The 144,179-nt window shown below is 42.8% G+C and overlaps 3 protein-coding genes and 2 long non-coding RNA genes across 21 annotated transcripts; 2 read left to right on the top strand and 3 right to left on the bottom strand.

Moving 5' to 3' along the window:
• Window positions 1-19,357: 19,357 nt before the first annotated feature.
• Window positions 19,358-47,136, bottom strand: TRMT61A (tRNA methyltransferase 61A). The gene is made up of 4 exons (XM_062628063.1): window positions 47,001-47,136; window positions 43,952-44,316; window positions 30,949-31,215; window positions 19,358-20,774 (listed from the first exon to the last, which is right to left on the bottom strand). The coding sequence occupies exons 2-4, from the start codon at window positions 44,280-44,282 to the stop codon at window positions 20,446-20,448; spliced, it is 927 nt and encodes a 308-aa protein (XP_062484047.1). The 5' UTR covers window positions 44,283-44,316; window positions 47,001-47,136; the 3' UTR covers window positions 19,358-20,445.
• A 640-nt stretch (window positions 47,137-47,776) lies between these two features.
• LOC134168406 (uncharacterized) lies at window positions 47,777-49,656 on the top strand. The gene is made up of 2 exons (XR_009966533.1): window positions 47,777-49,036; window positions 49,490-49,656. It is a non-coding gene; the product is annotated as an uncharacterized LOC134168406 (long non-coding RNA).
• A 1,709-nt stretch (window positions 49,657-51,365) lies between these two features.
• On the top strand, window positions 51,366-59,296 carry CKB (creatine kinase B). 2 transcript variants are annotated; one of them, XM_062628059.1, is made up of 8 exons: window positions 51,366-51,391; window positions 52,286-52,499; window positions 53,616-53,770; window positions 54,629-54,761; window positions 55,673-55,844; window positions 57,338-57,461; window positions 58,182-58,371; window positions 58,941-59,296. In XM_062628059.1, exons 2-8 carry the CDS (start codon window positions 52,307-52,309, stop codon window positions 59,117-59,119), a joined length of 1,146 nt encoding a protein of 381 aa, XP_062484043.1. In that variant the 5' UTR covers window positions 51,366-51,391; window positions 52,286-52,306; the 3' UTR covers window positions 59,120-59,296. The 2 variants fall into 2 exon arrangements, with proteins under 2 accessions (XP_062484043.1, XP_062484044.1); XM_062628060.1 differs by lacking the exons at window positions 51,366-51,391; window positions 52,286-52,499 and adding an exon at window positions 52,948-53,140.
• A 19,680-nt stretch (window positions 59,297-78,976) lies between these two features.
• On the bottom strand, window positions 78,977-143,097 carry MARK3 (microtubule affinity regulating kinase 3). 16 transcript variants are annotated; one of them, XM_062628006.1, is made up of 20 exons: window positions 142,416-143,097; window positions 134,287-134,325; window positions 129,758-129,949; window positions 121,674-121,727; window positions 115,115-115,163; window positions 114,373-114,438; window positions 111,861-111,931; window positions 106,442-106,498; window positions 105,281-105,517; window positions 105,073-105,192; window positions 104,238-104,337; window positions 103,864-103,976; window positions 102,948-103,101; window positions 101,196-101,413; window positions 94,996-95,099; window positions 90,138-90,302; window positions 89,155-89,328; window positions 86,264-86,290; window positions 81,525-81,569; window positions 78,977-79,945 (listed from the first exon to the last, which is right to left on the bottom strand). In XM_062628006.1, the coding sequence occupies exons 1-20, from the start codon at window positions 142,464-142,466 to the stop codon at window positions 79,600-79,602; spliced, it is 2,382 nt and encodes a 793-aa protein (XP_062483990.1). In that variant the 5' UTR covers window positions 142,467-143,097; the 3' UTR covers window positions 78,977-79,599. The 16 variants fall into 16 exon arrangements, with proteins under 16 accessions (XP_062483990.1, XP_062483991.1, XP_062483983.1 ...); XM_062628007.1 differs by having other exon boundaries at window positions 90,138-90,239; XM_062627999.1 differs by having other exon boundaries at window positions 89,155-89,412; window positions 142,416-143,095.
• Window positions 106,679-111,854, bottom strand: LOC134168388 (uncharacterized). Its single transcript, XR_009966531.1, has 2 exons — window positions 109,399-111,854; window positions 106,679-109,060 (listed from the first exon to the last, which is right to left on the bottom strand). It is a non-coding gene; the product is annotated as an uncharacterized LOC134168388 (long non-coding RNA).
• Window positions 143,098-144,179: the final 1,082 nt, after the last annotated feature.

The raw sequence follows: 144,179 nt of genomic DNA, 5'->3' as shown, positions 1-144,179 counted from the left end.
GCCTAGGAGAGGTTCTGCATCTTTCCATGATGAGTGCTCAGGCATTGCTCAGGCGTGCCAGGCATTTTTTCCCTTTCTGAACTGAAGACTACTCTGCTGAAGGAAGCTTAAAGAGCAGAAGGAAAATATTTCTTGGTATAAAATTACGCTTAAAAGTACTTACTGGTCTCACTGCATCTCGGGGTCTACTGTGAACTGGGCCTCTGAAGCCACGATTCAACTTGCAAGGAGGCTGGACCCTCAGTGGCATGAAGGCTTCAAAACAGAGAGCTGAGTGCCTCACTGTTGTCCTCTGCCAACAGCCAGAGGCATCCGACTCTGGCGATGTCCTGCTCTCCTTCTTTGGTTCCTGACTCTGGGCCTGTGGGGAGGGTTCAAATGCTGCTATGTTTAGCAACATTTTTATATGTTTGATTTGGATCAGTACTGGTCCTTTTAGAGAACCTTCCTAGCTTCTAGAACAGATTCCACAAGCCCAAGCTGCAGCTGTGGTGCTTGTCAGTACCAGGCTGGTCCCAATAGTGCCAAATGAGCTGCAAAAGTTCACACCCACTCCACTCTCCAGCCAATTTATTCTGCATAGGAGCTATGAGTTACAGATCTTTCTGCAGGGAAGGGCACTTCCCTCCCTTCTCATTAGCTTAATCCTTCACACAGAAATTAGGGAAATTAAACATGGTTTACATATCAAGATACCAAATGAGAGGTGATCTGACACTATCTAAGCACATGCCAATGGGCAACGTGTCCCATGGGATGTTTGATATCTTGAGCCCACTTGGAAGCTGACCTGTTCAGATCTCATCCAAGGATGCTGCCTACCAACAGCACCGGTAGAGGACTGCCCTGTTCACAGGATAAGTTATTGATCCTGCTCTGGATTCCCCAGCAGCATTTGACAGCTCTTCTCACTGCTCATCAATAGATGTCAGTGAAGATTTTCTAACACTTCCATCCTCCCCCATGTATGCACACCCAAATATCTGTCCCTGAAGATGTGGGGCCAGTCAACACCCACCAATTCTGAGAGTAAGGGCCCCTGGACAGACTGCATCAGCAGTTTGCATCCTGTGGTCTACCCTAACCTCCATTCTGAACCTAAGTGGGAATCTGGAAGGCAAAGAATTAAAATATACCAGCAGAAATCAGGAATGCTGAGGAAGCCACAGGGGCTTTACCACAGAGTTCAGTTCCAATTGAGTGTAAAGTTTGTGGGCTTTGATTTGCAATAACACTATGGTGATGGACTGCAATGTATGTCTGCCACCTCCTCTCAAGGCACACCTGAGTGAGGAGAGCTAATGAGGCCCAGACTGATCTGAGTTGGAAGGAACACACAGTCTGCTTCTCAGAAGGATTAAGAATTAAAAAGCCACTGTCAGGTCCCATAAGTGTAAGCTGAGGTACAAACCCAGGAGCCCTGAGCTGCTGATGCTGAAAAAGCTCATTGAATTCTTCAAGACAGGACGCAAAGGGCATCAATCCAGCAGCGCCTGCAGAAGACAACCTGGCACTGTGTCAGAAGGAGGGGCCATGTCAGGCAGGTTCTTGCAACAGGTTGAAAGTGCAGTGCTCACCAGCAGTGGATTAACATCTGTTTACCCATGGGGCAACTTCAGCCTGAATATCCTGGTCCCCTACCATTCTCTGAACATACAGCTTCTTTGTATCGATATGGTCCAAAGTGCATCTTAGAACAGTGCATCCCACATGCCCAGGCAATATCAGGAACCCCACAGTATCAGGGGAGCAGAGGTGTTTCAGAGAAGTCGTCCCAGCTGCGGTCCATGGACCTCCTTAGTCACCTTGCTCTGAACCCAGACATCTGAGTCACGGCCCCACTTCCCTGCTGGGCCAGGAGGGTTTGAATCAGATCACAGCACATGAATCAGGACTGGAATGAGCCCTGCTCCTGAATGTCAGGAGGCTCTGAATCAGATGTCATTCCTTTCCAGACATGGAGGGCCTGCATCAGGGTCTGAGCTGATGTTTCTGCTACAGAGCCCAGGGCATTAAAGGGATGACAGCAAGTACCCTTGGCTGGCAGAATGAGGAGGGAAAGACCCAAATTGCATGGTTTGAATAAAAACTGTCTGGATGCTTGTGTTCCCTGCCAGTTTGCTGTAATGTCACAGGCCCTTTGAGGTGCAGGCAAGAGGATAGAATAGAAAGAGGAGTGTTCCAGAACAGTAATGATGATCGTGTTGGAGAAAGGGCACTAAACAGGTGCTTTCAATCTCCTTCCAAGATGTCCTGATTGTAGAGAATACATCTAGTAGTCTTCAGCTTACTACAAATCCCCTTGCCTCATTGCCTCTACATTTAATGCAGGGGAGCAGAGTTTGTGCAGATTGTTATTTAGGTTTTGGGGATTCCTGTCTAGAGTTTTACAGAAGGGAAATAGACTTTATCCAAAGTCACCCAAGGGTGCAGTGTGGACAGCACAGCTCAACTTTTCATATTGCTTTTGAAGCTTTGTTTTGCTGATACAGGCTTCCTCCCTCTCCATCAGGGAATAACGGGTGATGTCTTCAGCTTTACACTTTTTGAAGACATTCCCTTTCATTGACTTGCTAGCGATGGGAGTAATTAGAGTGGGCTGCACATGCTCTTCTGTGCTCCTTATCTTCTTTATTGTTCTCCTTGACACTAATAGTGCTCTCTGGCTGGGATGGCGATGATTCATGTGGCACTTATTGTCATCTGAGAACGGAGTTGACAAGATCTATTTTCTTCCAGCCAGCACCATGGTAGCATCTCTCAAACTTTGGCTGTATCTAAGGGCTATTGCAGCAGAGTATTTCTGCAGTGTGAGCCATCCAGGGAGCTGGGCTGTTGCAAGAGAAGTTGGAGGCAGAGGGAAGGATTAGTTAAAAGTGTGGGCCAGGTCCATCTGTGTGTGCAGCTGGCTGGTTTCAGGGTGCATTATGGAGAGGATGATGTGGACAGCCGGTGTCTCACTGCTGACAGCTGATGGCTGTGAGACATGCGTAGATCAGTCTGGATGCTTTCTCTCCATGTTTACAGCTGCAAACGCGGCAGCATGGGTGCCTGCTCCCAGCTTCCAGGTCACATTTGGAGAAGGAGGTTAGAGAAGTGTGTTTCTTAGGGTTGCTTTAGTGGAAGATTGTTATGGTGGTTGGAGACAAGGCTGACTAATACCTGGCAGGAATGAAAAGATATTTTGAGCAATCTGTGTAACCTTCTGTTTCCTTTACTCTTTTCCTACAATATTCCCTCATTACTTGCAGCTGTTGTATCACGTATTACTTTGGATCTGCTTTAGCACCCTTGGGAATCCCTTTGCCAACTTGAGATAGTCAAGTAACATTGGAACAGACTTCTCATTTAACTGTCTCTGTGGTTTGCAGGGGGATGCTCATGCTAGGGTTGGGCCAGCAGCGATGATCAGAGCACAAATAATGAATTAAAAATAAAATAGTAACAACAAAGTGGGGTCTGCACCTACCTACAGAGCTCAACACAGCCCAAGCTAGGCTACTGAAACAAAGCAGAGCCCACCAAGCCATTTCAGGCTGCTGCTATATGGTGCAATCATAGAATCATAGAATCATTTAGGTTAGAAAAGACTTCCAAGATCACTGAGTCCAGCTATAAACCTAACACTGCCAAGCCCACCACTAAACCATGTCCATTATGATTAGGAGTGAAAATCAGACGTATTTTTCACTTCTCAAGTTCTGGAACTCTTCCAGCTCCTAGTTTGCAGTGCCTGGTTTACCCACAGGGAAGTATCCTTGTTTAATAGTAGTTGATTTCTAATTTGAACCTTTCCTAAAAGGTGTTTCTATATGATCTTTATCAGCCTAGTTTTTCTCTGTAGGTCTACTCAGGAACACTTAATAACTTTTGAACACTTAATTTTAAGGGCTTCCAGAGGAAGATAATGCTAAAACTGGAGAAGACCCAGTTTTAATCTGGCATTAAATCTAGTAGATATCCCCAGTATTCTGCCGTATCAGGAAAATGTTCTGATAAGGGGAAAAAATGGAAATACTTGTAGAATTGCATGGGATCACAGGCAGAGACAGCAGGAAAGAAATCCACTTCTCATGGCTTTGTATGCTTAAGTGGCATTAAAACGCATGTTAATAAGACAGATACTGGTTTTAATGTTGCTGGGCTAAAACATACAAACTGGGATGCAGTTAATGTTGTGATTATTAGAATGCCTCTGGGGTAAAAGAGCTGTCACGCAAGCCCATTCCACATGGCTGGTGCCTTTTTACTGTCTCTAACAAGACGTCAATATTAAGCATTGGGAGCATCTTAAATACAGGACTCAAGCCTACAAACACTTGCTATTTGCGCAGTGTTTCTTACCCCGTTGCTGAGTTTGGGCAGCACTTTTCTGTGCCAGTTTTGCTTAACATGACAAGGATATGCAGCAGTGCCTGGTCCCAGCACGTGGCTGTGGGTGCTGCCGGGATGCTCACACCTCCGAGCATATATGCACAGTGAGGGGTTTGGGTGTCAAAAAAGTGGTCAATCAACCAAGCAGAGATGTTTTGCACCAGCTGCTCCCTGTGTGGCTTTTCCCTCTATTCTTTCACAACCCCTTTGCTTTGGGAGGGGGAGCCTGTCTGCTAATGGCCAGCTGACAAGTGAATCAGTGCATACGTGCAGTCAGCAGTGCTGTGGAAGGAAACAAGGATTTATCCTCCCCCTGTTGTTTTAGACAGTGCTTCCGCTTGCAGCCTGAGCTCCAGTTAAGGACGTTTATTGATTGCTTATTTGGTTTACTACTGGCTGCCCAGGGAGTGAATAGCAAGGTTCTAAATAAGCAAGCTGAAATATGGCAAGGCAGGAGCTGACAAGCAGTGATTAAGCAGCTCTCTGATCTGAAGGAGGATAATAAACAAATGACAATATATAGATGCATGACAGCTAATACAGCAGGGGAGAAAACTACCTCATTTCAAGAAGGTGGAAGATCTTTCAGCTACTCTTGTTCCTGTCTGATGATTAAGCTGCTGAGCTGAAGATTGCCAGAAGGAGGGATGATCCCAAATATGTTTTAAAAACACTGCTCCAGAGCACTGTGTATCCCTCCCTGTTCCCGCAGCACCTACAGAAATGAAAGGCTGGTTCAAACGCTGCTGAAGTCAATGGCAGAGTTTCCAATGACATCCATGGGGTTAGATCTGATCCCTACATCCTGGGCATGGTTTTACTGAGAAAAACACTTAGTACATGGCAGCCTTGGAAACTGGTCTCCAAATCACTGTCCTGAGAAGAAAGGAAGCATTGCTGGTTTACTCCTGGGTACCACACCAGCACCTTGCACCACAGACAGGCAATTTTGTGTTATACAGATTTATATTATTTTGCTAATCTCAAGAGTTTAAGGGACTAAAGCCGCATTTCCCCCCAACCCCAATCCTCACCTGGCACACACAGGCTAGACTGGAGGGTCCACTCAATGGTGCTCTGCAAAACATGTTGTAAATAGGTCATTTGTGCTTAATGGTTCATTCCTGATAGTACAAATAACTTTTTAGACAGAAAGAGTCACCTCATGCCCAGGCTCCTTAATCACATATGCCTGGTGGTGCAGGTGCTTTTATCTGCTGATAAGAAGTATTTGCATAAGGCAGATTGTTGTTTTTTTTTTAAATACATCCTGATATAAGAGGAAATATGCTCCTGGAAAATACTGACAAAGAACTGGAGAGATACCATAGTTCTTATGACATCCCCATTGGCCTTTAATCTCTCTCTATCACTGGTATTACCATTTGCACTGGGGTTGAAAGGCATTTGAAAGAGCTCAGGTGGTAAAAATGATGACTACAAGCTCAGAGTCCACAGCTGAAGGTTATGGGCTGAGGTGGGGCCAGCAATGGCAGTTCTGACACACAGGTTGAAAGTCAGGTGCTCACCTTGCCATTCCTTCGCTAGACATGAATTCAAAAGCCTTTGAAGGTCAATGGTAATTTTCTCATAGGTTGAAAGGAAAGGACTGTCTGCAAATAAAGTTTTCACCAAATGCAATGTTACTGTAGAGTCAAAGTCCTCTTTGTTTAACAAGGACAATGGGTTTATAAAGATCTTATCACTGCTGGGGTACTACTGTTGTTCTGCAGAAGCACACAGCAGGGTGCCTGAGAGCACAGGAGTGACATCACATTAAAACCTGCAATTAAAGGAATAGTCCTTGCTTGGAAAAAGCCTAACAGAGAATGCCAATATTCAGCTTTCTGCAGGCAGGCAGAACTCAGAGAGACATCATGCAGGTGTCTGTGTTACATGGTGCTGCCCTGGACCTTAAAAGAGGCTAGAGAGAAAGCCCAGCCAAGGCGCTTGTATGATTTGAGTCCTCTGGATTGATTTTAAGGGGTCCCACAGGACCAAGCGGTTTCCACTGCTAGTGCAAGCTGACTTTGACTTCTGTCTCTGGGTGTTTTCCTTTCTTCTCATTAAAATTATCTTTCCCTGCTGATATTTCCTCCTAGTTGCCATTTGGTGAGTTGCTGGACTTCCCTTGGGGATAAGTAGTTGAAAGACCATTTCACGTGTGATTCGTAACATGGACTTCAGAGGAAAGTGGAAGGAATAAAGGTTGCAAATTTGGAGAGATACAAAAGGCAGTTAAAGCTGTTACTCAAATATTAAATGGTAGGCTTTTAAAAACAAAGCATTTTTATGAATAAGAGAAGCTCTTTAAGACTTCTAAAACAGTGCCAGCTCTGAGGAAGAGACATTTTCATTTAGCTCTTTGTGCTGTGAGAGAGAAAGTTTTGAGATTCTTGATATTACGCTAAGAACAGGTTGTATCTTGTGAAGATCTGGAGAAAAGTGACAGAACACTTCCTTTACTGAGCTAAGGCATTCCCCCTGTGCAATCCAGGCCAGCAGGATGCAGGTGAGAGGAGCAGGCGATGCATTAGGTTGCATCATCTCTTTGATCTGTGCTACCATAAACTCATCTGGCTTCCAGCTAATGTGTGTTACAGCTGAGCTTGGCTATCACAGCTCTGCTCCAGAGACCTTCACTTTGCTTTCATGTTAGATAAAGATTATAGAATGTTTATTTTGTGCAGAGATAGGGCCGAATTACACTGGGTCATTCCTTGGCTTTCGGAAATACAAATCGTTGGCCTGAACTATGTAATTTATGACAAATCTTTGTTTCAATGTGCATAAACATTCTAAAAGGCATTAATTTACTGAATAAACTGCTAATATGCTGACTGTATAAAGCACACTTTGCTTTCTGCACATAATTGATCATTATGTTCATATGGCCTCTGTAAAGTAGAAACTAGTATTATAAACAACACTGTTAGAAGGCTTAATATAAACCATAAACAGGTAGCAGACTGCTAAGGGCAGAGCCAGCAGCAGTATCTGGCTCTGTGCTGGCTGACAGCAGACTCCTCGCCCATGATAGCGCTGTGCTGGAGCTGAGTGACCCATCCAAGGTCAAGTCCACAGCCCAATTTGGCAGCAGCAAGCAGGAACACTGGCCCTGCTCCAGCAGCTAAAGCTTTCCTGTTCAGGTGATCACGTTTTCCTTGATGTCTTTGTTTTGTATTTGCAAGAAACTGCCTCCGAGCTGCAGGGCTTCATTCTCTGAAGGGGCAGCAGCCTCCCTGTCCATGCCCTCCCTGGCATTCCTGGGATTCAGACACAGCCGGACTGGGAAGAGGACGACTGGCAGGGAAGTGGAAACACTGATTTCAGCCAGGAACATGGAAAAAGCCTTCCCACTTCCGGGGCCTGAGTGTCTGAATTTCCCTCCTCCCACCCCACTTGCTCCTGGTGGGACAGACCAAAGTTCCTCCAGCATGGTTCCTCCAGCAGGATAACATCAGTCCCTTTCTGTGTCCCAGGAGGTGACAGGGACACACATACAGGCACAGCACGTGTGTGCTCCTCCTGCTCTTGCAGCTCACAGCAGCACTGCCTCTGGGGGACATCCACCTCAGGGGGAACTTCCAGCTGCTGCCCAGCCTTTCCTTCGCAAGTGCATACTGATGACGGCATGTGATTATCTGCGGTGAAGGTACAACTGCTTCATTTCCCTCAAGTCAAACCTTTAATGCAAAAAGCCCCTCCGTAACTAATGCCTGAAATCACAGCCCATGATGAGCCAGGTAAAGCTGTGAAGGTGATAAAGGAGATAAAAGCAAAGGCTGCTGGGCTGCATTACCTTCACATGTGCCAACATGTGTTTTGGGGCATAAATCAACCTACCAAGATGTGCAAATCTATGAGATGGGAAAGTCATCCCCACAGGAGCAACCTGTGCTGTTCCTGCTCTGGGGCATCAGTCCCAGTGCCACCACACATCCTGAGAGCTGCCTGAGAAAAGGAAAGAGATTTAAACTGACACATTAAGAAGAGACCAAAATGAAACGTTGTGGGTGCAATTTGAATAAATGTTTCAGAGCTGTTAGAGCTTGTGCTCAAAAATAGCATGGTGGAGGGGGTTTTAAGGCCTCTGCAGTATTTCCAAGTGGCTCTTTGGCTAAATTGACACAAATTCCAGAGGGATTTTAACTAAAAGGATGAGGATCCAGAGCCTCTTCTGTTCAGCCTGTGCACAGGATTTAACCATGTCATGGAAAAAGCCTGATTTCAGTTCCATGGGACAGGAATTGGGAAGGGGCATGCTTATAATGTGCGTACATTACACAAGCTTTATTAGGATTCTTTTTAGGAGTATTGTACCTAGCCAAAGCTGTATGAGCAACACAAGCTCCCTTCAAATACACTACTATGTAGGTTTGTGAGAAATGGCAAAATAAACATGCACCTAGGGAAAGGCTCAGGAATAGGGTTCATTTCCTTGTTAAAGAAAGGATTTTGCTGTTAAAGCTTTGTTTGCAGAGAAGTGTGGTCTTTCATTGAAATTGACTTTAAACTGCACTGTGGAGAAAGTCTCTTGGATTTCCCAAGTACTTCTTTTGAAGGGAGGGGGATGGTGGTGGGGGAAGAACCATGAAAGCAAAGCGGATATTCTGAGGATTCAGTCTGTTCCTGCTTACTTTCCCCAGCTACTGTACTGCAGTGCAGTGCCGCTCTGCTCTGAACGCTGGGGAAAGCACAGTGCTTCGCCACGCAGGTTTGTGCCAGGTCCCAAAGAGGTGAAAGAGGAATTTGTCCTTCCGCTGGCAAACCCCACTGCTTACACTGCTCATGGCAGCACAGTTCCTTATCAGTAGTTGAAATGAACTGAAGTTCCTTGTAAGGCTGTGCCAGTACCCTCAGCCCATGCTGCTGTGGAGCTCAGCCTGGCATTCCTGGATGCCAGCAGCAAACTGCAGCTGCAGTTACACAGCAGTAGCCCCCAGCAGCCAAGCTAGTGCCGGTGCCACATCAGGAAACTCGGATTCCAGCATCGGGACATTCTTCAGATGATTTTGAAGCCATCTTGTCTCTTTTATCTATATTTCAAAGATAATGAGCCAAACACGTTTCTGATGCCATTGGTTTATATTTCCTCATTAGCTCTTATTGCACTGGGTATGAGAACAGGGACTCCAAGCAGAGACATGGCAGCCCCCTGCTCCTGAGCAGCAAGGAAGGCCTTGGGTGGCGATGATAAAGGAAATCATTAGAGCAGTCTCGTGTATGGGTATCCCCTGGGTACGCGCTGAAGGTGAAACTGTCTGGAATGTTAATCAGATCAGATCAAAGAGCAGAGCCTTTCCAGCCCAAGCAGCCCTGACTGGCAGCTTGATGAGCTCAGTGCCAGCTGAGAGACCTACCATAAAACCAGTACCAGTGGGATCAGGGGTGCACTCTGACTGCATGTGACTAACAGGACATTGCATGCAAACAGTGGCATTGCATGCAAACAGGAACATAAAAACACCTCTTTAATGTACCTGGGATTTAACAATGTCACCTTATGCAAGACAGGTCTAATTTCCAAGTTTGTCCATGTTATCCCATCAAATGCTGAGCCTGGGACAAGCACTGAACCCACTTGTCTGATGCATCTTTTAAGGCTCTTGCTTGTCAGTGGCAGTTGTTGGATGGCGCTGGAGTTACAGGACCCTTCCAGTTCCCCCCTTGTGTGAGCGCCGCTCTCACAGCTAGACAGCTGCCTTTACCTCTCCTCTGAAATTCTGTGAATTTTGGACCCTGTTCAAGACTGAGCAAATCAACAAGGACTTCCCATTGTTTTCCGTGAGCTTTGGAGCAGCTGTTATTGTTCTTCATCATCTGCTAGAACATTCCTGATCAAATTATTGTTGTCTTCCGAGGAAACTTTTAGGAGACTTTCAGAATGAAGAAGCCTTTGCATACTGGCAAAGCAATTTTTTGGGTTCATTCCCAGGGTGATAGTCAGATTTGTTCCTTCATACTGACATCATGGCGTTTGGATGTGCTCGGACTAAGTCATGGGTGAATTCAGTGTTCATCTTCATAGCTTCTGCTACATTTTCCTTTTTGCCCTGCAGTGGTTTATGGCCACCAGTTCTCACTGAACTGTGTTTCAGTTCCACAAAAGAACAAACTGAACTCAGAAAAAGGTCTTTATTCTTGAAATATTTAGAAGGAGAAAGGATTAATTGCCTTGCTTAATATCCCAATGTCTTTGTTTGTTTTTTCTTTGAAAAGACTTCTCACACATATCTCCATCTGTAGCTATTTTTCTGCTGCATCTGGGTTTTGTCTCTCTCTTCTTATGGGAAGACCGATGGGCATCGTCAGCTTTTTCCAAAGCTGTGGGTTTAGAGATCCAGAAATCTACTAATTGCTTCATGTTTAATCTGCATGATCTGCAGGAGCAGTGCTGGAGTCTTGTAGATTTGTTCCAGCACAGCCAAATGATGCTGATTAGATTGGTAAAGAGCCAAATCTAAAAGCATAAATAGCAATTATTTTAAAGAAATTCCAAGCACATAAAGACTGATTTTAGCCTTGGCTGTTGAAAAACTTCAAGCAAATTGTAGTATGTGTTTATTGCATTTTTTTTTCCTCAAAAGAAGTGGAAGAGTTGGGTTTATTAGTAGTCAGAACAAAAGCTGACATGCCATGGGCAGCCGTGATGAGGAGCAGTAGAACAGATACTTCCTGCAGCTGTGTGGTGCCTTGCAGGGTTGAGCCCCGGCACTCGTGTTTTCTGTGTTGCCTGTTCCCAATGCAGAGAGCTGTCTCTTAAAACTCCTGGTAAAATCCTAATGCCTGTAAACCAAACTGCTCCTGTTGAACTCTGCCAATCTCCCAAGGCTGCTTGAGCTGGCTGGCAGGGGAACAGGGCTGCTTCCTGCTGCAGCCACACCTGCACAGCACAAACCCTGTTTCAGGTGAATGGATGGAGAAGTGCGGTCGCAGGCCCAGCTCTCCATCAGTGAGTGCAACCAAAGGTGCTCGGCAGTGCCCTTTCTGGTGCTGCAGTGGCTGCTGACCCTGTTTTTGGGGTGGAATGGTGTGTTTAAACAAGGAATTTAAAAGCCTCGCTCTTTGGCTCATCACAAAGCCAGGCATGGGAGCCAGGAGGCTTAGCTCCCCAAGCTGTACTGCAGGTAGGAGGCTTCTTCCGTCATTGATCTCACAGGACTGCTGCACTTGCTAAACAGCAACACCCATACTCAGAGGATAAACAGAGGGTAGAAAACAAGTGTAATTTAAATGTTTGTGGACACAGTTGAGCAAGCCCTCTGCTTTTCAAAGGCTTTCAGATTGTTTAGGAAACAAAGCCATAATGAAAATCTCCCATCTTACAACTGGGCAAATGTGCTGCTAAGTACCACTAGAGTTTTGCAATATAAATCTTATTACTGTGATTGAAAACACAACTGGAACTCGACTCTGACTTGCAGCAAGCAGCTATTACATATTTTGGGAAGTGTCACAGAGCTTTAGACCATCACTGCCAGGAAGGCACAGAGAGACCTTGGAGCAAATGGCCATAAGCTCCTAGACTTGCTCCATTTAGTCATGCTTTGCTAGGAGGTTTAAAACACAAGCTCCTGTGAAAAGGAACAAGCTTGTCCTTCCCTGGAGAGGATGCTAGTGCTCCTCCCAGCAGTGTCGCTCATCTGTGAGCAGCCACTGCTGTGAGCTGCCATTGAGCTTCTCTCTCCATGCTGCACCCCCAACACCTGGTACCCAAAACCCACAGATCATAGACTCACAGAATGCTTTGGGTTGGAAGGAACCTTAAAGATCATCCAGTTCCAACCCCCTGCCATGGGCAGGGATACCTTCCACTAGAGCAAGCTGCTCAAAGCCCAGTCCAGCCTGGCCTTGAACACTGCCAGGGATGGGGCATTCACACAACTTCTTTGGGCAACCTGTGCCAGCACCTCAGCACCCTCACAGTGGTAAGAATTTCTTCCTAATATTTAATCTAAATCTGCCCTCTTTCAGTTTATACTTCCTGATAGGGTTGCTCCCCTTCCCGTCTCCCTGGTAGCCCTTTGCATTTATATATACTAAGTTTCACCTGCACTTTATTGCTCAGTCAACCACTCTTAGGAAGGACTCACCTATAAAGTCTTTCTATAGTTTTTTACAACCTGTCCCCATCCTTACTGCCATAAATAACTTTGTACCATCAGCAGATTCCCTTGGCTAAGTGCTCAGCCCTTCTTCCAGGTCATTTATAACCACACTGACCTGCACAAGTAGCAGCATGGACACTAGGACGCCACTTGTGACCTCCACGCTCCCATGAGACCCAGCTAGGATATCTACCCTCCATCCCTTATCCCTGAACTCATTACTTAGCCTTATTTATCCAACAACTAATGGCTTCAGAAAGTACCTTAATTCTATTAGATTTCCAGCTTTTTGCATGGGTGGCTCTGCAGGCTTACTCATGGTCTTTAACTATTACTTCGGGGTGTGTAATTGAATTCAATCACTCTTAGGTGCTCTATAAGGAAGTGGGGCAGGGAGAGAGGAAACCACTGGTGCTCTTAGCAGCCTATGTGGTATTTGTGCTTTGTTGACTTTTACTTGAGGAAATCAAGTGCTGGCTGGTATTCTGTAAAAGTGCATCAAAATGTGACTGTTTGCTGCCAGTGTAAATGTATTGGAGCCAGACTATTCAAAACCAATGGTGGGGAAAAGCGCAGTATCTACGTACAGTCACTGATCCTGCTAATTCACAGGGAATTTGGGCTTTTTTTTCAGCTCTGATAAAAACAATGCAGCACATAAGCTTCTTTGAGTCATTCTCTCTGCTATAAGAACAACCATAAACAGCTGATTTCTATGAGGCAGATGTATTTATAGGCTTGGGATAGAATATAGATTTTAAAATGCCACTTTTCTGCTTCAAAGAGATTGACTTACATCTTTAATTCATTTTACTCTATAGCCATTTCCATTAATCAGCTGGGTTAATTTTATAAAGATTAAAGTTTCAGGAGATCATGAAGCATTCATATGGCTGCATGCTCTGATTTAGTAATGAGTTGTCACGGTGAACGTTATCTAAGTGTACCTGCATCCAGGTACTGTAAGAACTTGTGGGCAATGAGATGTTGCCACATGAGAGCTTTGCTCTGGAGATTCTTGCTCAGCATTTGGAGAGCACTGTTCTTTAGGAGGCAGCTGTGACCCTTCCATCAGAGCAGAGGTCTGGGATCTCATGTCCTGTTTTCCATCCAGCCACTGGCTTGCACAAGCCCCTTATGCATCAGCCTGTCAACTGAGCATGGTGTTGTACGATTCCCAAAGAAGCCTATGCAGCCAGAGCCCGAGTCATCAAGGCCGAAACTGCACTGAAATAAATGAGTAAGGGAAATCAGTAGAGGCTGGGGCATGAAACCCCTTTATTTTCTTTCAGAAATCTGCTCTTTCTTCAGGCAGCCAGCAGCTCCCTAACACAGAGGTACCATCATACTCACAACAGCAGCAGGTATTCCATCTCCCGCTGCAGCCATTTGACAAATCCCTTCCCCTCTCTGAGTAAATGTTTGCAGGATCAAAATCAAGCTGCACAAGAAATGAGGAATGGTTTCCTTATGAAGCAGAAATCATGTCTCACACGGTGATTTATCATGTGGAAGAATCACATTTGCTTCTCCTAGGGAAGCATGTTGCACCTTGACTCTTACACCTCCATCAGAAGTGGTATGGAAGGAGCTAGGGTCTGAAGGAAACACCGAGCCTTGCGTATCCGTTGGAGGCAGAAAATGCTCTGAAGGATTGATGCACAAGGCACAGTGCTGTTCCTGAGGTTGGGAGAAAGCCCTGGGCTAGCTGGTGTGCTGTGTGGTCGTGTGCCGGTCATGCTATGTCTGTTGTGCCAGTGGCTTGCTTAGCTGATGAGCTCTTTGGGACAAGATCTGTGTGCAGCGTTTAGCCCACCTGAGCCTCTTGCTGTAATGTTAGCAATGCTAGGGGCTGGATGTAATGCTAGCTACCCATTGAGTGGGGATACAGTCCCATTTATAGTCTATATAAGAAACCTTAAGGAATCCAGTGCATCCTTGCTCCGACATGTCCACAGGCTGGTAATTAGCCATAACCATGTGAACGTCTGCTCTCTGCTGAAAAAGGGCCATTTTCTCTCTAAGCGCTGCTGAGATCAATGAGGAAATATTGAAAATGAAGGTTTCCCCTGGGAGCACAGGGTGGTCAAAACTGGAAGTCTGTCACCTGTCTGGGAAGATTTGTGTGCTTGTGGGGTATATATTCCACTCAAGCATTATCCATTTTCTTAAATGTTTCCACCTTATCTAACAGAGGACACAAAACCACAGCAAGAGAACATGCAGAAACTCCAGATGGTTTCTTGGTTAAACCTGATTTTTCAACACAGGCAATCAAATCCCCTTTCTTGTTCAATGCTCTTGCCCAGTAATGTTTTTCAGCGAGTGATTCTTTTCTGTATTATCTATCAGTACACTGTATATTTTTGTTAAGATAATTTAGACCATACTGTGACTACAGCAAGATATGATGTACATGTAATCCAACAGGTTGAGCTGTTGGACTGTTGACTGCAGATGTTTTTAAAACCTCTTTTCTTTCCCCTCCCTCCTTTCCACTCCCTCCATTGTAGATCCAGCCTACACACCTTATTAAAACAGCCCGATTGCACTGACATCCTCACTAATGAGCATTTCTGATCCACAGCTTTCAAGGGGAGCAGCTGAAACCTTCTGGGGGATTCTCTCTTCATTGCAAAAGGCAAGGAAAAGAGAAGCTTTCTCCCAGAAATTCTCTACCTTGCTACTATTTCTTCCATTTCTTTCTGCAAGCAGATTTGAGAGCTCTAGATTATTTTTTTCTTATTAGTATTCTGAAACAGTGCTTTATGGACATTTTCTAAGGGCATGGGGGACCAATGCAGAGAGTACCACACAGCTACAATCTCATCATCTTCCTCACCCCTCAAATGGAATAAAGTAACTTTTGGCTCAGAATATTTTGGCATCCCAGACACCTGTGTTGGGGTAACAACTGCTAAAGTTCTTTTGACTCAACGAAGGACAGGGGACTACAGCTTCCCCAAAAGCAACGTGAGAGAGGAAAATCCCACTGCAGACTTCCTCTTCCTGCACAATGCCTAATACAAAGGGAGGTTGCTAAAGCAGTAGTTTATCCCAGCTGACTGACCTAGTCATGCACATAGGCTTCTTGCTGAATCAGTATCAGCACTACCGAAAAAGATGGAAAAGGTTCTTTCCTCTACTTAGGTAGCTTTGCTCAGCAAGCACCTCTGGGAGCAGTGGCTCTGAATTCACAGGGTCCCAATCCACATTTCCTGCAGCTTTTCAGATCTCTTGGGAGAGCTTCTCCATAGCTCCACTGGAACCATTCATGCAAATTGCCCTTTTAAGAACTATAAAGGAATACAATATTTAGCATCAACCCACTCAGTCCCCACCAAAATATCTTAAGGCTGAGTTAAGTGAATTGAATGATGCTGTGCTGTTGCTGTGGCAGCACACAGCTCTCCACAGGGTGCCTGGGGTCAGGAGCAGCCAGGCAGCTTCTCACCACAGCACCTTGCAGCAGCCGTACCGGCAGGGCATCTGCATGTCTCCATGGAGTGGCAAAATACAGCCCTGCCTTGCTGTCCAGTAAAGTGAAGCCAAAAATGCTTGCCTCTGCCAAAAACCGGGCTGTGCAATCTAAGTCACCTTGGAGCATTAGGAAGAGTTCGTGCATGCTAGCAGTATGTCCAGTAGCCTTGTGTTTGAGGGCAGAAGAGGGGAGATGGAGGGAAAGGATCACTCCATGGCAAGGGAAGCCCAGTGGTGGGCAATCTACCTTAGCAGCCAGGTAAAAACATGCAGGTATGGTGAGATGACCCACAGGCCAGTGTTCCCAGCTGGCTTTTGCATTTATTTCTATCAGCATATCAGCCAGCCAACCTCAGAGTTCAAAGCTGTTGCCCTGTGGCAGAGAACAGTGTGTCCTGAACAGTCCAGGAAAGGACACAGAGCCTGTGGGTGAGATATGCAGGTAAAGGGCTGGATACCAGTGAGAAGGAGTATTTTTATCTGACTATTTAATTCAAGGTTTATTTGTTCCCTGTGTTGATACTGACGCAGATTCACCCCAGCTCAGAAGCTGTCACGTAGGGAAAAAGGAAATAACACAGTCTGGCTCCCCTCTTTGGCATTTGAACAACACAGCTCCTCAGGAGCACTGGAGAGGCCAGCAGCATGTAAATGCTTTCCTGCATGGTGACACAGACAGAACTTTCCAGTACTAGAGCAAACCCCTTTCTCCTTCTGAGTAGTCACAGCTGCAAGTACCTTTGGTGTAACATCATGGTTATGCAATGCGGACTCTCCCACTCTTTATTATGCTCCTGTCATATTTGCGCAAGCAGAAGCTGGGATGGAGCCCAGCAGTGACCTCCAAGGGCACAGCCATTTCTCAGCCCTCCTCTTCTGAGCCTGTGCTGCTCACACTGGCACCAGAAGCGAGCTGGGAGCACCAAACACCACTGAATTGCAGCGTAGGAGGGCAGTTTTCTCCAGAAGGAGCCTGGTAAGTGTTCATACACATGGGCTGCCCAGTGCACTCATCCACTCTGCAGTGCACTCATCCGAATGATGCAGACTGCTCTGCTGGGACGAGGGCTAATATTTACAAGTAGATCTAGGCTTGCTACATCTCTGGACACCCCATGACTTCTAGGTCACCATGACTTCCGCAATCATCCAGGACTAATGGAGCACAGATGTACTCTCGAGGGAGCGAGTGTGAACCAGAACCCTCATCTCTGGAATGCTTTGCAGGAAGAACCATCTCCTCACCATCACGTATCCCAGAGTACCTAAGCAGAAGACAAAGCAGGAAATAATCAGAAGAGTGAGTTCCTACCAGTTTTGCTACTTTATCCCTTTAAGGTTCTCAAGCAGGATTTATAATCACATCTTCAGAGGAAAAACAGTGTTGTGCAGGAAACAACCTTGATGAGATACAGATCTGTAATGCTTTAGTTAAAGCACAGGTAAGCAACAAACAGCAGCAGACCTCTCAAGTATTACACAAGCCTCTTCTTAGTCATCACTGTTGGCCTTGTAGGTTGCAGGTATCTGAGACTGCTCTCCACAATAGCTTGGAGTGCATGGAGCACAACAGGACAAGGTGAACCTGGCTGTTGGGCAGAGCTGTGTACTGGTGCTTGCCCACAGCAACTGAGAGATCCACATGAACGGCATGAAGAAGAGATGTTTCATTCCCGAATGAAGATTAAAACATATTAAAAAGAGAAATGAGTCTCTGAAAGTGTGGCCCAGGCAGATTCCCCCTGGGTAGATCTATGCTCTAGATTCCCCAGGGCAGGAAAGATCTGTATTTCTGATTTACCACTGTTGTCAGGGAATGCAGTCAGAATGTAAACCATGGGCGATCATAAGCGGAATGAAACAGCGAGGGGTTCTGGCATGCTGGACAGTGTGGGATTCTCCTGATGACCCTGACAACAAAGCAACAGCAGGAAGTGGTGTGGCGCTGCTGGCCATGGCTGTGACTGGCAACAAAAACACAGAAGCTTTTTTAATATTGCAGAGACAGAAATGAAATCCTTCTCTTCTTACACAATGCTTGCCCTTCCTCAGCAGGGATCAAATCAATATGGGACCATGGAAAGTCAGTGGTTTATTTCAGGGGATTTTGAGTTAGGCTTTGTAGGCAAAAAGGCATCACCCTTGTTTCAAACTCAATGAAGATACGTATTTCCATTCCATGTCTATTTGTAGGACAGAAATGTGAGTTTTTTCCTCTTAAATCTTGTTTAAATGTTTCGCTATTTTAAAATAAGGTCTGTCAGGAAAAAAGACTCAAATCTAGGGCTGGAATTATCCCTGGTGAAGCCTGGGGATCCCATTTGTTAGTGAATGAGAATCACCTTGAAGGAATTTAAGAACAATCTTGTAGCATTAATGTCGTATTTCCCTATTCTTTCTTCTGGTTTATGTTAGTACATTAGCCCTACTTCTATGATGGTGGTTTAAGCACACAGAAACCCCACTTATGGTGTCTCCAACTTAAGAAGTACATGGAGCTGTTGGAACAAGTCCAGAGGAGGGCCATGAGGATGATCAGGGGACTGGAGCACCTCCTGTATGAAGACAGGCTGAGAAAGTTGGGGCTGTTCAGCATGGAGAAGAGAAGGCTGCTTGGAGACCTCATAGCAGCTTTCCAGTACCTGAAGGGGACCTACAAATTTGCTGGAGCGGGACTCTTCATCAGGGACCTTAGTGACAGGACAAGGGGTAATGGGTTCCAACTTAAATAGAGCAGATTTAGGTTAGATATAAGGAAGAAGTTATTTACTGTAAGTGGTGAGGCACTGGAACAAGCTGTGGAAGATGTCCCTGCCCATGGTAGGGAGTTGGAACTAGATGATCTTAAGGTCCTTTCCAATCCTGTTCTATGATTCTAAACACATAGATATGCATACACATGCAAGAATGTCATTATAACACAGCTCCCAAACCTTAAACACAGTGTGAGTAGTTTACTGCCTGCTTTTCTGGAAGACGTAAGCAGCAGGAAAAAGAGAACTTTCACATCATTTCTGGAGAAATGCTGCAGCAGTAAGCCAACTTACATAACTGCTTTAGTTCAACAGAATTGCTTTCTGCCCTTAATCTGCTCAACAGTTTATCTTTGCTGTCGTGATTGGTTGAGCTTTCTTTAAACCGTTATGGATTAGCATTCTGCTATAACACGTTAAAAGCTTAGCTTTGTTTATTTTTGTCCAGAATGGGGGAGGGATATCGGGTTCAAATGTTCAGGCAGCAGTTTGTGAATGATTATTTTTCTTACACAGCAATCAATATACTGAGGTACCAAATGCAAGGCACAGCCAAACGCTTTGAGAGACAGCAGTAGTGGCTGGAATGAAAATACGTGTGAATTTACTATTAAAAAAAATGAAGAAAGGAACACTATATATTTGCATAATTATTTTAATCTGTAAATACAGAATTTAATCCAGCATTCAAATAATTCATCACACCCATCAGTTTTGTATGAAGACCAAAGAATAAATGGTCTGAAAACTGAATTAATAAAGCTGGTTGAGGATTTTACTATGTTTGCATTATTGATGCAATCTTGAGACAGAAACCCTGCCAAAACCAATCTTTCTGACATTCAACTGCAGGAATATAATACACCATAATGCACATAAGCCATCAAACAAACAGAACCTTAGCCACACCACTTACAAAGAGGTGTTCAGAGAATATTAACCAGCTGTTCAGTGAATTTTCATAGTGGATTCACCAACTATGAAAGTGGATGATCTATTGGAAAATCCAAATTTCTACTATAAATTGATGAGCACAACATACCAGTTTAAACCAAATCCATCAAAAGTTTAGCACTCTTTGAAAAGTTTAGCACACTTCAATTTCACCTCTGTGAAATTGAAATGATTTGAAGATGCCAGTCTGGAATAGAGTAAGAGGTTATGTTCCTGAGTGGTGCCAATAAACCTTTGTGCAGCTGAATGCTATTCCAAGGAAAAACTAATTCTGTGATCAGTTGTGCTGTCAACATCCGTACCTAATATGAAGGAAGTAGGCACTTTCTCATTCCTAAGAGCAACATAGACACTAGAGAAGTTCAAAAAAGGCGTCTAGTGTTGCTAGGAAAAAAAAAAAACATAAACCTGGGAAAGTAATTCAGAAAAGAGGAGGAAAAAAATCCAGCTTAATTGTAATTTGTGTGCTGTTTGTTTTGCTCTCTTATTGGGAGTGATCTTTATTCTGCACATTCCAGTGAAAGGCCATTCACTTTTCATTAATCTTCTTTCTGATGGCAACTGGAACACCATTCCAGAGTTTCAACATTCCCTTGATGCTGCTCTGCTTAATGCTTGTGTGCTATTTAAACAAAGCATATTCAAACCAAATCTGACTATATATGGAATTCCATGACAAGTAAAACTTTGGATGCCTGACAAAAAAGAACCATGAAAACAGAATACACACACAAACACACAAAACACTCCAAACTGCACAAACTCAACATGTACTAGAACAGGCTCTTGGTGGCAAAGGTCAGGTACCCAGTGTGACCAACCATCTCCCTGAGCGGCACACCACTTTTGAACTGCACAGCTCCTTGCTGCAGATTAGAGCATGGGCTACCTTGGTTTGACGGGTTGCTGCTGTCAAAGCCAGTGCTAGAATTATCCTCAGCTGCTTTTCCAAGGTCAGAGATTTGCAACCTAATTGTCCTCACATTGTACACTCGGAGCAGAATTTCCAAGGTGTTAATCTCTGTAAAACCATATTCTTCCATCGCTAGACAGGTTCTTTGGACTTGTTCAATGCAGGGGGAGAAAGAGCAGATGCGGCCACCTGCAGAATAAGACAGGCAGTGGAGAAGAGAGCAAAAACCAAAATGCAGCACTTTTAATCATTTTTCAAATTCTCCCAGATGCCCATAGAATTACTGTTACACAGACAAAGTGAAAACATTCTTCAAGAAAATCTCTGTGAGGCAACTCTGCAGGTTTAGTGTCAGCATGAAATCAAACACAGACGACTCTACAAGATGCTTCAGACCCTTTAAAAACTGCAACAGCAACTTCATTCATCTTCCAAATCCTGTGTTGCCCACTGCATTTGTTCATGATAAAACCATTAATGTTGATCCCTTTAGAGCAGAGACCCTTTCAGAATCACTCTCCACTGTTCCGGACTGAGGACTGAACTGAAGTTGGCACCTACACAAAGCCAGAAGTCATTCTCCACACACTGTACTGAGTTGCCTTCATTACAATATCAGCGTGCGTGCACACACAGTCTGACAAAAGCGGCTGTGTTTATTTGAGAACGATGGTATGCATGTACAGAATAAAGTAATCTCTCCAGGCCATAGACGGAGGGATGTTAAGGCTTTTCCCTTTTAGTCAAACTGACTAGCATGTCTCCCGAGCATTAAAATTTACTGGATATCAGGAAGGTTTACAGCAAATGCCTCAAAACTCTAGGATAGGGCTTTTAAGTGATAATCTGACACTTGTCTCCTTATCTGAGCACAGTTCAGATTTTTGATTCTAAATACAGAGTATTAGTAGGCCCCCTACAACTTTCTGAGTACTACAATGTCACCTTAACAGCTGAGAATAGAATGATTCAGATTTACTCTGAAAAGCCACAGCCAAATCAGATCAAAGAATTATAAGGACACTGTCTGCCACAAAGCCAGGGCATGTGCTTTCACCCAGGACACAATGTCCCACAAGGCCCTTCCTGAAAAGCTTTTGTGCTGGGGGAAGGAACACTGGGCAATGCAGCTCCAGCTATTGTTTTACTTACTACAATTAGATGAAAATGCTTGCTGACCTGATTTGCATTCCTTCCCAGCCTTCTCCCAGGCTCATCCACTCAAGCCTTCCAGCACCAGTCATGGAAGTAGTTAAAGAACCCATACAAGTGAGAGCAAAGCATTCTGCTATAAATAGAGGCTATGCTGGGACTACATGAAGCCTGCTTTATCTCGAACTCTCCTTTTTTTCTTTTTCGTTTCTACAGTCACATCTCTATAAAAAGAAAGCATCAGGTCTGAAAGCGTCAATGTAGCACTCCAGTTACTGCACAGCAATGATGTGCTGGGTATGGGCTGCGAAGAACAGTTTCCATGACCATTAATCCACCATACATTAAGTAGGATTTAATTTTAGACATGAAATAAAGTCTCCACAGCCAGGGATTCTTATAATGCATCATAAGAACAAAGTACCTTGGACAAGTAATTCCCTGGAGTGACAATTAAAATCCAATCTAATAATCACCTGCAAAATTAATGCTGGTATGTGTCATTATTAACCAACTCTGTTGATGTTGATTTAATTGCACACCCAGTCCGCTAGCTCCCGTGAAATTGGATTTCTATGTTCACCAGGATTATCAGGGCTACTAAAATGATGCTGAAGTGGACAGCTAATCTTTTCTGGCCAAAGCAGTAGACACTCTTACAATGCTTGTGGATGTAAAAAAGAAAAGCTCAGGAAGAAATGTATGTTATATAATTAGAAAGCTACTATGAGGCACGTGTTATAAAGATGTTATATGCTTATTGTGTAGGGAATTGAACAAATGTCTAAGTTAGCTAAATGTCACTTCATAATAACTCACTGTCTGCAAAGCAGGAATGTGCAGAGACCAGAGACTTACTACGATTTCATTCAGGCTGTTTTTGGTGATTTATATTGCAATAAAAAAGGGAAATATAATCACATTTACATTAAGTCTGTTCTTACTTGTTCTGACTACAAGGATTTCAAGATATGTTTAGGCTTTTGAATTCACATGCTCTGGATTTACACTCAAAACCTAAGGAACCTGCACACAGCTGTTGCCATACAAGCTGCAGAGCCACCTACGGATCTTGTCAAGCCTTCAGTTAAAGGCAGAGCACCCTTCATTTTGCCTCGGGATGGCCAGCTGAGCACAGAATGTCAACACCAAACTTGGTGATGATTTATCAGAATGCCTCCTTGCAAAGTGGACTGCTTGGGGACGTGAGTTACAGAAAACAGGCTTTCAAGCTCTTGCTTCCAGTAGTTAATACCAAGAGGGGAAGCATAAAAAATAATGTTATTTTACTTACTGCACTGCTGGAAGCTTCTCAGGTATGAAAAGTGAGAAACCAGTGTAACAGCTGGTGTTTCATATAACTGAGAGCATCCAGTGGGATTTAGTAGTTCTGTTTTTCCCTTTAATACCTATTGTTCTCATTCTTATTATTATAGATGCCTCCCAAATAAATATACCTACAAATGGCTTCATGGATCCTAACAAGTGGGAAAGGAGTCTCCTCTGCTTTTTCCTGTAAACACCATTAAACTGCCTGGATTTGACTCGAAGGCTGGACTTGTTTGATTAAGCAGATATTAAGAAAATATTGGAAAGCTACAATTAGCAGAAGGTGGAAAGGCAAAAAAAGAAACTGCAGTTCCAGACTAAGGGAGACTGTCTAAAATAAAAAGATTTGGGAAGCTACAACTGCCATGGTATGTTTAGACCAGGAAAAAAAACTGGACTGCAAGCAGCAGAAAACCAGCACTCAGAAGGACATGCTCATCTGTCCCAGGAGCAGAGATCCTGTCACCTCCAACAGACCAGATCAGATGCTTCTGAATTTTCTAAACTGTAGGCTGCCCTCTGTACCCTCACCAGCTTACCAGCTAGGCAAGACCCTTTCTGGCACAATCATCAAGCAGACAGAAATCTAGATTTTAGCATTCACAATTGTCAGATTCTCTAAGAGCCCTCTTGTCCTTTAGACACCAAGAGGCATTTAGAGCTTACAAGACTTGAATATGCATTGGCTTGTCCTGCCATGCCAAGGATTCCTTAGTGAATGAAGAAAAGACGTACTCCCTCCCTCTCCACTTGCTAGGGCACACTGCTCTGCCTGTGGATCACAAAGGGGTGGAGGAGACTAGAGAGCAGTGAAAACAACTGAACGGAAACTTCTTAGTACAAACTGAGTTTGTGTTCTTTCAGAGCTCTGCTTTTAGGAAAGCTACCATTCCTAAATTTGGTTAATGAGATCTATGTGTCATCATAAATTGATACAGTAATTATCTGAGATTAATCCTGTTCACATTGGAAAGCTGTGTGAGCTTTTTGATCTGAAGAGTTGTCTAAAAATGTGTTTATTCGTGTATAATGCACCTGACAAGTGTTACAGATGAGGAGAAAATAATGAGACTGTATGAAAGATTTAAATTTCTTTCTACCTCCAGTTTTACAGGGAGTGAGTTAGTTTGAAACATTTAATAGAGAGGATAAACCTCCCAAACCTGTAGGCTGGAACAAGCCCACACAGTCCTGGCAGTCATTATAACTAGCAATAGGGTTGAAAGGATATGAAAACTGTAGATACAGTTCAAACTGGAATTATTAGAAAAGAGAGCATAAAGGAAGGGAGAAATAAAAGAGAAGATTTGCATCCACAAAGCTCTGTACATTTTAACAGACATTAACTGATTAGTAATCAAGGGACACATCCTTGCATCTGTACAAGAGGTCAGTGCCTCAAAAGTTGCTCCTCCTTCAGGAGCAGTTCCTGGTATGTTCCTGTGCAATTCCAGCAAACAATTTTGTTTCTGGTTTGTCTGAGCAAAGACTAACACCTCTACCACTTCTATTCAGCTGATAACTGCATTAGGTTTCAAGCATGGAAAATCTGGCAGTACCCAACTGACGTGAGCTTAGGATACAGAAAATGTGTCCAAGTTATGTGCTCTCACTTTTGTAGATTTTAGTATGCGTCACAAGTGCTTTCACAGTTTTTTTTTCACCATCCCAATATTACAGCTACAGGTTGGGCAGAGAAGAGATTCAGAGCAGCCCTGCAGAGAAGGACTTGGGGGTGCTGGTTGATGAGAAAATGAACATGAGCCAGCAGTGTGCACTTGCAGGCCAGAAAGCCAACCGTATCCTGGGCTGCATCAAAAGGAGCGTGACCAGCAAGTTGAAGGAGGTGATCCTGCCCCTCTACTCTGCTCTTGTGAGACCTCACCTGGAGTATTGTGTGTAGTTCTGGTGTCCTCAACATAAAAAGGACATGGAACTGTTGGAACAAGTCCAGAGGAGGGCCACGAGAATGATCAGGGGGCTGGAGCACCTCCCATAAGACAGGCTGAGGAAGCTGGGGCTGTTCAGCCTGGAGAAGAGAAGGCTGCGTGGAGACCTCATAGCAGCCTTCCAGTATCTGAAGGGGGCCTATAGGGATGCTGGAGAGGGACTCTTCATTAGAGACTGTAGTGATAGGACAAGGGGTAACGGGTTAAAACTTAAGCAGGGGAAGTTTAGATTGGATATAAGGAGGAAATTCCTTCCTGTTAGGGTGGTGAGGCACTGTAATAGGTTGCCCAGGGAGGTTGTGAATGCTCCATCCCTGGCAGTGTTCAAGACCAGGCTGGACGAGGCCTTGGGTGATATGATTTAGCGTAAGGTGTCCCTGCCCACGGCAGGGGGGTTGGAACTAGATGATCTTAAGGTCCTTTCCAACCCTAATTATTCTATGATTCTATGATTCTATTCAGAAGATGCAAAAAGAACATATGTAGTGCAGCACCACTAAGTTTCCAGGGAAAAGAGCCTGTAATTTTAGAAACAATTCTGTGATGTAAAAAATACAACACAGCATTTTTATCTCTGAAAAAAAGAACACAGCTCTGGGTTTTGGGACTTCAGTGCATTGTCATAATTGGAAGATTATGTTGCAAAGATCTCAAGGAAGAAAAAATTACACAGGCATTATCATTATGCAGAGGCGAGGCAGGAGAGTCACTGAGCAGCATCACCATGGCATTTACTCTGTGCTAGTAGGACACTAAAAATATTGCCTCTGTAAAAGGGGACAGAACGTCCTTAAGCAAGTGTACTAGTGGGCGATTCGATGTAGCTTCCCTGACAAGTGAAATCAGAGGATTTGGCTGTTGGAAAAAATTAAAGGATGTTTCTTCGTTCAGAAAACAAATTTTTCTCCAAATCACTTGCCAGCTCATTAACAGGAGCTTGATGTGATTTTCTGCAAATGTGTCCTTAACCTCTACTTTCGTAGGTGCATCCTTCAGAAGGGATTTATTCCTGCTCACTATCATGGGCTGGCAAAAGTATGCAACAAGGAAATGTAAAAAATCAGTTGGCTCCAAACTGGGGAAGAAAACTTAAGGATTCTTTCATCCCAAACTACTTCCTGAAAACTCTGTAAAAGCAAATATCTTTGGCCAGCATTCCGTGGCATGGATTATGATGCAGGAATCCTTCTGTTTGTCTCTTAACACATGACAGAATCACTTTTACTTAAGGCCAAGCCCATCATATGCACTTGGCCTACCAATCCCTGACAGACCAGAGCTACGTTAACACTCTAATGATATACAACAACTTGGGCTGGCTCAGCAAAGTCAGTGCTTGGGAGCCAAATGAAGCTGTGTAGTTATCTGGTCCTATTTCCTAGCAGGGCAGCTCTGCACTACAGCAGATGGCCCCTCAATGTTGAGAGGATATGAATCACAGAATTACCAGGCTGGGAGGGACCTCAAGGATCATCTGGTGCAACTCTTGGCAAAGCATGACCTAGACTAGATGCCCCAGCACACTGTCCAATGAATGTCGAGAGTCTCCAATACTGGGGAGTCTACCACTTCCCTGAGGAGGTTATTCCAATGGCCGATTGTTCTCATTGTGAAAAATTTTCCTCTGCTGTACAACTGGAATCTCCCTTGGGAGTAACTTGTACCCACTGGCCCTCATCTTTTCCATGTGACTCCCTGTAAAAAGGAAGTCTCCATCTTCTTTATAGCCACCCTTTAAATACTGAAAAATAAAGTCTTCCCTAAGCTTCCCTTCTCAAGGCTTCTCTCACGCGGCAGGTTTTCCAGTCCTTTGGTCATCTTTATAGCACTTCTCTGGGTAACACGTGCTTCAATCTAAACTTAATTTGTGGATCTTTAACCTCACCTTCATTCTCCTTCAAATCAAACCAGGTACCACACTAGCAAAGGTCGGTGCTGACATTTTAGCAAACACTCATTGATGCATCCATTTATTCCAAAACAATCTCCTGGGGACATGAGAAGCACTGATACCAACTTGAGTAGCACCTGCATGGGTGGAGGCCTACAGCATGCTAGACGGTCAGACTCCACTTCCTGCCCTAACACATTCCCTGAGAGTTCTTGAGGTAGCCCAAGCCCAAACAACATCAGCCTTCACGCCACTGCCCTCTTCTCAGTGTGATTCAGCCTGTGGTACTCCCTACCCAGTTACCAGAGAGGTGAGACTCGCAGCCAGGGATTTCAGCTGCTCCTCAAAGCCACACTGGGGTGGTTTAAAAACTGGACCACAAACAACCCCTGGGGCTCAAGAAAAATAGCCAGTGAGACTTTCTACATAGACTTGGTATTCCCTGAAAGCTCAGAGGAGGAGGGAGGCAAGCCCAAATGAAAACTGAAACTAGCTAAACCAGGCAATGCCTTACTTGCACCACAGGCTACTGGGAGGATGAGATATTATGTATTCTCTTATACAGCATCTGTAATAACCAAACCTGGCAGGTTAGGACAACACTCAATGGCTATGCTAAGGGGAAAAAAATGCAAACAAGACCTGTTTTAAGTTCACTGTGTACAAATGAAATAAATATAAGACTTTGGAAATGAAAGCCTACTACTACTACAAAGAGCAAAGTACTGCTGAAGGGCTTCTGTGATGCCAGGAAATGCAGAGGCCCAAAGAGGGAGTTGTGCAGAGGTGACTTCCCTTGCAGAGTTTGGGGGGGGAGACCTGACAGCACCATGTTACCTGATTCAGGTGGTATCTCAGCAATGACAGTTTAACAAACTCAAAATACAGGGGCTTTAGGACACTCAAGAGGAAGTGGCGAGTTTGAATTTAAGAGTACAATCTTTAACAGAAAGAAAGGAAACAAAAGAGGGGTGCTTTTAATAATTTTATGACTCAGACTGTTAATTTAAACACCACTAAGGACTGAGTTATAATGCAAGAGGCCAATCCAACCTAATAGGTGGCTTCCTACCTGAAAAAAATAAAATCCATAAGAAAATTATCGTACAAGTGGGTTTCTGCCTCAGCTTCCACAGGCTTGGAAGAAATAGGCAATATTTCTGAGAGTGGAGTAGGTGGGTGCAGAATTATATTCAAAGCACTACAGTATTCAGCTGCAGATGACTGTGACTCAAAAGTTTCAGGGCATTTAAGAACTGCAGAATATTGACGATATTTTTGTTACCTCACAATTTTTTCATTTTCTACCTTTTTAAAATTTAGCCTGAAGGGGTTAACAGCAATTCTGCAAAAAGCTGTCAAGGTCAGATATTGGGAACAGCAGTTCTACTATAGAACAGCATTAATCAGCAGATGCTGCAAAAGAAAAACAGTGCAGGTCTGGAAATGAAAGCAAGTTCTGCAGTGCAGCAGTGCCTGAGAGATACTACAAGCAGCATTTCTGCTGAAAGTGTGAGTGGTGAAATCAGCACAGAAGGATGCAGCTGAGATGCAAGCCTGAATGTCGGCAGAGTACATCACCAGGAAACAGGAACCTTCTAGTCACAAACCTACTGTGCCATTTTATTCTTTCAGCTTTTCAGAGGCTGGCAGTGCTTTAAATGGGCGGCCAAGCTACTATAAGTGGTGTATTTACAGCATACTGCAAGGCATACCCTCAGTGATAAATGTACTCTGTAAAGAGGATCATTAACACCCAGCCTACTAGGAGCTGCCACTATTCAGGACCTTGAGTTAAGTAGGGGAGAAAACACTGATTTGATCAGATTTTGTTAAGAACTCTCTTATATACAGGTTCAGCTGAACACTCTATAATGAATATTGTGGTTTTAAAGAGGAGGCTAGCTGATGTTATAGATTGAATTTGCTTAGCTCTCATTTCATCCAAAGTACCCGAAGACTTTAGGGAATAAATTACCACTATCTGCAGTACAGCTGCAATATCTGCATGGCACACCACAATAAAACCCACAGTGTGAATGGTTTAAATGTGACCTGTCCAGATGTGAGAGAGAGGCCGGGGGTGGAACGACTCAGTGCTTTATCACTGTTGCTAACCCTTGGAACAACGGCAGTATGTGCACAGACTGTCCTTACTGCAGAAGAGCTTTAACTATTTGAAAACAAAAAAAAGCCCTATAAAGCTATCTGCCTGCAGTAGGGAAAGGGAAGCCATTACAGATACCCTTCTATCACATTTTAGATTTTGCAGCAGTAAAAGAAAACCCACAATAAAAAATATCCATGATTTGGAATGAAACAGAAGCATGTGTAAGTTTGTACCAATTATGACTGCAATCAATTATATTTCAGATGAAAAAGCTTTTGTTTCCATACAAAATAAAAAAAAAAAAAAAAAAAAAATATGTCTGTGGCTCTTATTCAGGTGCTGTGAAACCCAAAAGATGAGTACCAGATCTCAAGACTCTGGTGGCTGTTTGCAGCCAAAAACTACAGCAAGAGTCACCAAGTCTGCCTTTTGACTAGAATGTAAAGTGTGTGATGCCACTTCACAAACACAAAAATGTGGGATTTTAAAGCATTATCTATATTGCCTAAACAGATATAACCTTGTGGCACAGAAAAGCACAGCCAGATGGCATGGCCACTTTGGAACTATAATACCTTTTTTTAGGATTTCAAATGAGACAAGGATTCAAAACCTGAAACTGTTCAAGCAGCTCTGCTTAGTATGCTAACTGTGCACCACTTAAATAATTCAAATTGGACTGCGCAATGCAGCGCCTTCTAAGCTGGGAAGTCAGCTGAGTGTTGTGCTCACTAGATTAGATAATTTGAGCATGGGAAGGGCATTGTACAGTGCAGTGAAAATTACCTTTTTCCCCAGGACACACTGGAAAGCAGCTACAGACTGAGCCGTAACCCTTGCAGGTACAGAGTCCCAGCCAGGCTCTCTTTAGTCAGTATTTTTTAAAAGAAAGTGTGTGTTACACTGGTATCAGAAAGCTTTCTAGAACATTTTCAGTAGTAGCTGAGGTAGCCTACCAGCAAGGTCAGCCCTGACTCAGCAAGGTAATGTACATTCAGTGACTGTTAAGAACAAGCTTAAATCCTGTGATTTCAAGACCTAGCAATTCACTTAAAGTCAGGCCTGTGATTACATATTTTAACAAACAACTGGGCCTTGGCACATAATCAAGTTTTACTAAATTCATGTAGCAGCATGCTCTCCTGATTAGAAAAGTCACTTTTGTAGATGTAAGTCATCTGGCACAAGTTAGTTCAGATCCACACCAGTAAAGTCACACTAGTATAACATTAAGGGAAAAATTATTCCAGGATGAAAGAATGATTTATTCACTGAACCTTATTTTGCAATAGGGAAAAGAACTAATGAAATCCATCCAATACCTTGACAGTTCTCACTTGCTGTCACAATCATGGAATAACTGGCATAAGCTAGATACCCTTTCTGTTCAATTCCCACTGCAACCAATGGCAAACTTCTCATTAGCTCCAATAGTAAAGATTTAAGGCAGAAATTGGCAAGTATATTTAAGTATAACCACATTTTCTTTAACAATACTGATGGAGTGCTCTGTTGAATAGGTTCAAGTCTACAATGACTGACGTGAAGTGTGTCTGAACACCTTTTATACATACACCTTCCCATTGAATTGCCAAAGAAATACGCTTCCAGCATTTATTGTTACTGCTGCTTCCCACACCCCTCAGATCTAACGAAATGCACTTGACGGAGGTTCAAAGGGTTTTTCATAAATTGCCCATGCTAATTGTAGCAGCTAGCACAGGCCTGTAGGAAAAAAAGTTCTCCTTTCAAATCTTCCACTCTAAATTGAAGAGCTCTTTTGAAGGTTTTTCAGCCTTGGAAATGCCTAGAGACTTTCACATTAGAGAACACTGATTACACAATGGAAGGGAGCAAATCTAGGTATGGCTCAAAGGCAGAGATGTGTGCATGTACAGTACTTCCTGAGCAGAAAGAGGTAAGTGCAGTTACCTTCAGCTTTTAATGCTGACTTTGCATGTCCTATGGCTTCCCATGGAGACGGAATATCTAGGAACACCGCGTCTGCAATGTTTGAGACACCAAACCCATTTTTGCATACATCTTGGTTGGTGACAGTGACGAGATGTTCCACCCCATGCTCTCGAAACTCCTCCCTGGCCTTCTCAGCCCTCTGTTGGTGGAACTCCACCGTGTACAGGTGCCCCGTGGGAGCCACTGTCCTGATGACAGCGTGTGAGAGGGATCCGCTGCCTGTACCTGGAAAAGACAAAACAACTCATGAAATATGCCTTTTGTCAGAGCTAAACATTAGAACACAGCTCTTCTCCATTAATACTCCTTGGAACACTTCCTCAAATCCAAATGAACAGAAACCACTGGTTAAACTACTCAAAGAGAAGAGTCCTTCCTTCACAAGGCAAGAGTGACTAAATGCCCTAGGAAACAGTCTTAAGGGTCCTCAAATCATTAATTAAAAATCTGGCAAACTCTGTCTTACCTCCCTAGGGTAGGAAACTAATGCCAAGGGTCAGCTCTAACAAATGCCACAAACAGAACACAAAGAAGTGCATGTGACAGGAAAAAGTCACGGAAATTACCCAGATTTCTTTTTCAAAGGCCAGGCTCTTCTAGGATGAAAAAAAGATGAAGGCAGATTTTAATGTCTTTCAAAACCTTATGCTTTATTAAAACAAAGAAGAGATGTTGGCAAGAGTTAGTGCTTGAAAATCCTATTGATATCTATGCAAACAAATGGTCTGCAGGATATGAAGTCTGTTTTACCCAGGGCTCTTGAGAGACACTGGCCATCCTTGACTCCCACTGAAATTATCCAAAACTAAGGTTTCCCTGCAGTCACAAAGACCAACCAACCTGCTTTTGCAGGTGACTTACATACATGCACAGCTACACAATCTTAACTTAGTCTAAAGAGAGCCATCACATACCTGAAACTGTACACAAGTACCATTACCATGTACAACCAGGGACCATTAAGACAGATTCTCTTCCTTGTTTTAGTTTGATAATTTAGGACACTTATTTTAAACGATCAATTGGCATATTAAATAGATGAATGACTAATAAAGAACACTTTCACTGCAGAGAACACCCATATACCAATTCACATTGCAAATTACTCACTGAAGTGGCATTTAACAGAATAACCCCTCAAGCTCAAAACTCCACAGCAGCCCCAAATTATCTGTGTTTATTGATTTATAATTCTGTACTTGGAACATATTCCTCCTGTAGAAAGAAAATCTATTTCTAGATATCTTCAGTGACTGTTCAGGCTAAATTTCAGCCTGAAGCAAGTTCTTTCACCTAACACAGATCTTCAAAAGCTTACAAAGGACAGAACCTGAAATAAAGCAGTGGTGGAGAAAGTTCAGAAATGAGTAGAAAGGAAATTAATTAGGGGACACAGTTCCCCTGCTTAATTGGAACAACACTTCCCACAACCATACAGGAAGTCAGCTTACTCACAGATCCAAGGCTCTTGCCACCTAGTCACATAAGGGGAGAATCATTGCCGTGGCACCATATTTAATCTGTCAGCACTGAAAGAATAGCTATTCAGACTGTAAACAGAGCTCAGGGCCCATGTTTGCCCCCGGATCAACCGCCTGCGCTGTGGAATCAGCACTGCTCCTCTGCTTCCCCCTGAGAGGGCTCTGACCCCAACAGGCAGGCTAGCAACCTCCCCCTGCTTTAATGGGGTAGATTAGGTGGGGAGGGAGGACTGACAGATTTTAGCACTAGCCTCAAAGAGGTCCAAAGGAAGAGAGAAACTGTGACACACACTTAACTTCAGGTGAAAATCCACTGATTTTCACAATTGAAAACCAATTTTCAATTGTGAATTTATGACAGTATTAAAATAAAGCAAACAAAAGGCAAAGACACTTACATGTGCACACATGAAAAACTATCTGGTCATAGCACCCATAGGCTCTGAAGGTCAACATGAACTTTTCCCTGGTCAGAAGGAGTAAGGGTAGCATGATAGCCATGTGGTTGTAAAGCCTCAAAGATACATGTGCATAACAAAGAAGTGACAGGGAAGTTTAGATTGGATATAAGAAGGAAATTCTTTCCTGTTAGGGTGGTGAGGCACTGGAATAGGTTGCCTGGGGAGGTTGTGAATGCTCCATCCCTGGCAGTGTTCAAGACCAGGTTGGACGAGGCCTTGGGTGATATGATTTAGCGTAAGGTGCCCCTGCCCACTGCAGGGGGGTTGGAACTAGATGATCTTAAGGTCCTTTCCAACCCTAACTATTCTATGATTCTATTATTCTATGACATTTAATTGATTTTGTGGTAGTGGGTTTTTTTCCTTTTTAATGACAAGAGCAGGGAACTATTTTTCACAGGATGCTAAAATGACTAAACTTCTGCCCTTATATTTCATGCCAGAAGGCAGGACTGCACAACTGAGAACTTTTGCAAACTGACAGAATTTCATTATTTTACGTCTCAAGTGAGTTATACGGCACACTTTCTGTATCTTTCTCTGCTAATCTAAAAGAGCGAACAGAAGGCCTGTCAGCACAGCTGGGCTGTAAGCAGATGAGAGAGGAAGCTTGTGCATGTATCCAGTTCCCTTGTTCATATTCTTCTACATTTTTAATCACTTTCCTTTTAAATCTGCTGTTAAAAACACCACAGAAGATACTGTTTGTCTCCTTCCTAGGGAAACTCATTAAGATCTTTTGGCTTCTTTTCTTTTCTCTCCATGCCAAACCCTGAAATTTCCAGGATGTTGGAAGTCATCATCACTTGCATGCATATTACAGAGCTTTTGTTAAAACAAGGTTGCCAGGAACTGTTCATTGTTGACTGGCTACCGCAAACATGAGAATATGTATCATGTTTTAACATATCAAACTCTATCATAGGAACATCATTAATGAGAGTATTTCTGAAGATGATGCCTGCCTTCTCTGTGACAACTCTCAAAACTGCAGGAAACAAAGAACAAGATGGTTATGAATCACCCACCATTGTAAAATCTCTTCTTGAAGAGATTACAGGTTCTGAAGGCAGTCCTGTGCAATTATGATGACCCTCAACTCTGATATGTCTGACAGTTTGGGATGCTTGATGCAACTTATTAAGAATATGAGAGTCTGGCAGTAGAAAGGGAAATTTATGTTTATATTCACCTTCTCCCATGCAAATCTGCAACATTTAACATCTGAGTTCTCCCACCACCTTCTCAATTCCCTTTCGATCTCTCTACTTACTTTAAAATCATTACTGAAAAAAAGTAGTATTCAGCAAAATGGTTCTAGTCAGATTCAAGTTTCATTGGGAAATTAAGGGTATCCTTAGCATGATATAAAATCAGTCAAGAAAGCAGGAAAACGCAAGGAGTAATGCTACTAAGCCTGAAATATTGTAGCTGAATTACCTGCATAAAAACGAACCAAAAACCTGAATGCTCAAAAATTAACTTTTTCCATCAAAAGAGGCAAGTTAAGAATTGGATGGACTTCAACAGATTTTCATTCTCATATAGGTGCACTGAAATGCCTATCTTCCCTATTTGACCTATAAAGTGGAAGGCAAGAAACTTTTAGAAACAAATAGATTGTAATTTTTGCACCAGAATGCTTGCCTTCCTGACAGCCTCCACTATAGTCTAAGAAACTGTTTGCTCTCTACCACAGCACAATGCCTATTTAACAACAGTGTATTAATCATGAATGGACTCTATAAAAGAGAGGTAAAATAACGATAACTCAAACTGCGCTGAAGACATTCCTAACACCACAGCTGCCATTTTAGAGCTCACTTAGATGAGCACTTAGGACACTTGCTAATGCCTCGGGGAAACATGATGCTCTTAGACATTGACTGTTCTATGATCCTAAATGTCTTAGTCAAAAAGCAGACTTCTGCATTGCAGGTATTTAATAACACGCCACAGGGTACCCACCATGCCATACTCAAAAGCTCAAAACCTGAGGAGTAGGCACTGTGTAGGGGATCAGCACGTAGACTGGGAAAGTGGTCCATCCCAGTCCAAAGGCAGGAATTAAGATCCTGTGTGTTAAAACCATGTAAGTCAGGCGGCTCACGGCCTACAGACTGATGTAGTATCCTTCCCTTTTTGGTGGGCTCAAGGGCATTCTATTCTTCTCTGATACATTTAAGCTCAGGAAAAGGTTTCTGCCCTCTCCCAGGGCAAAGAAAACACTGTACTTTTAGAAGGGTATCAATCCTAACAAGTGGACAACTAGATGGAACACTCTAGCTCAGCACCTACTGATACTTCCTTCAGATTTGTAGACAAGAAAGTATTGATCAGATGCACGCCTCAATCATTCCCCTGACCTCAAACAGACCTGTTCTTCTCACTCTCTGCTTAATTCAAGTGACAGGTTTCCACAGAGAAGCCTCCACACACATCACCTATCTTGAGATGATGTCTACATCAAGATCATTTCTTGCCTTTTCAAAGCTGCAGTGGACAACATCTGAGCTGTTAAAAAATAACGTGCTATTTCAGAACAGTACAGATACAAATCAGAACACTGTCCAGAGAAATGTATTACCACAGCATCTAGCATAGCACTTGACTGATAACTGACTAAGAACCTACATTTTTACACTGTTTTCTGTTTATTATTCCATCTCATTTTCTTACTGCAAAGGATATTTGTCTAACTTCCTGGAATCTGATCCAAGCTATAAACCTAAGTGACCCAATTCTGTGTTCTACTGCACTTCCTTATTGCAGGCTATCACCTGGCTTGTCTTCCCATAAAAATTTCTCATAATAGGTGCTTCTTTCTAAAAAAAGAATTACAAATAGTGATTTTGAACATATAGATGTTTACAGCTGTATATATGCAAAAGGATTTGGGAATAAAGCAAAAGAAGCTCTTCTGCTTTAAGCAAAAACCAAGAACATTGGTTCTTATTGCTTGGAAATAGGAAAAGTGAAATTTAATACCAGGTCTCTACAGTATCTAATAACATTTTTAACAGAACTGAAGTTTCTGCTCTAAAATTTGGCTACCAAAATTATTATAAAATGAGTAAATACAAAACAATGACAGTGTGGCTGTATTTGTCTCCTACCTACACCACTTAGACCTAGCAAATAGTAAGACAGGTCATGAGTCAGCTATGAGAACGAAAGGAGCCTCAAAACCTAAAGAAAATTATTCTTTAGACAGAGCTAGCAATTCCACAGCTACCATGTGTCAAGAAACACTGAAGAGAGGAAGACTGGTCACTGTACATGGCAAGTCTGTGTTAACTGGAGAATCATTAATGATTTTTTAAAAATATATGAAAAGATATTAAGCACCTGATGGAAACTAACCCAAATATCTTACTGTGAAAATAGTCAAGGGCACAAATCACAGTGGCAGAGGTAAGACAGGGCAAGAGCAGGGACAGAGAGTAGGAGGAGGAAAGGGAGGGAAAGAGTTTTAAGAAAATGAGCTGGCAACTGACAAACGAAACAGTAAATCAAGAAGCCTCCTTTACAGAACATTAGCTCTTTCTGCTACTATTTGTTGTGGACACCATGCTAAACTAGGCATTTCAGGCAGCACACTGGAGGTCAGAGAGTGCTGCTGCTCACTGACCACACTGAGTATTTGGGGGAAGAATAGCAGTGAAGTTTTCAAGACTGACACTGCCTACAAAAGGAATGAGAATGTGAAGACTGAATTTTTCCTTAGAGATTCAAGAGTCTGAGTTCCTTAGAGAGGGATCTCCAGGATACAGGGGAGGACCTAAAAAAAGCCAGGAGGATTAGCCAGGTTAATAAATGGTTACAAGGGTGGTGTCATAGTCAGGGGTTTGGGTGTCTTGAACACAGGACCCAAGTTTGTAGGCCAGGTCTACTGGGGGTTGATGGAGCTGCTGGAGCAGCGGTTTTGGTAGGAGGCTTGCCAGACTGGTCAAGGAGGCTTTAAACTAGATGTGTTGTGGGAGGGGGACATCATTCCATCCCAAAACACCCATTCAGTTGCCAGCACCTATAATAAATGCTTGGAGCAATGTAGAGATATTCCAGACACTCCAGTCAATGAGCCAGCTTCATTTGGAGCTTGTCTCAGATGCCTCTATACAAACGCCCGTAGTATGGGGAACAAACAAGAGGAGTTAGAGATGTGTGCACATCTACAGGGCTATGATATAATAGTCATCACAGAAACATGGTGGGATGGCTCCTATGACTGGAGTGTTGGAATGGAAGGTTACAGGCTTTTTAGAAAAGACAGGCCCGGCAGGCAGGGAGGGGGAGTTGCCCTTTATGTTAGGGATAGGCTGGAGAGTATGGAACTCTGTTTGGGGACAGGTGAGCAGTTAACAGAGAGTTTGTGGGTGAGGGTTAAAGGGAGAACAGCGATGGGAGACATTACTGTGGGGATCTGTTACAGACCGACAGGTCAAGAAGAACCTACGGATGAAGCACTCCATAGACAGATAGGAAAAGCCTCACGCTCACAGGCCCTTGTTCTGATGGGGGACTTCAACCACCCTGATATCTGTTGGAGGGACAGTACGGCTCGGCACAAGCAATCCAGGAGGTTCCTCGATTGTGTGGAAGACAACTTCCTTCTGCAAGTAATAGAGGAGCCGACAAGGAGAGGTGCCATGCTTGACCTCGTGCTCACCAACAGGGAAGGGCTCGTTGGAAATGTGATGCTCCAGGGCAGCCTTGAATGCAGCGATCATGAGATGGTTGAATTCGAGATCCTCAGGACAGTAAGAAGAGCGTGCAGCAAGCTCACTGCCCTGGACTTCAAGAGAGCAGACTTTGGCCTCTTAAGGAACCTGCCTAGTAAGGTTCCATGGAATAGAGCCCTAGAGGGCAGAGCGGCCCAAGACTGTTGGTTGATATTCAAGGATCACCTGCTCCAAGCTCAGGAGTTTTGCATCCCAACCAGAAGGAAGTGCAGCAGGAGGGCCAGGAGACCTCCTTGGATGGATAAGGAGCTGCTGAGGAAAATTCAATTGAAAAAAGAGGCTTACAAAAAGTGGAAGCAAGGACAGGCGGCCTGGGAAGAATACAGGGATGTTGTCCGGGAAAGCTAAGGACCAGGTTAGGAAAGCTAAGGCCCAGCTAGAATTGAACTTGGCTAGGGATGTTAAGGATAACAGGAAGGGATTATACAGGTATGTAGCAAATAAAAGACAGACTAGGGACATCGTAGGTCCCCTCTAGAAGCTCTTGGGAGAACTGGCTACACAGGATTTGGAGAAGGCTGAGGTTCTGAATGACTTCTTTGCCTCAGTCTTCACTGGCAAAGGCTCTGACCACACCACCCAAGTCTTGGAAGGCAGACGCAGGGACTGTGAGAATGAAGACCTTGCGCCCACTGTAGGAGAAGAACTGGTTTGAAACCATCTTAAGAACCTGAATGTGCACATGTCCATGAAATCCATCTGCTGGTCCTGAAGGAGCTGGCGGATGAAGTTGCTAAGCCACTGGCCATCATATTTGAGAAATCATGGCAGTCAGGTGAAGTTCCCGATGACTGGAAAAAGGGAAATATAACCCCCATTTTCAAGAAGGGGAAAATGGATGACCCGGGGAATTACAGAGCAGTCAGTCTCACCTCTGTGCCTGGCAAAATCTTGGAGCACATTCTCCTGGAAGGCATGCTAAGGCACATGAAAAACAACAAGGTGCTTGGTGACAGCCCGCATGGCTTCACTAAGGGGAAATCCTGCCGGACCAATTTGGTGGCCTTCTATGATGGAGCTACAGAACTGATGGACAGGGGTAGAGCAGTTAATGTCATCTACCTGGACTTGTGCAAAGTGTTCAACACTGTCCCACACGACATCCTTGTCTCTAAATTGGAGAGACATCAATTTGATGGATGGACCACTCGGTGGATAAAGAACTGGCTGGATGGCTGCACGCAAAGAGTTGTGGTCAATGGCTCAATGTTTTCCAGCTGGAGACCAGTAACGAGTGGTGTCCCTCAGGGATCGGTGTTGGGACCGGTCTTGTTCAACATCTTTGTTGATGACATGGACAGTGGGATTGAGTGCGCCCTCAGCAAGTCTGCCGATGACACCAAGCTGTGTGGTTCGGTTGATATGCTGGCGGGAAGGAATGCCATCCAGAGGGACCCTGACACGCTTGTGAGGTGAGCTGATGCCAAGCTCATGAAGGTTAACCATGCCAAGTGCAAGGTCCTACACCTGGGTCAGAGCAACCCCAGGCACAGCTACAGGTTGGGCAGAGAAGAGATTCAGAGCAGCCCTGCGGAGAAGGACTTGGAGGTGTTGGTTGATGAGAAAAGGAACATGAGCCAGCTTCAGTGTGCGCTTGCAGCCCAGAAAGCCAACCGTATCCTGGGCTGCATCAAAAGGAGCATGACCAGCAGGTGGAAGGAGGTGATCCTGCCCCTCTACTCTGCTCTTGTGAGACCTCACCTGGAGTATTGTGTGTAGTTCTGGTGTCCTCAACATAAAAAGGACATGGAACTGTTGGAACAAGTGCAGAGAAGGGCCACGAGGATGATCAGGGAACTGGAGCACCTCCCATATGAAGACAGGCTGAGAAAGTTGGGGCTGTTCAGTCTGGAGAAGAGAAGGCTGCGTGGAGACCTCATAGCAGCCTTCCAGTATCTGAAGGGGGCCTACAGGGATGCTGTGGAGGGACTCTTCATTAGGGACTGTAGTGACAAGACAAGGGGTAACGGGTTCAAACTTAAACAGGGGAAGTTTAGATTGGATATAAGAAGGAAATTCCTTCCTGTTAGGGGGGTGGAATGGGTTGCCCAGGGAAGTTGTGAATGCTCCATCCCTGGCAGTGTTCAAGGCCAGGTTGGACAAAACCTTGGGTGAGATGGTTTAGTGTGAAATGTCCCTGCCCACAGCAGGGGGGCTGGAACTAGATGATCTTAAGGTCCTTCCAACCCTAACTATTCTATGATTCTATGATCTCTCATTGTCCTTCAATCTTCCACAGAACAAACATAATACTGTTAAGTTCAGAGCTGCATAACAAATGCGCTTCGTGGGCAAGTGAAATGACAAGATGAAAGTGAGTCCAGACAGTCTGGAAACAAATGCTTTAGGGCATGACCAGCATTCTCCATCAGATGCATGTGAGCTGCAAGTCTGAATACATTGGAGTGATGCCTCATGTGGCCGCAGTTGGTTTGGTTCAGTTCTTTGGCACATGAAGAGAATACTCTGCTCTCTGATATTTGTACTAATGAGGCCTTTCTTATACTTCAAAAGGTACTATACAGGAATCGGGTTTTCACTCTAACCTGAACAGCTGCTAGGAAGTAGATAAGAGACATCATAAAACATTGACTTAATTAGTATGAACATGTTCCAAAATCAAATTAATACTTACAAACTGTACTTTACACTAGAGTTGCAAAGAGTTTACATATACATATATCACAAAAATTTTAAAGATGTGAGCAATATTTGTCAAAAAGTCTATAAGCACTTCAGAAGACTCATAAGCACACACGTGACTTGCTAAGGCTTCACAATAAACTATTAATCATTTATTAAGTATCCATTAATCATTAAGTCCTCATTAATTTTTTATGAACGTGCTCTTAACAAAATCTATACCCAGGCTGAGTCTGAAAATCTCATAATTGTTTCTGAGAAGCTCTAGTGTAAGGCTGGCTGGCAGCTCTCATTACTCCTCCACAGAAAAACCATGAGGACCCAGAATACTGTTCTCAGTCTTCAGAAACCCAGTCTGTGGGCTCAGAAACCCACTGTTGTGTGGCAATGAGCAGGGTTTAGCAATTTTTAATTTGGGATTTAGCTGAAGGGAAACAAAAAAATCCAATTAACATTTTTTGCTCATGTGAGTCTGATTTTGCTGAATGCTGAAGGATCACTGGGATGGTGGTTAGAATACTTTTGACTAAATTACATTTTGCCTAAATACTATGCTCCATTGAAGCCAGAATATTTCTAAGATTTATCAGATTAAATAAAGTTTCACAGTGCTGTATTGCATTCCCCAGGTAATTCTGAGGGCTAGCATAGACACTTGTTTAGGTCTCACCAGGGAGAGAAGACAGCAAAAAAGCCTTGATACATAGGCACTGGAAGGAAAAATCTAGAAAAAAAAAGGTTCCACACACTTCTGTTTGGAAATAATATCTGAGAGGTTCCATTCTGGTCCAAATGTAGAATAAAAGGATTAGTTTTGGAGAGTGCAACACAAAAGATTCATCTTATTCCTTTATCTAGACAGTGGATGCACGTGCAATGAACACAAATGGGATCGGAGTTACCTGATGAGAATTAAAGGTTCTTGATACCAGGCCACCCACAGCAGGTATTTTAGGAGTTATCTCAATTATTCTTTAATTCTAGAAAGATCAGGTTGTTAAAGACTGCGTCAGAGTGGGAAATTCCGTAGTCCAGGGACCAATGATTTCAAGAGATGTTAGCTCCAGCAATCATCCTAATAGTCTTTAAATCTCAACGTACCTTTATAAATTAGAAATTGGCAGAAGGCAGAAAAAGGATCATATTCCTACACCTCTGTCACGAAACTTCAGGCAGATGCTGAGTTCCCTTATAGCCTCAATAGAGTCAGCTTGCATCATTTTTAATTATGCATGCACTGCTGACAAGCTTGCTCTTTAGGTATTTATTAAAGAGGATTAAAAATAGTAAAACCTGTATTAATATGTTTGTATCTTTTATGACAAATTATGAGTAATCAATTAAAAATGCATAATTCAAGTGATATAAAATTGAGCCTTCTGGTTATTCTACTGAATTTTTATTATCACACACAAAAGATCATTTATACTCATATACAACATGACACAGAAGGTACTTCATCTTATTTTCTCAGTCTTCATATAGTTGTGGAGACTAATCCACCATTCTGCCTGCTTACACTGGGCAAATGCCATGGTCTAATTAATAAGACCAAAGAGCCTGGCCTCTTTACAGTGCCTGCTTTTCTAGTCTGATCAGCAACTACGTACAAAAGTTCAATTTCAAATAATAAAAAAGACAGACCTCCATGCTAATTAATGCTCAAAATACATCTAAACGCAGCACCAGCAAGAAGCAGACTCAAATGTCATTACTAGACCAGATTTCCTGTCTTGTTTCTACTAATCGCCATTGGGCTGTTTCTGTCTAGGCCACACAAGGTTAATCTAGAACTAATTATTTTGAATCAGTAAAAACTGTCTAATTTAGGATGGCACCAAAATAGGTTACATCATCAAACTGGAGGCTCCAGTTGTCAGGATCTATAAAATTTTTCATTTGAATCACCTCTTTTGGTCAGTTGCAAGCAAATTTGCAGTAAGATCTCTTGCATTAACAGGTGAATTTGATGCAATACTCTTTCTTTCTGACCAGTAAAACTTTCAAGCAATGCAAGCACAGCTATAGCAATAAAACTGTTCACTTTTCCTGGAAAGCTGAAGTTACAATACTTTGACTGCACAGGCATTAAAATAAACCTGGAGACAGGTTCCCATTAGCCAGAAGGACAGCTTATGGCTATGAATTTTGACTCACAACATCTTTGGGAATCTGGATAGGTTACCTCATCAAGTGTTTCCATTCCTTAGATATTTAGATAAATGAACTTTTAAACATTTTACCACCTCTAGGTACTTTTGACGTTACTGAAAACATTTTATGTGCAGGTCTGTACATCAACACCCACCTATTCCAAGCAAGGCAGGACATAACAATTCAAATCTCCCACACTTTGACTAATTTGCTGAGTTTATTTTTCCCATCTTGTCTAAACACAGCAAGGAGGGGAAGAGCTGAAGAAATGCCCAATGAACAACAGGGCTACTTCCCAAAACTAAAAATTCCTGACCATCCTACAAACCAAACTATAAACTCAAAGGACCCAAACATTTTAGCAGTTACAGAGGCTCTGCCTGTGGCTTTGCCTGTTTCAAGTGCTGCTATACAGCCACCAGCTCCGTATACCACCTGTTCCTTAATGGGTGCAACTGGATGTAAAGCAGCATTTCATCATGTTGGAAAGTGGTCATTACGCCTCAAAGGCTGCCCAAAATTATGCTTGGGTGGGAACAGAAAATGTTAAATGTGAGAAAATACAGCACAATCCTGTCATGCTGATCTATGCTTGCAATATCTATGCTTGAGAGGGAAGTGTGTGGAACTGCTTCAAAGGAAACAGAAAAAAAAACCAAGGACAATCTACCCCAGTTCATATTTTTCCAAACTGATGGACTCGAATCAAGCAAGCCTCATACTGCTTGCAGCAATAATGTCATGAAGGTACTATTATAAACTGTATTTAAGCAGCAAAATAACTATTAATATAAAATTCCACTCCTTACTTGCAAATTAAGCAAAATCAGCGAAGTTGTAATAAATTAAACCAAGTTTAGAAACAAAACAGAGCCATGTGATAAACACATCATCCATTGTATTAAACAGCTACAGCGATTCTGTATGCAGTTCCACCGCTACAAATGGATCCCACTTTGGAACAGAAAGCTAAAATAGATGTACTTACATGGTATCACACTATATAAATATTCCATTTTATTTTCCTTATTAGTTCAACACCCTATCATCAGACTCTTTCACTGGGTTATTTCAACTATGTTCTCTGAAAGTGCAAATTTAAAGCCTGAATTTTATTCAAATCATGTGCTCAAAAATATTTTTAACTACTTAACAACTACAGTTTTAGAAAAGGTAAAGAAAAATGTTTATATATTTATTTTAAGAAGATGAATTAATCAAACACATACTCAGAGGTATACCCATACATGAGCCCAGCATACTGAGGTAACATCACTTGCTGAAGAAACAGCAGCACATGAGGAAACACATGCACTTGAAATAGAATACTCAGTGCGTAGGCTGTGAAAATTGTATCATGATTCAATAATTGTATCATAAAAAGAAGAGACTTTATGCAAAATGTAAAGATAAGCCTTTTCTTTTCATGAAAGTGTTGGTGTTACTTCTTAATAAAGGATTTCAACACATTAATTATTACCTGATTCGCATACTATGGAGCCTGGCTTCAGTTCTAACATCATGGTGATTATAGAGATGTCAGTGGAATACAGAATCTGCGTCCTGTGTGGAAGATTCATGGTCCACAGTTCTGGAGTTGGATGAAGAATAAACACCCATCCTCCTTTACTGCAGGTTACTTTGGAACCATACTTCTTGCCTATGAGGTCTGTGGAATGCCTGATGACCCCATACTTAGTCTGAGTTACAGTGCCATGTTGGACTTTCACAGGAAACATGGATTCATGGCCCAAGAACACAATAGCTGTGTCACCGTCCTTTATTGTATCTCCATATTCAGCAAAACTCATTGTGACAGTCTTGTAGCTTGCTGATAGTTGTCACCTAGAAGAGAATAAATATGTCAAGAGAGTTCTGAGGCATCATGATGGAGACATAAACTGAAGTAATTTCATTTACCCCAATACCAAACAAAAACACACTGTGCAAATATGTTAGCAAGAGAACCCCACAAAGTTCAGGAACCTCCTCCCACTGCACTCTTGATCTAATTAAAATCAATTGAAAGGTCCCACAGATTTGAATATAACCAGTATTTTTCCCATTTTATAGCAAATTTTAAAGAAAATTTAGAAAATACATTACAATTTACTCAGCCTGCTCCACAATACTGAGAAACCTGCAAGTTGCTAAAATGTCAGGACTGTTCAATTCCACTTCACAAGCTCTCAAGAGTCTAAGATCAGTAACCCTCAGAGTTGTAACTCTTAGTTATACCACAGGCTCTTAAGTGGTAAATTTTATTTCCATCTGCTGGCTTTACCATGGTGGTTTACAACACAAGACAATTGTTATTTGCCTGGGTATAAATCCAGTAACAAAAGTTTATTTGAAAGTTTTCCAAATGAAGATTTAGAGATAGGATAAACATAGTATATGCATTAATTTATGCATATATATAACTAACTACAAGGATAAAAGAATATTGTGGCCTTTAATTTGCCATCAGGGGCATAAAGCAATTGTCTGGGAAATGATCTGTGCTGCAACTAAACTTAGACAACCATCTGCAAGGTAATACAAACAGTTGTATTATTTTAGCTCCATGGTATTGAAGTTGTTTAGAGAATTACAATTAAATTTTGGTTTTGAGAAAATCTAAACATTAGAAGGCACATTACAGTGAAACTTGATGCTGCCTTTCAGATAAGGCAGCTATCTAAACTGAAGGTTGATCAGTTCATGGGAGGAATAGTTTCATGAAGTAATGGTCATTCCAAAGTTTTCTAACATCAAACCCTAAGACAGAAGGCTTTGAAAGTCAGATTTCTCAGACTTCTGGTACTTTCTTCCATGACAGAATTAAAAGCAGTGTTACTTTTAGCTTCAGAAAAATGATTTGATTCCACCACTTCTGTACTGCAGGCATGACAGCCTGCTCTGACTTCACTGTTTTAATGAAAAGCTTTTTGTTGTAAAATTCTAGCTTGTTTTTGTTGACTGAAACTCGGCATAGTTCAGTTTGCTGTTAAGCAGCTCGATTTATAACTTTTCCACTGCAGTCACTGAGACTGATAAACAGATGCGCTTGTGTCCAAAATTTCCAAAGTTTATGACATGCTTATTGCATAATGTATTCAGATGCCAAAGCAGAATAGGCCTGCCTGGACATATGGTGAAATAGTAAGAAAGGCATCCCATGAATTCAGAAATGTATATATACTGGACTTTGTGAGATAGTACAAATGCTTAACCAGATTTAATAGCTTGCACTGTCTAATTACATTCCTGTTTTAGACTTTCAGAAATGGCATTTGTAGCTCTCATTCTATATAGCATTAAAGCAATGTAGTTTTCAGCTCTCAGTAAGAATAGTACCATCTGAAAGGACTTTGATGGTAACCCATTTATTTCATGGTAGTTAGACTGTAGTTACACCCATGTGCAAAAGCAACATTCCTTCAGTATGTCAGGGGCATGGAGAAAATTATTCTCCCTTTGATTACACAGACTGACTTCCAGTTTCTTTGCCTTCCTTTGAGCCGCCAGACTTAGCACAGCTAAGTGTCACCACACTGCAGGCTGAGATCCAAGTGTGAGAAATCTCTCAGATCTCACCTGGCACATTATATTCATACATGGGGTAAATGCAGGGTCTTTGGTAGTTTTGTCTCCCCTATGCCAAGGGGCACAGTAATCTACGAACATTCATTTTCATGCATTTTTAATCATTTTCTGTTCCATACCACTACAGAGCCTCATACACTGTTCTTACATTTCTCTTCCCAAGCAGCATACAGATACCTTGGTACACAGTTACTTTTGCCACTAGTGCTGTGTGGAGTGGAAGGGAACACAAGGCAGTGCCTTGTGGCAAGGGCTTAAAGCTTTTCTATGGGCCATGACTGGAGCGACCTAAACTCAAATGACCCAAGCAATCTCTCAGCAGCCTCACGAATTAAACAACTAAAACGATTCTGTGTTCCCGTCAGCCAAAACCCAGATACACCTCTCTTGACCAGCTACCACGCAGTCCTGGCATGCTGCCTCTTCCCTCTCCGAGAAGCTTGGCTGCTTGACAGGGCAGCACAGGCAACCTCCCGAGGAGGATGAGGAGGCAGGCATAACCCGCTCACCGCGGGGCAGCACAGGGCGCCGGTAACACGCAGGCCGGTGGCCCACCCAGAGCGCTGCGGCTCCCGGGCTCTTCCTCCCTGCGGCCCCACAGCTGAGGGTCGTGAGGGTGGTAACGCAGCTCCCGCGCCCTGGGAGCACAGGAGCCGGTCCCAGCGGAGGCGGGCACGTAACGGCTGTGCCGGGGCAGTGTCAGGGTTGATGGATGTAATTCGGTATTTGCTGAGGGAGGATTAAAAGCACAGACAGGGCAGGGAAGGAAGAGAAAGGGAAAAAGCTCGCCGGCAGCGTCAGAGGAGGGATTAGCCTGGAAGAGAGCAGTATTAAGCCGTGACGGGGCAGAGCAGCGACTCCCTGGGCCGCCGCCGCCGCTCCTCGGGGCCTTGCGTCCCCCCCAGCAGCCACCAACTCTCCCCGTCCCCCAGAGCCGTTACCTTCTGGGACTAAGCCCCGCCAGCAGGCCCGGCCCGGCTCTTCTCACACGCGGTACCCGCCCCGCGCCTCCTTCCTCCCCGGTCGCAGCCTGCTGACGCTCCCGCCGCCTCCGCCCCGCCAGCCCTGCTTGCAGCCGGGCCGCTGCCGCCGCCCGTTCCCGGCGCTGTGAGCCCTAGGTCTCGCAGCCCGTTCAAGCCGCCCGGCCATCAGCCTTCCGTGCTGTTGGCCGCCGCTGCCCGACCTTGCCTCCCCTCCTTTCCGCGCTCCTTGCTGGGTCCCTGACAAAGGAGGACAGTCACCGGCAGCACTCCGGGGTGATCCTGCCTCGGGGGGGGGAAGCGTTCCCAGCGGCTGTGAGCACAGAGGGGCAGCCGCCCTCTCGGTGAAAGTTGAGGGGCTCAGTGGGCCATGATGCGCCCTGTTGGACCCAGCGGGAACTCACCCATCAAGCATGCCAGTGGGGGAGTCTTGAAGGCCAATACCAACAGGGGTAAAGCCCCTTCCCCAAGGAATGACTCTGCCTGTACTGCTGGTGAGCCTGGCCCTCACTTCCGGCACCCAGGCAGGCAACTCCCAGAAAGTTCTGCCACCCTACCCCATAGCAGCCTGCTTGGGGAAAGGCAACTTAAGGCTGCCAGAGTTCTTCATACAGGTTTCGTAAGGCTGTAGGAGAAACCACAGTGTGGGCTGAGAAGCAGCGGAACTGCTATCTAAAAACCAAATAACATGGTATTAACTCCTCTGTCATGTTGAGGACTGTAGTGATCTAAGAGACCTGTGTGCCCCTGTGGTATTGGGGATGTAGTCAGGATGAGCAAAGAAAGAGTATTGCCTCATCTGCTTGCAACAAGCCCAGGCTACCTGGCATGGGACGGATATGGGCATAGGAGAGAGCATGTGAATCACCCTGGACACGCAGCTAACATTCCCAGCTAATCAGATAACGCTCTGTATGGTGCTGTGTTCACCAGTAACTTGTAATGCGCAATAGTGGCAAAAAAGTCATCTGTCCACAATCAAGAAATCAGGAATGGAGAGCCGTTTAGATGACAATTTGTGATTTTTTTTTTTAGATGAATGTGAATCCATCAAGTATAAGGGGATTTTTGCCCATTACCTTCAGTGAGAACATATTTTTTGTTACGCTTTTGACCTGCCCATATCATAATTGCAGTAGTCTTTGTTATTTAGTTATGAAACTCTTCTCCATCTAATCTAAATATAATGTATGCAGTTTCAGAGGTTTCTTAAACTGCAAACTCCTACTCAGCTGTTTTTCTGACTGGCAATTATGGCTCTACTGTGTCTTTATATTTGCACCTACCTTGTTTTTTTCCTGTCATTTTTACTGTCATTGGTTATATATGTACCTTTCCCATGATGAACTGCTGTTCAGATCACTGTGGGTCTGAGTGTATGCAAGATCAAGACACTCAGCAACTCCTAGTTTCCACAGGCACTCAGCTCACTGGAAACGATCAGTACTTTTTCAACAGACTGCCTAAGCAGTGTAAAAAAATACACCAAGGATAATAACTAGGCAAATATATTTTAAGCAGCAAATGTAAATGGGAAGAGAAGTTTCAGTTCAGAAATTATGCAGATGCAGCTATAACCAATTTCTTTAATCTACTGACACAAGTGTTTAATTTTTCAATTGTCAGCTAGGAATTGGAAACAATTCAACTGTTTTAGTAAATAACTTTTTCTTGCTGTTTTCTAATGTGGTATATTCTTCTAGATTTTCAAGAAGATCCTAATTCTTCAGGTTCATCTTACGTTCATGGAAGTAATTTCAGAAGACACATTCAGTAGCTAACACCCATCTCTTGCAGTTGTGCACTACACAACATTTATAATTAAGCCTCTTAGGAAGTTAGCTGCATGGCCCATGATTAACTTCCCTTAATTCTTTATTGTTAAAGCTCAGTGCAGAGACCTCTGGAGTAATCACCCCTCCTTTCCATCCTGAGCTGCGGAACGGCAACGTGGTGTGTAAGTCAGCATGCACTACAATGTCATCCCAGCATGGAAGGTAAGTATTGGTGCCTTTATCACAGTCTAACAGGCCATACCGGCTTATCCAAAGAAAGTCTCAGCAGATGAGCGAGATAAAACGGTTGATCAGAGGCTGTTGACACATGGCACAGCATCTATAATTAAGTCACTAGGGAAGCTGGGATGGGATACTGTAAGAAAGGTAGGATCCAATTTACACACAGCTTTCATCAAATCTTAAAATGCTGTCTGAATAAAACCCAGTGAGGCAGAAGCCACTGCTGACTTACTGCAGGCCAGAAATTTGTCAAATAGTGGTGAGGAACATGAGGCAGAGGGTGCACTGTTTATTAAACACATAAATTTGGTAAATTTTGGTTGGTTTGCACTCTTTGTCTCTTTCCATGTCCTCTTGTTGGAAGTTTTGTGAAGAGGTGTCTGTGTCAGAACAGCACATTTATAATAACGACTGGTATTCCCTGTTCTACAGGACTGGGAGGGGAAGATCATGTCCAGTGAATAGAAATGGATTCTTGGATTTTGGCTCTTGAGGTGGCCTTGACTGAACGAATCTACAGAACAATTATGGTACATAACAGCTGATTGCTTCTCTGTGCGGCAGTAGATTATGAAATAAGACAAAATGAGCCTTCAGTACCTACCCTGATACGCTTTTTTTTTTAATGAAGAAAAACACTGCAAAAGTAGCGTGTAAGAAATGTTCTTGATTTTTTTTTTGTTGTTCTAAATTAAAAATTGAATCTGAGTGGTTTACATTAAAAAAAATATCCACAATCAAAACTATCTTTGCCACTGAGGTCATCCAGCAATATTACATTTAGCTTGAGGACTCTGGGTAGAATTTTACACTTACATTATTTGCAGTTTACACAATTGTGAAGCATGAGCATTGTGTGAAACTAAAAGTAAAACACAGAGGAAGATTTTGTGAGGTTAAAAAGTCAGAGGAGACCTAGAGAGAAGATCTGTTCTTTGATATGGGAGATAAAGAGACAGGACTTGCACAGATGCTGAGCCCTGGGCTTCTGCTGGAGATCTGTGTACTCAGCATCTTGGTCTATCAGGCCTGGAATAACGTGGAAATCTGGATGGCAGCCAAACACAGTGCATTTTCACTTGAAGCACTCTGGGTTTTATTTTGTAATTATTTCCTCTAGGTGTATGTTACTTTTTTTTTAATCCTTATCAGTTCTGTAAGTGCATGTGCGTCCAGTTGTTGAGGTAAGGGTAGTGGCTCTGGTGCCAAAAGAATTGTGGAGGGAAAGAGCTCCAACTGATGTCTCCTGATACTCAGAACTTGGGTCAAAGAAAGCAACTCTGCCACTCGGATCTGCATTCACCTGGGTAAGTACATGCTGTTTAGACAGGAGGATAAATGTGGGTTCTGCTGTGAGAACTACATGTCATAGGAAGATAAACTATTATGAAAAGGTGAAAGATCAAGATAGTCACACTGTTAGTGTATTTATTTCAGCAAATAATGGGATCCTCAATTGCATCTTATATTTGGGATAAACCCTGCTGATTCCTACAAATAGTCCAATGAAAGTCACTATTTTCACAGATTTCAGGTGGACTTTAGATGGGTCAAATCCCAACCTTCCTCCTTCCATCTTCAGCAGGAAAATCAGCTGCTCTCCAATAAAGATTAAGCTTTTTTTTTTTTTTGGCACATGACAAGAGCAGGAGACTCTCTGCTTTTCACAACCACTTTGAAAGGAGCCATTTCCTTCCAAATTAAACTGTAAGGTGAGCCCACAGACTCACAGGTGTTGGAGGCAAGGTGCAGGGCAAGCAGCAGGACCTTTCTCTACAGAATGAGGTGGCTGCTCTTGGGTGCCAGGGGGATTGAGAGACAGGCCTACAGCCAGCTTGGTGGCATAGGGACAGTACAGCCCTGCCACTATGAAGCCGTATTTTTATGCAGAGGTGTTATTACACCCGTTACTGAATCTTCAGCCAAGGTGTGAAGCCAGATTGGCAGCAGGCCACATGCCTGCACTGGTGTGCGGTGGCACCCCTGAGATGGGATCCCTGTGTGCATGTGCGTGTTCAGTGGGGCCGACGAGGCGCTGCTGCCGCCCCACTGCGGAGAGCGGCTCGCACGGGAGCCCCCAGCCCCACACCCAACGCCGCCCAGCTTCCCCTCCGGAGACAAGCAAAATGGCGGCAAGCGCGGGCCCAGCCAACGGCAAACACCCACCCCGCCTTACCGCGCCTGGCCAATGGAATGAATGGGCTATAAATAGCGGCCAATAGGGCGGCGGGTCGCGCTCTATATAAAAGAGGCACGGGAGCGGTGCGGCTCTCCACTCAGCTAGGGCAGCAGTGGGGAGCGGAGAGCTTGGAGGTACTTGCTGCGGAGCCCTAGGTAAGTCCTGGGGCAGCCGAGCCGTCTTGTAGCTTTAAAATAAGGTTTAGTTAAAAAAAACACGGTTTTTTAAATTATCTTTTTTTTGCTCCACTGTGTGGGGTGACCCGGTCCCGCTGAGGAAGGGGAGCGGGTGCGGCGAGGGGCAGCACAGGACAGGGACGCCCGGCTGGGGCGGGGGATGCGGCGCGGAGCTCCTGCGGGGTGGGGCGCAGGTGCTTACTTGGTTTGCCCTCAGCTGGAGCCGGCACCGTTCTAAAACGAGATTAACCCGGTATTTAGCAGGGTAGTTATATATGCTCGCCTCAGCCACGTCCCCTGAGGGAGCCGTCTGTTGTGTAATGGGGTCGTTGGATGCTTCCCACCACTCCGCTCCCAAGTAGGGAGCAGCCGGGGGCGCGGAGGGTGCCGGGTGCAGCGGATCTTTCTCTAGCCCAGCAGTGGCGGTTGGAGGCGCGGCCGCCTTCAGAGCGCATCACAGTGCCGCTCCGCTTACCTGCCGCCCGGCGCGTGGTCCTGGTGGGGCCGTGCTTTCACCCCCCCTAACCCGCGGCGTCCGGGCCGCTTCCTCTCCCCTCTTCCCGGAGCCGCCGGCGGGGCTGCCCCGAGCTGCCACGGCCGCTCCGCGCGACCTTGGGCGCGTCCGTTGACCCGGGCGGTGCCCGAGTCCGTGCCCTCGCGGAGGGGATGTTGGAGGACCGGGCAGAGCTGGGGGTGGTGAAGAACTTTTTCCGTTGCTCCTTTGTGGCTCTTGCTGAAGGTGGTGTGGCAGCAAAGGTGTGAAAGGCACGGGCGGAATGACAGCCAAGGTGACCTTGCCTGAGTGCCTGGCTTCCCCCGGGCGGTCCGGGGCCTGCCAAACCTCCGGTGATAGGCTTCCTCTTTTCTTCCCAGTGACTGCAGGTAGGGGCAGACATGCCTTTCTCAAACACCCACAACCTCCTGAAGCTGAACTACTCTGCCGATGATGAGTTCCCTGACCTGAAAGCTCACAACAATCACATGGCCAAGGTGCTCACCTTGGACCTGTACAAGAAGTTGAGGGATAAGCAGACTCCCAGTGGCTTTACGCTGGATGATGTTATCCAGACTGGGGTTGACAACCCAGGTAATGGCGGGGGGCCGTTAGAGCTGCATAATGATGATCTGTTCTCCCTCCATACTGGAAGTGCTTTTTGACAACGGCATCCAAAGCTCTTCAGTTACTAAGAGGCAAATCTTGTAAAGCACTGAAAGAAGGCTCTAAATGTGTGGCTGGTTAAAAGGGGCCATGTTCTGTCAAGCCATGTTGCTTGCTGTGCTCTGACATACTGATTTCCAGACACTTCAATTATGTAACTGCTCTGCTAAGTACTTTAAATCAGAAAAGAAAAAAAAACCCAAAACCAACCCAAATGCATTCTAGTTAGAACACAGTGGTGAAAAAAGAAAGTCAGCTTACCTGGCTGTTCTGGTCTGATTCTATTCCAAACTGGTTATGTGATGTTCTTTAGCACTTCTATGAAAAAAGGGGAACAGATGTGTTTATATGTTAACGTTACAGTATTTATTTTTACTCTAGCAATATCAAAATGGCCCAACTAAATAATCAGAGACTGCCTCCTGATGAGGAGTATCCGGACGTGAGAAGCCACAACAACCACATGGCTAAAGTTCTAACCCTGGATTTGTACAAGAAACTGAGAGACAGAGTCACACCCAGTGGCTTCACCCTGGATGATGTCATTCAGACTGGGGTTGATAATCCTGGTAAAATGCGTTGAGAATATTCTGTGTGAGCCAGCTGAAATAACTGGTGCTTTTGAATATGGTGACTTAAAACTAATTTTGTGGAGGTGGTGTTCATGAGCAGACTGCAGAAGTACAGCTCTGTAGCAGAAGAAACAAAAATTGAAGCATTCTTGCTTACAGCAAAGCATGATTGCTAAGACAAAAATTTCTGTCTGGTGTTCTGAATTAGCTAGTGAAACTGGATATGCTATGTGAAATTGTCCTAAACCAAGCTTGACAAATGAGTGTGGTTTAATGGCAACAGCTATGGGTTTCCATAGTACTGCATTTGACTGACTGGATTAAGTGTAAAATGTAGGATCTCTCCAAATGTTTTTATGTAAGGATGCATTTCTAAGTGACTAGACCTACCACTACAGAACTTGCCTGGTTAGTGCTATACTGGAGTACAGCCAAACATCACCTATACTTAGCTCTTCTGATTTTACTTCAGGCCATCCCTTCATAATGACAGTAGGATGTGTAGCTGGTGATGAAGAATCCTATGAGGTGTTTAAGGAACTTTTTGATCCAGTTATTGAAGACAGGCATGGTGGCTACAAACCAACTGATCAGCACAAGACGGACCTGAACGCTGATAATCTGCAGGTATAAACTTTTGATCGATTACTGATGCCTACTGGTCTGAGGACTGGGTAGAGTTGTTGGCAGCTGACTAAAATGATGGCTCAGGCTCTGTTCCCTGCTTTCACCCAGGACGTACCCACAGGCTGTGTGTCCAATGCAGTCAGACTTACGAGGTGGGTTCATGTGCTGCTGCCGTGTCAGTCATGCCAAACATGTTCAACATGTGCTTCCATGAACTGTGGGGCTGTAGTAGTCAGGCTTTAAACCACACAGTCCTTGGAGTCAAGGACTGTTATAAAACACCATCTGATTTTGGATTCTAAGTATCACATGGTGGTCTCATACTTCAGAATAGACATTGGTATGGCTACAAGTAAGAATTTTTGCCCATTTAATGGATTTCAAATGTTACTGTAGACTCTAGGAATCCCTAATGCTGTGTTGATTGGCTAGCTAGAGGTCAGTTTGAGATTAGGAGACTTTAGGTGACAGTAGTCAGTAACTCTAATTTGCAAGAGTAAACACCTAATTGAATGAGGGTTCAACTCATGTTGATGCCTCTAGGTTGCAGATCTGATAAGGTAACAGAAGCCCAGACTGTAGTCTGAAATGGATGTAAAATCTTCTAGCATGCTTCTATGAACTACTATTCTATGAACTATTCTACTTGGTATCTGTAGCCTTAGTCTCAGAACAAGTATTGTTAAACAGATAGTTGAGCTAATGCTGAAGACAGAAGGGTCCTGAAGTAAGACCCTTGCTTGCAGGGTAGTCAGTATCTCTGGTATAAGGTGCACGTTTAAATGCATGGCAGGAACATGTATTTTAGGGTAGGTACCTTGACAATAAGGTTGTATCACTGGCTTCCTAATCTTGTAGGGAGGTGATGATCTGGATCCAAATTATGTGCTAAGTTCCCGTGTCAGAACTGGTAGAAGCATCCGTGGATTCTGTCTTCCCCCGCACTGCAGTCGAGGAGAGAGGCGGGCTATTGAAAAGCTCTCCGTTGAAGGTAAAGTGAAAACTGGAGGCATCAGGGAATATTATGTCCTTTGTGTAAGAGATGTTCTTTGCAGTTTGAAAATGGAGGCAGTTGGCAAAAGCTGCCTCCCTCAAGATTTGGTGTGGACATGGAGCCTTCCCTGAAGAAGGCTTATTACATTGCAGCTGCCTTAGCATTGCTGTTTGTAGCTGAGAGTAAGAGCACATGTCAAAGGCAAGTTGTACTGCATTGAGTTGACCTTTGTTGATCTTGAAAGCTTTTTTTTCTATGTGTGTGGGGAAAGAGGTTGGTTCATCACGGCTCAAACCTGAAATATAACAGGTATGTAGCAACTTCAGGGATTGAGTCATGGTTGCAGTATATTGTGGCTGCTTTTAATTGACTTTCATTAACATTCAGTTTGCTTAGAGGTGTAGTCTTGCTCCAGATATGCAATTGGCTAGAGTAAGCCCTAGTTTTCAGTGGAACTCCTCAGCTGCAGGTTTTTTCTATTGCCTCCCAACTCCATTGAGAGGAAAGGATACACTCAAGGTGCAGTTCTGGAGACCAAGAGTGTTGTTGTTCCAGAACCTCTCAAGGGCAGGGTAACAGTCCTTGACTTAGAATAATGCTGTTTGTTGTATTCGTGACCTTGATTCTCATTGGAAGAAAGCATGTTACTTCTACTCTTAAGCAGCAGTAATGATCCTGTACGGTATGTAAGGGGGCAATGACTACTTGCTTAAGCCTGGAAGCTGCAGACAAATCATCTGATGCTGCCTTAAATTCTGTAATGCCACAAAGGCATTGGGATTGCAGATGAAAGCAAGGGAAAAACCAAACCCAGCAGATCAGACATTGCCTTTCTTTGTTTATGGTCTCTAAAGTGCTGAGGATGTCTATCATCTTTGGTCCCATCCTAAAGTGACTCTCTCTTTCAGCTCTTGGTAGCCTGGAAGGTGATCTCAAGGGCAAGTACTATGCTCTGAGGAACATGACTGAAGCAGAGCAGCAGCAGCTGATTGATGATCACTTCTTGTTTGACAAGCCAGTTTCTCCTCTTCTGTTGGCATCTGGGATGGCACGAGATTGGCCTGATGCCAGGGGTATCTGGTGAGTATGTCTGGAAGAGGGGAGCTGTATGAAGTCATTGCAAACAAAGATCTTGCCGTTTCAGTTACAACTTCTACTGGGGGCAAAATGGCAGCTTTTGAGCTTGTATTACTGAATCTAATGAGAATCTTGTATGGTATCCTCTGGGGAGGTTGTATCTGAACCAGCAGAATTTGGACAAGTGTTACTATGCCTCACATTGGGCTGATAGGAACAAGGCAGTTTCACTAGCCTGTAGGTAGAGCTTACCCATCCAGCACAGGTTAGTGAAACCCCAGGCATTAATTGAGGTAGCTTAAGAAAGTAGATTGCTTACAAAGGAGTGTATGTGCCACTACATCCAGTTTCTTGTCCCAGAAGCTTAGAGTAACGTGTGGTAATAAGCCATAGTGTTTGCTTAGTTCAGACTTGATACTGAATGCATAGTAGTCTCATCACTTCTGCTTGCAGAAACTCATGGATAACAGACCACTGGAAAGACTTCTCCCCTTGGCCCCAGATATATTTGGTGACATGAGTTGACTGATGCACATGTGTGGAATGGAAGGCTTCTGCTTATCAGATATAGGTCACCTACATAAAACTGCATCTCTGGAGCTTCTGTAAGATAATTAACTTGCTCCCTTGTAAGCTAAGGGCTAGGTTTTTATCAGCTGTAGTACTCCAATCTTATTACTGTAGCTGCACTAGGAATACAACACAGAGGAAGCATGCTTTGTTTCTGGAGGTCACCTTCAAGATTGCATCATCTACCTGCAGATTGCCAGCACTAGATAGTGCTGTCACCTGAGCATGACTAATGTACAAGCTTGAAGTGTAAAGTCTCAGTGTTGCCTGCATAAATAACTTTCCTCAGGTATAGTTAATTTATGATCCTAATCAAGCTGAGAAATTGTCAGGTGGTAAATATTTATGATAGTGCTTGCTGCCAGCTGCAAGCTAGGACAGGAGGGGCCCATTGGTGTTCAGAGGTTTTTATAATATATCTGAAGAGCCCCAATCAAAAATGAATAGTGAAAACTCAACTTAGTTCTCTGTTAAGGTACTAAGTGCAGGTTAACAGAATCTGACAAAATTCTGGTAAAAGGATTTCTTAAACTTTGTCAACGTGATGTCATTATGAACATCACTGTACGGGGCTGCCTCAGTCTACAGTGATCACCCTCCTGCAAACCCTGCTGAACAGGGGAAATCCCTTACATTTGTGAGCTTGGGCCACAAGTGAGGATTTTATGTCAAATCTAAGACTGGCTTATGTCATGTACTTGTTCATTCTGTTATGTTTAAGTATAGACTAATTTAAACTACCTCTTGGAAAGAGCAGGTAGCTTAACTCTGTTAGGTCCTGCATGAACAAAAGAAGCATGAATAATTTCTTGGAAGAAGAAACTAAGTGAGCCTCTTAAAAGATGCAATGATGAGTAATCTGGTGCTATTACAATTACCTTGAAAATGTCAGGTGGGACAGACAAGAAGTTGTTCTTGTTTCCTAGGCACAATGATAATAAGACCTTCCTTGTTTGGATCAATGAGGAGGATCACCTTAGAGTTATTTCCATGCAGAAAGGTGGCAACATGAAGGAAGTATTTACCCGTTTCTGTACTGGGCTAACACAGGTAAATCAATATTGCCTGAACTGTAGGTTTAAATGTTACATGTCTCTCTGGTTAGATCTGAGAATGCAGACTCTATGAAAGCTGCTTGTGGAGCCCTGCATGGTGGTGCTCCATAACCTGGGTCTCTGGGAACACTGATGTAGTCCAGAGCTGTGAGGGCTCTGAAACACTTTCATAGGCAAAGCATTGTGGCTATGAAGTCTAGAATGTGTCCTCTGATACAGCATCCTCACCCAAGTGTTTAAACTGTACTTAAAGGAGATTATACACGGTTTTAGAAATCAAGCATTGAGGTGCCCTGGGTAGGAGGAGAAATTGCTTGAATGTGGATGAGCAAAGCTGGACTGCAGTTTCTAGGCTGAATGCTTCTCTCAGCTTCTGGTCTTGATATGAGCTTGAGCCTTACCAGCCTCTTCCCTAATCCAAACAAACGTGCCAGTTGGATATATACTAAATCAAGCTTCCCAACAGATAGTGACTTGAGATTTTGTAGTGTAGTTTAAACTTAGCCTGTCCCAATGCTAGGAGCAAGGGCCTTAAAAGCCCCTTGTTGGTGGCCCATCTTTTCCCAATGGAGGGAGCCTATGTGACTGATACAAATAGCTGTTCAAGCTGTTGAGGCTGTTGCTATATAACTGAAGCTGTAAATGAGCACTAATGGATGACCTACATCCTTCATGCAGTGAGCAATCTCTAAATGTCCATTCTCTGCATTTATAGATAGAAAATCTCTTTAAGTCCAAAAACCACGAGTTCATGTGGAATCCACACTTGGGCTACGTCCTGACCTGCCCATCCAACCTTGGAACAGGGCTCCGTGCTGGTGTGCACATCAAGTTACCAAACCTTGGGAAACATGAGAAGTTTGGAGAGGTCCTCAAGAGACTGCGGCTTCAGAAGCGAGGCACAGGTGAGAGGTTGTAGTGGTGCCCTCGTCAGATTGCTCTAAGATGCCAGCAGAACCCTGACTACAGTCAGAACAATGTCTTGGTTCACACTGGCAGTGCCTGTCAGACCATTCAAAAGGTACATACATGGAGAGAACTAAGCGTTAAAATTGCATCTTGGAGGAGGTGGAGGTGCAAGTGCACTGTGTGGGCCTTACTGTATCTGCCTGTTTAGGTATGTTCTGTATGTGGTATTCTTAGCATCAGATAAGGTGGAGCTGGTGGCAGCTGTTCTGTTGTAAGCAGGGATGGGAATCCTGATTTAACTTCTGGCTAGGAAATAGCTGCAGTGGGTGTGTCTAATCACAGGTTAGACTGCTCATGGGGTTAAAAGAGTAAAAAGCTGGCCTAATGTCATGTTGGGTGGCTCATTTTGGCAGTCACATGCAGCTTTATCTCCCTGTATGCAGGAGGCAGCAGCACTTGTCGAGAATTGTCTTGCTGTGTTGCCATCTCAGGCTAGTGAGGGAAGAAAGGTAGAACTTGCCTACTCTAGCTGTGGTCAGTGTGCTAACTCTGTCTCTTGCTCCAGGTGGTGTGGATACAGCTGCTGTTGGAGGAGTGTTTGATATCTCCAATGCTGATCGTCTTGGCTTCTCTGAGGTGGAGCTTGTGCAGTTAGTGGTGGATGGTGTGAAGCTGATCACTGAAATGGAAAAACGCCTTGAAAAAGGCCAGTCTATTGATGACCTCATGCCAGCTCAAAAATGAAGCACTTTATTTTCATGCTTCCTAACTTATTGGATGAATAATGTCACTCCAGTTCAAACCCCTGGGTTCAGAGCCCACTTAGTTACACTGTAGAGAAGTCTTCCATCCATCCGTGTTAGAGTTTATTTTTTTGATGGTTGAGACGTTGCTGAAAATAAACTGTTGTTTTGGCCTGAACTGTCTTAGATGTGTTAACTGAATGTCTTTGAGATTTCAGTGATTTGATTTTATTAGTTATGCTAGAGGGGCTGGTTTTGCTAGCTAGCACATCTTCCTGGCTGTGCTTCTGCAGTCCACTTGAGCTGTGGTTAAGGCAATGTCAAAAATGAACCTTTAACTTGATTGTAGTTGGTGTAAACTTGAGAACTAGTGTTAAACATGAGTCACAGCAAACATGCCCTACCTCCAAGGCTTTGGCTTGTGCATCTGCTCATGCTAACTGTAAGCTGTCATTATCCCGACTACAGTGAGCGAGGCTGACCCCTGTAAGGTAGGGGAGACAGACCTAGGTACAAAGGGCTACTGTTTTCAGTCAGGTCCTCCTGGAGCTGCAGGGCAGTGCTATGAGGTCAGACTTCAGCCCATAATAATACTGACACTGAGCTAGCTTGTGGGGACAAGATCACATGTTTAATCTATGGATGTGCAAAGAGTTGGTGTAAACAACTAATTGCCCTCTTTGGAAGAAGGAAGGAAGGTGAAAACTTACTTACATTAAGCCTATGCTGTAACTGGTTTCACCTCAGCTAGGAAAGAGATGGGGCATGTAAGCTGCCAGTCACAGGAAAATAAGTAGATAAGATAAATCTCTTCATCTGACTCTTGCTGGGCTGTATACCAGTTGTTCCATGGACGGAAAAATGAGCAGCATAGTCAAAGCATGCTAAGTGGTTGGGCTTACAAGCTCAGGCAGTCCTCTGGGTGTGAGCTTACAGTGTTGGGTCATGTAGGTCTGTTGTCCAGAATGGCTGTAGTTTGTGTACACATGTGCTTGCTATGTGGCAGCATCACATTAACCTACAAGATTAATATTGAGAGCTAGGAGCACTGGACCCTTAGAGACAACAGCTTTTGCAGCTAGTGCAACCTGGGAAGCAGATAGCACCTGCTCAACAGCTCTACCCACTGCTGAAACCTTTTATAACGGGAGCATGATGAAAGGTTGATGCATAGCTTCACAGCATGCAGCTTTATATAGGTTTGTGTCAAAAACTGAAGCTTTCTTTTGTAAAGGCTGTGGTATTTCAAAGGCTGATTGCAGGCTGTCACTTAGCTGAAGTGATGACTCCAGCTGGGGTAAGCTGATTAAATTGTGGTGAGGGAAAAGCCGAGGGAACATCTCAGATGAGTTTTTTATTTTAAATATAGCTTTCTACTTGATTCAGAATTAACTGGGTGGGGAAGAGGAGGTCACACGTAAGAGCTTAGTTTTGTGCTGGGTGATGATCCTGTATTTGAGTTAATCAGCACAGGCGTTTTTCTGTTTGAGGCTTGTGAAGGAACAAAAAATGGTGCAAGTGACAACTGTTTGGTTCTGTATATTCTTCAAGTCCCCCTTGCTGTGCTGCTTGTCACTGTTCACAGATGCTTGACAAATACCTGGTTCTGCATCTTGTAATCAGAAGGTGTTCAGTTAGTGGCGCTTCTCTTGAACAGGGCATCACTACTGCACTCAAAGCAATTACTTAATGGAAGGAGGGTGTCTGAAAACTTGTCTTTTTCTAGCTGTATCAGCTGGAATAAAAAAAATATCTCCCTATGCATCTTGTTTCTTTTATGTCCTCAGCCCATCGGAGCTGCTACATCTCTGTCTTGTTTTAGCCCCTGGGTCCCTGCAGTCTGCGACAGAACTTGTAACTGGCTAAAAAATGATGGCCAAAGCAGTAAGCCAGTCTTCAATGCTTGCATCCAACTAGAAAATACTTCTCCTTAATTGGTTTTCTTTCCCACCCACCACCACCTTTGCTGTGTTCCCTCCTGTTGCTGCCACGAGGACTAATGCGACTGCTTTTGTTTCAGCTCCTACAAAGCAATTGACAATATTCTAGAGAATGAGCATGTCATGACAAAAGGCTGGACACGGCTAAGAACCTGTGATGGAGAGAAATTCAACCTCCCACCCCCTCAACTTAAAGGCTTTGGTTTCTCAGCATTACTCACTGCTGTGCCCTCAGATACTGCAGCTGTGCAAAGTAGGACACACACAGCGGCCGCTCACTCATGCCTCGGGCACCTGAAGCTGTGCTGGGCAATGGCAGGCTGCCTTGGCCTTAAACTGAGGGGAGGAGAAGGGAGGTTACCAGTTTCTGCTGTGCTTTATACAAGGGAGCTGCAATTACCATTGCTGGCAGAGCCACTCATGTCACGTAGCTTTCAGGAAGGACATGGGAGCTGGCATGGCCAGCAGAGCCCTCTGGATGGGTGAGCTCATCCTCTGCATCACACCCAGCAGGGCTGGCGGCGTTTCTCACCCAGCCTGGAGCACTGCACCGGCTCCTCTGCTGGCCAAGAAAGTGCTGACGATGTGCGGGTGTGGACGGGGAGGAGAGGGGCCAGGGAGCCCTCTGGGCTGTGCAGGCACAGGTTGCATTTCTCTTCAGCTGAACTTCTCTGACTTACAGGTTCGGAAACAGCGATCATTGCTGCTGTCCTGCTGCTCAGCAGTCTGTCAGCTGCAACACGGGCCTTGTTGTGTTGGGCTCTTTCACTGCCTTCACATACCCTGCTCCCACAGGCTGGCATGTCCCTCCACTGCTGGCCCACTGCTTGAAACATGCACCGGTTTTATAACATTTCCAAAGGGAATTTCTTTTTGTCATTGCCTTTTTCTTCTTTTTGAACATTTCTGTCTTCCTCAGGCAGTAGCTGCCTCACCCCAGCATGTGTGCAATGGCCATGGAGGGCAATGCCAGCACTGGAAGCAGCCACCCAGCCCAGTCCCCTTCCCTTTCAGCACACAGGGCACAAGCAGCACGTCCTTATTCAAGAAATCAAGCTGCCTAAGAACACATTTACCTCTCACATGACACGTACTGGCAGTAGACTGCCCATAAATGCTCCTTATTCCACTTCCATGCTATCTACTGGAAAACTATTCATAGCCTTTCCCCCGCTTGTAGGCTAAGCCACACAAAGGATGGTGGTAAGCTTAGCATTGTGGCATTGACAATGGGCATGCTTCCATGCCGTGGGAAGTTCCCAGGCCTGAGTGAAGTGGTCAAGCTCCCCACATGCTCCCTTGTGCCCCCAGCCAAGTGAGGGGAGAGGGCAGCAGCTTCTCATGAGATAGATACAAGTGCTGCAAGGTTTCCAATGTGGTGGCCAAGCTGTGTGACTCGTCTCTCACAAAATCTAAGTATAAGAGCACGGTGGGTTTATCTGCAGGATGCCTGTGTCAGCCCAGCCCGAGGTGCAGGAGGCTGCTGCTCAAGTTCTGCCCTCTGTCAGGGATCCTCTGTTGGCTCACCCCCAACCACAACCAGGGCCAGGGCAAGGCTGTCCTCCAGCTTTCCATTTTGCCCGGCATGTATTAATCCATCACTAGGCCAAGTATAAAAGGAAAGGTGCTACTGCCTAACACCTCCAGTGCCCATCTGGGAGAGAGGAGGTTTAGGCTCCACCCTGTCCTCATATGAACATTACCATGTTTTCACACAATGTGGAGTTGCTCGAGCAGGAGAGTTAAAGTGATTCTATTTAATCTGGTTTTTTTCTCCACCCTCCCACACACAGACTGTGGTAGCGTGGTGGGCAGGGCACCCGTCTGAGAATGGAGACGGCATCACTGCCTTTTCATCTCCTGTTTACTTTGCTTTTCCCCCTGGGGACGTGGCAGGCCAGCAGGTTCCTTTGGCTGCTCCAGCTGGTCTGCCTTCCCACTCGCCTAACATACCATAGTTAGAAAGCTGGGAATAGCCTGAGTGACCGTTTGCTCAGCCCGGTGGGACAGGGCACTTCTTCACCATCATAGGGCTTTGGTGGGTTTTATTTGTGCCCAGTGAGGAGCCAAGCCCAGCAATGGAGGAGGACACCCCATAGCCTAAGCTGTTGAGATGAGAGGCTAATCAGAACCAGGTCTCTTACATGGAGTGACCCTCTTCCCCCGGTTTTGATGTGTTAGGATTTATTTTCTTACAGGAATCATGCAAGCTCCTGACCAGCTCCTTTCCGAGGCACAATCTGCCCTTGGTTCCCAACCACACAGCGCGTCTGCATCACTGCATCGAGCTGCTGGCCACTGCGTGGGAAACCCAATGGCAAGGGCTGCCCTCAGGCTGCAGAGTGCTTGTACGTGAAGGTACTGGGTGTCCCCCTTCCGCCTTTGGAAAGAGCATCTCTTTTTGTGCAGGTGCTGCCTGGAACCAGGCTGAGTGCTCACTGTCAGGTGAGAAGCTGCACCTACAGCACCCACAGTGTGGGTCTGGGAATTAAACTGGCAGCGTGGGCTCAGACTGGGATTGACAACGGGAAAATCTGCATTACCAGACAGGGTAAAAATAAACAGAGAAGCGTCCAAACCTACCCAAGAGTTTGGTTTTCCTCCTCCAGCCAGTGAGTAAGACTATAAGAAATCATGCATATATGTATTTATATTTATATGTACATATGTATATTTTTATATACGTGTTCACATATATATGAACTTTCAAAGGCCAGAATGTCTCATGCTCAACACCTGGGAAATTGATAGAAAAATATGAACATTGAGGTTTTTAATGACTGGGAAAATCTTCAGGTAAAAATACAGAATGGGAAACCTGAAGCATTCTATAATGCAATTTCAGAATAAAACCAGAATTGAAGACTAATTTGACAGATACACACACAAGCTCCAGATCTCTGTAAAGATCTCAGCTTGTCACCATGCTCAGTACAGGTGGGTGCAAGGTTCTGCTCATTCTAGATCAGTTTTTGATGACCAGAGAGTAAAACTGAGAATAAGCCATGCTGAGGGGACCTTGGAAGTGTCAGTTTATATTTTGCTTATTGTGATGGTCTTTGATGGTAGTACTTGAGCACAGCAAAGCTTTCCTGGATTACTTGGGATTGAATGCAACTGGAAAATGAGTGAATTAACTCAAGTGAAACCCCATGTTCTTTAGCCTGGTCTGGCAGGGTGGTTAGCACACACACTGGGGACAGTTTGGTTGGGGTGTAAATAGTGGCTGTTTGCAGTTCAAATGCTGCTGCATGTTCAAAGCGCAGTGAAACTGGAGGGAAAAGCAGGTTCAGGGCTAGTGGCAGCCAGCGGGAGCTGATGGGGTTGTGTGCTGACATTGGCACAGGGTGGGGGGGATGTCTTCTGCTTGGTTGGCCCAGCTGGCCAGGGAGGAGCTGGAGGCGAGCACAGCAGTGAGATGCAAACAAGACAGCTTTAGGGCACTGGGTGCTGAATAACCTGGGGCAGGAGGGCTGATGCTTCAGTGAGCGTGGGGCAGGCTGTGTCCTTGCAGTCTGCCTGCAGGAGCCGGCCGGTCTGCCTCTGCGCCTGTGGTGACATTCCCTGAATCATCGCGAATCCCTGCTCGGGCTGACGGCGTTCCCAGGCTGCGGGCAGAGCACGCCTGTGAATACTGGGAACCCGGCACAAGGCTGATCCGGAGAGCCGTGCTGGGACCGAGTGAGTGGAGATGTGCAGATGGGCGTGAGAGGTCTCTGGTGGGAACGGGCACCAGGAGGGCCACAGACTACGCCGCTTCGTGAGTGGGCTGTGCTCAGCAAAGGGCATCAGGACACTATTTTATTGGATTGCTTCTGTAATAGTCTCCAGGCTGGGACTTGTCTGGGGAGAGATGGCTCCAGAGATACCCGTGGGAATGTGCATGAAAAGGGGTTTGTGACGGACCCAGCTACCCTGGTGCTCAGCCTCAGTGCCCACTGGCTGCTCTAGGCCCCTCCCCATCTGGCTGTAGCTCTCCAAAGGCTGACCCCCAGCCTGCACAGCTTTCACAGCATCCCAGAAGGTCCATCCTTCCTACCCACCAAACTCTTGTGAAGCTGCATCCCAGCAGCAGGAGGTAAGTGCTGGGAAAGGGTGCACCGCCCCATCACAGTGATGTCCCCAAGGGCTGTCCTGGCCAGCATCCCTGGCCACCAGTGACCATACCGTGACAGTTTCTCACTGCAGGGCACCTCCTGACTGCATTAACGTGGAAGAGTGGGGTTGATAGCATCTTGGAACAGAGGCAGTAGGGGTTGCACCAGCTCTCTGCGGCAGGGCTGTGCGAAAAGCACCGTAATGCAGCAGTTTGGATCTGAGCACCAGCCATCCTTGTGCAATAGCTACACTGCCCACCGGGCATCTCACCAGAATGCTTGCTCTGACTTACTCATCCTGTGGGGTGCTGTGAAGTGGGGCAAGGTTGAGGGCTCATCTAGGGAAAAGGCTGAGCTAACCTCACAGCCAGCAAGTGGGTGACTGGCCAGCCTGGAGCCGTAAGATTATCTGTTTCCTGCTACCCGGTGGTTTGGCCTTTTTTCTTTTTTTTGGGGGGGGGGGGGGGGGGTTGGGCACACTTTCTTTTTGTTGTTTTTTATTTGCAATGAACCCTGTGGTTTGCCACAGGATTGCACGTTTCAGGGTGAAGCCCTGGGAATGTTGCTGTGTCCCTCTCCTCTCCTGGGAGGACCAGGAAGCCTCCAGGGGCTGAGCACCTTTCCCTGCAGCCCCATCTTGCTCCCCCTGAAATGCCTTTGAATTGATTGGGGTGGCCCTGGTGCTTGGGGGGACACCCCTGAACACAGGCAGGGAAGACCCTTGGAAAGCACAGCTTTAGGAGACAAAAGTGTTTTGTTTTTCCTCACAAGGAATAAAGGGTCAGGCCTTGAACAGTGTTTATGAGCAATGACACCGAGTGATGGGTCAACTGGAGCCCCTGAAGAGGCGTAAGACAGCAGATGGCCAGTGTGTCTCTCCCAGATAGTTTATATAATCAGTGTCAGAGCCAGCAATAACATGTCTTTGCAGTTACGCTATGCGCCCTTTCAGCCTTTACCTTCCTGGGGTACCTGTGCACTGTCCTGCTCTTTTGTGATCATTTCCATTTCGCTTGCCATTGATGTGGCCACAATGAGATCTTCTCATACAGCCTAGTTCGAAAGTGAAGCCTCCACCAAGAACAACTCCTGTGGAGAGCTGTTATCTTGTTGTTTAAATGCTGATGTGCCTTTCAGCTCAGTTTATTCACTTTCAGCAAGCCCTGAGCAGAGCCCATCGGAAACACATATTGGATTACCTAAATGGGAGTTGGAATAAACACAGCAAAAAGGCCTAGAGAAACAGTGAAATACATTTATAAACCCAGGAGCTATTTGTGGCTCAGTGAGCATGGGAACAGTTATTGAAAAGAATGACAAATCTGGGAAGAAAGGTGAAACAATTTTTAGGGTACTAAGAAACATCTTCCAGTGCGCCCCAGTGAGGGGGGAAACACTGCTGTTTGCCGGTGCTCTGAGTCCCATGACACTTTCTAACACAAACATCCACCATTAAACCTTTATTAATCCTCCCTTCTGATTTCTGTGTGGGTCATTTAGCATTACCTAATACTGAGCTTAGGGGAAAACCTAATAAGCCTACCACTAATCTTTGAACTTGGCACTTAATTCTCTATGTGCTGTTTCTCAACATGTTCTGTCTTGTCCTTCCACCCTACTGAGAAGAGCCCTGCCATGCTGGCAGAGGGAATTGTGGATGGCCATGCCGGCAGCCTGTGTTCACGCTGGCATCAGGGATATGGTGGCCATGGCTGAGGGGATGCAGATTCAAACTGAACTCTTGTGGGACTTGGGAATGAGCCTCTCAGAAAAGGCAACCTGTGGTGAGACTGTTACCAAGCCACAGTAAGACTATAGGATCCTTGGAAAATAAGGCAAGAAATTAAACACACATATACTTATTTTAAGCAATGACACTTACACTCTGCAGGAAGCATGCAGCTAAAGCATGTTTTAGAATCAGATGAAAGCTTGACAGTACTTCTCTCCTTTCCAAGGTGGACACCACCCCCCCCCCCCACTCTCCCAGGTGAGGGACGTGATGTTAACCCAGTAGAAGGAAACCTTTGAGGGCATCAACAGCATGAAACCCAAACTCTGGTCTGGAAAAGAAAACAAGAACTCCTCATCAGCTTACACCAGGCTCAGTGCTATCAGTACTTTGTGCTTATATGATGCTGTATTTAGCAAAGCATCATGCAGGCTTTTAACTGGCCTTCGGAGACTATCATTAGTCTCCTCCCATTTCACAGTGTGGAGGAAGCAGCTTTGCTGAGGCTGGGGCAGGGCGGTCAAGGTGCCTCTTCAACATGGTCCTCTGCCTTCCAGCTCACCCTCTTCAGAGGCGAGGGTAACCCAGTCACTCTGCTTGTTCTGCAGAGGGAATATGGAAAAGAAGAAGTTCTCATTTGAGTTGCAGCATCCCCCCTGTCCAAGTGCCTTCCTCACATACAAACTCACAGCCCTGGGCAGGGATTTCAATCCCAATTCAATGTCCAAACCAGCTTAGCTGGGTTTTATTTATGCCCCTTTTAGTCTGTTCCTTCCTCAAGATTAAAAAAAACCAACAACAACAACAAAAGTAAAAATAAAGCACAAAGGTCTTGAGAGACCACAACCTTTCCTCTCCCTGCTGCCCCTCCTGCAGAAATAGAAAATTCCTGCAGAATTTCTCTTGGGAATGGAAAAAAGGACTATAAAAAGCACGTTATGGAGGTGAAGAGCCTCATGGTCCACCGGCAGCCAGAGACCATGGACCCTCACAGGTCACCTCCCACCAGAGTGGAAAGGTGTGAAAGGGGACGTCAGCCTCCAACACAGCTCTAGTGCTGACCCAAGTGTTGGTGCAGTAAAACCCTGCAGCAGATGTGTCTGACTCACAGTCCACAGCCCACAGCTCCTTGTTGCAGGAGCTGGGCTTTGTCCTCCAGGTTTTGGCCATTTTGGGGTGTGGGATCCCTTGTGCCCTGCACCCCAGGGCACTGGTGGTGGTAGGAGGGGGCTTTGCTGCCCCAGAAAGGATCGTAGGGCTTGGACCACAGTGGAAGTAGGTGCAGGGAATGGGGACTGTAGTGAGGGTCCACCCAAAGGAGCCAAAGGGAAGAGCTGGGGAGAGATCTCCTTGCAGGGTGCAAGTAGGGTGGGAAAGAGGAGGCCCCGGAGGCTGTATTCCTGCTTTTTCACGGAGACAGGAGTGATGCCCTCGGGCTCAGCTGTTTTCTCAGCTTGTTTCTGAAGGCAGCTCCTGTTTACACTGGTGAGCATTTCAGCAGCCCCTTTGTGGGGACTACCCCAGGCAGGACTATGGGGCAGCCTCTGAGGAGCAAGGTAAGGCCGTGAGGCACAGGATGGAGAGCTGCCCTGTGCTATCTAGTCGGGGCGAGGGCTGGAGCCTCATAAACGGCAGCACCAGCAAGCCCCAGCCCCGCACACCGAGGAGGCTCTGACAAGCTGGTGGTAACCCCGTATCTGTGGTAGGTCACAGTCACATTTGAGAGAGGCCAGAAGCATGAGCTGGTGCCTTTCAGCTTCCCCACTGCACTGAGCAGGAGAAGGATGTACTAAACAAAAAGCCTCCCTTGGCCCAAGCACAGGAGCAGCTGCCTTCTGAGTAGCTGAGTTGAGCAGGAGACTTCCAAATCAGGGCATCCCGGTCCCCCTGCGGTCCTCATGCTGCCTGCGTGTGAGCGCTGAATGGAGAATGCTCCTCTCTCCCCGCACTAGAAACGGGTGCCTATCTGTTCCTATTAAAGGATATTGTTTAATCTCTGGCTGGGCTGGTGCTCGCGTAGGCTGGAAGCTGCAGCCCAGCAGAAATCCTTGGCAAGTCTCATTAGGAGCACAGGTCTGTTTTGGGGTGCTCATGCTTTTGTGAAGGCTCTAAAACACAGCCGGGTGCTTCTGTTACAGGCAGGGGTGCTTGCAGCAGAGCTCACTGCTCCTGAGAAGTGAAACCCCATCCCACTGCTTGGGTTGTGCTTCCATGGGGCAGCTCCCCAGGGCTGGGGGCTGGCAGGACCTGCTGGTCTGGGTGGTGCTTTGTAAACATCACCACGTCCATCCTGAAGGGCCACCTCCACCACGGATGGTGGGCAGTGAGGTGAGTGCCCACCAGACATGAGGAGCAGGCAGCAGGAGAACGCAGGGCTAGCAGTGAGCCTTGTCATGGCACATGAGTGCGCCTGCTGCCAGGAACCCCCGCATCCAGATGGATTTGGGCTGGACTCAGGGATGCGAAGACTACCACCACCACTGGCTATGACCACATGGTGCCAGCATGCAGGGCTCAGCCCTTCGCTGTCCAGGATTTGGTTACCTCCAGCCGCATTGCTCTCCAAACCCAGGCTGAATGCACAGCAGCAGGCTGTGGGGAGGTTTCCACTCACCTTTGGAGCTGTATTTCCAGACCATCCATCTGCGGGCCACAAACCTAGGGCCACCACCAGCTGCTGCAGTTTGGGGCTAACAGTTTAAACCACAGATGGTCCCTACCATCACCTCAGAGCCCACTGAGCTGAACAGGGCCAAACCTGACATGATGTTTCCTGGAAACCATTAGGGTTTCTGATGACATGTTCACCCCGCTGAGGTTCAGATTCACAACAGCTATAGCCTGTCTGGGAGAGATGAGCAGGGAAAAGAGCACATCAAGGCATCGGGCTTTGCCTTCAGCAGCCAGGTCTGGCTGCCAGCGGGCTGAGCCACCTCTGTCCTTCCTGCCTTCTCCTTCTCCCAGCTTGCCAAAGGCAAGGACAGGCACAGGCTCATCACAGCAGCAGATGACTTTTTCCACGGAAACAGATGCCTGCTTCAGCTGATGCATTGTCTTTGTGTCGAGCTCAATCCCACCTACTCTGATTGTCACTGTTGTTATTTCCCTAGCTGTCTTGCCTCCAGGCTTCCGGCATGTTCCTGCTCCAGGAACACATTACTTCAGCCCTGCCCACTCCTGGGGCTCAGAGGCTTCAAAAGGCAGCTAAGAGACCAGTCCTGCCTGGTAACAAGTGCTCCTTCCCTTGGATACTCTGGGACATTGTCCGCAGCACATCATACGTGGGGAGGAGCTCCTCAAGAGACCATGGTTATGATTGTGGCCATGGCGGGAGGCGCAGCCAGCCCAGGCACCACTCAGGCTGGGGAGGGGGGAAGTGGAGGTGCTCCTGCTAGCACCAAACCAGAGGGTGGCTTTGCTCCTGCTCTGTCAAGGGAGAAAACTGCTTGAATTCGAGCCTATGACAGTCTGAGCAGGAGCCAGTGCTCAAAGCTCTTCTGGATTGCTGCAGGCTAAGGGGTTCACAAACAGCTCCAGCAGTGGGGGTGAGATGGTCACAGTTACCCACCCAGGGAGACTTCAGCATGCATCACCAGCTGCCTCCCTGGGATGTGCACAGGACATCTCCGGTCCAGCTGACAGCAGCAGCTTGTACACAGGACAAAAGACCATGAGGTTGATGCCTCCTCATGGCTCTTTGCTGAGCTGTAAAGTAACAGTGCCTTTGGATGCGGTGAGCCCCTTCCTTTTCCCTTCTCCAGGAGAGAAAATCTCAGCCAAGTTCTCACAACACTGTGAAAAATCATTGTTTTACTTTGCTGAGAAGAAAACATGGGGCCTTCTCAAACTACTCTGCTTACATCCCCCAACAGAGAGCTTTTGTTGTCCTACTCATCAGCCTACCCACACTCATCACAGCGGCCAGAGAGAGATCCAACCTGAGGCTCAGGGAAGTCTGACTCCTACTCTTCCTGTCTTGTGACAGACACTTGCACAAGCTGCACCACTCCCCGTGTGCGAGGCCAAGACCTTCCCTTCCTCTTTCACACAGTGGTGAGCCCAGGCCATGCAGAAGGTCCTCCAGAGGAGCAGCCAGCATCCAGCCAGCCAAAGGAGAACTTGGCCTAGCGACCAGACAAGAAACCAGGGCTAGGAAGTGTCCTGGCCCCAACCCAGCCTGGACTCAGGCCAAAACAGGGAAATGAAACCAGCCGAGATAGGAAGAGGTGCTTTGCTATGATTAGGCAGTGGTCTGTCCTTCACCTCCCAGCTCAGCTCTGTCCTGGGCCAGCACCCACCCCACCAGCCTCAGCTGTTGCAATACAGGGTAATACAACAGCAGTTCAGGATGCTCTTTTGTGGAGAAGTATGTGCCAGTGCGTGATCTTATTTCTTGTGCGTACTCGCCCATACCTGCCAGGCTGGACCCTTGCTGCAGTGGGCACTGGTGACAATAGACTGGTTGTATGTGGGCACAGCAAGAATAGGGTTCCTGTTGCAAGCACTACACAGGGAGGAGGAAGAACAAGTGATTGTCCTAAAAACTGACCCAAACTCCAGCAGTGCCTGGGAGGAGGGCAGTGAGGAAGGGAGCTGCTGCTGCTCCATTGTCAAATCCATTGGTCTATTCTACCTCCTAGAAAATAGAATAGAAGCAGAGATGAGATCACTCCAGCCTTTCCTCTTCTGGACTTGGCTCCACTTCTGCTCAGTCTCCTGCTTCAGGAGATGGCCTAGTTAGGGACCCCCATCACCCGCAAAGACACATTTTAGTACCTTTTTCCTGAATTTCAGCCTACTCCAGGATTTTCCACACAGCAGCTGGTGAGTGGGATTGCTGGCAGGCCTTTTTGTCTCCAATGGCATCAAGGCTGAGCACGGCTGTCTTCTATCTCCTACTGGGTTTAACACCTCATTTCCTTTGCTGTGTGGCCCAGAAACACAGGGAAAGGAGGCCATGCACCCTTTAGGCTTAACAGCAAACTGTACAGCACCACACAAGCACAGAGAACTTGCTGAGCTGCAGGCTGAGGAACTGGTTTGGAAGCTCAGGCTTGCTGATGACCGCATCCTCTTTGTGCATACACTCATTTCTGAATGGACACAAGCTGTTCATCAGAGCGCCAGAGAGTGGCGGAGGTCCTCTTGAGCTGTGAAAGAGGGGCTTTGCTGCACAGCCTGCTCGTACCTCAACCCTTCGCCCTTGCACCAGAAGCCAGGGTGGGTGTCAGGCACCCTTCAGGGAAGGGACTGAGGCTTCGTTTTCCTTTCAGCTCGCTACAAGCATGAATGTCAGGTACTGCAGCTTAGGTAGTCACCATCAGGACTGGGGGGGCCTCCTCTTCTGCACTGCACTCAATACAGCCAATAGAGCCTGGCTTTGCAACACACAAGGCATCCAGAAAGTCCTCTAGCGCAGAGAATTCAATGTGGCCAATATTGCTCAAGAGGTCCCTGCCATGGTGGAGATATCCCCAGCCAGTTGTTTGTCCACATGGTAATTAAGGAAAGGGCAAGCTACAGGAACAAGCATGACATTGCATGCTCTGTTTGCTGCAATCTTGAGAGCTGGCTCCAGCACCAGGCTAATTTCTTTTGAAGGGACCGACAGTACTGTTTCCATGACATTGCTGTGGACACAGGGAAGTGGAAGCTCCTGGAAAAGGCTGTGTGGAGACCTCATAGCAGCCTTCCAGTATCTGAAGGGGGCCTATAGGGATGCTGGAGAGGGACTCTTCATTAGGGACTGTAGTGATAGGACAAGGGGTAACGGGTTAAAACTTTAACAGGGGAAGTTTAGATTGGATATAAGGAGGAAATTCTTTCCTGTTAGGGTGGTGAAGCACTGGAATGGGTTGCCCAGGGAGGTTGTGAATTCTCCATCCCTGGTGGTGTTCAAGACCAGGCTGGACGAGGCCTTGGGTGATGTGATTTAGCGTAAGGTGTCCCTGCCCACGGCAGGGGGGTTGGAACTAGATGATCTTAAGGTCCTTTCCAACCCTAACTATTCTATGATTCTATGATTTCCCCCCTGGCAGTCTGCAAGGTGCTGGGGCTAGGCAGAGCATGGTTTCAGGTATCCCAGCTCCACAAAGAGTTCAATAGACTTGGATACCAAATCTTTATTTTACACACCAAAAGTACACACAAATTTGAGCAGATGTTGGTTAAAAGGTTTGAGCTGTTGAAAAAGCAATACTTGTAAAACAGATGAACCAGCACCCCTTCCTTCCTTCTCTTCCTATATTCTGTGGGAAGCCACTTTTCAACTGAATCAGGGTCTCCCACCCCTCAGGCCATGTGGCTTCTGCAGGTTAAAGATGCGTAGAAGTGATTCTCTGCAGTGCTCTGGCTGGAGCAGGCCAGTGAAACTTGCACTTGTCTAAGTAAGGGCAAAAAACTCCCATTTTCTGACCCCAGCAAACACTACTTGCTCTGATCAGTTGCAAAGGTTGGGCACTGCTGGCAGCAGAAAGGAGAGTCCCAGCCACGTCCCACAGCCCTTAGGGGACAGTGTGACCAGACCTGTCAGAGGTCAGAATTTGTCCTCCAGCCTCTGCAATGCCTACCCCCTCGGGGTTACTCCATCACCACTGGATTTAGCAGCACAAACCCGTTTCCCTGCAAGCAGCCGATATCGCAGAAGAGGTGACTGCCACCAGGGTCCATGCACCCCCAGCCAGGACACTTGCAAATGCCGTAAGGAAAGAGGACAGAGCATGTCACAGCAGTGTAACGAGTGCCATTAACACAGCCCCAGATTTCAGTGCAATACCATGCTGATCCAGAGCTTTCTTCCAGGTTTTCAGTCTCCCATTTGGCAGCATTTCTATCTTTGGTTCAGTCCAAATTTAGGACTTGTTTTCATCCCCTGCCTTCCCTGAACTCAGCTGCTACATCAATGAAACTCAGCTTTGCAGAGATATGCAGAATGCTACTGCTTCCAAGGCAGAAAACTGGGAAAAGGCATTATCCAAGTGACAAAACAAGGCAAGGATGAAATATTCTTTATTCGCACATGTTGTTGCAGGACAGAAGGGAAGGGTAAGGTAGAGGTAACAGCAAGTTAATGAGAGATGCTGGATGCTGGTTAAACAAACAGCATGTCTCCCCATAAACCTTGGCTCTCATCCCCCTGCTTTATTTTTATCCATGAGGATGCTTTTGTTGCTGCTTTTACTTTTACTGCTTTGCAAAGGCTGTTCCACATTTCCCTGCTGCTCCAGCAGAATACCCAGATGTAAAACAGTCAGGAAAAAAACACTGATCTGTCTTGTATCATGCCAGGTTGGAGAGAGCTTTGGGTGACATGGTCTAGTGGAAGGTGTGCCTTGGCAGAGGGGTTGGAACTAGATGACCTTTAAGGTCCTTTCCAGCCCTAACTATTCTATGATTCTATGCAACACTCACCCTGGCAGACCCAGCTAAAAAACTGGAGAACGGTCAGTAGAATTCCAAGTTACCCAAGACGTAAGGCGCAAACTAAAGCTTGGCTCCCCCTTCTGCACAGCAGAATTCATCCCTGTTCCATCACGATTTACCCCGAGTGCGGCTTTGACCTGAAAAGTGACCTTTTAAGGAGAGCTGCTTCTTGATCGGCAGATCTGGTCCCTGCTGTGTGAACTGTCAGTTTTTAGGCTGTTTCCCAGAGAAACAAGCCTTATGTAGCCATGCACTGTGAGTGCCTGTGCTCATGTACGCTCAATCTGTCAGCTCGCTTCAACCAGGGTCAGAGCATGGATCAGAGATAAACATCCCTAAATAAAGTCCCCTGAAGTCAGAGCTTAGAGAAGGAACTGGCCTTTCCATGCAGCCTCTGTGAGCTGCAGCTTTACCCCAAGAGTATTTGCACCAAGTGTGAGATGGGAAATGGTACACTGAGCCCCTGACACCAATCCACTTGAACCAGGGGCAACCTGAGGTGGTGCTCACCATCTTCCTCTTCTGCCACCAGTCCACACAGCATCTCACTGTAGCATTTTGTCATCATGCATACTTCTCACCACTGTGCAGGCCCTGCTGCATTACAGAATACACCTAGCCAAGTATGCATTGTGGTGACGTCCTTGATTCCGTAACAAGAAGTCTGGAAAGCACCTAGGAACCGAAATCATCCAGAGGAGATGAGTTTCCTTCCTTCTCATCCTAGTGACTGCTCTAAATTCAACCATTCATTACACTCTTAGGCTCACTTGAGCTACTGTCCTCCAGGCCTGAAGAATCACTTCAATGGAATACTGAGCCAATCCTTTTGCATCTGCCATGCAGCGTACCACAAACCAGCACTGGTATGTTTCAGGGGCCCTGGAGCACTTGTACTCTTTCCCCAGCTATAAGAGCACTTACAGACCCAGTCTGGAGAGATTCATGGAGCTCTGACATCACAGACCTCAAAAAGGGACTGTCCCTTGAATCAAGACTTGAGCTCAAAGAAGCATTCGGCCAGAAGAGTCCAGCCAAGGCTCATCTCTGGAGATAAGGAGAAAGCAACAAGCTTTAGATGCCAGGGATAAAGAGATTCATAAAGGGGTCAGTTAGATAAAACCACTCATATATATATACATGACCCAACAACATTTGCTGTAGTGGCTGCCCCCAGATTGGTGATGAGGAACAGAACTTCTCAACAGCAAAATTCTGCTTTTGCTGCTTCCACCGCACAGCCATGTATGAAGTGATGAGCCCTGCGCTTGCCATGGCTCCCACTGCAACCAGTGCTTCAGAGCATCACCTTGGAAGGAGCATGGAAGGGGTTGGCAGCAGCTGATGGCAACAGGACTGCATAAAGGAGGGGACAAGCTGCAGGGCTCCTTTGTAGAAAGAACACAAAATCTGAGACTGACCAAAATAAACAGCTCCTCCATTACCGCTTGCCAAATCCAAACATCCTAGCGATAAATGTTGGTACCAGTTGCTATTATCCCCAGTGGCAAAGCTTTGATTACAATAAAAGAAAGCTGCAGGAAAAGTATGTGATTTGAAAAAAAGGCCTGAGCAAATAAGGAAGTTTCACTTCTTGCCTACTCACAGCACAAGGACCAAGATTTGTCTGAAAATTAAAACAGACTGCAGGGATGGAAAATGCCAGCCATAAAGCTTTAGAGAGCTTAATACAGAGAAATATAAATGGCAAGTGATCCCAGATTATTTTAGAACAGGCTGGCTGCAATTTAGAATCTTGATTGGACTGATTACTAAAGGATGAACACCAAAATAGCTTCAGCAATTAAATTTCCAAACAGGAACACAAAGATTCTTATTCTTTAAAAAGCTGAAAATTAATTTAAATATCCAGTATTACTTTTGCCCTCCTCAGCAGAAAAGCCTGCTGTGAAACATGGTCATTTCTAGGAAAGGAGATGGAACAAGGCTTTTGCAGCCCTACAGGTTTTCCATGGCAAGCTAAAGACCATCTAACTAACACCTCTGAAACAACATCATACTGGAAAGTTAAAGACAGCGTTAGGGTATTTTTCAAACTGAAAAATTTGCAGCTTTCATCAGTATCTTGCTGTGTGTTCCCCCCTCTAATGCTTTTAACAAGTCAGAATTATCCAAGGAGATGATAACACCTATAACCGATGTGAAACTGCCGTTCTGCATGCAGCAAGTGATCTTCGGAGCCGTTTTGTAAAAACACTCCTCCAGACGAGCACCAACCAGAGCCTTATTTCTGCATTTGAGAGACCTCCTGTGGCCACCGCAGACACTGCAACGTCCCTCCGTTGCCTTGCAGCCAGCTGGGTGTCATCCATCCCGCCATCCGACCCTGCCTGGCAGCCTCTGCCTTTTCAGCGCATACCCCCACATCGCCAGCCCCTGCTCCTTTGGCACAGGACAATTAAAACATATGACTCCAAGCTCCCATCAGGCTGGTGTTTGTTTTTCCTACCGAAGCGGAAACACGTGTGAAAACACTTAATTTCATGTGTTTTGGCTGGATAAGCCGGGAGGTGGAAATAATTCTGTGCTTAGAAAGACTGCTGTTTGTAGTTGATCACAGTGCTCACTCTGTGCTGAAGTCTTGGGTAAGAAACACCTCTAAGCAAACAGGACTTTACCTTGAAGTAAGCAAGTGACTGAAAACTGTGTGACCGTTGATACCAGTAGCTTTTTACTTCTATGTACTGGCATTTACTACTACGGTTTTGCATGCCCATGTGTTTTACCAGAGTTGTTTTCATGGCAAGAGATTTAATTATCTACTTTTACTCACCTTACACATTCAATGCAATCAGCAACTACAAAGAAACATGAACTGTATGAATATTTTGGGTTTATGCCCTGGATTTCATGAGGGTATTATTAAACGGTAACATAAGGGTATTAATGGGATAAGAACTGCAACATTTCAATGCCTTGAAATTCAATGCTGCGGTTCCCACGGCAACTATAACCATGGCCACCCTGCATGAATTTTGCATCTCAATCTCAGAACACACAGTTCTAAGTACTCAACGCACACGAGCAAAACCCAAGCAAAAGCTTTTCTTTTTCTGCAGTATCTTACTTGCTAAGCCACAACCACTGCAAGGTGCTAATGGCACTTGTAGGTGAACTTCCAGCAACTGGCAATTAATGAACTGAACATGGCTTCTGTGCACAGGTAATTACCTACAGGATTTGCAGTGTTGGTATTGACACTACTTCTGTTTTCAGTTATTCCTGGAACAGGAGCCCATTGTTTGCACCAAAGGTTAAAACGCTCTTAGAAGGCTGTAAGAGACCAAACTGAAAGACCAATCACATGAGGAAGTACAATGACTGCTCTGAAATGTCTTATTGCTGTTACAAAATGGAGTTTTCATGGGGGAAAAAAATCATAGAGCAGCACAGGCATGGGCAGAGCACTAACAGCCAAATGAACTCCAGCAGCACCTGGAGTTCTCAAGCTACAGCATGATACAGAATACACACAGAATAAAATACAAAATTCAGGAATATTTACTACATTTAACAACTAAAATTACCCTTTAAACTAGCATAATCAATATCAGTGTTTATGGGGAAAGAGAGGGGAAGTCTGCTGCCTTCACAGACTACAGATCACAAGAACTAACTTGAAAAATACAAGATTTTGCATTTTTCATCTGGGTTCAAATCTGAACTGTGCACTATGAATAACTACTAGGTTGCTGCAAATTTAAAATGCAAATTTAGGCTCCAGTTCAAAGCACATGTTAAGTACATGCTTAAGTGCTTCACTGAAATATAACCATAAAACATTAATACAAAAAGTCAAGCAGATAATGCAGGATATTACTGACATAAGTTCTTGATGAAAAACTGAGTATCAGTAAGAAACAATGCATGAAGAAACCTCTTCATTCTAGTTTGCAAAATCAAACCCAGCTCACCGCAGTGATGGCTGAAGTGTGGGGACCATCCCAGAGCAGCTTCACACACTACAGAAAGCTAGCTGACCACAGTTCATCAAATGTGTGTTTCCATGTTAAAAGAGCAGCAGTGGACTCCCTCTGCAGCAGCAGCTAGAGATGCAACTGGCACAAAGCCATTAAAGGGATACAACCAGACCCAAGTGGAAGCACACTGGAAGAGAGCTGCAAGATTTAACTATACTGCCTATGGCTGTAGTGTAGCAAATTGGATGTTACAACAGAGGAGATGAGTAGTCAATTCGATTCCCACTTTTGGGTTTCAATACTGTGCGTGTCCCGAACACAAAGGACAGTACTGCCACATGTGCAGCAATACCTCAGAATGGCATCAACTCACATGTGGTGACTTGCATCACAATATGGTTGCTATCTGAGGGTCCTTTTGTGTTTTGTATCAGTCTGACCTAATCTAACATGGAGAACTTGGTCAGAAAGAAAAATCACTAGTTAGCATTTAGCATGTCCTTTTAAGATGGCCTCATTCTGTAGAGGAATGGTGAGTAACAGAAAAGTGTTCTTAGCTGCAATCAATACTCATAAGCCAAAATGACAAAGATACCATTTTAGTACTTTAGCAGAAGCAGAAGAATGGAAGTCTTTACCCAAATTTTAATGCACAAATCAACTACATTTTTTTAAATTTGATTCGGACTTAAATAATAAATAGGTGGGCAAAATATAATGCAAGACTTACTCAGTAAAAGTGAATTTTTAATAATCTCATGAGATCTACTTAGAAAACAGGACTAATAATGTTCACAACCGTAAATCCAAACCCTTCACACACTTTTTTTTTTTTCTTAACACAGCAGTGAACTGTAAACCTGCATTTACTAGTTATCGCTTCAGTTATTTTAAATATTTAACTCAAGTGTTTCCTCCTTGGCCATTTCAATTTTTAGCACCAAAATTAGCCCAAAAAGAGGTACTGGTACAGCTCAATGTTGTAAATGAATTGTTTACATATAATACTTTATATATTATACACACATACTGTACATTCACACATCCACACAAACAGGAGGCATATTTAAATGAATATATTCTGTGTTTCAATTTGTTGTCAAAGACTTAGGAGCAATGGAAATAAAGCAGAAGGGGTAATATTTTACATAGTAGGCAACTTTAATGCTGTAGTGCACTTATAAAAAAGTTCAACTCTCCCTCCCAGCTCAGCAGCCTTTTTTTTTTTTAATATCGCTATTCAGAAGGATGCAGAAGTTATTGCCTAAATGTTATTCTATACATTTCCATCGGAATTCTCAAAAACACTTGAAACTGCTAACTAATTTCCAACTTCACTATTTTTCTTGTTACAGCTTTAACTCATTGGCAATTTTGGAAGCAATGTTTTTGAAAGCTATGGATGTTCCCGATATCCGCTTAAAGCGAACTCCATTCAGGGACAGTCTTGGCAGTTTACACACCTCCATCTCCCACTGTACAAGGTTTTCCGCATGCCCATCTCCATGGACACAGAAAAGCAAGAAACGCTCTCTTTGTTCATAGTCACAATTATTGGCGTCCAGGACCTTTCGTATTTCCCTCATAATTTCATTAGGATCCATGGAGCTGGTGGTTTTCATGCTCCAGGTAAAACGTAGAGACCGAGGCTTGGCTTCCTTGTTCTCATCCTTCTGATCCACAGCTACATTGCGGCTGAAAGACAGGGATTTCGTAGTTAGCAGGGCCAGCCACCTTCTCCCCATTTCATGTTACTGAAGCACACTAACACTCAACGCACACTACCAGTATTAGAGCAGCATCTAGAGGCTCCGGCTGTGAGCAGTGCCCTGCTTTTCTAGCTGCTGTACAAACACACAGTCAAGGTAAAGCATTAGCTGTTGGGGCTGAAACAAAGGTATGCTACAACGTGTGACACAATTGGAAGTCACTGGAGTCAAGAGCATGAGGGAAATAACCTTGTGGAAGTAAAACTACATGCATCACCTACAACTCGATTTTAACACAGGTTCTGCTCAAACTCCTATTCTCAGGCCGTGCGGGCAGCTGGAACACCAGCTCTGTGTTAGAAGTTTCTGGAACATTCAAATATTGGCGACTTGCGGCAAAAAGGTGCTCAGTCCAAATTGTGGGAGTGCCAGCCCATGGCAAGTGCCTGATCATAAGCAATGGGAGTAAGCCTCTGCAGGAAGATCCTGGGTGTTCCTCTGCACCTCTTCCTGTGCAACAGGGTACAGGCCAAGCACAGGGAAGGCCGATGGAGTCCCACAGTAGCCAGCTGCAAGCAGGAGGAAGCACAGCAGGACCAGGGTCCACGCAGCTAAAGAATAAGGAACCACGTTTGGACACCCAGGGGAAAAAGAGAGAATTAAATATATTGACTATTATGCTTAAATATTTTCTGAAGATACCTGACTGATCCCAAACCATGCAGTTCAGGTCTCATGTTGAGCTTCAAAGTTACAATATTAAGACAAGCTGTTCTTTAAAATAGTTGACCATGAATTTCTGGTTACACAATGCTCTTCTTCTACCACCATTAAGCAGGCAATTATGAAAGTGTTAAATAAAAAGTGATAGCGAGGTCAAAACTGAATAAATATATTTCTCAAATATAGCCTATTTCCTAGTTTAACATTCTATTAAAAAGGTTTCCACTAACTGCAGGAGTCACAGGGTTATGTTGTCAAACCCAGCTACATGATTTGCCAGATGTTATGAAATTCAGCAAGCAAATTAGGGAGTACTTTGTTTTAACTTTAAATTAAAAAAGGCTGTAAGGGTGCTGGGGAAGCACCAACTTCTATTCAATGCTCATTTTATTTCTGAAAGCTTTTTCTACTTGAAAACAGTTGGCAGAACCTGCATGAGTTTGATCATTTCTTGTATTTTTTGATATACAGATTTTGGAAGTAGAATGTAACATGAAGAATACTGTCTGTGATTTTGGAGGGGAGAAATATCACCCTTCAGTGGTTATACCGCACATTTGCAGCCTCACTAGAGACCACTTACCCACACAGCTACAAGACAACAACAAATTACAACGACTAAAATGCAAAAAATTCAAACCACACAAGGGAAAAGGCAACAGGAAGATGAAAGTTTAGGACGAAGTCAGTGCTTCAACAGTTGTGCAGACAGAAATGTTTGTTTAGTTTCAAAGCCTTACACGAAACAAAAGCTGCTGCCTGAAGCTGCTACGCCACATAACCAAAGGGAGAAAGGTTCAAACTCATCTAAGTAACATTTTAAACAAAAAATTTACCCTCACCTTGAGCCCTCAAATCTCCCGTTCCTCTCATATTCAGTCGGGAGCCTCATTGAAAAGAATGCAGAAGCAAAAGGAAGTGGGAAAGAGAAGACAAATCTTACACTACAATATACAATATCTGAGTAGTTGCTAAGAGATACCGCAATCATACTAAAGGTGTGTTAAAATACAAAGCAACGAAGATGTAAAGAACTTTGTCAGTTAGACCAAATTCAGAATCTAACATACTGTCAAACCAAATGGAAGTCTATAAACTATAGTTTAAAAAGACCATAACTAATTTTTACAGTGTATTTATATATATATTAATATTGTAGAACTCACATGAATAAAGCTGAACTTCTAAAAGCAGAAAACATGAAACTGAAGTTACACAGCATTCTGAAGTTACTGTATTATTTAGTAAGTACCTCCCTACAAGAGAAATAACTACCCTATTTAGAGACAAATCTAGTCACCCTGTGTGTTTGTGTTTGCACGTGCATCAGGTCTAAAGTATTAGTGTTTAAACAATACCAAATACCTTGACACAAAAGAGTAATATGCATACACATTTTAACAAAAGTTTAGAGGTAAAGCCAAGATTTGTCAAGCTGTTGTAACTCCATCCTATCTATTCCCGTGCTGACGCATCTTCCAGTCTTCCACATCTAAGAGTAAGCTTAAGCCTTCTGTCTTCTTGCATTGCTTAAAGCTACACTGCTGATAACTACTATTTTTTAAAAACCCAGGATCAAGCAGAATTACGGGCAAAATCATCTTCCTCTACCTTCCCATTATTGCAGTACCACAGTGTGACATCTTGGCACCAATTCTGCTCAGAGGAAAGCTGCCTTTATAAGGATCTTATCAAGACTACTCTAGGCTAGTCCATGGCTTCACTTAATAATGCAAATTATTACAGCAGTTTGGCTGACAGGTGTCTAGGGATAGCAGTGTAAGAGTTGATTTTTTTGAGGCACAGTGGTATTTATATCAGTGTGTGTGGGGTGTTAAAAAGTTTAATTTCCTCCTTTCCTTTCTTTTGAGGGTTGCAGTGAAGCAACAGGCTTGTAAATGGAATTTGTGCAGTCCCTGTCACAAGGGAAGAGACATGTGCTAGCCCTGTGAAGAGCATGGTGGCAGCACCTGCTGTTTAGGCTGTGGAGCCTGCTCCTCGTTCAAAATTTACGCTGCTATTGCAACAGAATTCTAATTAAGAAAGCACTAAGTCACTCAGCTATGAGGTGCTTGTCACAACAGCATCCGATCAGAACCCTGCTCTATGAGGTGCTGCTCAGCACATGGCACAGAAGGGTCTTTGCTAGGAAACGTTTGCCATTGACTAATGAACAGCTGTCATGCTAAAAGGATAAGGAAGATAACAAGAAGGAAACAACAGGCAAGTCCTCAACTAATTCTACTGCTTCAAAGTGAGTTTTTAATGGTAGCTATTTTCATGAGATCTTGTGCTATGGATCTGTGGTAGATACACGAGAAGGTAGAGAAGGATTTTTAAGGTCTGCATGTACAGTCTATGTGTTCATCCTTTATGACAACTCTGTAGGACCAAGAAGGGGGGTAGGTGGGATGGGAGAGATAATCACATGTACCAACTGAACAAATCCACACCTTTCAGATGATCTGGGAAAGGCTCATTCGCTGGCAAAGCAAGCAACAAGTCTGTAGACACTGCTCAATTGAAAAACTGAGAGTACTTGAACTTTAAAGAGCCTCCTATATTCCTACAAGGTAGGAAACATCAGCTTTGTTAACAGCTGCAAGCTTTTATGGATTCTTGGGGTTGGTTTGTTTCATTTTGTTTGTATTTTTGTTTAAAACCAATAACCAATCTCCCCAGCAACTAACAGTCATACTGTTACTGGAATCTGTCCAGAAAAGTCCAGGAGGAAAAATCCCTAATGATGTTCTTAAGACACATTTCAGGCTGAAATTAAGCCAAATTATTCAATTTCTAAACCACTGTACTCTAAATCAAAGAAAGTAATTATTTGCAAAATACCTGCCACTTTGAAATAACAAACACCTTCATGGGAGCTTCTCAGAAAGTCCTTACTTTCTTTCACGCAGCGGTGTTCCATTCATTTCGCAGAGGGAACTGCACGTGGTGACATGCACCCTCAAATACAAGCCATCACGCCAAGTTTATGACAGTTGTGCCAGTCTCTCTAGATGTTCCTTTTCTTTATGACAGACATGGTTATGTCCAGCTCTACTATAAACACCTGCCCAGCACTGGTGTTCAGGAACAGTTACTTACTATATTTCCCAGCACTGTTTTGGGGGGTCTGCAAATCAGATGCAGGCCTGAGCCCCCCCACTGCTGATACAATCTTCACTTTTGCAGAAATGGCAAATTGCTAGCTCATGCTCTGAATTTTCTGCTTTTGCTTGTATTTTTATACAAATTACTTTCATTACTTTCCTACCAGACACTCATTGGTATTCAGAATGGAACAAATATAGATGGAAGTTACGTCTCATTTTTCACGCCTATATACTACCTCCTTTACGGTTTTTGAAAGGTTTTGAAAAATAAGAATGTTTCCATGCATCTGTCCTGGGTTATGGTGTGTTTTCTGTTCTTTACATCTTTGTATACTCTGTATTAAAAATCCAAATAAATGCAAAGAAAATGGTCTAAAAAGATATGGAAGACCAGCAAAAAGTGCAAGACAGTAAAATAAGATCAATTTATGGAACTGGAGAAAAGATGCTGCAAGAAAATCCAGAACATTAAGTGATTTTTGCTGTCAGGAAAAAAAAGGTAGACTTCCACAATATGCAGACTGGCAAGGCCAGTACATGGTACATGAGATATATATATTTTTATACCTCTATGTACCAAGTACAATATTAGAACTCACAATTTAAGAATGAGTGACAGATACCTACTTTTGGTTAGCTCCCTAGAATGACATTGCAGTACTATATGTATATGTGCTACTGGGTTACAGCAGTTCCTTCACTATCAAAGACTTAGTGAGCTTAGGTAAAATTCGTAACATATAAAGCAAGAAGAAATTGCCAAGACCTCTAGCACTTCAGTTTCATTTTGTATATATACAGATCAGGTTGGGACATCATGGATACTTAATTGAATTTTAAATTTAAGAATTTTAAATTTAAGAATTAAAAAAGCATAGCCTGGTCCTGTGTAGGTGGTGTAAGACTTTGCAAATCTCTTATTCAAAAGACATATTCATAGAAGCTGTAGCAGATATTTCCACAATAATCAGATTCCTGGCCTCAAGTCAAAGGAAAATTTTTAAAAAACAAATTTAAAATCACCTTTTTTAAGTCTCAAATTTGAACAGTAACCTTCTAGTTTAAAACTGTACACATATTAGCATTTTCCATCTTTCTTCAGAGCAGCAGTGTAACAAACTTACATGCACCCAGTTCTGGAGGTTGCACACATCACAGTCCTTTGGTTTAAAAGCAACATGACTAAGAAACAGAAGGTGCCTCCTACCAGCGATATGCACTCCACAGCCCATATAATGCACAACAGATTAAAACTAATGCTGCTGCTCAGTTTCATCTGTATGTTGTGCTGGATGGGTTCTTTCCTTAACTAAGACAGTGTATATTCCTTTTCTCAAGGCAGTTGTGACAACCCCAGCCAACCCAACCAATATCAGTTCTAAACACAGTCATGTCTGGAAGAGCTCTGATTATTATTACCATGGCATAGAATTTACTCACTTAATTGGGTAGGGTACCTTTAGACTCGGACTGTACACAATAAACCCAAATTCAGACAGCAATTTACATCTCAGGTCTCCCTAATCTAAGTATTTACTTGAAATGGTCTGATGAACTTAAAGTTACATTCACATGCATAACCTTGCATTCTGAAAGTTAAAACAGATGTTTATTTTTTTACCCAATCTTCCTATTTTTTATCAGTGGTTGAAAATTTAAAGTCCCACCCTTTAGGAATCTCCAAGATATGATACAACTAAACAAAGTATTACAAAATCCTACTGGAAAATGTACCTGTGGATCAAAATTGTATAACCACCTTTCATGAGTTGCAATGGATTAACAAGATAAATAGCAACCTGATTAATTCCCAAACTGTAAAACTAAATTCAATCATTTGGGCTTGAAACGTGAACCAGACTTCTGAACTCTGACATTTTGTAATAAACTTGCATAGATGTTATACTTTTTCATAACCAAAGTGCTCTCTTTGCACTTCCGCTGCAATTAACTTCAGCAAATGCATCCCATTTTAAAATAAATACACAGCCATTGCATCTTCAGTCACAACCATGCTGCTTGCTTTCTATTGTATCAACCGCAGACAACACTTAAACTGATTCTGTTTTATAAAATATCATAAACCAAAGAGAATGCAATGTAAATTCAGCATCACTTACCTTTATTTGCTTGTAACCTTATGTTTTGTTTATACTTTCATCATTGTTATCAAACACCTCATTCTTCAAACATAAGCATGCTAAGTGTATTAGTACAGAGAACAGAATTACTTTGGTACTACCAACTCTATCAAAGAAAGAAGAATTCACAAGGCATGCTTAGCATCTTGTTATACAGGTGCCACAGATTCTTAAGTATCATCAGGAGTTAATAGATTTATTCTATGCTTTCCTCTCAAGAAAGAATTTAGTTCTCAGCAGGAAGTTTAGTTTTCAGAAAACCAAGGCTAGAAAGCCAAATCTGTTGTTAATTGCAGGAGCCACTTTTTTAAAAATATAAATAAATCCTACCTTTTGATAAACCTGAATGACATGTTTCTAAAAGAAATTAAGCCAAAATAATAATTAACAAAAAGTTTTGTACAAAATAAATTGAAAAAGCCATTTAGAGCGAAACATGCAAAAAAAAAAAATCTCATTTAAAACGCACAATGGAAATTACACTTCAATGCATTCTGAGATTAGGCAGATGATTCAGGGCATGAAGAGTCAAACCCTTAGCACTGCTACTTCCAAACTTAGTTTTCCTGGGAAATATGACACCAGTAGTTATTATGAATTAAGATACGTACTGGTGTTAAAACACTACAACTCATAATCTTCAAGGCCACATCAAAATATGTTTGGATTTTCTTCATGTATTTCAAATAGAAAACAAAAATCTGCAATTCTACAATTGAGTATGTTCAGAGTTAGGTTTCTTCTTTCCTTCATAACATCAGGTCAGCCATGTTGTGCCAAGGACTGCCTTCAATATTTAGTTAATTCAGTGGCAGAAGCTGTAACAATTGCCTACACCAGAACATAAGTAGTTCATAATGAGGATTCAGATTATCCATAGAGAATGCTAGAATAACAGATTAAAAAAAACTAAAAAACCCAAAACCCTTAAAGAGAAGAAACAAAACCATGTCTTCTGACGGCACCATCCACCTTCTTAGTAGCTTGTACAGCACCTCTTGCAACACAGCCCCAACTGTAAGAAGTCCGCCAAGCGCAAACTTCTGTGTCCTGGTGTTGGCTGGGACGAAGTTAATTTTCTTCCTATAGTTGGTGCAGTGCTGTGTTTTGGCTTTAGTCTGAGAACAATGCTGATACCACACCAGTGTTTTACTTGTGCTAAGTAGGCTTACCCTGATCAAGAACTTTTCTGTCTCTCAGGACACCTGACCCAAACTAGCCAAAGGAGTATTCCATAGCACAGCACATTGTGCCCAGTATATAAACTGGGGAGAGTTACCCAGAAGATCCAGATTGCTGGTTGGGTTGGGCTGGGTATTGGTTGGCAGGTGCTGAGCAATTGTATTGTGCATCACTTCTGTTTTCTGAGCTTTATTTTTCTGTTGTTTCCTGTTATTGTTATTGTTGGTATTCTTTCTAGTATCACTATATTGTACTTTTAGTTATTGGACTGCTCTTATCTCAACCCTTGGGGTTTACATTCTTTCAGTTGGGGAGGGGTGAGGAAGGGGTGAGCGAGCGGCTGTGTGGTGCTGAGTTACTGTCTGGGCTTAAACCATGACAATCTGTAACAGTGCTATTGTGTTACAACTGCACGCTATTTAATCAATTACAGATGGAACTATTGTCAAAAGAGGTGGGGAAAAGCTTTGGGAAAACCACACTGCACTGTGAAAGTTGAGACTTGGAAGTAATGATAGAAGTTTGAATGCTGCCTAAAGAACCAAGTGAAAAGCTTGTATACTGACATTTTGAGCATCCACATTTGGCACGTCAGATGGAAAATTAAGTAAGGCTATTACAAACAAAAGTACAGAAAGAAATATGTGCCAAAAGGATGTGTCTGATTAAGACTTCACTTGACAAAAAGCAGATTACTTAAATCATAAAAAAAATCCAAATTAATCTGTTATCTCTCTCTCAACTGAAAAAGAATTGGGGGTGGGTGGAGGAAAGGGGGAATTTCATACAGCAGTGTTTCCCAAGGAAGTGTTAGCTGGCAGAGAGCTCAGCAGGGTAAAACCTTTACCCAAAGGCTAAGCTGTCATGGTTTCGTTTCTCACAGAAACAACTCCTACATTTTTACAGAAATTCACTTGCTAAATTGAAATCAGCCAGTTATGAAAAACTGAAGTCTGGGTTGTCATTATTTTGTAGGAATGGGAGACTATGAAGTCTGAATGCTGAGAGGGAAGCATGTATAGTCACAGAACAGACAGGAAGGAAACAGCTTGGTGCTGATGTGATACAAGACTAACACAAAGCACCCAGGCCAAGATCAGAATCATATACTCCAAAAAAATTTCACATGATGAGGAGAGTACAAAAGCATGGAGATTATCTTAAGGCAAAGATAAACAAACCCTCACTTCTGCAAACACAAGTTGTGGATATCAGAGTGGTCTGAAGTATGTGGTATGTGAACCAACAGGTTTTAAATATAGGAGAATAGTTGGTCTTCCATTTTAGAGTTTGTAGGAACTAATTTAAATCATACATGGGTTTGAAATGAGAAGTCCAATTAGAAAAAAAAGCCTGTTAGTGCAGGAACAAAACCTGCTTAAGCTAGGCTTTGGCTAGACCAACACACCTTCACTCCAAAATCAGAATCTGCACATGAACTAAAGGTCAAAATAGGAGTAAGGTTTCACCAGACTCCTGCCTAGACTGAAACCACAGGCCTGCATTATCTACAGTGACCTACGCTAGCGCTACTGCCAAAACAAACTTTTGTCTCCTGTCCCTAGCCTTTCACCTGTGATATTTCTATTCATGTGTTGCCAGTAGGATTATTCTGGAAATGCCAATAGCTAAGTGACTGGAAAACACAAAGTGAGCTTCTAACACTACAATAAATATCAAGACTGGGATCTTAGTTTATGCTGCCTACTGGCAGACCATGCAGAGTGAGCCACTTTTGAACTGAGCCAAAATGTTTCAGCTCTGCAGCGTTTTTATTTCAGACATGAGGATGAAGAGCACAGAAGGAACAGCACAGACCAAACATCCCCACTTTTTATCCTGTTTGATTCAACTGCTAAAAACATGGCTTCTGTAACCAAAAAGAACTACAAAAAATAATAAGCTAGTGCATTTTAAGTTGCAGAAACTGTTAAGCCATTAATCAGAGAATATAGACAAAACCACCTAAGCAATGAGCCACTAGGTACTTCTACTACCTAATAAAAGGAAAAGTTGCATTACCATTTTATGAGACTAACCTTCTTGTGAGTTTTGAAGTTAGTTTACTAAACAGATTAGTGGATCCCCTGGTTCGAGTCTGTGAGAGTGGTGTTGCTTCATGGGACAGACTGGGGGAGGCTGGCGGTCCGTTGTAGGTAGCAGTACGTCTCTCTCTGAGCTGGCCGTGGAAAGTGCTCCGACTAGCTGTTCCTCTGGGGAAACGAATACGGTCAGGTGTGGTTGCGCTGCTAATGCTGTGAGTTGAAGCAACAGGAGTTCTTTGATCGGGAATAGTGCTAGAGCAGAAAACAAAACAATGCTAGAAATTCTTCACAAGAAGCACTACAGTTCTGCAGGAAACACAAAACACTACGTTCTACAGTAAAGCATAAGCAGACACTTTGATATAGGCCAGGGTTGGAAATATCAACGTTATTACAGCACTGTATGGAATCAAAACTTGTAAGAAGTTAGGATTAAAAGGCTGCCGAAACAGAAACCTACAAAGTCAGAAAAAAACCAAGAGTGTCTTGGAAAAGATCAGATATACTAGGCATACAGTTTGTTTCACTGAGAAGACTCATAAAGGAATAGACAAGCCAAGTTTCCTCCCAGGAAAGAGAAGCAGTAAGTAAGTTTAGTGTCTCTCCCTCCACATTCTATATATACATCTTTTAAAATCTTGCTAATTTTGAAAGTATCCTACACAAAATTCTCTACAAGTGAACTGCTCCAAGTAGCAAAGTCCTTCAGGATACACGGTTAAAGTCTCCCACAAACTCTGACAATAGGGAATGTCCAATACTCCTAACACTAGGAAAAAATTAAGGTTCATTATTGCAGGATTATGTCACCGACAGCCTGACACACCACAAAACAAATGTAAACAAGACTAAAAAAAATGAAGAAACACACATCTTGTGGGCAATATAAACTAGAACAATCTAGGACTAAAATTCCACAGCACAAAGTTAAGAAGCAGTGGGTATAAGTTAGTTTGACAACGATTTCAGGTTCTTACATAGGCCTGAAGTTATCTGCGCCATTGTCTATTGGAGGCAACATCATCTTCGTGTGCACAGAGGCTGACATGGACATCGACTTCTGATGTCGCAGCCGAACACTGGAGAAGGATGTAGTACAAACTGAAGCAGGGCTAGCTGCGTAAGCGGACATTTCTGTCAGGCTGTGAGGGGGTTTGGGTTCAGGCAGAGGCAGAAAGAAGAGCATGATGGACCAACAACAAACTACTGCATAGAAAAAAAGCAAACTTTTCCTTCTATTACTTATTTATCAAAAAACATGAACTCTTAATAGCCCTCTTCTATGCAAAGAGCAGTAACTATCCTACACTCCCCTTAAAAAGCATCCTCACTATAGTACTTGACATCTATGAAGTGATCATACTCTTACCATTAGTTTGCAGTGTTACTCTCGATGTACAGAACCTGAGTAACTCAGTGCTGTGTGCCAAAGCACCTCTATAAAGCACTTATGTAACTTGTACAGGTTTTAACATTAAAAAAATGCATTAATAAACCCACCAACTGCACTTTGCAAGAGAACAATGACAGCTCTATTACCACAGTGAAATGCTTTGTTTTCAGAATGTATCCATGTTAAAAGAAATCAGTGTAATCTGGGCAAGCTTTCAAATCCCAGTCTACATCTGGTAACCAAGGGACTTCACAGGCACAAACAGAAAACAACAGTATTGTGATCTTTAACAAGTCCAGAGAGGCCCAAACAAAAAGACTACTATTAATCAACCTATACGTGTAAGAGGCAATGAATAACACATGGTGTTCTCTGAAGAAAGAGGTATTACAGTTTGAAGAGCATTTCATATATCTTGACCACAAATGTTAAATTCTCTAAATTTGAGGCTCAGGCTTTGAAGGAAGGTATACAATGCTGTCTTAGCAGAATGGTCAGTAAGCTGCCAGCTGTATAACATGAAATACTTTTCTTTCTTTGGGACAAATTCTTTGCAGCCTTCATATTATCTAGTAATGACAAGGATGGGAAAAAACTGAGGCCACAAGATGTACTGGGCCTTTCAGGCTACAATGATGTATGCCATTCATCTTAAGTTTGCTTTAAAAGTAAGGCAATTGTAATCAGAAATATTGTTCAAGGTTAAGAAATCGGGAATTGCCAGTGACAGTTTCATCACACTGCATGTTTGCTTCCAAGTTACTTCCTGGTTACCTATACTGAAATTCAAGTCCTCTTATCCCCTCTTGTCCTCTGGTATGTCAGAATTTGGAGAGGAGAATGCTACTCCAGCTACAAGTGTCAGCTGACCCTCTTCTCAGACTTAGCTCCCAAAGCACTAGCAGAAAACACCTTACAGCTCAGACATCAGAACTGCTGGCTAGAATGGTTAGCAAAAATCTTTCTGTTTTGTTTCTAACTTTTCAGAGTCTTGAAAACTCCAGAGTCATGCACTCATCTCTTTACAATGCTGAATCCAGCAGGATGCCAACTACAAGCACTACTACAATGAAGCCTGCAACACAACCCAGCTTTTACATTACCCCAGGGTATTAATAAATTGTAAGGAAATGAGCATTCATCTCAACAGCAATACCCTAAAGTCATGTAATCCCCAAATAATTGGTCACTAGCCTCCCCAGTACGTCCAGCTCCTTCCCTCTCAATCTGCTGTGAAAGATACAGGAGAAATAATCTAGTTGCAACACATTAGACCCAAGTTTTATTTAGTCGCCTGCCTCCAAAGAGGTGATAGCTAAAGGTACCAATAAAGTATCAGGGCACATATCAAAGCACCTATATCTCTTCCTCTGCAGCTTTGCTAGAAATCAGCTTCCTTAGATTATTAGCCTGAGAACAGAGAAAAAAGTGAGCAAACATTCACCAATTAGTGCCAAGGCTTATCAAAAATCTGAGGCTGTTGTAAATCATTTGCGTTATAAATGATTTAAAGCAATTGCCTATCATTATGAAGAGTGTTCTATGAGTCCCCAAGTGCTTTAATTAATGCTCAGACTTTGGAGGAAAGCCAAAAGAGTCCTCTCCGGTAAAATGCCTGTGTCAGCCACACAATGTGGTAAAAGTAGGAATGTGAGACAAAAACTCTTTGCTTCTACCAGTCTTGCATGGGATCTTCAAGACTACTTTCCCCAACAGGTGCACTAGCTGACTATCAGTTCTTCAATTTCTGTATCTTCAGAAATAATGCCTTCTCAGAATTCAATGTGTAAGATAAAAACAGAACAAGTAACATTTTTATTCTTCCTGTAGGGAAAGTGTTGAAACTTCAAATGTGCCCTCCTTGCCTCTGAAGGCAGGTTTCCACCGGCTCAGTCGGTATCTGACTGGCTGTGGAAAATCTAAAATCCAATCTGTTACAAATCATCTATAGTAATTACTCCTGCCTTTAATATTTTCCACCGACTGACATTTCAAAAGCATAGAAACCATTTCTGACAAACCCTTGGATTTATACAAAGCTGAGGTTCTACTTCAGATCTTGCTTCACAGGAAGAAAAAACATCACATTTTTCTAAAGTTACTTTCTGCTAGTACAATAATATTTCTGAGACTACAATAAAATAGACAGATACTACAGAAACACCTGAAGGCAGGCAGGATTCATTCTGAAGAGCCAGTTCCATCAACAGCCATGCTGATTTAGCCTGAATTAAAGGTCCCTGCACCTCATGTGATCAGTCAAGCCTTCGCCTGGTTACAGCAACAAAATAGACTCAGAAAAATTCTGAATTCTGTCCCAAATCACAGTAATTTTGAAACTGTGCCAAAATGAATGCGCAGTTTACTGTTGAAACATTTCCGACAATGAGAGGTCTCCAATTTAAAGCAATTACCAATGCATTCTCATTATCTATTTCATTTTAACCTTCTATAAAGAGTAACAAAAGCGGTAATAAAAAAATATGTGCAGAAGTTAAAATTATCCTTTCCGGGCAGTGAACATATAAATGCTCAGATGTTTCAAATAACCCAAACAGGACTAGACTGCAGGATGTCAAATGATGTTTGGATACTGTACTGACCACAAAAGGTAAGTTACATAACAATAACCAATTACAAACTAATATAGTTGCCAAGTACTTCTCAATGTTAACTTTTAGCTTAGTGCCCGTGTATGACAAACTGAAAAGACAGCAGTTTGCTGAGAAACTCATAGCTGGGAAAAAAAAGTAACTTCAAAAGATAGTTCTTAGGAGCATGAAGTTACTCCTAAATTAATGGGACACCTGAATCTCAAGCATTCCTAATAAACAGTATCTAGTAACTTTTAAACTTTTAAAAACGTATTGCAAAGGTATTAGCTCAAAGATGAACAAAAATATTAAACTAAGAAATTATGTAGTCAAATCTATTAAAGCTATTTTGGACAGAAAGTTTCATTTTTTTCAAGAGTCTGGAAAGAAAAAAGCTATTAACATATCAAATTAAAGAAGGGATGTTGAGCTTTAATCTAAACAAACTTGGTGACGTTAACAGGGACTAAGCAATGAAGGCTGAGACAGACACACTAAGAGACAGTACCATACAGCTGTGCTGTACTTCACAACAAAGTTGATCGCAGGCCCAGCTGGCCAGCCAGACTTTTGGCACTCTTCAGACTTACACTTGACTTTTTCCTTTGCAAAAAGCTAGGAGGAAGAGACAGGGTCAAAACCACGTTCCTTATCCCTAGGCTCCAGGAATCAACCAAGGGTCAGACACATTTTCCTTTCAACATTACAACTTCACTACCCTTCCTTATAAACTGCCAAAAGGAAGGGGAAAGATTCTGTGCAAAAAAGATAGATTTTTCACCAAATTCAACACAAGCTAGAAGTACTTTTTTCCCCACCCTTTACAATATACCATAAAATTAGGAAGGCATAGAGAAAATTGTGAAGAGTAGAAGAGAAGTACACATTCCTCCAAGCTTAAGCATCTTTATTAAGCACTATTAGCTTATGGGTGCTCTTCTGGCAACAGTGAATAACTTGTTACCACCTTTTGAGACAAGTAAAATTTTGTGAAGATCAGCTAGCTGGAACTAAAACACCTCACCCAGCTGGGAAATTTGGTGGTAGAACAGTTGTTCTTTACAACTGTTAATCTATAACTAATGTTTGAGTTCACTATTGTATTAATTTTCTACAACTCTCCTCAGTCTTTGGTACACAGGGAAAGACAGCACTAGATGTGGCTACATACGAACTCGTTAACTCCAATTCCACTGCATGCTCCAGTAAGGCTTTCATTCACTAAAGTTAAGAGGAAACCTGTTATTTCGCTGTTTTCACTTAAACTACAGCAATATCAGTGCTTTCCTTTTCAAGATGAGTTCTGCAAATACTGGGAAGAAATCAAGACTACAAAACATAAGTAAAAAAACATTACTGGTCCAAGACAGTGGCCTATACTGTCTAATCTTTGCTCAGAAAAAAATTACTTTCTACTTTTCACAGAAAAAACAGTATGCCAAATGATCCCAACAGAGTACAGTTTAGAGTGAAATGCAAAAAGAGAATGGCCCAAGAGAGATGGACTTTGTAGTTTCAAGCTAAACAAGCCTCTTCTGCAAGCATATCTTTTCTGGTCACAGTAGGTAACAAGTGACTTAAGATGAAGGCTGTAAAAATTACATGTATTTAACCAGAAACCAGGAATTTATTTTTACATTCCAAGTATAAAGACTATGTATTAAGTATAGGAAAAAAAAAAACAAACCCAGAAAATAACACAACATACTTACAGGTGCTCCGTAATGCTCTGTACTCACCTTTCATTAAGAATTACTCTAGAATACTGATTTTGTTTAAATTAGGTATTATAATTTTTTGGATATGTGAAGACAAAAGACATATACCATAGGAAGACATTTTATATACCTGTTCTTCTTGCCATTTTGTATCACTGAATGCCTATCAGCAGTGGTTCTTTCACTACAAACATATGTGTTGCGCCGTGTCATTGCTCCGGGGGCAGTATTATTCTACAATTAAAAAACATAGGTTTGTTATTCCCCACAAAAGGCTTTTCTGGGGTTAAGTCTACATGTAGTTGAAGGCTGGTTTACTTCATGCTAGTTCTACAGAGTTATAAAACCTACAGTAATTAATATACAAACACTTTCCAGTATTTTTAAGAAATAACACAATCAGAAAAATAATTCTAACAAGTTCTTCTTGTATTTCATGTTGACAGCTCAAAATTAACACAGCTTGAAGTTTTTAATTACCAGAATTACCATTAATTCCGAATTACAAGTTCTCAGCATGTATAGCGCTTATCTACATCTGGATAGCCTATGTCTTTGTAACCTATTTTTGAAATACTTTACCACTTGTAGATTGTAGAATTTTCCTTTAAGTTAAAATCATACTCTTAAACAACATCGGAAAAACAAAGACTTAAGAAACAAATGTGGTAAAATTCAGTGGGAAGGCAAACATGGACTTATTAAAATACTATGAAACACTACACAAGTTTTTAAAACAGGGAAGAATAAGTCAAATTGCAGAGAATTTTAATAAGACTTAAAAAAAATATACATTTAAATACAGGCATAATACATTGAGGATAAGAGAACCAGGGGAACTTAAACTACAGACCTTACTTTAGAGGGGAGAAAAGAAACAGAATTACTTTGCCTCTGTCTTTACAGAGAAAGAGGGTGGAGATATGCCCAAGTTGGTGGTCAACTTTCCAGGAACGACTGAGAAGCTAGGTAATTCACAGATAACAAAGTTATAAAATGTTAGATGCAATTACTGTAGGAGAAAGCATGGTGGTCCAAATAAACATGCACCCCCAGGTTGCAGAAGAAGTAAAAGCTGGCAAGCCTTATATTTTTTCTCCCCACCCCAAGAACATCGTAACACAGGAAACTATAAACTGATTGGAAAGTGGAAAAAAAACTTTTAAAATTTTCTTTGAAGAAAAGAATCACAGGGCAAAGCAGGAAGCAAAATAGGCTATTAACTTGAAACATCACTGCTGGGGGAAGTCTTGGAAGAGGCTAGCTTAAGAGAATGACTAGTCAGCACCTGGATAAGCATGTTGAGTAAGGATGGCCACTAAGAATCAGGCAAGGGACTTCATGCTCAACTAACCTTTTGGAGTTCTTTGAAGAATTACTGCTATGACAGACAACGGAAATTCAGTGGGTTTTTAAAATAGCAACAAGAAAAGGTTTCATATAAATGGTCACAGTAGAGAATGACGTGAAGGAGGATAAAAAAATAAAAAGGCAAAACTAGTTCAAGCACAAAAGGAGAGTAGCCAAACTTTTTCTGTTTCCAAACCTGAAAAAAAATGTTAAAAGTGGAGTATTCTCAATAACCAGCAAAAGCTCCTCTAGTACCTTAAGGCAAAGTATTTCCTATGCAGGGAGTCTCAAGCAATGCAATGAGCTGCAGACTGAACAATGAAGCCATCTTGTTTATTTAGAAGACTGCTGACCTGTTACACATCTTGCCATGAATAAAAATGAAAAAGTGAACTGCACAATCTCCTGGTGTTAAGATGTATAAAGAGTATTAAGAGTATTTTAGATTAGCAGAACTATTAATTAAATCATAAGATGGATGTAAGTTGTCTCAAGGCTTCTCAAATATTCTTCACTAGATAATCCTTAAGGATAGGCATGTACCAAGCATTACCAAAAGTCCTCCTGGTCCTTTCACTGTACTTCATTCCTTACACATCCGTTGCCTTAAAAATCAAACAAACCACTGATTTCTTCTACTCTCCTCTAACATTTCTCATTATACAAGCTCCCCTCTCTTTACTAAATTTGCCAGCAACTAAAGCTGTGCACCTTAGGTAAAGTTTCATTTGTATGTTCTTGAGAGGTCAAGATGTGCAAGATACTTATTGGAGCCCAGGCAAACCAATGGTACATTGAAGTATTGCATATTAATATTTGCATATCATTTTGTTCTGTGTTCCTGAATACATCAGAGAATGAAGCACCCAGAACATCCCACAGTGCTTTTCTGGTGGGAAATACGCACAATCATGGGTGGCTTTCTTGTTTCCACCTGCTGCCTTGGAACATTAAACACTTTTTTCCCTTGAGAAGATACCACATAACATTAAAATGTACTGTCATGTTGCACATCTAGAAAGACAAAGACAGCAATCTCTCCTGGATCAAACTTTAAAGACAGATTTGGGAGTGGACAGGTTTTGGTATTCATACCTGAAAGCAGAGGACTCTAAAGATGCACTTTCACAGCACTTTCTGGAGCACACAGACACATGAATCAGGATACGCTTTTTTTCTGTTTGGCTTATATTTCAGAGGTCATGAGAGAAGACTGAGCATTTCAAGCTTTCAAATTTTAGTTTTAGCAAGAATGCAGTCATGGTTTTAGGTGCTTTTACACTTTTTAGTGTATAACCTTTCATGATTCATCAAGGGAGTTCTTCAGCTATGACTTTCTTCAGCAAGTCTACAGACTATTAATCTCTGGACATAGAATCATAGAACAGTTAGGGTTGGAAAAGACCTTAAGATCATCTAGTTCCAACCCCCCTGCCATGGGCAGGGACACCTCACATGAAACCATGTCACCCAAGGCTCTGTTCAACCTGGACTTGAACACCGCCAGGGATGGAGCATTCACAACCTCCCTGGGCAACCCATTCCAGTGCCTCACCACCCTTACAGTAAAGAATTTCCTCCTTATATCCAATCTAAACTTCCCCTGTTTAAGTTTTAACCCGTTACCCCTTGGCCTGTCACTGCAGTCCCTAATGAAGAGTCCCTCCACAGCATCCCTGTGGGCCCCCTTCAGATACTGGAAGGCTGCTATGAGGTCTCCACGCAGCCTTCTCCTCTCCAGGCTGAACAGCCCCAACTTCTCAGCCTGTCTTCATACAGGAGGTGCTCCAGTCCCCTGATCATCCTCGTGGCCCTCCTCTGGACTTGTTCCAACAGTTCCATGTCCTTTTTATGTTGAGGACACCAGAACTGCACACAATACTCCAGGTGAGGTCTCACAAGAGCAGAGTAGAGGGGCAGGATCACCTCCTTCGACCTGCTGCTCATGCTCCTTTTAATGCAGCCCAGGATACAGTTGGCTTTCTGGGCTGTGAGCGCACACTGAAGCCGGCTCATGTTCATTTTCTCATTGACCAACACCCCCAAGTCCTTCTCCACAGGGCTGCTCTGAATCTCTTCTCTGCCCAGCCTGTAGCTGTGCCTGGGATTGCTCTGACCCAGGTGTAGGACCTTGCACTTGGCATGGTTAAACTTCATAAGGCTGGCATATGCCCACCTCACATGACTAAAATGTACAGGTGCACAGCACACAAAGCCTGAAACTGGTGTCACACCACACTCCCTGACTGGTTAGCTGTGCAAGTTCATCCTTGTGGCATCACCTGACTTTTTTGCAGGAGGTGTTGACACTGCAAAAGCACATGTTGAGACTTCTGAACACAGACACAAGGTCCAATCACAGCACAAAGGATCAATTTGTGGTACAGTCTGTCTTTTTTCTTAGAGAATCTTGTGCCCACTGCTTAGGCAGGATATTTTCCCATTAAGACACATCAGGGCAAGGATGGATGTAAAAAACTTTCAAACAATCAGCTTAATGTACAATGTACTTAAGGGCACTAGTACATTTTTGGTCCTAAATTATTTTCCAAACATACTATCTATTCTCCTCTTCCAGTCATCCTAAAGCTATGCTAAGGGCTCCAGGGCAGCCTTATTACAAGCTGAGGAAAAATCCAAAGCTGTGAGTAATAAACAAGGAGCCGTTAAAGCAGGGAATTATTAGTTGCTGCTAACTATGCAATCCCTGTAGCAGGTTTTTGTTATTAATTTGGTATTTGCCCAATGAACTTCAGGTTCTTGATGTGCTCTTGTTCAGCCTGAAGAACTATTTAGTTTGCAAGAGCTCAAACACAATGTCAACTTTACAAGTACAGCTTGGAGCCCCTTACTCCAACCCAGACTTAGCTCTCCGCTCTACAAGCACAACTCTTATCCTTAAGTGCATGCTTGCAAGTTTTGTTATTTAGTAAGAACAGCACACACCTGTCTAAGGGTGTGCAGTAAAGACCAGTTCTACTACTTTTCCTTTGCCTTTTTAAACAGTATTTTTCTGTCTCTTCAGCGACTTTCTCATCGTATCACTGATTTTAAGACTTAAGTGCTCAGTGAGAACAAAATCCCTCTACCTCAAAAGTTTTTTCAACTTCAGGACAATATGGTAACTCCAACATCTCTCTTTTTTTTTCCCCTTCTAGATGCATGACAAAACTGTAAAACTCTCTAATTAGTTCCAGGAACTGTGTAAGGAGTCAGTCCTTTCCTCCACCCCCACATCCCCAGAATGCCAGAAAGCAGAAGACTAATCTTTACTGAGGGAACTGGGTGCTAGAGTTTGCACTGTCTGACTAAAGAGCTAAGAACAGAGATAGTTTTAAACACTAACTATTGAGTAACATCACAAATCCAATTCCACGTTCACCACCTTGTAGCACTGCTTGTAAAAGATCAGTTGGATCAACTGCACACTGAACAGAGAAGTAATCTATGGTTACGACCTCAAATCTTATTTCAGCTAAAGTAGCATGAAATTTGAAATAAGACTACTGGAATAAAACCCCATAATTTGGGAGTGGTGTAGAATAGCAGATCAAAATACTAAAGATACTAAATGTAAAGTATGTTGGAACAGCGATGCAAAGCTCTTGTATGAAGTACTACACAGTATGGAGTAAAGTTCAATGCAGGACAAAACTATTTTGAGTATCCTACCATTTTGAGACTCAGTAGTTAAGGTCTGTCACGTAAGATGAAACAAAATCCAAATGGTTTCTGGGCTGATAAGAAAACAGGGCAAAGAGCAGGTACGCCAAAATTGTGTTCTCTTGTTCACATTTATGAATAACAGCTGCTACAGTAGAAGACGTGTCTTTCCAAGGAATCTCTCTGACTGAGATCCTCCAACCAAGTCACTATCAGCCACTGAGCCAAGTGACAATACAGAGCTAAAGAAGTAAAACAAATCCTGTTTCACTTCTTTTGCTTTAGGCTGTCAAAAAGCTGTGAGCTCAGAAAGTTCTGTTCTCATTTGTTCTAAGTAAGGGTGCTGAGTATATGACCAAACATGACAGTTTTGTGGGATAAGTTTAAAAACAAAACAAAAAAAAACACAAAAAAAAACTTAAACCACTCCACTGCAAGTTGAATAAGGGACTGGGAAGTTATTTCTCCTGTAAAAAAGGAAGTTTTTCAATACAAATCCCCAAGATTCAGAAAATAAATATTACAAGACTCAAGAGTTATTATGTGAAAACAGATTTCCAACTTTGCCTCAGAGGGAGGCACCACAGAGCATATACGTTAAAAGCCAAAAGGAACAAAGAATTTTCTGTCTTTTGACACACTGCCTATTGCTCAACCCTGTAAATTCACTAGTTATGCACTGTAGTGAAGTTTTTTTGTTGGTGCTGTTGAGATTTAGGGCAGGTGAGAGAAGCCCAGAAGGAAAAAAAAAGCCAGGCACACTGATTTTAAATACAGGTTGAATTACACTTTCAAATGTTTTTAGAGCAACATTTCTTTGACAATCTTAATATACGTAACTATGACTTCGAACAGCCTGTTTGAGAGCAAAGATTAGGTGGCTCCTTATACACATGAAACTGTAAAAGAGGATAATAAAAACAGAGATTTTGTTGTTCTGTACAGAGGCAACAGAAGAGTAGCTGGTAATATCAGAAATAAGTTATGCAAAATTTCAGTGGACAGCCTTTGAGTTCAGTGTCTTTCTTCATGTTTTTTTTTATTTATTTATTTTTTAAAATACCCAAATTATGTCTGTTCACCAACAGCTACTAGTGCTAACTATTAATACCTACTAACTCCTTCATAATTATTACAGGGCAACTTGAGTAGCTAGCTGACTGATTCAGGAATTAAAAAGGCAACTATATGAGGTATCTACATTTACTCTGGATGAATGAGAAGTACAATCAGCACCACTGATAAATCACAGGTTTAACACTTCTTTTACCCCTCAGAAATATTTCATGTTCATAATAAGTAAGTGTTTTTACTTACACTAGGAACAGCTGAACCTTTCTTACGTTCAGGAATATCAGCCTTATTGGGATTGCTGGCATTTCCAAGCATTGGACTAGCTGGTGCAATTCCTCTTCCTGCAACTGCAGTACTGCTGGATTTTCTTGACTGAATTCCTTCCTTTTTGAGGTCACTGTCTGTAGTACTAGTCTGGCTTCTTTTGGGATATGCCACTACTGAGGGGATGGATGGTCCAGCTTAAAAAACAAGTAAAAGAAACAGGAAAATTATTTTTCTTGTCAGAAGTTCAGTAACTATTTTTCATTACAGTGGAAATGTATTCACACATAAGAATCATGCAGATACTGGGAATCAGAGTTGAAAAAAAGGTAATTATTTAAGTTAACCAAAATTAAATGTATTTTGGACAACAGTAAAATACTGTGAAAAACAAAAGCCTTTCTAGGTGAAGATACTACTTGATTTCCATGAGAGAACCACACATGTCATGGAGGCTTCTGATGTTTGAGTACTGACACTGGTTTGACTTGCTAGGAAAAACCCATCATCTTAAAGACACTTAATAAGTAATTGACTCATTCAAACCAGACAACTCTTAATTAGCACTAATCTGACACATGCTGTTCAAGCTAACTTCCAGTAAAACTGGGCTCCTGAGACAGGCACCTGGTGACACAGCCCTGGGCCACCATCAGCTCTAATGGCTGGTGGCCTGTGCTCCTGGAAAAGCCCAGAAGCAGGGGCAGTTTGCCACCAGCCTCCCCAGCTGTGCCAGGAACAGGAAACCTCTCCAGCACACCTGAGAATGGGGCAGCCCCTTCAACAGTCGCAAGCTCCCTCTTGCCTTACTAGGTTCCTGGACACTGGAGAAGCCTGTAGGGATGTCAGGACTGTGTTTTCTGCTGCCTCAATCATACCTCCTCAGAAGACACAGAAGAAGACATGGCTAGATATATCAACTTTGTAGCTTGTGTTTTAATAACAATCAAAAAGTGTACATGTATATACACAAAAAATACATATATATATATGTAAAACATATATATATTAAAAAGTATCACAAAACATGGTAACTATCATCCCACAAGAATCCTTAAGAAAACCAACCTCTCAATGCACTTGAGGTATTAAAAGGTAGTACTGAACAGAGACTCCTTTTATGAGTTAAGTGTCTGAGCAGGAAGATGTTTAGATATTTAGATAATCCTAAACTACTGTCTTACACACTCATTAAGCAGAAGACTTCCAAGTTTGTCTGTATCACTGTTCTTTAGAAATTTAATTCCTGCAGGACAATCAAGTGACTCTACCCTCAGGAAACAGGAAACAAGAAATATTGGTAAACTGACATTTCTTCAAGTTTTAGACACAAGCTGACCTACTAGTGTCAAAAGAAAACAAAAGCTGAATAGACATACAAGAGCGTGGGGGAGGAGTGCTGTGTTTTTCATGAAAAAGGGAGTTGCATCATTCTCTTCAATTTGTGTAACAAGACTTTCCCAGCATGATCAGGAATGCAAGGGACAACACAAAGCAGAATGTGAGAATTAAATTGGTGTACTCGGCATTCCTCTAGAAGAGGTCTGAAAATTTTATAACAAAACCAATTTTTAAAAAGTATTAGTTATTCAGTAAATTATTTAGCCACCATGCTGTGAGCTACACAGTTGTTGTCACCTTCCTTACCTTTGGGGGATGGAGACAAATTCAGACACTCAACAGAACTTGAACTCACTGTATTATGCAACACTGAAAATGAGAATTGCTCACCATGATCACTGTACCGCCGCTGTTTCTGGCTAGAAGATATGCTTCTCTGAATTTTGTGATGAGGAGATTGTCCAGTGCTATTATTAAGATCATTACTTGGCCTAACTTTGGCAAGTGAAAGATTGCTGCTGGAGCTTGAATCACTTGCATCCAACTACAATACAAATGAGAATATTAAAACAAGGAATTCAGACAAAAAAAATTAAACATCTACCACATTATGGGAGCATTAACAGGGAAGCGAAAGATGGCTCTACTACACGGAAAATGTTGTGACAGCAAGGAAGTTGCTTAGAGGCCCCAACTTCGCTTAGATTCTTGTGCAACTTTCTTAGGTAAAATTCAGCAGAATTTGCAGCTCCTCAAAGGACAATCCAATAGAGAAAATCCATCTCTACTTTCAGTATCTGTATCTCTACTACAGTAACCTCTCCTCAGAGAGGATGGATTTTGTAGAAGCCACCACATCAACTCCTGCAGCACAGGAATCAAGAGCAGCTTACTGATGTCAAACCCTCTCAGTGTCATACGAAAAGGTAATCTACAATGCAAGAACTTTTTTAGGTTGACAGGTATTGTCCTTGTTTCTCTTAAAATATTTACAGCTGGCACACTCACACTTGAGATCCTAGACTAAACAGAACAGTAACTGGCATACAAAGAGGAGTAACTGCTGATCGAGCAGAGTAGTTTTGGGGAGCGTAAAGGCAAGAGTTTACTGACTCATATCAGGGTGAGAACAAACACACAGTGTCATTTGGACAGTTGACATTTATGAGGAGAATAACATGGTTTTAAGTGCAATGGACTTTTGAGCAGGAATGCAACTGCCTATAGTTACTGAATTAATTTTTGATTTTAACTTCACTAAGGACCCTTTCCGATTCCTTTGTTTCATTGTAAGAATGGTACTTACCTCCAATGATTTCCTTCCTAACAGTAAGTATGTAGCTGTGATTTCATCATACTTCATTTTACTAAGTGATTCTTGAATTTCTTCTTGAGAATATCCCATTCCTACCATAATATCTAAAAACCAAATACATATTCTGTAAGTAAGGGAAACACTCTGATGTTTAGGCTGGCTGAGTGTTGAAGTTGAAGAGAAAAAATGGAACATTTAAAGAATTAAACAAGCCAGTTAAGTGTGAGAACATAAGCCTGACAAAATATCAATATTAAAAGATTAGTAACTTTTACCCAAATGGCAAGTTAAAAAAAACCAACCACAAACCAAACCCAACCACCCATCACGTAAACAGTATTATGTTCTGAAAAAGACTTCATTACCTATTCTTTTCTGGTCCGAGATGTCTAATTCTGGTTCAAAAAAAGGTTTAAGTTCATCCTCCTCATGCCCTGCATTGATCCACCTGTCCTTCATGATTTGCTATTAAAAAAAAAAAAAAAAAGGTTTGTTGGTATAGTGTACTTACCAGCAAAGAAAATGAGCTGTTGAAATAACAGCTCCCTCACCTACCAAACACTAAGGACTTTTCTAATTTTTCTTTTCCAGAACAGGCCCCAGCACTTACTTTTGTTTTGCTCCAGTGAGGAGAATCAACTATGTACATCAAGCTGAGGTTCTTCCCAACCAGCTGCATTCTAGCACATAGCTGAGAGCTAAAAGCCCGTAACACAGACCAGGAGCAGTGTGCCAACTCTCAAAACCAGTAGGTCCAGGCTCAACTGTGGACGTCCATGAAAGTCAGTATTGTTTTGGCCTTTCTCCTCCATAATGGTACAAAATGTGGGTGAAAGGCAAACACATCATAACCTAGCAGCCAGTAACTGCAGTTAACATTTGAAAATGTGGAAATGATCATCTATTTACGCAGGAATCAACAAGGTAATCCCTCAGAAAAAGCTGTATGACATACGCAGTGTAGTCTCACATTTATTTTGAAAGCAACTGTGGAGTCAAGTGTTTTGTAACCATAGTAAATAAAATCTTAAAAAAAACCCCACCAAAACAGTCATATGCTCTACTCAACAACCTCCCTGCCCCAAACCTAACCCAAATAAACTATTCAGGAATGGTATGACAATAATAGGTTACAGCTCAAGAATACAGTTTGCAAAATACAATGTCTAGCTTTCTGATGCACCTTCTTTGTGCCATTACCTCTAGAGTGCCTCTTTTTGTTGGGTTTAGCACCAGGAAACGTTTGAGGAGGTTTTCACAGTCTGTGGACATGTAGAAAGGAATCCTGTACTTTCCCCTGAGCACTCTTTCTCGAAGTTCCTTGGTAACAGAAGAGCAGACTGTAAGCTATAGGCAGCAAATCACTTAAAACAGATAAATATACCCTACGTATACTACAAAAACACACCTTTAAGTTCTGTCCATCGAAAGGAAGAGATCCACTCACAAGAGTATAAAGAATAACACCTAAGCTCCAAACATCTACTTCAGGTCCATCGTATTTCTTCCCTTGAAAGAGCTCTGGAGCAGCATATGGTGGGCTGCCACAAAAGGTGTCCAGTTTATTTCCGACTGTAAACTCATTGCTAAACCCAAAGTCTGCTATTTTAATGTTCATATCTGCATCTAGCAATAGATTTTCAGCCTGGAAGAGAAAGAATGGTTTGAAAGATAAAATACTTTGATTTAGAATGCTACTGTCTGTTTTTACTCATTCTTAAAACGCAAAAAGCTGGAATACCTATAAACATTAACTTACTTGCAAAGTCTTTCGGCACTCTTTAGTCTACCAGTCACGGATCTCCTATTTTAAAAATCTCTCTACAACGGCTTCAGACTATGGGAGCCGTTATGCTACCTGAAAACTGTGTTATTACCACCTATCTGTTTTCTCCACGGAAATGCATCCTGAGCTACTGTAACTTACATTTTCATCCATTACGATGAAAACAAGATACAGTATCGCTATCCTTACTTTATGTGGCATTATTGCAAAAGTTTGGTAATACACATAACCTTTAAACTTTTTTCAAGAGGGTTTTTTGTTTTTTTTGGTGGTGGGTAGTTTGACATCATTAAGCTATTATATGTTAAGCAAGTTATGTGGCAACACTATTAATATAAAAGGCACAGTTTAAAGAAGGGACATATCATTTCATGCTGAGCTACAAAGAAGCTCAGTTTCATCATCATGACTGGTCCAAGACCAGAACTTTTCATACCTTCATACCTCTATCAAACTACCCTTATTTCTTTTTAGATCTCTCAGCTAACACTGACCTGCATCAGATTTGAATATGACCAAGGGTGAGATACAATGTTTTAGCAGCCTTTAAATTAATAATAAATAAAAGCCTTACAAATCCTTTTTACTTGAAATGGTTCTATAGCGTAGACATTCTCAAAACTTCCAACAATACTGCAAACAAAACTTGCAACAAAACTTGCAAAACACATGCAAAAAAATAACTCGGAAAACTGAATTTATACTACATTTTAGTGGCACAATAAAGATCAGACCCACAGGTACAGAAGCTGGTACACATTTCACACACTTTTTCCTACTCACCTTGAGGTCTCTATGAACAATATGCTTTTGATGGCAATACTGCACTGCAGATACTATCTGGATAGAAAACAAGTCCAATTATATAAGTGACATTTCAAAGAAACCAGAGTTTCAATCACAAAGTTCAAAATTTTTACTAAAGTTATGAACTTAGAGCTACCTAACCAACTATTACAGTGACCAACATATATGGGGAAAAGCTGTGAAGTAACTTAGGTGTTTGTTATTTGATTTCACTTCTACTACACTTGAAAGAGAATTTTGTTTTTCCTGTGTGGCTAATTATAGACCAGTAGAAGCAATGACTTTCAGAAAGGTTACTGAAGTATTTCCATTCCAATACTATTCACAGCCATAAAAGCTTTCCCTGTGGACTGAAGTTTTCCAGGCCTTCTCCAAAGGTGATTTTTCATGCCGCAGCATGGAAAGAACAGAGTAAGAAATGGGCTTAGCTATTAGAGAAACTACTGGGAAACAGCTTATTTGTCAAAACTTTTGCAGTGAAAAGCAACTGTGCATCTCAGGTGTGCTGTCAAAGGGTATATGGTTTATTGTATTTTGTACAAGAAGAGCAAGATCAATGGAAAAAACGCTATGTCTCACATGTAACAGAATAATTTCTTCCATCATAATTTCCAAGTATCATTGAGTTTTTCCTGCTTTATATAGAAAGCTATATAAGCTATTTACACAGTACAGTGTCCTAGTACATTCCTTTAGAGTCAGAAGCATTGCTGCAGCTCTACATGTATGGAAAAGGTTATTGTTACACGATCACAAATGTGCTCAAATACATTTTACTGTCACATGAACGTGGTCAGAATTGAGGCAGATGTTACAACTTCTTAAAAGTGGAACTGCACATAAAGTGCACATAAAAGTAATTTACTGTAATAACTACGCTTATATGATGTATTTCCATTCTTAATGTGTCCAAGACAGAAAGATGAGGTATCATTACTGTTACAAAAATAACTCATCATCAGACTGCCCAGCTTAGCAGAAGGATCTCTTGTACTAGTAAGAAGAATACTTCTTTCTCCCTGTATTTAGAGTAGGTTAAAGTAAGGTAAGTAAGGTTCTTGGTAGGTCAGAGACCTGCCTGACCTACCAGTCAATTCTGCATGACGCTTAAAACACCAATGTTAGTGTCTTTGTGCCCCAGTATTACTGAATCACACACGTGAAAAAAAATTTCACCTCAGAAACTAAGCAATTTATGGAAAGGTGAAATATTTCCATTCCCTACCCTTTCAATCTGTTTCTGCTTGTTCCTTCATATATTGGTTCCCTCTTACAGACTCCAAGTTCAGCTTTTTACAGTTACTGAAACTGCCGAAGTGCTCTCACGCCACCACTTGTACCATCCTTTTGGTTTTCCTTCCTTTCTTCTCTGCTACCATTACTTCAGCGCCAGTCACGAGCTCACTCTGCAGGGGCTTCCAAGGCTGACAGCATGACAAACACCCCAAGCTTTATTCAGGACTGCAGAGACATGGCACCATACCACTTGCTCCTAAACTGCTTTTACTCCAGCTAAGAGCAGAAGGTCTAGCAGATGATCAATCACTAGTTTCCTTTACAGATGCTTCTGAACTACTCTGCATTGCAACAGAATAGCACAGAGACTGCAGACGCGAGTCCAACCTAAATGGAAGGGAAATAATGTGATGCATATGACATGAATAATTGAAGAACAGCTCTCGTAACTGAATGAAAAATAGCACAAAGCTGCACTGGATTGACTCCCTTGTCTTCCACCTTCCATCACTGTTTCCACTGATATCTCCTTCACCCCCAGCCTACTTCAGTGTGAGAAATTTGCTGATGCTTGGCAGGTGGGAAGAAGGAGGGAAGAAAAGCAGACTTTTTTTGCTAGAAGCAACAACTGAAGCATTGAAATTCATTTCTGGGGAGGGATTCTGTATAATCACAGATTTTAAAGAACAAGTTAGATCAAGTTATCTCTAGGCAGATAAACCATTCTTCATAAGGATTAAATGACAAAAGGATAAATAAATGACCTCTCAAGGTCCCTTCCACATTGTGGACCATTTTTATTTTCCAAGACCTGTCCTAACATCTACTTGCGTTAAAAATTCTACACTGCATCTGCATCAAAACTGTGGGAAGAGGAAAGGAGGCCATAACTAGCTGCAGTAAAGTGAGGGAATAAATACACATGAATTTTTCATTCAGAGGGTTCCCCCTGAATCAGATTTTTCTGTGGAAAAAAGACTGAACCAGAACTGCTTGTAAGTCTGTAATAGAGGAAGAAAAATGAGGTGACGTTAAGAATGCAAGACATTCTGGATTTGAATTTCTCACACATGGCTGCACAAAAGGAGTCTGAAATGGAGAACTGCAGAAAGCATGGCTGTATTTTTAGTGTCCGTACTCTCTCCTGTGTTCCTTGTCAAGCACGGTATTGTTTTTTCCTGCTAAAAACCTGAACTATGCATAACAAACTGAACTAAAAAACATTTATTCTTTTTTTTTAACAAGCAGAAGGGAGAATTACCAAATTCTGCTCTTTGCCTGCTAGAAAGGAAGTGCCTTCTCAGATAAAACACAAGTGTTTGATCCAGAAATCCCATCTACTAAAAGAAGAAATATGACCTGAAAACAAGATACAATACAACCTACTATAAGAACTCAGTTCAATACCACAGCACAACTGCTGCTTCAGTTTAGAGAGCCACTCTCTGTTAAACCACTTAGCAAATCCACAAAAAAAAAAAAAAATTAATTCCCTATTATGTTCTAAGTCTCTAACACAGAAACAGCTGCACTGAATCAGTTAAAAAGTCTACAGAGAACATTCTCCCTCCAGCAATGGCTACAAGCTATATGAAGCTATTCTGGGACTACAGCAAGGTAAAATGAATAGCTTTATGACCTGTAAACCCAGCAAGATCTAGTTTCCTTTGACACTGTCTCACAGCCAGAGTCCTAACCTCTAATAAATGCCAAGCTCTGATCAAAGTTGCCCAACTCCTGTCCTGCATGCATGTTCTTCTTTCCAGCAAAGCACAATGAGTTCATGCTACAGGTTCTCTCCTTGGGTTATTACTAAGGTTCTCTCTTTTTTGTCCAGCTGCTCATGCTTTTGCAGCTCTCAAGAACTTCCCATCCTTGAGATAAAGGTCCTCCAAAATTGGTTGAGCTCCACAGCCTGAAGTCAGCTGTTAAGGAAGGAAAGAGCACAGCTGCCTGCACTAGCAGATAAAACTTGTAAGAAGAAACTGAAAACATGCTTCTTTGTATTTCAGTGACTTCAAGTGAGGCCATCTCTTTATCTTTATAAACAGCAATTACTCTACCAATGTAAAAAAAACAATGAAACAAACAAAAAAAATTAACAAGCTGACAATCTGAAGTGCATATGAATCAGCTCTTGGTAAGCCAAATACCCAGCTCAGCAGGTAATTACCTTTCAAATTCTTTCCCTTCACATCTGTTTTTGAAAAATGAAGCTACATATATCTTGTACTACCCACATTATCCCATAAAATTAAGCACTGAGTATACCTGTAAAACATGTTTGACCTGTTTCCACAAGTTCTCACTTAAAGGACAGTTGAATTGTTAGGAAAAAAAAAGGGGGGCGGGGAGGGGGGTAATTGCTGAACAAACATGCAATTTTCAATGGAATTACTGCAAGATCTTTTCCCACACAGCTCCTGACAAACGAAATGGAGGATCAAGAGCAGAGAACCACACCAGTAGATGTTTTCACATCTGAAAGAGAACAGCAAATCCTTTCAAGTTACTCTGAAGCTCTTCAAGTGACATTACAAAGAGCAAGTCAACAGTCTGGGATTTAGAAGAGATGGCTGAAGTGGGAACAACTGCTCCACAACCCATCACATCTACTCCAACACAGCACAGAAACACACACCAGAAACCCTCAATCACAAAAGCAAGCTCTCTACCTGCCAGAATATGAAAGGGAGGGAAGCAGCTTTAAGAAGATATGCAAGATGTTAAAGAGGAAGAAAAATTTTCCTTACTACCAAGCTGTATAACCCCAACAATGACAAATCACTTCTGGGGATATCAAGTCTGCAGCCGCTTTGGGGCTGTCCTGTTTATTTGTTGTGACCTTTTCTTTTTCTTCCAAAAGATTAAAGAGAATAAATACAAGATTTAAAGAGATGAGAGAAAACAAAGGAACAAGGATCTCACAAATACATTCCTTATGTTGGGTTAAATACACTTCTGTTTTTCTTTACTTTCATGGCTACTTTTGACCTTATTCCTTATATTGCTTTCACACAATTCTTACTGTATGACACAGAGGGAGCAAAACAGTTGTGGCACAGTTTCCTGGTTCCAAAATTGTTCCTCTTGGTCACACTACCTACACTAGAGAAGAGTTTTCTTTACAAGGCATTTTGTGAAAGTCACTGATTAATTTCCTGGAAGTCTCATATATTATACCAATTTTTTTCTACTTTTGCATGGCTAACCTTAAGAAGTGAAGCTGTTAGAGCCTCCCAACACTGAAACTGTCATGTCATTACCACATTTCACCAGTTTAAAACCCCTACATACTATTCAATAAAACACTCCTGTCCCTATTCATTATTTCACTTCATAAAGCATCATTAAGCTGAAGCATAATTTTGATACTTATTACTTTTCACAAGATTATCTAGGTTATCTACATGACCAAAGGGATAAAAATAAAGTAGGCATTTACAAATTTCTGCACAATAGCAGAAACCAAAAAGTTATTAGACCAGTCAGATCCGCAACTGAAACTCTAAATGCTACAAAAGCAGAGATTTGGATTTAAATTAGTTATGCAAAAATATCTGCTTATGTCCAATACCACTTTTCTGTAGAATGAAATGCTTTTTACAGATCAATGACATTCAACATCTTTGCAGCGCTAGTTTGTCCATCATAAAAAAAGCTGAACTAACAAGCTGGGAAATTACTTTTCAGTTGACTATTTAGATCAACTATTAAACTGCATCTTTTCATGTAAGCAGGTGGATGTGAATGGATTCCTGTTACATGCATTGCCTGCGTTTTGAAACTGGCCTATTTGTAGCCTGTTACATCTGAACAACTTCCAGAACATTAAGAGACCAACTGAACTAAGGATATATGAAATCACCCAGAGGAAATGCATTTTGGAATGAAATACACTTCCAAATTAAGCAGTCACTGTGTTCTTGTAATCCTGGACACCCTGGCACACAGCACTAAGGAAACTAGTGCCACTGAAGGGACTACTAACCCCTCTGAAGTACTACTGTAACCCAAGTATTTTATTACTCAGGGCTACAAGTCCACAAGATGCTGAACGTTACTAGAAGTTGAATGCAAAGGACAGCTGTTTTACTCATTTCAGCACTAAAAACTTGAGGTTACAGGGCAAGCTGATACATAGGAATGTAATACATACCTGTCTAAATTTAGCTCTAGCCTCCTTTTCCTTCATTCTTCCATGTGCAACCAGATAGTCAAACACTTCCCCTACAATTCAATAACAAGATACATTAACATCAATTTCCAAACGTAGAGATTTTCTCTAGCAGTTGCCCACAGCAGCTTCACTGAAACGTACTTCAAGTTTATGATCACAGGTTAGCTTAAGAGAACAAGGCACAACTGCTATGCAATTTATTACACTGTCATCTCTACACAATAATAACTGCGTATAGAAAAAAAAAATTTCTTCCCATTATTTGTGATGGGAATTGAGCAACATACTTCTGTTTTGTGAATAAAGATCACACAAGTCCCTTCACAGACTTTCTCACAATGATCTTCTTTCGTCCCATAAAAAAAGTTTCATATATGAGAATACCTCATGATATTTGTAAACACTGTCATACAAGCACTAGAATTTTTCTTTGTGCATGTGCATAAAATGTTTCTAATAAAAATCAGAAACCTTAGCTTTAACGTAGGCTTGGAAGAGGTACCTGTAAGGAACGTCACAATAAGGAGCCTAGCTGGACACACTGACATAACCCATCACAGAACCACCAGATCTGTAAGATACACTGGAAAGTATTACTCCTGAACAAGCCCAGTGTTGTACGGCTGTGGATGACTAAAGTAGATTACTAAAGCAGTACTAAAGATCTCTTGTGTTTGGGCATTTTTTCATTTAGTCGATTTATAGCACATCAACGTGGACTACAACATTTTAACTTTACAAGCAGCGAACTCGCTCATGAAACACTGACATGTTTGTGAGAGCAAAACCAAGTCATGTACGTAAGAACATAAGAACTCCTACAAACACAGACTAGAGGCAGCTTTAAAAATTCTTTGCTAATATGCAAAATTAGTGGAAACTTTAGAAGTGAATCACATATGTAAACTCTCTAAGAAAAAAAATGTTTTGTAGATAGCCACCTCACAAGGGCAGAGCTGAGTAACTCCATTTTTTGAACCAAGCAACTCCATCCAAATGGAATAAAAACCCCAGAATCATACAGCAGGAAAAGTTGAGCTGAGCAATCTGAGGGAATGTGAGGATTTTCTATAAAATAGCTTAACTTCTCTCTGTAGTGTATTATTTAATACCCAACTCAGATGATGTTCCCAGCTGTATTTCACAGCTTTTTCTTCAAAAACCTTGAAGGAAGAATTCAGGAAAAATTACAACACAGAAAGACTTGTTCACAATTTATGCAAAGTGCTACAGTTGTAGCAGTAGTTTCTTTCGTTATGCAGCCTAGAATTTACATGCATCCTGTGTACCCAGTATCTTGATACAGTGGAAATATGGGAAATTGATGCCTACCACTGAGATTACAGGTGTTCCTGTCTTGCACAACATGGCACATGCAAAGGGTACTGCTCATGGCCATTTAGACCAGTGAGGATGTACCTCTCGATTACTATGAGGAAGAGACTCACTGCTTTAGAGATCTGCTGGCCTTCCTACCTCCTAGAAGCTAATCACTAGATGGCAATAGGTCTTCGCTTTTAAGTCTAGTACCACCAAACAGCATACAGATGTCTCCACAAGCACCTGTACCAGTCAATATTTTAATAGTATTTTACAAACTTTGTTTTTGTTTAGACAAATCGTGGCTGAGCATTTAGGGAGCTGCTAGAAGAAAACACAGGCAGGTAGAGAATCATTACCTGATTTATAATAACTCATTAAACTTCACAAAATCTAACATCCAAGTCAGAATTTAATGATGATTTTCTCTGAAAAGAAGCCTATCTCCCTCCCAAAACTAAAGAAAAGCCTCTACTATTTTGAGATTACCAGCTACTCATGCTAAAGGGTCACACTGATAAAATGAGTGCTATTAGGTTTTAGCTAGCAAGGAGTAATTTAAGCCCAAATACCTTACTTCTAGGTCTGGCGAAAATGTCTGACATGGCATAATGAATGCTTTCACCACCCCTACCAATCAGGAATGTTTCAGTTCTTCCTACAGTGGTGTAATGCTAAGCCTACAGCTCTTGACAGCAGAAGGTCTGTGATTAAGCCATGTCAAATGTCATCGACATCTAAAAAAAAAAGAAGTTGCAGTACTCATGCTTTTGAAAGCAACAGCTAAATGAACACAAAATGTTTTATGTTTTTATGGTTTTACCAATTATCTTATACAAAATAGGACACCACAGGCAGGGAGCAAAGTACAATAAATTGAGAAGGTTGGTATTTGTTAGGGACGGGAACAATCGATGGACGAATAAAGATTCCCATTAAATTTCAGCTGTGAAAATAAAGCAAATGTTATTAAACTGCAGTAAGTTCAGAAGTTAGTTTTACCTGATTATATTGCACAAAGAAGTCCCAGAGAATATTAAAGATTTTGCTTAATATTTTACACTACCATTACATTAATATTTGCTGAAAGAGAAAGCAAAACTTTAAAAAAAACAAGTGCTTTCTCCCACTTGACAGTTTATTTATATGTGTCACCGCAGTAGTTACTTACCCCCACTTGCATATTCCATTATTAAATAGAGAGTTTTGTCAGTTTCAATGACTTCAAATAGCTTCACTAGAAAAGAAAGCCATTTATTAATCAGTTAACTAGTTGCAGAAGTATTATGTTAACCCCATAGAGAATTCTGTCAAAGAAACAAACTACTTGCTTACTGCTTGACTACATCAGACTATTACCCTAAAGAAGCCTGTTCTGTTCTTAAATGGAAAATACTGTCAACTCATGCAGAACAAATTTTCTCAAGAAACAATACTTTGTTTCCCACACATGGGAAAAGTAACTGAAACAGAACTTCAAAGATCTGAGCATCAGAAATAGCCCTTTTTATGCATTGAACTGGCACACATGGTGACAAATGAGTTATCAATCAGTTTGCTACCAGTCCCGTAACAACACTATATCATTTCAAAGTATAATCCAAAACAACTTTCTGATCACTTTTTAGTTTTGGTATATGTTTATTTTTAATGAGAGCCTGAATTCAGTCAAAATCAGTATTACACTCAAAAGGAACAAAATTATCAGCTATACAGCAACAGTTTTATGCAAAGGGACCAAAGTGTTCTGGGTTTGGTTTGTTTGTTTGAATACACAGCTCTGAAAAAGTATTTATTACTGCTACCCTACATGAAATTTAAACCCTAGAGCAGAATCATCTTCTAAAATCATACCACAACAATTTTAACAGTGAAAATGCTAAATTTCTCCTTATGTGAAAGAAACAAGATACCTATATTTGGATGATTTAAGATCTTCATTATTCTTACTTCTCTGAAGAGCTGAAATAAACATAAAACAAGTAAGTTAATAAAATAGGTAAAACCCATTCTTTCTAAAGCCTGATCATTTTCATAATACTTAAACACAAAGGGCAAATATTACTATTAGCATATCAGTGAATTTCATGAAATAAACACTTACTGGAAGGAAGAGTTAAGTGCCTGCTTCTTTTAACACCCCTCCCCAAACAAATTAACCCTCAAAAAACTGAAAACAACCACGAAGCACTCCAGACAGCTCACAAGAGAAGTGATCTTAGCTCTGTGATTCACAGATGTTTGGGGCCAGAAAACCATTACGAGCCCACGCAGCTTCTTGCTGGCCAGTAGGCCAGTATATCTCACATCATCTTTCACCCCTTCACAGAAAATACTGTTTCCAAAGTTTTGTGAATCCTCACCACAGCACCTTCTGCAGACCACTACAGCATGTTGCTGGTATGAATTCACCTCTTTTCAGTACTTCATTAAAGCCATGGAACTACTGTGCTACAACAGGACCTCACAGGTGAAAAATCAGCTGCTTATATTGCACAAAAAGTATGCTATCCAACTACACCAACAAGTAGGAAGTTTTTAGGAGCTGAGAAGGCGAGGCTCTCCTTTGGTCATTCAGAAGTGTTCCTGTGAGGCAACTGAGACACGGTAGCATCTAGTCTTGAGTTTGTCACTGCAGCTCCATTGACTCACTGCCAGACATCCAGCCTTTGAGCCTGCTTAGCCAGTACAACACGCTGAACGTACTTGCCAAAATTAACAGACAGAATACAGTGTTTTCTCTGACCCCAGCAGACAGAAGAAACATCATTACTTCAGGGGTTGAGTCTCAAAGGGATCAGCTTGCTCCCACCCTCTTCACCATCTACCTTCCCATGCTACAGGACTGTACTGCTTTCATTTATGTAAGCATTGGTGTCAACCCAGACTGACTCACAAGGTCCATGAATTAATAGAAAAATTTCACAAAACACACAACTCTCCCAAATAAAAACACTCTACCTCTCAAGTTTCCTGCCCGGGTCCCTTGCCCACCTCAGCACATCTGTTTTGGCAGGACAGGTGGTAAGTAAGTCTAACTGCCCATTTGACATCAACCCTAATGCCTTTACATCAACAGTGCTGCATCCAGAGACCACATATTGATTGTAAGGATCTTGGCTCTCCCCCCACAGCCTCTCTCCCCACAGCACCAATACCCACGTGAAGGGTTTGCTTGAGCTGTTACTTCCAAAGAGTTCAACTCTGCCTGTCACACACAGTAAACTCTGTCCTCCTGCAACTGGAGGATAATACAGGAATGACATATTATTAACAAACCACAAATGAAAACAAAATCTATTACTGATCAGCTGTTAATTATCTTCCCCTCTGTAAACTCTTCTGCAGCAGACAATTAGAAGATGCAAGTAAATCTGCGTGTAATACTAAAAATGTCATAGGTGGTGTTACTGCAATATAAAACACTGCTTTTAATCAAGTTGGTTAATAGCAGATTAAATAAAAGTAGTTCCACTTCTTCCAGAAAAGACCCAAGATAAAAAGAAATACCACTACTACTATTATTGAAGTGCAAATGTTATTGTATTTGGAAAACCCCCAAAATTCTCTTTTTAGGCAGTATGCTACATGGCAGTTAAGAGTGTAGCTGTTCTGCTTCTGCAGCTCCCCCCTTGCCAGCCCGACTCCAGAGGGGTTGATGTTCTTAAGCGCTGATTATTTTCTAAGAGCCCACTTCAAAAAGAGGGCATAATCAAGAGGTTTTATAATAAACCTAACGTCAACTTCTACAGAAATACCAGCAACATAACAGATCATACTGAACTTAATGTAAAGAGACTGAATCAGAATGAAAGTCCACAGCTCCACAGGAATGCAGACTTAAGAGAAAAGAGTTTTGTAAATAAGAGATAGCAGCACTGTTATAAACAGTAAGGAAGCAAAAAATGCTGCTGCACTATTTGCCTCAGGTCAGATTTCAGATAAAGACATTTAGTATGTCTGCTTATTACTAATGACTCAAAAAAATCTATAGGTGCACTTACTCAATAAAAGCAAAACAAAGTGAAACACAGGAAACAAACAGAAAACAACCAAACAGTCAAACCAAAATCTTTGTGCCTTTGTGTCTTTTAATAAAAGAAAATGAGAGGTGGGATGTAAATAAATAAATAGGAAAAAAAAAAACCCAAACAGACCAGAGATCAGCTCTTCTAACCATTCTCTGCTTTCTGATGTTTCTGCAAAGGCTAAGATTTGCGGAGCGGTCCTCACTGCACTCCTCAACAGACCTCCTCCCCCATGTGAAGAAAACAGTACCTGGACGCAAAGAAAAACCAAACAGCTTGCCAAATACATTTACTTATCATTATCCACGTCTGTGCCTGACATTTTGCTAGATGACAAGCTGCTCAAATGCAATCAGGATTGATTGATCAAGTCTATTTTTTTGGCCATGCAAAGTAATTTCAAAACCTATGCATGTGTGTTTTCTTTTTCTCCAGAGGCACAAGTAATCTGCCTATTTTTTAAAAATCTATGTTATTCCTGGAGCTTTTTCATGTATCATTAGACAAGGTAGGCTACTTCACCATCACTCTCTTGATCAGCAGAAATTTAAAAGCACTTGAATCCGTAACTATTTTTTGCTTATTTTTTCATTCACTTCTGCTGAACTTGTGTATAATATACTCTGAATACTCCACTAATACTTTTAATGGAAGCTTATATAACTGAAAGCCTCTGGTCAGCTTTTAAAGTTTGGAAGAGTTTGCTTAATTCACTCTCAACTGACTGTTGGTATCTTCCACCCCCAATACTCAGATAAAGTCTGCTGGGTCAGAATCTCATCAAGGGTAACTCCACTGTTGATGCTACAAAAGATTCTAAGCAAACATCCTTAGTCTGCTACACAAATAGATTCTAGATTCAGAGAATCATAGAATTGGTTGGGTTAGAAAGGACCTTAAAGTTGGTCATCTAATTTCCACCTCTCTGCCACACACAGAGACACCTTGCACCAGATCAGGCTGCTGAAAGCCCTGTCCAACATGGCCTTGAACACTGCCAGGTAAGGGGCAGCCACAGTCTCTGGGCAACATCTGACAGTGTCTCACCACTCTCATTATAAAGAATTTCTTCCTAATACCTAATCTAAATCTACCCTCTTTCAGTTTAAAGCCATTCCCCCTTGTCCTATCCCCACATGCCCTTGTAAAAGTCCCTCTCCAGCTTTCTTGTAGACCCCCTTTAGGTACTGGAAGGCTGGTAGGTGGTCTCCCTGGAGCCCTCTCCAAATTGAACAACCCTATCTGTCTCAGCCTGTCTTCATAGGAGAGGTACTCCAGCCCTCTGATCATCTTGGTGGCCCTCCTCCGGACTCACTCCAACAAGTCCACGTCATTCTTATGTTTGGGGCCGCAGAACTGAAAGCAGTACTCCAGGTGGGGCCTTAAGAGAGCAGAGCAAAGGGAAAGAATCCCCTCCCTTGACCTGCTTGCTGGTAGCACTCCTTTTGATGCAGCCCAGGACATGCCTGACTTTCTGGGGTGCAAGCGCACACTGCTGGCTCATGTTCAGCTTTTCACCAATCAACATCCCCGAGTCCCTCTCCTCAGGGCTGCCCTCAAACCACTCTCTGGTCAGCCTGTATTTGTGCTGGGATTGCCCTGACCCAGGTGCAGGACCTTGCACTTGGCCTGTTGAACTTCATGAGGCTCTCAGAGACCCACCTCTCAAGTGCGTCAACGTCCTCAACCTTTTCTTGCAGTTTTTAAAATACTGATTGACCCATGGTCAGAAAGAGCATGGTCCATGTTAAAAGTGATGATTAAGAACTCTGAAAAGCTTTAACAAAAAAATGGCCCAAACGAGTGGCAAAACATCTGCACATAATGAACAAAAAATATTTGGCTGAGGAGCCAAGATCAAAAAAGGAAAATGAGAAGTGATATAGTACTAGTACAAGGGCTTGGTAAAAAAGCCCAAAACCTTACATATAATGGCATTGCTAATTCAAAAGAAAAAAAAAAAAGAAAAGAAACCCAAAAAACTGCATTTTTTTTTTGTCTAGGAGGAAGTGAACTACTACATCAGCACTTGTTTCCAGTGAGACCAATACTGGAACTGGGTACACAAGTACGTTTGCGGACAACAGGCATTATGACTAACACCACCAGCATGGGAAAAAAGCTCTAAGAATTCCCTTTTCTTTCAAAGCAGGGAAGTATCAGTTACAGTTTCCTCTTCACTAAGCAAGAGCAGCAGAGTAGTAATTAGGTCCTAAAACAACAGTTAAGAGTAGCTGCATGTGGCTACCAGACTTCCTCAGTGGCAGACAAGAAACCCAACTCTTCTGAAGAGCTGCACTGTTGAATATTGAGCTGTGAGGACTGCAGCCACCCACAGCTTACTGCAAGGGCATACTAAGAATTACTGCTCCAGAAAGCAAAGCAAGTCCTTAACAAGGTTAACTTCCTTCTGGCAGCTGAAGTATCAGTGTGGAAGACATACTACAAAGAAATCAGAACTGGCAGCCTTAATTGCCATTTGTTTCCCCACCTAAGGATGACAAGGCTACACTGCAACTGAGACACCAAGCACCACACCCTTGACTCAGAGCAGCCCTTCCCTCTCCACCATACCTCAAATATTTTATCGCTCTCTCCAGCAGCACAACGACAAGAAGCACTTCCATCCTAGCTTCCCTGCATCTACAGGCTGTGTGCGCAACTGGCTTCAAAAGCAACGAGTCTACGGCACTGCTGACAGTGGTGCAGGAAAAGAGGCAAGGGTTTGCAAAAAAAGCCTTAACCAAGGAAAACTGCTATGTAGTGTTGTGCATTCACTCTGCTTACTGTGGCAAACAGGCATTTAAGAAAATTCGTTTCAATTTTTGAATTGAGAACAGACATACCTTGCTAAATTTTCTTCTGTGCTCATATAACAAATGAGCTTAGAGAGGGCAGGACATCAGCAATCTCACTCCCCAAATTTGATCTGATTTCTACCCTGCTGTTTTGTACTATTCTTCCAGACTCCATTAAAGAAAACAAGACCAATTTACAAATTTTATAAATTGTAAATAAAAATGAAATTACAGATACACAAGAGGACACCAAGCAGGCTGAAACCCAGAAACCAAAGGGCCCAAAGGGCCAACAAGCACACTTCCAGCTTGTGGCTTTGCTAGCTGAACCTGTGACTTGTAAAGCATTTGCTCTGTACTTTAATACGAGCTCAAGCTAGCCCTGTGGCCCAATGTCAAGACAACAATATTTGAAGGGTTAAGATTTTACATTTTTGATTGAAAACAAAATGACCTCTCTACTTTTCTCTGACCATGCTTCCCATGCCCTGAACCCTCTCCTTCATATCACACAGCTTTTGTTCTTCTTCCAAATGCTCCGAGAATTTAGTAATTTTTTCAGGTCTTCCCAGTTGCACAGATCTGCCACACAAATCAACTCCACCTAATCCACGGTATTACCTAATTTGCATTTCACTTCCTCTCTGCATACCCAGAAATCACCAATAACTACAGAGATTAAGCTGAAAAAGAAATAAAAGAGAAAACTGGAACCACATTATCTGCTTTTACCCATTCTACAGAATCAGCAGGAAGCTGATACCTGCTCAGATGAGAGAACCTTTCTTCTATAGGCTATTCTTTGCCTCTCAACCAAACCATATAAGGTAAGAACTTGTGTGTTTTTCCAGTTTACTTTTGCAGTATTCATTTTGATAAAAACATCTCGTTGCACGATCTCTTTAGTATTTGCATAAGATCCGAATGTGTATATTCTCCAGTTTACTCTAGTTATGCTATTTTGTTTGCAGGTAGTTCTGGGCATTCTCTCATTCAAACAGAAATATTGCAAGGAGCTTTTTTTATCAAAGTACTCAAAAGTAAATAAAAAGCTTTTTGACTACAGCACTTAAAAGGACAGAGTTAGAAAAGTCCTAGGTAAAAGGAACATTTAAATGTACTTCCTGTAGGCACTCCAAAGCAGACCGGTTGCCTTGATCAAAGAGCAGGATTGATCACTACTTACTAAAATAGATAAGGCAATACAATTGTAACAGCACACATTAAACATTTGAGGCTAGAGGGAAGAAACCAGAATAGCCATGCCCCAATTCATTCCATAAAACTGCATCACCTCTCCTGCTGCAAACTACATGAAAGGCATAGATACTACCTGGCCTCCAGCACACAGGCAGTATTTTCAAGTTTAAGAGGACAGAAGGTAAGCTTTCTATTTGTAAGTTTAACAAAGTGACCCGCATGAAGAAGACATGAGGACATAACACCATGTACACAGCTCTGTACGAGTTCACCTTGAATAACTGTAGGGTTGTCAAAAATATGTTACAAAACTAGTTATTAAATACTGTAGTCAGATGTGTGCAACGTATGCAATGCTTCAGATTCTCCAGCACAGGCATTCAGGGTTAATAGAAAGTGGGAGTGAAAAAAACAGTGCGGTTGGAAGATTAAATGCAAAAACCTACCTTTTGTAGACTAGTTGGGTTCAACTGTGTTTTGTCAATTATTTTTATGGCAACCTAAAGGAAGAGTTCATAATCAGTATTTTCCATGTGAACACTGCAGCATTATTACAAGATGGTCAAATCCAGTAACACAAATTGAAAACATGAACGTTATACAAGAAACCACTCAGTTTCTTCAGCCAATTATGTACTCATATTTGAAGTAAAAACATTTGAAATTAACAGCTAAACTGTAATTTATTTCTACTGCAACAAACTAAACAACAGAGTGGAAAACAAAACCTCCTGAGTATTTTAAGCATACTAAGATGAGAATCCCTCTTAGTCTTTTGCTTGACATTGAGACCATCATGCTTACAACAATGGAAGCTCCAACACCAGAAAGTGCCCAGATAGAGAGCAGTGTGCCTACAGGTAATAGTTACGTAGTGTAATTACACAACAGATTACAGAGTACTGACTGAGCATTGGCAGTTTGTGAAGATGCTTCTAAAAACAGAGATTTCAGAACAAAGTAATTCCAGACAGATTTAGCAGGAACTAAGTTCACCTTTGGAAATTCACTGAATATTTGTATCAATTTGCTCCCTGATGGATATGAAAAGAATTATCACTCATTCATCAAGAGAACCCCACTGGTTGTAGTACAATGATTTGGGCAAGTTCACTCCTTTACTGGTTCTCATCTTTTCATTAAATACTGCACAGAAATATGAAAGAGGAACACAAAAATTTCACAAAATAATCAAAACCTAAATTCAGTACCATGGTTAACTAGTCATAACCTGATGATTTGAGGCAATGAACAGGCAAAAGACTAGCTTCAGTGCAATGCAAGTTGGATACAGGACGAGTTAGAACAGGAAACGTGAATCTTTCTAGAATTACATGCCAACTGGTATTTTTCCTTTCTAAATTAAAGACTAAACATACCAGAAGAAACTCTACAGAAGCCAAGGAGATGGTGTCTCTCTAAGAAGCAAGATGCTGCAACTCAGCTGATTATAATACCTCACTGGTGCAAAGCAAGGGCTTTCGATTCCCCTTCAATTTTTGGCTCAAACAGTATATGCTGCTACTCCCCATGCCACATCTCCAGTTTCCCTGCATCACTTTGTGCTGTCTTTCTCATCTCATTAACTTGGGGTTAGTAACATATGGAATAAAGAGTATCTTACATCAAAGCAAATTCATATTCATACACTCAAAGCACAAAAAAAACACATGGATGGATCATCATGATGGAGAGAGGAAGAGGGGAACAGAGCGTTCAATGCTTGGGTGCATCACAGAATTGTGTGACGGATATGGTGTTTTCTGAAACTGAGCTTCAAGATTTATTTTGAGCCCTTCTAGATGCAAGATTTGATGATACATCACCAAAAAATCATTTAAGAATACTTTTGCTTTGGGGAGTATTTTCTTCTAAGGTATGCTACTGAAATTAAAGATCACTATTTCCAGAGGCAGAATTCCATTGCAAAACCCCTTGAGAAATCACTTCAAAAATACAAATAAACACATTAAGCAATAGGTATTTTTACATTAGCAGCTGTGTACGAAACCAAGAAAGATTTTTATCTCTACCTTTATGCCTGTTGAACTATTGTCATGAAGGTAACAAAGTTACTCACTTCCTGCAATCCCTTATAAATCCATGTTGGACATAGGATAAGCACTGCCCTTGTCAACAGCAGATGTTATTTCAAAGTCAGTTGGTGTCCCAGGACTGCCCATGCCACAGAAAATGGCTGCTTGCTTGGTAAGTGCATTCCACTCAGAAAAAGGTTGCAGTTCTGTGCTCTAAACTGTAATGATTATGGTCAATCTTTGGAAGATGTAAGATTATAACCCATGAGGTCTTAAGGTTATTGGGTTTCTGCAAAACACAGCTCACCTCTCTCACTTGTGCATTGGTGCCAGATGATCAGAGAGGTCTCTCACATTGGCAAACAAAGTCAGCCCTGGAGATACAGGAGAGGTACACACCTCAGTTTTCTTAAAGGCAGACTCACAGGCCTGTTCAGTGCACTAATTATGGCCTTAGAGGCAGGACGAATTTAGAGAATTCCTATTCATGTGAACACTGAGAGTACAATGTGTCAACACTGGCTGTGAGAGCTTGAACCCATCATCAGAACAGGCACCAAATTCAGGTGTCTTGATAAGGTCTCCAAATCACAGGCAAAGGGAACCTACCCCCAAGAATAGTTCTGACGAGACTGAGAAAGAAAATCCTCCATTTTACTAAGCACAGTTAAAAAAGTTCAAATTGCCTTCCACTCTGCTCTCTTTGCACAAAGTGAATCTGGAACGGTTTCAGGCATTGTGTGGTATGGCCAATGCTGGAGGAACACAAGTCCACCTACACTGTTACACCACTGCATCATCTATTATATTCTGTGTGAGATCGTCAGTGGAATTAAAATTAACTTTGCTTTCACCATTCACAATAACACGACTTAAAACATTCCTCCTACATTACTTGAATGAGGGAGTTAAAGCAATCAGAATTTGAGACACTGAGCAAACTGGCCAAACTGCTACCATTCAGAATGTTTTCTTGCTCTTAAATTTCACTTTTTCCAAGAGAAGAACAGAAAGAAGATGACAACAGATTCCCTGGAGTCAGACTTGGATCCTGAAAGAATCCTGTCTCACTAGGAAACTTCAACTTCCTGGCTATTAACTGAACACATGCTTTTAATGAACAGAAGGATCCATACATTTTTGGCTGTGATTCCAACCACCTCAGTAACAGCAAAAGGTAGTTTTATCTCTTAAATTGATTTTGCAAGTATGAAAAACTTGCCAGAAGAAATAACCTTTGATAAATTACAACAGAAAAGACATGGCTTAAAGTAAAAGAATTAACAAAAGCAGGTTTACAGTGAAGACTTTTTGTTTTGAAAGAGCAGACTTGAATAGTACTCTTCTAGACAGAAGATCTTGAAGGAGTGTTTCCAAACACCAGCTCTAGTGCAGTGAAACTAACCCCACCTCCGTAACTCTGCAGTGAGAAGCCCACACACCTCTTGGCAGGACAATTCAACTTCCTCAGTTAGGCTGATGCTCTGATCACCCCCCAAAGGGCAAAACATTTCTCCCTTTCCGTAATTTGAGGCTGGGCTCTTAACATACATGCTGCAGGCACACTGAAGATGGAAATGAAAGCCCTGGAACTCGGTCCAGTTAGAAACATGAAAGCTGCATCTCAAGCAACAGGAAAATTCATACTGAAGGACTCCAGGTATAAGGAGATGAGCAACTACCCTAGAAGAATGCTTGAACAAACATACCATCCTCCCAAGAAGTGCCAGAGAAGTGCTGATATGCTGCATGATTTATTCAGAAGTTAATCAGTGCAGAGATATAAAGAGGGAATTGCCATAAAGTGTAATTGAACTGAAGACTTAAAATAACATCAAGAATAGCCACACAGATAACAAAAAGAAATAGAGTTCAAATACAGCAAGTATACAGCAGAGATTAAAAGTCCTTTAAGTGTGACTCCCAAAGCTAGTATTTTATTGTAGGTTTTGGTACATAAGATGGAAAAAAGAAGAGGAACAAAGACAGGACAGCCAGTAGGAATGAGTGTGTAAAGCCAGAAAACACAGATTCAGGAAGATGAGTGCTGCATAGCTGAGGCCAGACTGAGAACTTTATCCCTGAATTCTGAAGAGTGGCAGGTTTAAAATGGGGGGAAGGGGAGGAAGGCATTCTTGTAGCATGGATTTCCAACATCTATCAAGAACAAAATGGCAGCAACAGGTTTAGAAATTACCAGTCGTCCCCCGTCCCCTGTCATCCCCCCCCCAGTAGAGCCATTTACCACAAAATTCTTGAGCTCAAAACTCACAAGGGTAAATACAGAGACACAGGCAGAAGGGTTAAATGAAACACATTTTCCCAAGTTAATTCTGCCCTAGGGAGACAAACAATGTATGACTACCTGGACTACTGTAAAGCCTCATCTAGGAGGATGCACAGAAATTACTGACCTAGATGAGGTGAAATGTGCACAGAGCTTTTTTTAATTAAAAGAAGTGGCTAAAGAGATACCAAGTTGGAAATAAATGAGTAAGAGTTTTTCAAGGACAAGACTTAGGACCAATCTTGTTTAGTATCTGTATCAGTGGCCTTGGCACATAAAGTCAAACCATAAGGATTAAGTCTGTTGAAGGAATTAAGATGCACTATCAAATACAATGGAAAACTGATATAAACAACCTTGGAGATGAGTTAGCAAAGAAAGCAAGATTCAGTGAAGTACAAAGTGCTGCTGCTCATCAGTAGAAACATCAATGTGACAGCCATGAAAAAGGTTAACACCATCTAAAGACTGATGAGGTAAATACTTCTGTAAGGGCACAAGTAAACTAATGACACTGCTGCAAGCTCAGGAGTGTTGCATCCCAACCAGAAGGAAGTGCAGCAGGAGGGCCAGGAGACCTCCTTGGATGGATAAGGAGCTCCTGAGGAAAATTCAATTGTAAAAAGAGGCTTACAAAAAGTGGAAGCAAGGACAGGTGGCATGGGAAGAGTACAGGGATGTTGTCTGAGAAGCTAGGGACCAGGTTAGGAAAGCTAAGGCTCAGTTAGAATTAAACTTAGCTAGAGGTATTAAAGATAACAGGAAGGGATTCTACAGGTATGTAGCAAATAAAAAACAGAGTAGGGAGAATGTAGGCCCCCTCAGGAAGCTCTCAGGAGAACTGGCTACACAGGATTTGGAGAAGGCTGAGGCTCTGAATGACTTCTTTGCCTCGGTCTTCACTGGCAAAGGCTCTGACCAAACCACCCAAGTCTTGGAAGGCAGACACAGGGACTGTGAGAATGAAGACCTTGCGCCCACTGTAGGAGAAGAACTGGTTCGAGACCATCTTAAAAATCTGAACGTGCACAAGTCCATGGGACCTGATGAGATCCATCCGCGGGTCCTGAAGGAGCTGGTGAATGAAGTTGCTAAGCCGCTGGCCATCAGATTTGAGAAATCATGGCAGTCGGGTTAAGTTCCCGATGACTGGAAAAAGGGAAATATAACCCCCATTTTCAAGAAGGGGAAAATGGATGACCCGGGGAATTACAGAGCAGTCAGTCTCACCTCTGTGCCTGGCAAAATCTTGGAGCACATTCTCCTGGAAGGCATGCTAAGCCACATGAAAATCAACAAGGTGCTTGGTGACAGCCAGCATGGCTTCACTAAGGGCAAATCCTGCCTGACCAATTTGGTGGCCTTCTATGATGGGGCTACAGAACTGATGGACAGGGGTAGAGCAGTTGATGTTATCTACCTGGACTTGTGCAAAGCATTTGACACTGTCCCACATGACATCCTTATCTCTAAATTGGAGAGACATCAATTTGATGGATGGACCACTCGGTGGATAAAGAACTGGCTGGATGGCCGCATGCAAAGAGTTGTGGTCAATGGCTCAATGTCCGGCTGGAGACCAGTAACGAGTGGTGTCCCTCAGGGATCAGTGTTGGGACCGGTCTTGTTTAACATCTTTGTCACTGACATGGACAGTGGGATTGAGTGCACCCTCAGCAAGTCTGCCGATGACACCAAGCTGTGTGGTTCGGTTGATACGCTGGAGGGAAGAAATGCCATCCAGAGGGACCTTGACACACTCGTGAGGTGGGCTGACGCCAGCCTCATGAGGTTTAACCATGACAAGTGCAAGGTCCTACACCTGGGTCAGAGCAATCCCAGGCACAGCTACAGGTTGGGCAGAGAAGAGATTCAGAGCAGCCCTGTGGAGAAGGACTTGGGGGTGTTGGTTGATGAGAAAATGAACATGAGCCGGCTTCAGTGTGTGCTCACAGCCCAGAAAGCCAACTGTATCCTGGGCTGCATCAAAAGGAGCGTGACCAGCAGGTGGAAGGAGGTGATCCTGCCCCTCTACTCGGCTCTTGTGAGACCTCACCTGGAGTACTGTGTGCAGTTCTGGTGTCCTCAACATAAAAAGGACATGGAACTGTTGGAACAAGTCCAGAGAAGGGCCACGAGGATGATCAGGGGACTGGAGCACCTCCTGTATGAAGACAGGCTGAGAAAGTTGGGGCTGTTCAGCCTGGAGAAGAGAAGGCTGCGTGGAGACCTCATGGCAGCCTTCCAGTATCTGAAGGGGGCCTGTAAGGATGCTGGAGAGGGACTCTTCATTAGAGACTGTAGTGATAGGACAAGGGGTAATGGGTTCAAACTTAAACAGGGGAAGTTTAGGTTGGATATAAGAAGGAAATTCTTTCCTGTTAGGGTGGTGAGGCACTGGAATAGGTTGCCCAGGGAGGTTGTGAATGCTCCATCCCTGGCAGTGCTCAAGGCCAGGCTGGACGAGGCCTTGGGTGATATGATTTAGCGTAAGGTGTCCCTGCCCACGGCAGGGGGGTTGGAACTAGATGATCTTAAGGTCCTTTCCAACCGTAACGATTCTATGATTCTACGACACTGGGGAAATTGTTATCCAGACTATTGTGAAAATCTCTGATAACATAAATCTAAAATACGCAATTATCATCAATGCTGTACAGTTCACCTACCAAGAAGAGAAACTTTTACTCATCTATCTTACAAAAAGAAAAAAATTAAGTTTTAAATACCTTCAAGGTATTCCTATAAACTAGCTTGTTAGCTTCAAAGGAATGTTACTCATTCTAGGTTAACTAGGACCAATGGCTACATACTGGAAAATATTTAGGCTCTGAACTGATTGAATGACATTTATTTCATGAGAGTGAAAGAAACTTAATACTTGAATCTTTCAAAATCTGGCCAAAGATTTTGCACTGTCACTTTATATGGTTGAAATTTCTGACAAAAATAATGAACCAGAGGTCAGCACACAGTTAAGCGCAAGTAAAGAAAATTTACTTCAAATTTTGCAAAGCAACGTGTGACACATGCTACCTACCTCCAACTCCTATACATATAATAATAGCAAAGAAATACTAACCAAGTACCCAAGGACTTGCATTTCCTGTGTTAAGTATTAGTAATAAGAGAAGGGAACTTAAGTGGAAAGCAACTAAGCAACTAATCACAGTAGGAGTCAACAACTTTCTCTACAAAGGAACACTGACTTTAACACCAGAATACAACTGCTCATCACCAGAAGTGGCAGCTTACAAGAAACCAAAACAAATAAATAAAATCCCTCCCAACAACTCTTGCAAATTTATGTCCTCTCTGTTCCTCCTAGTGCTACTGAACTAGTATTAGCTCAGAGCAAAGAAATTCCCTTAAAGTGCTGCAGTCAGCCACATAGCTTTCTTTAGAAGTCCTTGCTGATATCAGCAAACATTTACTTCATTAGATGGATCGGCAAGAAAAGGTCAAAAAGGTGTTTCTCCCTCTTTCAGTACACAGAGTTGCTATTAATAAAAGAGCACTAAGAAATACTTGTAACAAGCAAACAGGACTACAGTTCACCAAATCAGAACCATCATTAACTGCAAGTTATTAATTGCATTGCAGAAACTAGTTATGGAGCTGAGTTAGACACTATGAAAAGATACAGGAGAAAGCTTGTCTACACCACACAACGCTGAGCAAGACATACAAACCAGCTCTGAACAAACTGGAGTGTCTTCCCAAGGCTGCCCAGCACTGCATATGCTAACAAAACTCCTGGGAGAGACATTGCTTTGGCAAGAAAATACTGTGCTTGGGCTACTCAGACCATAATCAAGAAGATATATTCATTCTCATTCCTGACTTCCCCTCCAGTAGAGCCCCAGTAGTGCAGTACAGAGACATCAAGAGGCAGTGTTTGCAGCAAGCTTAATTGCTATATATCAAACTCTATTTTGGGAACAGAGAATTTAGCAGAGAATTCTAGTAGCAAACTTGAACACAGTTCACTTGGAGAGGGACTTGTCAAAAATACAAATTTAAGAGATTATTTTTAAGAGAACTTGTTTTGTAATAATTACTGAAAGATACAGTTTTCCATTTTAATCATACATGAGTGGCAATATCTCTAGTAAAACATGCTAAAATGTTCACCTGGATGATATTATTCTGAGAGAATCTGCACACCTACTGCAATTCACTACTGTTTACATTCATACCACTTTACCTCTCTGCCAGTTAGGATGTGCCTTGCCAGTTTTACTTTTGCAAAATTCCCCTTTCCAATTGTTTTAAGGAGTCTGTAATTTCCAATATGTGGCTGCTCATCTGTGCAGGAAGCTATAGAGTTCCTGCAGCGAGCTCCAGAGCGCCCAGTCCGAGAGGAAACTTCCTGCCGTCCGTCTCCATGGGACGTGTGCTGCAATAAAAACACACACAAATAAGGCTGAGAAATAAAGACAAAACACATCAATGATGAGAAGCATACAACATGCAAAAATGTTAGCAATGCCTCTGAAAAAACCTTCAGAGGATCCAACTCACACTCCAGATTCACACTGAACTTTGCTCTGATGGGGACAATAAAGAGGTTCCAAGTTCATAACACAATATCAATTTCATCACCTGGTAAAGACCAAACGGAACATCACCTAAACTCCAGCAATAACTGAGCATTTTTAAGTAACTTACATGGGCTGCAAACCAGTTATAGAACACAGATGTATTTGTACTATTTCCTATGTTCATTACTGTGCCTAACTAAAGCAGGAAAGCCTTTGGAAAGGAGACATAAAGCTTTTCCAAAAGCACACACAATAAAATTTTCACCTTTATTGGACAGTTTAATTCTTCTGACAAAATAATAAAAGGTTTCCTTTTTTCACTAGACTACTGTTTCTGCAAAACCTCACAACTGGAAATACACAGCCTGGAGAACAAGGAAAGAAATCTTCCCTAACATACAGAAACCTCAGATATTAGTAGGCTGAGCACCAGTTACAGAGATGCTGTCTACAACCTGTTAAGTTCCCTTTACTTGGTTTCCCTGAACAGCTGTTAATAAGAATGAATGGGTATTATCTCATACCTACAACAGCCTTTATTCATCAGATTGCATGGTTAAAATACTGGTATTTTTTCATTTCCTGACAGCCTGTTTATGAAAGAGCAGGCCCCCTCATGTTCTCAGCTCATGGTTGAGCTCTATACACCAACTTCACTGAAGTATTAGTTAGAAATACTCAGTAGCCTGCCATTATGAAGCAAACATCTGGCTATACAGAATACGACATGCTAAATTCACAGCCACCCCAGAAATGCCAGATCTTGCTCTTCTACTACTACTACTCTTGCTGAAACCCAGAAGGGATAACAAAAAAATCTGTCATGCAACAACACTCAATATGAAAATCACTGTATCATAAGGATATAAGATCATAACCCAAGAGCTAACAACCATTTTGGAGGCACAATTGAAGAAATCCATGCTTACATGACACTTAGCAAGTTTCACACTTTTATTTAGTAACCTGATATAACCTTGTGACCATAAACTCTGGCATCTGGTTTGTTAATTCAAGCTCAACAGCTGTGATCAAATTCTTTTTTTTAAAAACACATTGATTTCATTTCAGAAATATTACTGATAGAAGTATATGGCAACTCTTGGAGAATAGTTTCAATAGTTAATATTTTAAAAAAGCCACACACAAATACGAGGTGCATATGATGTTTTAGTACCAAACTGGTTTTAGCTTCTCCTTACTGCATTGCTACTGCATTGTCACCAGGCCTGTACTTCCCATATAGGTACTAAATTAATATGATCACATTACTCTTTCACTTTAGTAAGTTATATTGAGCTCCCTAAACAGGCTGCTGCAAGAGTGATTAAAGACAAGGAAACGTTTCTTACAGTTCTTTTCAGAACTCTCTCCTATTTTTCCAACATGTTTTTGTGGGGCTCATGCTAGAACTGGACATGCAGTAGGATTAAATACAGAAAATGCATCTTCTGTTCAACACTCCACTGATTTTCCATGGACAGAACTAGCCTTCCTGGCAGACCAGCATCTGTACCTGACCACCCAACACTGATGCTAACTCTTTTTAAGAATTATTGCTTCCCATTCCCTTACCACATCTAATAACTTTCATTGCTGGTTCCTTACTTGCATGATCTCATTTGGCTGAAGTAAAATGCAGTTTCCTTACATGCAGGTTATTACGCGTTCCCGATGATTAGCCCATCCTGCCCTATTTAATATTCTAGCAACCTTTATCCTAGTTTTCAGGAGCAGTTGTATACATTTCTTCCAAACCCACTAATCACTGGCACAGGAACAAGAAGCACACCTGTTACAAGATCCAGTAAAATTTCAGTGCCTGATAACCGTTCATTGTTCTCAATAATATCTTGAGACCTAGAGCAACTGGGTAAGCGTTTATCAATAACGCTCAAGGAGACGGACAACAAAAGCAGTTGCTCAGGTGAAGGAACTACTAAAGCCAGTGAAATCCTGTATTGGCAATTTCACTATTTTGTATGCCCTTAATGCCAGGCTGCTGGTGATGGCTGTTCAGACCACCTTAGCCACCCCTGCATGTAGTGGCATAGCAATGCTCATCATTTACACTTCCCTGCACTTCACCTTCTAACAAACCTTGCAGCAGCACACAATGCAGAGAACTTCTCTGTCAGCTCCTTTGGTACCTTCTAGTGTCAAATTATTCAGACCAGCTAAAAAAAAACAACAACTGCTGACGCTAGATGCTAAAAGACTCCTACATTACTGGCCCAGTGATCATACACTGGGATGTTCTGTACAGGGCCGTGAGGATATTTCTTGGATATATTAGAGGAAGGCTCACTTTAAGTACAGCATCCCAGAAATACAGCTGTACTATTTACATTGCACTTCACTGAGCTGATAACCTATCTCAGTAAAAGAAGTGTATTGCAACTATTTAGACTACAGCCCTTTCACACCTGGATATATGGCACAAGCACACAAGCCGGTTTCAGCAAGTATCTGCATCTGTGCTCCCTTGCGCTTGAAATAATAAGCTGTGGTAGACCTGAGCTAGCTTATGAGGCTGTTGAGATGGAGGCATCAAATATTGTATATTCCCAAACCAGAGAATCTGCATATAGATTATTCAGAACTGATCGTACTCATATCCTACTTCATGTAAACTGAATTAGGTAAAATAAAAGAGTCCATTATATTACCAAATTCTATTCCACACAGTAAACCACCCCAGTTAATATATCTTCAGAGCTTCACTACCCTCTGTTGAGGAATGACTTCTTGTGCTCTACCATATTTTTCATGCTTTCTAGCTTTGTGCTTCCCAGGAGGAATTAACAGCTGTGAACTCATTTGGACTAGCGTTGATAAATTTAACACAATCTCCTTGTATGGAGCCTTCCATTTCCACCCTAACCCAGATCATTTCTTTTTAAGAATATGACCTTTTTCAGCTGTGTTTTTTGAATTACAAGCTGCGTGTTCCTAAGCAGTTCAGTTCTCTCCAACTGACTTGCTCATAGACGTGTTTCGCTCTGCAGAAATCTGTCTATTTGCAACCATATTTAATTTGGGCTTTATTTCACAGAATTAAAACTATCAGCAAGACCCTCCTCTGTCAACTGAACAGAACACAAGCTTTCAAATACATGAATAAAACAGCTTTCCAGTTTCAACACAGATTTTCTTTTGATTATGGAAATGAAAGAAGACGGCTTGGTAGCATATAGTACTAAAAGGCATGAACTCAGAACAGAGTGAAAGTGTTTCTACCACTGACATAATTTTCAGGAAGCCATGACAGGTAGATGGTGTAGGCAAAAAAGCAAAAATATAGATGGTCCAGAAAAGTTTAAGTCATGCATTGGCTTGGATAGCATTTGGTTGTAGTCCAGTACTTCCCAGAGCAGAAAGATAAAAAGCAAATAGATTAAAAAGCTCCCATCTCAGCCCAAAGGAATAGTAATAGTATTCTCTGCTCTCTAAACTGAGATGTAGGTCATCTGTCTTTTCCCAAGCAGACCCTCAACTCTCCTGATTTTGCCTCCCTCATCCATTGAAACACAAAGATTCTGATCAATTTCAGGCTTCTTTTCCACATCCACATTTATATGGCTTCAATAATGGGGTCTGTCCTCAAAACATGAGCTTTAAAACAAATGTGTTAATTTGTAAGTAAGTTTACACACGCTGTGGTAGGCAAGCTGTACTTCCTGGACGTGCATTCTGTGCAAGGGTAACACTCCCTTCATGACACTCACCATGGCTGAGAGATTCCCAAAATACCTGTTTTCATGAAAAAAAAGACCTTTATACTGCAGATGGGGAACCAAAGCAAGAAGACATTGTGCAGCTTCAAGCTAGCCATAGTCACCATCTCTTTTAAACGAAGCCTTCTGAAATCCACACGACAAGAAAGCACTTTCTTCTGTATCTTGGTATGCATCAGGTTCCATTTAAAAAAATCTTTTAAAATACTGTAAAGGGGGTGGGAGGTGCACATAGTAGGAGGGCTCCCTAAAAAAAAACTATCAATTTTCAAGCCAACAAAACAACCTCTCTTTCTCTCTCAAAAAAGCATTCTCTTCCTCCCCACCAGCCCCACCCCGGTATTACTCAACCCAGAAGGAAATGGAGTAAAACATCTCCATTTGTGAGAAACCTTACTGCAAGGGAGGGACTGAGCCCAACACCAACTATATTTGGAACACAAAGCAAAACCCACCTTTTCGCAAAAGCCTTCCCCCACTGATGAGCCGACATCCTTTCATAGCCAGAGAATGATTAGCATGAAGAAAAAGAAAAAAGAAAAGAAAGTAAAAAGCAAATGAAGTATGAAGGTGGCAATAACAAAATCTTTTTGGTAGATGTTAGCTTTATCCAGTATCTGTACGATTAGAGGTATCTTAACATTCAGAGCATTAGACAGGGCAGAAGATGACTTGCATTAAAGTTCTTATACTGCTTAAGAAGGTGCCGATAGCTGAGAACCTGGAAGAGACAGAATCTGATATCCATTTGAAGAGCTGAAAAATATTAAGAAATTAGAATGCTCAAGACCTGCAAAAATGCATGTTTATTTACAGTAAGTAGGAAGCTTGCTTTCTACAACAGGGAGGACAAACAGTATCAACATTTAAAGCATTTGATCTATAGAGTAGTGAAAACTACCTTCTCATCAGCTAAATGAACTAATAAAATGTAATCTTACAAAAGTCTCTAGGAAAGTTTATTACCTTGGCTGTTAGCTCATCTTCATATGAAATACTACAAAAGCTCATCTTCATATGAAATACTACAAAGTGGTATTATAGAATTTCTTGGAAAGCTGTCAGACCAGTAACAATTGTGATGGCCTCATTCATCTCAGCATTTTAAATTATAGTAAGAAAAAATTGTACTTAGAGCCTATCCCTTACAATATTAATACTTTAAACATTCCACAACATAAGGAACATTTGAGACACTAAACTGCTTCATTACTCTAACTTGGGCACACAACATATAAAGGAGACACGGTAATTTCTGGCTATGCACTCCCCAGCAGCAACCTAATTTATAAAAAAAACTTACCAGGAAACATACAATACCTTTAAAATACAAAAGCAACCCCCCATTCCCCCCACCCAAAACCCCAAAAAACCTTAATTTAAACATGTGAAGACAAATTTCACTGCAGCCCTTCCTAACAATGTGTTGTATTTTATTTCCCACTTATCACATCTTTAGGAAGACACAGACTGCTGAGTACTACTTAGGGCAAGAGAATAAAGGTTAGCCCTAAGGATATTCTCAGAGGCAGTATCTTATTGTGCAGATATATACATGAAACAGCACAAAAGAGCATCTGACAAAGGAATTCTACTGGAAAGTCCAAACACAGATTTTTGGCAAACACCAAGAGGTGCCACAGCAAACACTCAGCCACAACTGTCCATATACCAGTTACTGCTCTAGGAATTCTTATGTCATCATATATTATAAAATATTATTTTCTTGTATTAAAGAATAGGAAGACATCAGGTGAAGATGTTCTATACATGCCCTAGGTTTACTTCCCTCCTACCACTGGCCAAGGCATAAATCAGGACATGGAGCAAGGTGGATTTGTCAGACCCAGCACTCCCATGCCGATGTTTGCATAACCAATTCTTTCATTCCAGCACATGTAATTAAAAGGCAGTTTTCAGCCTAGCTTGCTACATAATCCATCCTAAGGCTGAACAGACATTGTTTCCATCTCATGAAATTTTAAATGCTGTCCTACAAATGAAAATGATATCCAATGTGGTATTAAACTTATCAATCCATGAAGGCAGATTTATTCACTGAAGTGTGCTACAGCCCTACCATTATGGATGCCATGATTGAGTGGAACAACTGAAAGGGTCAGAACTCAGCAAGGGAGACAAACAGACCTTCCAGAAATACATTATAGCTGGTAAAGGCGAGAAAACTAATGTGGATGCTTCCATTGCCAAAAGGTGAAGAACTCACTGTACAATTCTCAGCGTGTCATAATACTCATTCATTTAAGTGGCATGACACTTCATGAAAATGAGTGGCTAGTTTAATTAGGTCATATTTGTCAAATAACCAGTTTAAAAGGAGAACCTGAACGGTAAATACACACAGGCTATACCTCTTGACACACATTCCCAATTCTCCCTAACCTCAGCGGGGAGGGTGAAATAAAGGAAAAAAAAACAGGAGCAGTAGTCAGGACAAGGCAGCTACAGCTCAAAGCACAGCAATGCAACCCCTACACCAAGCAGCCTGATGGAGGCAGAAGGCAAGGGGTCTGACATATGGGAAACTTTTGCTTGGCAGGAGCATTACTACCCAAAGCAACACTTACACGCTCACAATTCTGGCCTCAGATGAGTGGGAAGAGCCAGTGACAACTGTACCACTGCCCTGAAGATCAGAACGTGAGAGCATCGATAGCAAAGCACTACCAGGCTTCACTGAAGGAAGGATGCTCTCCTTTGCAGAAATACAGGGTCTGGCTCAGGAGCGTATAACCACTACAGGCTCTGCTGACATATTTGACATCACTTGGTTCATACTCTATACAGCACATGAAAGAGAGTGAATCTGTAATTCCATGATTAGCACTGAACAACACAACACTGAAGAAATCCTGCTTATATAATCAAAAAGCTAAGTCTGGTGTCAGTTAGAAAAGCTTTTTAAAAGCTCTTTTGTTGCCTCACATTATCAATATCTGACATTCATCATATCCTTCCAGCCAAAAGTTCCCTTACTGCTGATTAAAATGGATATTTATTGACATCAGCCTGAGGAATAATAGCTGAAGAGCCAACCATATTCTACTCTTCATCAACGATACTGCCAGCTAAGTTGTTTCCAGAATCATCACCATCAGTAATTACATACTAAACAGAAAAAAAAACCAAACCCAACCCTCACAGTTGGCTTTCAAAGAACACACTGAGCTTGCAGACAGAGAAGTTTATTTAACCCTGCAGGAACAAATTTTATTCAAAAGTTATTTTTTGTTTATATGTGTATATATACTCATAGACATAGAACACAAGTTGCTGCTTTACAGGCCAAGAATCTTGACCCAAGGGTTTCATCCAGGAGACCAACTTTAAGTGTTACCACAGGTATACTCAGTACCTTTCTGGTTTATGTTTTAAGAGCAGTAAGCGTCTATTCATCATTTGTACTAAACATTTTTAGAGGCAGAAGATCTTCACACTAAGCTGAGCTAACTTTGATGTGCCATGAGTCTAAAAAAGTGACCTTCATTTCTGATCTGGCTGACATCCATTAGGCAGCATTATTTGACTGAGAAGAGGAAGTTGCAGACACATGCTACTTACATATCATATGAAAGGGAGATCTGGAGAGACAAATGCCTCCACTCTTAGAATTCCTTTGACTTGAGTCACCTGAGACATGTAGCCAACAGGAATTGTCCGCTTGCATCAACAAAAATATGTCTTTTGACGAATTAAAATGGGGAATTGAGCAGGTAAGTATATTTAGGTGAGTGGCTAAAAAAGCCTAGGACAACGAATACAAAGTTTAGTGTACTAAACCCTGTATTTCCTCTTGTTTATTTTCTTTCCATAATTTCTGTAGCTGTGTTCTGTTTTTCAGACTGATACTTCTGAAACCATAATTCAAGACACATTCAGCAGCACTAATAAAATACATGAACTAAGTCTGACTTTTTAACAACTACTGGAGCAAGGTCCTGTAGCTTAGTTTTTCTGAGTTACTGAAATCATGTAAACAAGGTAAGGAAGATCGTTGCAGGAGCAGAACACCATTAATTTGTGAAAAGTGTTCACTGTAGTTACGTATCTCTGTAGTTGTGGCAGAATGCAAGTTATCTTAGCCCTAGAGTGCTGTGTTATGACTGGCATAAATCAAACCAAAACAAAAATAGTAAGACTCATTTGTAGCCTTCCCCACCTGAACTGGATATTCCCATCCTCTCCTCTGCGTCAGTATTTGCAGCCACACAGAATGGGGATAAACCCGCTTTTTGGAGGGGTTCATTTCAGTCATATCTGAGCATTGACCAGACTTGTCCTACAGCCCTGCAGTAATCAGTGCTGGCACAAACCACAGGAGGGGAGCCAAGGCTGATGCCCCTAGCAGCTCCCATCAGTTCAAGCTGACAGTAAACCCAAATGATTAAGCAACATGGCACAGCCTACTTAGCAGAGCTGAAGAATGAAACTTCCCACTTCAAAATGCGAATATACTTGCAATGTCACACAAGCTAATCAGGTAATTTTTTGAGAACCAGACCTATCGGGTATCCCAACCAGTAAGAAATGGAAAAAAAGCATTTTCCCAGTCTGTAAAACTTTGAAATTAAAAAAATACATCCCAGATGAATTCCTAAAACATATTTTATTTTTAGTTATCTTGCCACCTTCACCTAATTTATTTCAAACCAGAATACTTATGACAACTGATGAAAACTATGGAAGAATGTAGATGGTCCCTGCAGAAGAAAATCCTACCAGAACTCTTGCCATAGGCATAATTTACTCCTCAGCCCCTTCTTTAAAAGAAAAAAACAAAACCCCAACAAAACCCAAACAGGATTTCAATCTATGGGAGAAAGCATTCCAATTACAGATCTATCTGTAATAGGAGAAGAGTGATAAATAATATATAGAATAATTTAAGATTGCATATTGTCTGCAAAAGCTCTAATGTACTTCATAGCTAATTGCTAATAAACCAAGATGTACCACACTAACCTTCACAGCATCTTAAAAGTAAATTTTTGAACCTAACCCTGACCTTACTATCCTTTTTAACATAAAAAAAAACATATTTCTGCTGCACAGAATCCTTTTGTACAGGCTTGTACAAGCACAGTTACCATCACACTGACATTTTTCAATAGCAAGTTTTTCACATTAGGCATAACCATGGAGGTAAGAGCCCATTTTAGTCTGGCTTTTCCTCAAATTACTTAAATTTTTAATTCAGACTGGCCTGCAGTACAACACATTCTAAACAGTTACCTTTTGCCCTCCCCCAAGAAACCCCAACAACTGTGCATGAACAGGTGTAAATTAAACTGTCCAAAGATTTCTTTTCTATAAAAACCTTAAAAAAGCCTACCAGCCTCCAAACCACCTGTATTTCCCTGTTTCCATCTTCATCTTCATACTCTTCGGGAACTCTTTTTAATGAATATTTGTCCTATTCCCCACAATCTTGTTCCTCCTGCTCCTATTTCTTTGCCACTGGTTGTCCTCCATCCTGCCATATGCCCATTTCTCTGTGCCCAGCATCTTGGATTTCCTACTGTCTATCTTCTTTTCGCATTATGTTTCCACACTCCTCCCTCCTCATCACTAGGAAACAGGTTTACTCCTTCTGCCACCTAAAGATCCTTCTTCTGTGTCTACCTTGTCCCCCGGCTTTGGATAAAGGAGGTTTCTACTGCTTCTGCTGCTTTTTCTCCCACAGGCAGGACATAATTTTGAGCAAGACAGAAAAGATCTGATCCCCTCATTCACTTCTGTCCCCTATGCAGCTGGCAGCCACTGCTACACAAGATGTGGCCAGAGAAGAGCTGCTCTGTCTCTCCAGTGAGAAGCAGCTCATCACAGGCCAACAGCCAGCTTCCAACTGTCCAAGTGTGAAGTTCCTATGATCACAGATCATCTGGGATACCTCTGCTCTCAAAACCAGGTGACTTGGAGCCAAATTTTTTAATCTCAAAGGCACCGAAAGCTTGAGAGCTGAGAGTGGCTTTTGGGGAAAGTCACGGCAACAGTATTTCCACTTCAGCAGTATGCCTCAGTTAGAAGTGGTATACACTGCCTTAAAAAAACCAATCAGGTACTGACAATTAGACCTTCTCTATTCAACAGGAGCTGCCAACCACTGAATGTGGTTAACTGCAAGCACAGACAATGATAGTTTATGCTCACTGTCATTCTGGAGGCTAACTTCATTTTCAAAACTGCAAGTATAGGCATGGATAAACTATGATCAGCATGCTTCAACCAGATTCAACACCAACCAAGCCTTTGTCAGCAGTGGTAACGTTCCAAGCAGAGAGAAGGCACTAAAGGGGTCCACAACCATAGCCCAAATACCTTGGCACCTCTTCAGCCTCCTCTCACTGAAGCTTCAGAGAGTACTATGAATATTAACTAATTAAACTTCTCTTGTGAAAGAGAATCAAGAGCTCAATTTACCTGTCAGCACAATACACCCATTGATCTCTGGGGTGGCAGAACAGTTAACTGAAGTATGAAAATTGTTACATTTGGTATTAAAAAAACAGACCTGGCATTCACAGCTGTAGGGGTAATTCAGAGAGACTAAATGTCAGATTTAAATTTAGTTTTAAGCAAGGATGAAGAGAACATGTTTTGGTGAATTTCTAGATTGCCAGAATATAAGAGACAGCTTCCTGAAGGATATGATACCGTATGGGGAGGGGTTGGCTCAATGGACCGGCTGAGTACTCGGATTAATCACTCCCTGTCAATATCACTAGCTACAGGTATTACTGTGGTCACCAACCCACATTACAGCAACTGAAAAATATGCCTTAATCTAAACCTAAGGCAATTCATCTGCAAGCATGACAATCCATGTATGTTAAATTATAAAGACTACAAAACAGAAGTGTTAGACCAGTATTTTGAAGTGAGAACAATGTGCCTTAAGTGGAAGACATGTAAAAAATCTAACTTCAAGTGCTAGAACACACAGCTTGTGAATAATGTATTTCCTTGAGCACATACTCAGTCTTTCCCCCATTAAGTTATCCAGGGTAGAGTTTGAATTAGAGAACTCTACCTGAATGCTTTCTAAAATGATTTACTGGGTGGCCTCTACACATATACATGGAGCTTGAAAACCTCAGTCAGGTCTGCTTACAGACCAGAACAATTATCCAAATAAACTGTGTATAGTATTTTGTAGTGTATGCTACAACTTCAACTCCTCCCTATGGCATAGGAAGGGCTGCATAGTATTTTAATTATTTTCTTCCACAAGGCAGGAAGCCCATTGAGATTTTACAACCAAATATGCTTAGTTAGCTTTTTACTCAATAGAGCCTTTAGCCTGCAGGTTGCATCTACTGCTAAAACAAATAAAGATCACAGAAGTCTGAAGTGCCTATTATGTCAATAAAATCTAAATCCCTAGTAATGCAGTAATTGTTCCATGCAGCATGTTTCCTAACGCTTTGTCTGGTCTTGTTTTAAACAATGGGGCTACCATCACTTTTCTCAGACTATTTATGGTCAGGAACAATCCAACAGTTTTTCCTGATATTTAACCAAGGTTTCCACTTTTTATGCCAGTCCAAAACATAAGAAGCCCTCGTAAAAAAAGCCTCCTCCATCAAGTTTAGCATCTGCCTCCTAAAGAATATCAGATAAACTCTACAGAAAGCTGAATACAAAGTTCACTGATCGACTCATTTTAGACTACAGTGAGTGACAACTCCCTTCTGTTTATCATTTGGGAACATGTCAGAGCCTATGCAGAAAAATGGTTAGACAGCATACATGGGGATCAAGTAAGTTTTAACTTAAAAGAAATATACGTTCCTATCTGCAGAAAGGGAGTCTCCTACTGAGCTTCGTTTGTGGCTCTCTGCTCATGTGGTAGGACTTTTATTTTTCCCCCTTCCCTTCAGCATGCGACCTGTGTGATTATTAATACTGTGTTTGACTCAATCTTGTGAATAAAGTGTCAATTCCTAAACCCTGGCTTTGTTAAGGAAAAAAAAAAAAAAGGAGAGGGGTGGGGGTAAACAGATCCCCTTGTCTGAAGAATAGTTCCAATAAAGAAACCCTTTTAATATCATCTGAACAGGTGACTAGCCTAACAGCGTCATTATCAGCGAGAACCCTGCAAATTAAGCAGGGAAGAGGCCTATTATCTAGGTCACCTAGCCCACCCTACCAAAGCTGGATTATTACCTTCTGTTTACCAGAGGTTTATTTGGCAGCTTTCAGCAGCAAGTTTGCATATTATAAGACAGCAACCAACCGGGACCCCCCTCCCCACTGCGGATCTTCTCTTCCCGTTACCAACATAACAAATCCGATCCTCGCCACCGAGATACACTCGAATAAAGCCTCAGAGATGGGACACCGGGCTGGGGGAGGGATGCCCGCAAATGCTACTAAATGGGCGAACCGTGCTGTGGGGGAGGGTATTTAAAAATAATTTTAAATAAACCGGTTATTTGGGAACAGCTCAAGCGGCAAGAGGTTAATGTCAGCCCTCGGCAGGGCGATGCCCCTGGCTGGCCGAGTCCCGTCGCCCCCCGGGGAGGGTGCCCGGGCCGGTTCCCCCGAAGCCGGCGGTACTCACGTTCTCGGTGTCGCGCTCGTTCACCGTGGGCAATGGAGTCCGAGTGGACATTTTACTTCACTCGGGCGCCCGCGAAGGCGGCGCGTTCAGACACACACGGGCCCCCAGGGCCGGGCTGCGCGTCTGCTCGGAGATGGTGGTCGCAGAGAGCCACCATGAAGGACGAGGGGGCTGGCGGGGGGCGGCGTCGCGTCGGTGCCCCCCACCCTTTGGCGGCGCCTCACGCCCGAGCTAGATCCTCCTCGGGGAGCGGAGCGGCCTCGCCCTCTCCGAGCTCATCCTACGGCCAGGCCGGGGTCCGCGGGGTCAGCAGAGGGAAGGGGAGCGCCTCATCAACCGGGAAGGGATGGAGCCAGGGGAAGGGAGGCGGCGAGTGCGCGGCAGGGGGAAACGCAGGGCGGGAGGGAAGGAGGAGGCGGCAGGGCTCCGCTGCACAGCCCGGCTTCTGTCGCCGGCCCCTCTACGCTGCGGCCCGGGGCACGGCGGCCAGAGCAGGCCCGCCGCTGAGGGGACTCCCCTCTCCTTCCCCCGCCGCAGCCCCTCTTCACCGGGCAGCCGCTCGCATCCCGGCCCGTCTCTACCCGCCCGCTCCAGTCTCCGAAAGGCCGGCACCCTGCGGGCCGCGGCTGGACTGGGGAAGCTGGGTGCCCGCCTGTTACGCTTGCCTGCCTCCCCCCGCCCCTCCGCCGCTCCCAGACGAGCCAAGATGGCCGCCCGGCTTCCTCCGCGCGAGGCTAGCTCCGACGTGAACCGGAAGGGGCCGCGCCGGGGAGGCCGGCGCCGACGGGTAGCTGCCAGAGGCCGCGCCGGGGCAGGGTGTGGGGCTGGCAGCGGCGGAGCGAGTAGAGTTGTTCTTCGTGTGGCGATCCCTCCCCTAGCGCCGGCCCCCGGGGGTGGGTCGGCGAGACACTTGCCGTCCCCGGGGCTCCGCCTGGCGCTGCTCAGGCATGGCTCGGTTGTCCTTCGCTTCCCAGAGCAGCCTCGGCGCGGCGTGAAGCGGGGGATTAGGGTGCGTAGGGTGTCTCCTACACAGGCCTTGGGGAATGACGAGACCCCTAGTGCGGCCGGGCAGGGAGTGAGGGGAGAAACGGTGTGAGCTGGGGCAGGGAGGTCGGGTGTTGGAGAGCACCGTGGGGCGGAGGGGGTGAAGCCGCTGCGAGCAGTTGGAGAAATGGCAGCATCTGTAGAGAAGGGACACGGGACAGACCCTGCTGCCCGCTCACAGCCAGCAGCAGGAACACTTGCATGGGGCCCACAAACGTGTCTGCTGTACAGCGGTGGTCAGGGTGCGGTGCTGAGGTCGTCTTCTGTCAAAGCATGTCCTCCCTCTTCTTGACTTCACCACCCCAGGGGACGGTGTGTGGTAGAGAAAAGAGCTCACAGGTCGTTCGGGAGCTGGGGCTGGTGTTGGCAGAGCTCACCTGGTGCAGGCAGGCGCCGGTACCCTGTTACAGCACTGCGTTTTCGTAACAGCTGGTTGCTTGTTTGATTTGGTGGAGGAGGGTGGAACCCAGGAGTATCAAAACAGTCTTAATATATCCAGTAGTTACTCTGCACAATCATTTTTAAGTGTAGAAGGAATATGGTATAGGTGTTAAGTAGATCTAGTTAGGAATTAAAAGCAAGAAAGAGAAGTAATTTGTGTATATTCAGTATACAGGTGTTCTAGAAACAAATCTGTATTACAAAGAATATGAACCTCTGTAGGAAAAAAAAATGCTAGAAGTTGTGGGATTTGGAGAAACTTGGCATCTCAGGGGATCT

The sequence above is a fragment of the Pezoporus occidentalis genome, unplaced genomic scaffold, assembly GCF_034315485.1.
Source record: "Pezoporus occidentalis ecotype Australia unplaced genomic scaffold, CSIRO_AGI_Poc_V1 ctg31, whole genome shotgun sequence".
Classification (NCBI taxonomy): Eukaryota; Metazoa; Chordata; class Aves; order Psittaciformes; family Psittacidae; genus Pezoporus; species Pezoporus occidentalis.
This window is presented reverse-complemented; position numbering and strand designations above follow the sequence as displayed.

What these genes read in the sequence shown, in the direction of transcription:
- TRMT61A (XM_062628063.1), bottom strand. Translation starts at nt 44,282, where the DNA reads ATGAGTTTTGCTGAATATGGAGATACAATAAAGGACGGTGACACAGCT. An exon ending in CTCCATAGTATGCGAATCAG is followed by an intron (nt 31,216 to 43,951) that starts GTAATAATTAAT and finishes TGTCTTTTCCAG; the next exon opens with GTACAGGCAGCGGATCCCTC. An exon ending in GTCAGCATTAAAAGCTGAAG is followed by an intron (nt 20,775 to 30,948) that starts GTAACTGCACTT and finishes CTTATTCTGCAG; the next exon opens with GTGGCCGCATCTGCTCTTTC.
- MARK3 (XM_062627999.1), bottom strand. Translation starts at nt 142,466, where the DNA reads ATGTCCACTCGGACTCCATTGCCCACGGTGAACGAGCGCGACACCGAG. An exon ending in CTTAAATCATCCAAATATAG is followed by an intron (nt 114,439 to 115,114) that starts GTATCTTGTTTC and finishes TTTCTTTTCTAG; the next exon opens with TGAAGCTATTTGAAGTCATT. An exon ending in GCAGATAACTTCAGGCCTAT is followed by an intron (nt 89,413 to 90,137) that starts GTAAGAACCTGA and finishes TTTCTGCTCTAG; the next exon opens with CACTATTCCCGATCAAAGAA.
- CKB (XM_062628059.1), top strand. Translation starts at nt 52,307, where the DNA reads ATGCCTTTCTCAAACACCCACAACCTCCTGAAGCTGAACTACTCTGCC. An exon ending in TGAAAAGCTCTCCGTTGAAG is followed by an intron (nt 54,762 to 55,672) that starts GTAAAGTGAAAA and finishes TCTCTCTTTCAG; the next exon opens with CTCTTGGTAGCCTGGAAGGT. An exon ending in TCTGTACTGGGCTAACACAG is followed by an intron (nt 57,462 to 58,181) that starts GTAAATCAATAT and finishes CTGCATTTATAG; the next exon opens with ATAGAAAATCTCTTTAAGTC.